The sequence below is a fragment of the Gymnogyps californianus genome, chromosome 2 (genome assembly GCF_018139145.2).
Source record: "Gymnogyps californianus isolate 813 chromosome 2, ASM1813914v2, whole genome shotgun sequence".
Taxonomy (NCBI): Eukaryota; Metazoa; Chordata; class Aves; order Accipitriformes; family Cathartidae; genus Gymnogyps; species Gymnogyps californianus.
In genome coordinates this window covers 121,738,312-121,882,490 of record NC_059472.1, presented here as the reverse complement: position 1 = coordinate 121,882,490, position 144,179 = coordinate 121,738,312, and the positions used below count along the sequence as shown (strand labels likewise).

The window sequence follows — 144,179 nt, the reverse complement described above, 5'->3', positions numbered from 1 at the left end:
CTGAAAGCCTGCACCAAGAGGTAGTTGTCAGAGCTTTCACTCTGGGATTAATGGGCCTGGGGTCAAACAGATAGGTAGGTAGGTAGGTACTTAATGAATTTTTCAGTAGATGTTACATCTGAAGTCTGTACTTACTGAGTCATTCCCATGTCCTGTTTCGTCTTTTCTTTGGAAACTGTCAGTGTAAATATTCTAAATAGACTGAAATGTCCATGAGTACAGCCGGTTGCTGAACTTCACCAATGATGAACACAGGAAAATTTGTTTGATGTTTGCAGTAAGAACTTGCTTCCTATTTTTAAGTGACTACTGATATTGAAGTCCCAATTATGTACTTTTAAATAGAGATGAGCTAATGCGTTGTCCAGCTGCTCTTGCCACTATCCTGTGTTTGTTGATAGTTGCCCATCTGCTCTTTGCCAGCTTAAAAATAAACATCCACAAGTAATATGAAAAGATGTTAATTTAGAGTATTACCCTGATGCTACACAATTCAGTGTTTTCCATCTAAAAGTTCATTCCATTCAATAAAAACCATGAAAAAACGCAGTAGCTAGTGTTACCAGAGGGACAAAATGAACTCACGTTACGAAAACTTGCCGTAAAAGGTTGCTGCCAAATTAAGAGCTTCAAAACCTGTGTTAACCTACTTCTCTTGCTCTTTTGCCTTTTATTAGTGTAATCTAACACTCAGATCCACAAAGATATTTGAGTGTCAAACTCTCATTGAATCCAATGGGAGTAAACCTCCAAAATACTATTATAAAAGCTTGGTCTGAGGGTCTCCAGCTTCACATTGTGCATAACCCTGATACGACTTCGGCACATGGTTTGACTCTTACGCCTGGTTAGCATTGCCTAGTGCCATAGCCTGCGTTTTCGATGGGGAAACGATGGGAAAACGGGGACCACCGCCACAGGTCTTTGGGCAGAGCCCCCGGCGGGGAGGCTGGGAGCTCATGGACTCCACCACGGTGCAGGTCAGTGACTGCAGAGTGCTCAGACTTGTTTAGGAGGCAGAAATCAGACACATAAACAGAAAAACACAAGGTGTGAACCCGGCGATGCTCTCGGGCAGCGTGCCCGATGCCCGCCGCGTTGCCGGATGGCGAGCGGGAATACCTTCCCGCATCGCAAGGGCCTCTCTGTGCACCCTCTCGAGGAGAGGGGCTGCTTTCGTCCCCATTTTCGCAGGTTTGCTTGCTGAGGTGGAGGCGGGCGAGGAGCCGGAGGGCGGGCGGGATCAGCTCCCGCCGCCCGCCGGGCAGGGCGGCCCCGGCAGCGGCTGCTGGCGGCTCCCTCCTCGGCGGCGGTTTCGGCGGGGTTTGGCAGGACAAGAGTGGCACCCAGCGGCTGGTGACTCCATCACAGGGGTGCTTCCCCTCGCCCCGTCCCCGGGCTGCGGAGAAGGGCCGGCGGCCAGCGCTGCCCGGGCTTGGCTCCGTGGGGAGCGGGACATCGCCGGGCTGGAGGTGGGTCTCCAGCCCAGGACTCCCAGCCTTGGGAAGGACTTGTAAACTGCCTTTTTTTTTTTTTTTTTAAATAAAAAACACACACGAAGGAGTGGCAGAGTCCTGAGGAAGCCGGAGGGAAGGTCTGGGCTTGCTGCTGCTGTGCCAGGGGGAGAAAGGGAGCTTACACGCTTGGGACCTTTCTCTTGCTATTACAAATATCAGAGAGCGGGGTTTCTCCACCTGCCAGTTTTGTCCTGAGGGAGTCCTCCCAAGATGGGGACAGCGGTGGTCCAGGGCTGGATTGCATGAGGCAAACCTCAACTTACTCTGCCAGCGAGAGAAATTGAAGAGGAAATGAAAATCTGTCAGACTTAACTCCAGTCCTAGTCAGTGGCATTTTGGTGGAGTTGCTGAGCCCGCCAGAGTGCCTGGGTTGGAAGTACTGCACTTAAGAACAGATTTTTGGCAAAAATAATTTAATCCACTGCCTTAGAGTAACAAAGACCACACTAATCGTGCCTAGCAAGTAATAGTCCACATGCTTGTGTGAACCAGCCCCAAAGCCCACAGCAAGCACGGGTGGTGTCTGCTGCAATGCAGCCATGGGAGGCCATGGGCCACCAAGTCCAGCCAGGAGAGAGCAGACTGGAGAGCAGGAGCCAGCCCATCACTCACCTTCCTCCTTCAGGTCTGATCCAGAAGACAGCTCCAACAGAAACGGTGCCAGACTCTGCTGGTTTTACTCCGTCTGAAGTCTTAGGGCAAGTGGATCTTAACCCTACCCCTGTTTAGGGCATTGAATATTGCTGTCTTTGTAAGAAGAGACTGTTGATAAGGATGATCCAACTGTGGTTTTGGAAATGTGATAAATAAATGGTGCTCAAATGGCTGCATTTCAACAGAAGTGGAGTTTGGTGGAAAAAATATTTTAAGAAAGAAACTGTATTTATTATTGTTTTTAATCTTTTTAGCATGATTACAGACCGGGCAGACAATCTACTTTGCTTGTGGTGTAAAAGAATCCTCCTAAATGAATAAAATATGGGATATGTTAGAGCTCAGCTTAAAACGTAGAAAAAAGAGAAAAGAAAAAAGCAGAGAGAACACAGGCAAGTCCCCGTCTCAGCTCTCATTGCCATCTGAGAATTCGTGCTTGAGATCCTATGAAAGAACAACCCCTGATGGGACAAGAATTAAAATCAGAAGAAGAAAAAAAAATAAAATACAAAGTGACCCATGAAATCTAGCCCAGAAAGAAGGAGGGCCACCAGAGGAAATGAAGTTAAGGATATGTTTGGAGGGAGTTTGTTTTCTCAAAGCCTTCCGTTTCACTGCAGCTGATTTAAAACGAGGGTTGTGTTTCAGCAGCAGCAGTTGTAGGAGTGCAAGAAGGGAGCCTGCCGCTTCGGCCTCTGCCGGCACACTTCACACGGAGTTGTTTCTGGGACCAGACTCAAGCTGTTTCTGGGACCGGACCCCAAGGAAAAGCTGCCCTTTTGCTCCTGTGGACTGAGCGATGCTGCGCAGGGGCAGGCAGAGGCATGAAATGCGTCCCTTAGCCTGGCTGCAGACAAACATGCAAGTTTGTTGCCCAGCAGTTTTCTCTGCTTGCAGGAATGGTCAGCAGTGATGCAGGCCAGTGCCTACTAACACAGTGATTTGAGCAGTGCAAGAACTGAACCAGATCTTGTGTGCTGAGGAGCTAGCGCCATGCCATTAAACCCTTTCACTTGATAAACGCTTGCAGAGTTGTCATTCCCCCATCAAGTCAACTTCTTCCCTCTCAGATTAATGGCCTCACAAATATGCCTATTTGCTTGTTTTATTTACTTCTTGCCTTCATTGTAAAGACAGCAAATCACTGAAGAACACATCTTTTTTTTCAGGAGAATTTACCTATTCAGCTCACTTACTGTCTTGAAAACATCTCTAGAGGACACCTGAGGAAGCCATCACAGAGCAGAGCTGACCCTGAGGCCCCATGCCAAAAAATTAGCTCCAAGCTGGTGTTCAACACAGCAAATTCCCACGAAGAGATTAGGCATGGATGCAGGAGCAGAGAAGGGGTTTTCTCTGGAGGACATGGGCTCCTGGGGCAGAAAGCCAAGCATGCTGGGTGATGGTGGTGAGACAGCTCTACTCCTGGTAGCAACCTCAGTGCAGTTGAGATTTTCATGTCGTGGCTAAAGTAGTTTTTTCCTCATGGCCAAGTGTTTGTTAAGCAATGCCCTGACCGGCTGTTGCCTGCCTCTCCTAAACACACCGGGCAACAGGAGGGGCAGGACATGAAGCCAGGCTCAAAAATCATGTTTTTAGCAACTTCAGTGAAAATTTCACTCCTTCTGCAAGTGTACCTGGCCACGCAATACACTCCATTCCCCAAGGCTGGCTGTTTTACAAAGCCTGGGGAGTCACAAACCTCTAACAGCAACACTTTTCATCTCAAAGTACTTCTCCAAGCAGGCCACATCTGGGCTGCCCTCTACCTCTGGGCACGGTCTGGTTGCCCATCACAGACCTGCTCTCCCCAGGGCAATCCCACTCCAGCCAGCGAAGCCTCACTCCTCCGCACGCTCCACCTTTGACCTTCTTCTTAACCACAAAACACTTCTCTTCTCTCCCCCCATCGAGAAACTCTGTGGGGACTGTGGCAAAAACAAATGACCCCTGGAGATTTTGTAGCTCTTTGCTGGGTCAGGAGGCTTGGATGGAGAGGTGGTCCTGCAGCGGCAAGTGGATGAAGATGCGGTGGTGCCTGCTGCTCCATCTTTCCCGGTTGATGGCAGGAGCAGCCATCTTTTTTTCTCAGTGCCCCAGGCTCCAGCCTTCCTCAGGGGCATGATGGGCATCCATGATGTCCAGTGATGTCAGCTGGAGGTTGCTGACACCATTAAGCAAACACATTTCAAGGGATGGTTTAAATAACAGATAAATTATGGGGAAGTTTCTGCTCAGCAAGGATCTTTACACTTGAAAAACTAGTACTAACTCTGTCTGAAAATAGCGGTGTGGATGGGGAAAAATAAATTACACTGCCAAAAGTCGAGCTGAGTAAATGCTGCAGCGGGGATGTTTCAAGTTCATTAGCTCTTTACAAAGCCATACTTATATTGAATCGAATAGAAAAATATCTCCAGCGAAGGGGTGCAATCCTGCCATCATGGTCCAGGCACCGAAGAGCCCGGTCGTCCCTTGCCGCGGCGCAGGTGCCCAGGTGCTGAGCTGCTCTTTGGAGCACAACGTCTAACTGCGTGTCATGGCTGAGGACACTTTATTGCTTTCTGTCAACACCCTAGCACCGAGCTAGGAAGTAATATGTGCTTCTAGTGATGTGATCTCTCAGATGACATTTTAAATCAAGCTTCTGTCTGCAGGGAGGCATGAAAGATCCCATGACACCATTTTTATTTCAAGAAGAATAAAGGCATTCATCTCCGCAACATTGGCTAGATTCACTGCCTTATCCCAATAGGGCATCTTCACATAAACAGCTGAATTAAACTGCAGTCTGGAATAGCAGTCAGGGGTAGGAAACTCAGGCCAGAAACTCAGGAACTAATTTTACTTCTTCACTAAAACTATCCGTGTTTTATCGCTCTGAAGGAGGGTAGCCAGCAGTTTGTAGTATGGCTTCCAAATAATGGTACCATTTTTCCTCGGACTCCAGAGTAATTTTTATTTGAATGCTGATGGCTGGTATTTATGTTTTCAAGCCCAGTCATGGCCAGAAGTGTGAGAGGAATATCAAAAGCAAGCTCCAACCCCTATTTTCAAGGAATCCAGCCAAGCTGTGGAGGTCAAATTGCAGTTTAAAGCTTTAAAATGCAGTTTTAGTTCTAAAAGGAGAAATATTGCACCAAGACAGCCAAAAGACGAACGGTGATAACAATTTTAATACCAGTGGGGACAGCTGATTTGAATTAAGCCTTTCCTCTCAAGAGAGAGACAGCAGCCCTTATAAGGGCCACATCTCTGCCATGGTGGAGCTTTTCATGACCATTAATAGTCACGACCCTCCCGAAAGCCATGTAAGCTTTGAAAACATTATCCTCGTTTTACAAACGTGGGACTGTGGCCCAGGACTCGGTGCAGGACCTCTTCGAGAGCACTCAGCAATCCTGCAGTTGAGCCAGTACTGAAACTTGTGGAAGTCACTCCCATGCCCTGCTTACCTTCCTTGCCCTACGCCAGCGCCCTCCATGCTGGACCTCACCACCTGCTCCTTGGGCTGATGAAAGCCCCTAGATGGATGCTCATGCCCTGGTGAAGACTGGCCCAGCCACTTTGTGTGAGGACAGAAGAACCAGGAAGCTTCTTTGGCCAGACTGGTTTCATTCTCCAAGCAGCAGAAAATAAAGATAAGGAGAAAAAAAAATCAGTGTGCAGGGTAGAAAGCAAAGTCGATGAAGGATATAGATATGTATACTCATCACAGTCTACGGTGTACTTAAATAACATAGCAAGGATTTTAAAAATCCAATCTTGATCCTTTTATTTTAAAAATAAGCGTCACTTGTGAATATACATCTGGATGAGTTAATTATTTGGTGTTATTTTTAGTTCTTTGGTTTGTTTATGCATTTTGAAAGTTGCTTCAGCCTCAGTGGGTCTAACAACCCAAGAGGACAGGGAAATGTGAAGCACGTTGTTCTTATATCTTTTCTCTTTTTTAGGTTTTGCATCAGTTTGACTGGATTTTTTTCAGGTCAGTTTATATTACTGTTAGTTTGGATCTGGGTGTGTGCATCGCCGTATCATAAAGATCCAAAGCTGGAAAGCCATGATTCGCAGATCATCGCTACTTTATTAGCGTACATTTAAGAACCACTTTGAGTTTTTTCATCTCACCTTTTCACAGACTCAACAATTTCTCTTGTCGTTGGCAGCAACTGGGGATAAAATGTCTAGAGGAACTGCTTACAATATGACCCGCCCTATTGCCCCCATGCGATAGGACTTCCCTGCCTTCTCTCTGCCTGCCCTTTGCAGGGTTCGCAATACAGCGTAGGTCAAACTACTGGGGTAAGGAGAGAGCTCTACTCCATGCAACCACTTCTCCCAACTCCCAAGCAACTCTATTAGAGAGACACAGAGGTTTAGCATCTCCCACCTGGCACCAGAGATGTTGATGTAAAATATCCGCTTCTGCTTTTGTCCAGAAAGCTGCATCCCTCCCTCCTCAGGTCTGGGGCGACTCCTGAGGAGCAGAAATCCAACGCTGGGGCGTCCATCCTGCAGAAACCATACCTTGCTGGAGACAAGTACTGCAGATGGCTGCAGCTGCTCGAGCCAACTGGGACGGCAGCCGCCGGCCCCCACGCGCCAGCCCCGCGGCTCAGGTGTCCTCAGGAAGGAGAGAATTAGTGAGGACTTTAATGCTGGATTAGGCTGCCCCAAGTTTTCCCTTTCTCTCCTACCACCAGCTCAGCCCGTGGAAGCGAGCGGGCGGTCTCCGGTGTGGGTTACAGCCTGGGACTGCCCCTCGGAGTGGCCACGTCCTCTCCTTGACCCACAGCCCTGCTGCCTCTCCAAGCATCTTGAGGTGGCTAATACCTGGGGGTGCGCCCCAGGACGCCCCGAGGGCACGGGGATGGGAGCATCTTGGGGTTATGACACACAACCCACCCTGCCCTCTCCCGTGCAAAGCCTGGGGCTGAAATGGAGCATTTTGCAAAGGGGTCCTCCCCACTCCGTGTGCGGGGTGGACATTAACTGGCTCCCAGGAGCCTGTCTTATTCAAAACCTGGCCACCAGACCATGGATAGAGCCCCCTGTGCAGACAAAATGTTCTCCCCTGTGTTTTTAGGCATTTGCCTTCTCCACAAAACCTTTGGGATGTTCCACGAAGCTGCAGAGAAATCTGCAGCAGTCCTGGCAGACTTTAACGTCCCTTTAGCCCTGGAGGACTGAGCAACACAACGTTGTGGCCTTCACGCCGCAGAGGAGTACGTACCATTCCCCCTGTGGTCAGAGTTGCAACCATTAATGTAACCACTAGGAAACTGGAGTTGACGTGACTTGTTGAGTGGTATTTGGCAGGCTTCCTGGCTGGATTTAGATAGCCTGGCAGGCTGCCCTTCCACAGCAGTCATGTGGAAAGCCGCGGAGAAGATCTGGCTATTGCGATAATGCCGTCTTTCTGAAAAGCCTGTTCAGTGGCTGAATGAGCTCATGTGGATTCAGGACAAAAATCCCATAGTCATGCATCACAGAAATAAGAATTAAAATAGCTCTCATATATGATTTTTCCCTGGGACTTACAGATTTGTCTAAACCACTGTGTGCCGAAAGCCGGGAGGACGTATAAGGAGAAGATCACTTTGCATTTACCCTGTTTCTCATCTTTCCTTGAACATCTCGTACTTGTTGTTGCTAGAGGGAGGTTTGGGATGAGGAGGCACACCAGATCTGACCCACTGTAGTCATTCTTCTGCTTTCTGCTATGTAGTGTTCATTTTTTAACCCCAGTTGACTTTGAACAGCTCAGCAAGGCTCATCTGCCACCCTCCTTGGGAGCTGCTCTGCACCTTCTGAGAACACCCAGCTGAGAAATTTTCCTCCTGATAATTCATCAGCATTTCCCAAAGGGTAATTAAAAAGCTTTTGTTAAAATATGTCAGGTCTGTCTTGCTGGATTGAACACACCTTGGAGGCATTATTTTGCTGCATTGTGGATTAGAAACGTGTCCATGTCAAAAAGCTGGAGCATGATGACCCTGCTTTGGCTCTCAATTTTAGAAAAGGTGCCAGGTCCTGAGGAATCGTATCTCGAAAGAGCAGATTCCTCCACTGTTTTGTGGTCTCAGGTAACCGGTACTGTCCTCTGGGTGCCTGACATTAAGGGAGATAATCCTACTTCTGCAGACTGGAAGAAAGTCCCCTCGTGTCTAAGCCAAATGGCAAAGCAGCAAAAAGAAACGTGAGCTCCATGTTTCACAGGTATCACACTCCTCCCATCAAGCGTTGGGAAGAGTTACCCATGCAAAACGGGTATTTGGTCCTGGTTCCTCTCTTAAGCACAGTTCACTACCAGATCCTTTCCAGCGTCCAACCAGTGGTCCAACATGAGGAACTAAGTATACCAAGTCACATTTTAATTTGCTGAGCAAGCGTCTAGGTACATAAGAAAGCTGAATCGCCTTCAGGAGGGCATGAAAACACGGCCAAACTACCTGTGCAGGTTATCACCACTTGATAACTGCCCATGGACATGTCTCCTACACCCCCCCAGGGAGAAAACCAATCTAGCTAGGGACCACGAAGAACGATACTTTATATTTTCTATGGGTAAAACCAGGCATAGAGGGATTAGCAGCATGATTGACAAGGCAGGAGGAGTTCAACTGGTGACCGCTCTTTGTGTAGACACAACCTCGGAAGACAAACCTCTGGCCCTGGAGGTTTGCTTTTAATTTGCTGCTCTACAAGTGCAAACAGTTCAGTAGGGAAACTGCACCCAGGCTGGTGGCTCTCGACCCTCTTCCTGCTCAAGGAGCAAGGCAGCAGGAGCCCGAAAATCATGGTTGCAACACATCAACTAATTGAACTCCATCTGCCGCAGCAACAGCCGTATGCTGTGCAGCACCACTTGGCTGCTGGGATATGAAGTTTCTCAAGGACAGCTGATGCAAAACTCACACTTTGGGAAACTGGTGGAGCTTAAGGAGTTCATGCTGAAATGCCATGAGGAATCAGTGTCTTTCACGTGAAATATTTTGAAGTGAGCCCAATTCTCCTTTAGCCAGTGTGATTTATCCCTCAGTATTTTCAGTCTTGTCTAAACTAGGCTTCTCTCAGGAAGTTTTCATTTCCAGCACGCATTTTTCTTCACAGGATGAGTAAGAGGAGGTGGGGCAATCTCAGAGTACAGGCCTTGGGCTGAGCTACAGGGTACACTGAGTCAATTCATAGCTCAGGCCACAGACCCTGTGTGTGTGTTATTGTGCTACTTGGAGCAGAAATTCGAAGCAGATGGGGCACAAGCATGTTGGGCTTCTGTTGAATGTGTCAGAAGCCCTGACACAGGATTTACGCCGGTGCACACTGTGGGCATGTGCTCCGTGTACCAGAACCCACTGCACCACATGCTGCCATGTTCTTGTTCCCCTGCCATATGCTCTGCAATTCTGCTGCTCCTGCTTGTGGGTAAACGCCTGAGGGTCTGGCCAAGGTCAGCCAACGCTGTGGAAAAAAACCTTGAGAAAAACATCCAGAGCTCAGCTCGCCAGTGTGTCTCTTCGTCTGTGTGGAGAGGTCACGCTGCACATCACAAGGTTTGGGTCCAGCCTCCTCGGGTAGGCTTGGTGCCCCTGTTCAAGCTGCTCAAGATGCTCAGCTAAGACGGACATAGAGGCAAGTTTTCCTTGCACAAGCAAATCAGCTTTTGGGAGAAGTTTTCATCAACTTTCAGGAGAAGTTGCAATCTATGCTCATACAAATTCATAGATTTTTTTTTGGACCGGACACGAGGTAATCTGTGACTCCCAGCGCTGACACAGCCCCATGCACTTTGGCAGTCATGTGGCCGACAAGATGCAGTTTGGCGGACGACCCCCTCGACTCCGGTGGGAAGAGTGAGCCTGTGACAGCCCCCCCAGCTCGGTAAGAGCAAGATTTCGATCCCCAAAGTAGCATTCCCTGCTCACCAGCGGCATGGGGCTGCTGTGCCAGGACGTGCTATCCAGCACATGCAGTGCTCAAGACCATAAAACCAGTCATCAAAGTCTTCAGGGCACTGCTGTCCCTGGGGGGTCCCAGGAGCCCACAGAGGTCTTGCTGCTGATGTCCACGTCAGCTGAGGCATGGTCTGTGTGAGCCCCATGGGAACGGCACCCCCTGAGTCCCCACGTCCTTCCCTGGGGCTGCACGTGGTCTGGCACTGAGTAGTTTTATTTCTGATGTCCCAGAGGTGGACCTGGGGGAGCGAGGGGCAAGGTGCATTGGCATCTATAGTTCTAGCAAGAATTGATCGGTATAAAGAATAAAAAAAAAAAATCAATGGATCCCATTGTACAAAACGCAGGTCAAGAGGGTGCGAGTGCATTAAACCTGCGGTCTCGTAACACTGCCTTGCCTCTCCTCCACCAGGTCATGTAGGATGTTTCGGAGATGGTGGCCCACACACATCCTTTTGGACTGCGAGCAGGGGTACCTGCTGCCTGGAGGCACCTTACAGGCTTGGAGATACCCATGGCCATGAACTTTCTTGTGCTCAACTGGGAGCACCAAGAGCTCATGCAGCACCCAATGTCTCCAGGTACCACTTGGCACCACCAGCGGGGCTGAGACAGTCTCCTACAGAAACTTTTTCATCCGTTTGCATGGCAGATCCCATCTGGGACAGGGAAACTTCCTACTTGGTTTTAATTTTTTTAAAGCAGCTCTTTGATTTATTTGCCGAGCTAAAGGTTTTTAAGGATCCTGAGGCAAATTCCGCCTCGGATGGCAGATTCTGGTATTGCAGATGAAGCAAATAACCGGTAAAATGACATGCACCAGGTTTTCCACACATCATTACGGAGGAAGGCACGTACCCGGAATAGATTTCAAATGTACAGAAGCAGAAAAATGCAGAAGTAATGAACATTTTAGAGCAGAGAATATGCCTGTTTAGTAGGTATTTCTTCTTGTGTAAAGAAAAAGGGGTAGTATTCTGAATATACCCTTTCAGAGTGATTTTCTAGTATGAACATTTTGGATTTTAAACAAGTATCAACTATATTGCTGATATATAATATATGATATTTATACTGATCTATTGTATCAATATAATAAAAATATATAGTTGAAAAGCGGAACAAACCAATCCTGTGCTCATCAGCTGCAAATTCAGTTCTAACTTGTCAGCTTCTTCGCTGTTTTTAATTTGTTTTCCACTGCCTCTTCTTATACAAGATAACTGTTTTATTTACTTATTTTCGTGATAAACTTATGCAGAACTTCATTCAGCTTTAGCACAACAGCGGGAGAGGATGGGGGCAGCTGTGCAGGATGCAAAAGTGGAGCCGAGGCCTCAGCGGCGAGAAAGGGGTTTGTGTGGGGAGCTGAGCCCCGGCAGGAGCAAGCAAAAGGGGAAATTTGGCGAGACCCCCGTGCAACCGTCCAGGACACCATCTGCTGGCAGGACGGCTCGGGAAAAGTGTGCGCACAGCTACTCGCTGCTCCTGGAAAACAGTTATTTTCTGTACAACAGCCACCACCTCCCCGTGTGCCACGGTTATTTTGGGCAAGGTTGGGTGGACTGGTATGGAGATGAGTGGCTTTGAAATCCTCCGCTGCGCTTTATAAGGAAGGATCCCAGGTATGCAGGATGCAGGAGGAGGGCTGAGGCGCAGGCAAGTGAGAGGGAAGTGCTGGGAACACGGCGGCTGGAGGTTTTTAGGATAAAAGCAGGGGACAAGGACAAAGCGAGGGGACAGGAAAGCGCTGAAGACAGAGTGCTACAGCACTGAATATTTCAAGTGGTTAGAATAACCATTCACACCTCAGAAATGTTGGGGTTTATTTAATATGTCATTTTTTTGCCCTCTTGCCCCCAGCCCTGGAAAGGAGGGAGCAGCGGCGTTTTGCATGCCCGGTGGAGAGTGAGGGGCTCTCCTCCCACGCCGATGCCGCGTGGCATCCCCAGAAACTCAGACCCCCCCCCCCTCCCCTCCCCTCTGCAGAAGAAATGGGTTATTTGAGCTCTGCCTGCAGCAATCATGCTTCACCAGCTCCTGCATCCACAGGCACCGGCCAGGACACGGTGCAGGTTTTGTCTGCCCCCAGGATGCACTGAGCTGAAAGCACCCAAGGATTGGGTTTGCCGCGCCATTACCTTCTGCTGCAAGAAAATCAAACCATTGAGTAAAATGCTCCCGATAGGAAACATGAAGATGTGCAAATGGAGAACACAAAGCGGGTTTTTTTTACTGTGCCAGCCCGGTACACACTGATAAACAGTGAAATATGGTGTCTTCTGCTGCAGCTTTCATAAATGCAGACTGCTGGGGCAGTCTTGCTGCTGGCAGAGGCAGAGGATGCTCTAAGTGGCTCTTTGGTTGGACCTGGAGAGTGGATGTGTGCTCCTCACTGCACTCAAAGGAAAGACAAAGCAAAGCATGAGTCCTGACTCATGACTGCACGGAGCACATACGCATTAAAAACAATTATCCAACATTTTCAGAAGTTATTTGAGCAGGGGAAAAGCAAAGGAGGATGGAGGGATTTCTCACCAGCTGGGAAAAATGAGACTGTAATTTCAAAGACACCGTATCCTCTGCCTTCCTTGCTCCGGGTCTTGAGTTCCCAGCATGAAACGCGCCACGTTATTCTATTATGACTTGAACAAAATCAGACGGAGCAGCGTGGCCATGTGGGCCAGCCATGAAAACACAACGCTTGTGGGCTCACGAAGGGAAAATGCTGGGTGCCTCCCTGTGCCCACCCGGCACAGAGCGGGGCTCAAGCACCCCAAAATCAATGCAGCTCTGGCCGGAGCCCCGGCGGAGCAGGTCAACCCCACGAGGCGACTGCAGCAAGGAGCCGGGGATGGAGCCCCAGGAGCCCACCGGTGATTTTCCTCAGGCGAGGAAGGAGCTGGTCACAGGCGGCAGGAATGCAGACAGGGAGGGATAAAAAGGAAGAATCCCCTGACCAGAGGCCACAGCTGATGGCCGTGCCCAGGGCGCACGCCCCGGCCGCTTCTGGTCCGGAAACGCCGGCGGGAGGCCCAGCGAAGGCAAGCCACGTGGGGAGAAAAGCAGCCTCAGAGCACATCTAAGGTCGTGACACTCGACCTTTTCATTTCTTTTCCTCTTTGAAACCTGATTACGTCTATTTTTAGTTCCGTGCTCGGGGAAGGAGGCGGGGCAGGGGTGGCCTGACCCTGCCCGATAGTGGGACTCCGCTGCTTTCCCTCCCCTGCACGTGCCCCTGTTTGCACATCGCAGCAATGGCCCCGTGTGCCCATGCACAGTCCGAGTGGCCGAGCAAGCCGGGTTTCGCCACCCCAAATCCCCCGCAGACCGACGTCCGCTCGGCCTGTGTGAGGAGAAGGAGCATGTGCCATAGCTGGTTCAGACAGGGAGCAGCACTCGGCTGCGAGCAGCTTCCAAGGGGATTCACTCTGGGTGGCGGGGGTAAAGACAAGGTTTGGTGCAAAGGAGCGTGGCCGCTGCCAGATGTTTGTTCCATATTGAGATAACCCTGTGTGCGCTGCCGGTGAGCGAGGGACTGCCGGGAAGGTATGGGAGCGGAGGAGGGAGTTGGGGATGTCAGAGGCAGATCACAGAAATCGTCGATTTAGAGACTGATTATTGCAAACCAACGTAGGCTCCAGGTTTTTTCCATTTAAGACGGGCAAAATCACGCTTGCAGAAACAAGGAAAAGGGGGTGAAATAATCATGGGTGGTGATAGCAAAGCTGGCTCCCAAGACAACACCCCCTTCACCAAGCATAATGTCTATTTTATTTTACCATTTTAGCTTAGCTGAGCAATAAGAAAATAACAAAAAAAACCCCATAACCTTCCGGCAGACTGTTTTGCCAGGCAGACGCTGGTTTTCTCCCGCTCCAGCTACCCGACTGCCAGGAGCACAAAGGGGGAAAGCCGGGAGCTGAGCAGGACCTGTCAGCGTGGGGGGGGTCCCCAGGCAGGGCTGGGCTCTCCCTTCCCTCCCCGGGGGCAGCAGCCGGGGCTGCCGGGACCTGGTGAGTGGGTGTTTCTTCACCCAGTATGAGTTTTGCATCCTGCCTTTCCCACAACTCTGGCCAAAAGCAAGCTGGGACCAGCGCCAGTGGGAATGAGGGCTGGGGGCTCTCCAGTGCTTTACACTGTCTTATACATCGGCATTTTGAAAAAACTATTGCTGAAGGCCACTTTGAGTGGCTGGAAGAGGAGGGACTTGGATTCCCAGGAATCAGTCCCCATGACCATCAGCACACAGTTTTTCAGGGGGACACAAGATCATGCCCTAAAGGGACCCTTCACAACCCAAGAAAGTGCTGCTTGGCCTTGCTGACATGGCAGAATCTCTCTTTCTCCCTCCCTTTCTTTTTATTTTAAAGCAAAGGTTATCCTGTCGACCCAAGGCCTGACTTGTTTCGGATCACCCATGCAGCAGCGTCTCATAAACACATTCAACAACAAAAAAATTGGGGCTCTGTATGCTAATATGATATTTACACATTATTTCATATACCCCTAACACACACACACACACAGAGCTTTCTGCTTTGTGTTTTTTTTTTTAAAAAAGGCCCAGGGTATGGTCAACCAATTCTCTTGGCTGCTTAGCAACAGGCAATTGAGACTGCCTATCAATTCTCAGTTTATAATAACCTGAGGCAGATCTAGATTTTTGTTTTCCCTTGAGCTTTTATCTTCCCTTCCCTCTATAATAAATACCAGAAATGTAGGGGCAATGTGTGTCAGAAATCCCCCAGTGGAATATCTTTCATCGCACTGGTGGGGCCGCTCCTCTGGCAGTACAGAGCTCCAGGTCTCACACACCCTCCTCCCCTTTGTTAAAATATTTTAGAGATTCATTCTGCATTAGACCACACCTCGCAGTAGATTTATCTTTAAAATAGATAAGTTAAAAATAGGCATTTTCTATTTTGTATTAAAGAGAAGACCCGAAGAGTTCACCTGGACAGACAGACTGAATGCAACCCTCAAGGTATACACATAACCTGGATATGTCTGTCTTTGAATGTGCTATAAAAAAAGACAGAATATAAATCATTTTACCAGTTAATGGAGCCCTAAACAGCGTGTCCTGCACTGCAACTTAAGGGGCTGGAGCCGAGGGGCCCGGTCGTGCTCCCGGGGGGATGCAGCGGTGGCAGTGCACAAAGAAAGCGTTGGGAGCACGGTGCCTCGCGTTCGAGGAGGGCAGCACGTGGCGATGATGGAGAGCTGGGGTATTCGGCCCGTCCTCAGAGGTGCCTGATGGGCAGTGAAGTGTGGCGGGGTGTCTGTGGCCAGCTTTGCTGCTACAACACACTTTCTCTGAAACCCTTTTCTCCTCCACTGGTAACACCTTAGGGATGCTGCTTGCTGACTATCACTGCCCTTACTCAGGAAGGAAAAGCAACCTGTAAGGTCCGGAGATAAGGCAAACCTATGGAGATAAAGTGTGAGTCAACGGCGGGAGCCTGCTCACCCCGCTCTGCCCCACGAGCAGCCCCGTCCCCAGAGCTTGGGGCAGCTTCAGGCTGGTGGGGACTGTGTTGTCTTTTCAGGTGTGACCCCTCCATACCAGGATGACAACAATTCTCATAGTTACCCCGTACCAAACCTAAGCATCTCCATTATAAGAAGCATTTCCAGGAGACTGACACGTGGTTTTTACAAGCGGTGAGCAGGAGGAGCCCAGCCACCCTGCCTGCCTTGGATCATCCTAGCAAGGGATCGGCATCCCTGGTGCTGGTCCACAGCCCTCAGCTTCATCAGGGCCACAACTCTCCCGCTCACACAGCGTGGTGCAAAGCAGCCGCCTGCAGCCCTCCTGCTGGCAGCTGCCTGCAGCTGTGCTGCGCTCCCTGCCCATCGTGGCCCTTGCCCCATCTCCAGGCAGCCTCCAGCTCTCCTGGCTGGGGTCCCCGCAGAGGACGAGCGTTTTCCCCCATGTGGGGAGCCCCGGCTCTAGGCGCGAGGTTTCACACCAGCCAGCCCCTCACCCCACCAAGACATACTTGCTCACTGCAGGTCCCCAGGCATCGCTGGCCCGTGACCCTCAGCAGCAGCAGATGTAACGTCAGATGTAGCATCCTAACTGCAGATGACCAACATGACCAGCCAGCAGCACTGTCCCTCACAGCCAGGCTGTCTGAAGGGGACCTGCAAACAAACCGCTGCAGGGATGACTGAAACGCTCTCCTTTCGCTGAGGTCTCCGCAAGTCCTGCGGACAGACTCTGATCCTGGTACGTCACAGGACCAAGCGCTGTTTCTGCCTGGAGCTCATGACCTGAATGATGGTCAGGAACTGCCGGCAACGCCTTTGCTTTCTTGATCTTTCTGTGCAGATCAATGGGTCCTTCAGATGCCGGTTCATGCTGCTCCCGGAGGTGGCAGAGATGACAAAGACTGGGAAATCCAATAATATGCACGAATCTGCTCCCACAAGGACCAGACTGAAGGATCATCAAAACCTTCTCCTTGCAGCAAGAACGAAGGTGGTGCCAGGGAAGGAGGACTGGGGGTCCCCACAGTCCCAGCACAGCCTGTGTACTCACAGCCCTTCCCTACGGCTCTGGGCTGGAGCCTGCTCAAATGTTCCGAGCTGCCGTATCACATAATACCATCACTCATCTTTCGTTTGCTGGAAATTTAGCAGAGGATCCAGCTATTTAAAAATCAGAAGGTCTGGAAACGAATCATAGGCAGGGTATACATGGGGACTGCCTTAGATGTTCACTTAATCAAAGGGCCCCATTGTCCCCACAGAGACTGCTCAGCAGCTTTCCTCACCTTGAGTGATTGGGAGCATGCTGCATGCATGCATTGCCCCAGGTGCGTGGCTTTGTAAGGTACGATTAGCAAATAAATACACACATATTCACACATGCCTGGAATATAAAGGCACATCTGGAAAATGCCTGTGTGGAAAAGCAGTACTTTGGATGCTCCACTTGGTCTAAAAATGATGTTTTTATCTCAAAATGGGTTAACAAGTTAGTCACAAGTAAAACGAGTACAGGAACTATCATTAGCAGGACATTTACCATCCTAGGAGGTGCTAAGTGTCCCTATACAAGGGGCAGGAGCATTTCTAAAGCTGGAAGGGACAGAGTCTGGCCAGGAAGATTAAAAACTCCTTCCCAATTTAAAAAGATGCACATGGGAGGTGGTGGTGGTCGGGTGTCTTGCATCGTACCAATGTCAAATACGAATCTGGCTTATCAAAGAAAGTATCTAGAGCTTCTCCCAGCAAATCCGCCTAAGCAAGTTAACCAGGAACCACACCAGCACTACCTCTAGTGGCTCAAGGTCCCCCCGGCTGCTGGGGGAGGCTGCACCCTGCCATTGACCTAGCCCTCCTGCCTTCGCATCGATGAAGACAGCGGTTGATCAGCTCCCCTCAAGCCTGCGATACAGTGTCACCAGTTGCTCGCCCTCCAGGTCACGCACGTGCCACTGGGAAAGGAGCGGGTTCTGGCATGTACCAGCAGGGCTGCAGCTAAGCTGGTTTTGGAGGGATCCGTGAGCAAATATCCAGAGCAGACGCAAAGGGAAAGGGCCGGGTTCAGCGTTTGGCTACTGCGAGCTCTTCTGCCACGGAAGCAGCACATCACTGGGAACGCGAGTGGCCAGGACCTTTCTCCACGAGGAATCCTGCAGGAAAGCCACATCTCCGCACGACGAAAACACCAAGTCAAGTGACTGCCAAGGTTTCCAACACCCAGTGCCTGCCTTTGCAGAGGGAGTTTGCCAGTGTGAAGTTTGTGGTACGGTATTCTCTTCTGAACCTTCTTACAGTGGGAGGGAAAAGTCACATTGCTTTAGTTGAAAGTTCAGTTATAACTGTGTTGAAAACTGTACCGATCTATCTTCTCCCTACATACCTCTCCCTCTGCTCTGCCCTCCTGTTAGGGCAGTAAAATTATGGGAGAAAGCAAGCTCTACCCTTCAAAATAAGATGTTAAGGGGAAAAAAAAATATTTTTCACAAAATCTGTGCATTTGACCTGTTCATAGCAGGAATTAAAAATCTAGAAAAAGAAATCCAGGACACTTGGTGCACTATTGTTTGAACAGCAATTTCTGGATGCAAAGCATTCAACAGGGATTACAGAAACACCAAACTCCAATGCAATCCTTTAGGAATGGGGAAATATTTTAAAACACATCAGCTGCAGTGTAAATCAGAAACAGCTTCACTGAAGCCACACAAGGGCTTGTCATCACAAAAGTGATAGCATTATAAGCGTGCATTTAACTGATGGTAACTCTGGTGTAATTCTCCACTGGGAACTCGCTTCTCGAACAGTTAATATACTTTTTAAAGTTTACTTATGGCTAAAAGTATATGTTTAAGGAAATACAACAACCAAAAAGAAAATGAAATACTGGAACAAGTATCCACACAAGACGTTACATTATTTTAACCACCCTGAATTCAACTCTGGCTCTCAAACTGGTGACATTTTCTCAGATACACCCTTCCCATAGACCCTTGTACACTCGTGCAACTGTACATCTGGTGCATGAGTGGGATGAGACCCTTTCCCAGAGCAAGGATGCAGCACTGGCAGCTCCATAATTAAGCAGTTTCTTTGAGGAAAACACATTTTCTTTTAAAAACAAACAAACAAACAAAAAACCAACCCGGAATCGGCAACAACTACAAAGTCCAAACCAGACTAACATCGAAGATAGAAGAAACTTAATCGGGAGTGCAAACTGCTGAGAAAATGGCTGTGTAATTTGTGTGTTAAACTATTTATTATGCTCACACACATGGTGATATATTAAAATTCTTGTTGGCAAAACGTCCATTCAAAATTAAATGATGCTTTAGCCTCACCACCAGGATTTTTCTCATACCAAGTCATGTTTGTAATAAACTTTATTAAATGCGATGAAATATTACACAGTTCAAACAGAGAAACCCAACAGGGAAATCATGTCCATTTCTGTTAAACTAAGTAGCAGAGCTTTGTTGCTGGCATTAGGAGAACAGCTTTGAGCTTCGCTAGAGATATGTTCTAGAAAATCCCCATAGTTCTTAATGAATAATTGAAGATAATATATAACCGAGATGCTTGTTTGCTACCTCCAGAGTTGGATCCTAGAGGACCATTAAATTAATTTTTAATAACATATGCTATGGTTAAAGTTATGGGACACAAAATTTCACTCTAAATATGCTCATCGTATAAAGAATAATCCCAAGGTTACAACCTGGGTAGCAGGAGCTTTACAATGACTACTAAAGCAGAAAGGGAAACATTAGGAGAGCTTACAGCTACTCCAATTTGTTTTTCACATATCATTTGTTTATGCCTCTTACCCTAAAGACATATTCCATGACTTTAACAGTGCACTATGATGGTAACGCTCAAATTCTCCAGTGCCGTTCTCACTCACACGGTCACTTCGCCCTCCCCCCAGAAGCTAGGAATTGTGCAGGCCTTTCAAGCGTGCAGGGTCCGTGCAAGATCCTATCCACGTTAGTTATTTATCATACGTGGTCAGTGAGGAGGCAATTTCTGCTAGTGCCTCAGGGTGATGCTGAAAATGTTTCACAAATTCATTATCCAAGAATTCAGTACAGTAAGTTGTCTGCAAAATAAATTTGTACAGAACAAAGTCATCATTAGGAAATCCAGCCCATTTTAAGTAATTGCTAACTGCACCTAGGCTTCCGTTAATCGCTGCATAATAGTGTTTCACCTAATATTAACTCTGTCCTCAAGAAAGGCTCGTTTATCTTTGGAATAAATGAACATAATAAAAGAAGGTAACAATGAAAGAATGACAAAACCAGCACAAATGTGAAACCAAAAAAGAACAGAGGAGTTACCAGATATCCCGTGCCATGGATGACTCAGTATTTGTATAGAATCTCTACAGACTACCACCGAGATGAGCAGCACGCTAGAACGTATTTGAATGCAGGTAGACTAGAGCACATTTTGTAATGCTACGACGGAGCATGAGGGTTTAAGACGCAGAGTGACAGCCTGTACCCAGCGAAGCTTTTATTTCATCAGAAGCAGAAAGCAGTTTTGGAAACCCTGGTTTGTCATTTCTTGACAAACGTTTTGTCACCATCGCAGCCAATGGTCCACGTTCACTCAAGGTGGAGAAGCCTTTGCCCAACGGCACTAGTGCTTGAGATGACAAATGGAGGAGAGGAAGGAGGAAGACAGAGAGGTGCTCAACACCCAATCCCTTCACGTTCTCTTCTTAACCACTTTTGAACACAAGACATTTAGAATAAACCGGTCTATCATTTGTACCTACCAAGAATAACCTGATGAAGGAGAAATTCAGGACACACATACCTAGCCAGAACAGCAGTCCTTTTCTCCAAAAGAAACTTCTGGTGCCAACCAGCTGTGCAGACATACTACACTCACTATACAGCCTTATACAGCTTTACACCGCTTTACTTGGATGAGAGAGTATCTTTTCAGAAGTGATTTTTCAAATTAAGACATAACTAAGTTTCAAGGCTTCTAAGAGACCTGTGAGCTGAGAAGGTCTGTCAGGACTTGTTGAAAACATCTGAAGACACCTGCAAAGGCAGTAAGGTCTCCATGGCTTTCAAAGGGCTGCCACCCAGGTAGTGATATGCTACTAAATTATACCTAGAAATCTCAAGTGGAACCTGCTCTTAAGATCTGCCCGTGTTGGCCATGACAAACTGCATTAGGAAGGAGGTGGGCAAAAACTGTAAGTGCCAAGCTGCAGCAATCCTAAACCTTGCTGTTCCTTTTCCTCATTTTTAGACCAGAGCATAAATTGTAGATGAAATGTGGTTCTTGCCAGAAGATTACAGTTATGGTTTCCACACCCAGCAAAGATGGAAAGAACCATACAGCAGTGAGAAAGATATATATATATATATAATTTTCTTTTTTAAGTCCTGATCTTGGCCAGGAGGGGTTCAGACCTGCAGGGCCTTTTGTCCCATCCACTTTTCAACATCTCAAAATCGAGATAGGGGATCTTGGGCTTTAGCACAGATTTCTGGCTAAAACCAGAATGCACGTACATCCCCCAATTTACAGCACAGCTTGTTCTCCCTCCAAAGTCTGTCATACCAGGACAGCAAAGATCTGAGCAGTGAAAAAACATTTGCAACCTTACAGGCTTTTAAATTCCGATTCATTGATTTGATTTTTTCAGTGGTAATACAGAGGGTAAGAGACCCAGCTATTCCAGGCATTGTACAAATACTGACCAAGACAAGATTCCTTGTTGCTAAAACCTTTGTGAACTGGTTAGTCACATTTAGATTAACGCTTCGTGACCTTTGGAGAAAGGTCTCACAAGCTCAAAGATTAAACAGAGAGGAATGTCCATCTCATCATGCAATACACCAACAGCCCTGTGTTCAAATATCAGCTGGCTAGAGGGATCGTCCATTTTGAAGACAGCAGCATCATCCTCCAGGAATCTTCCCTTATTTGAAATGCACAAAACTGCACCAGAGAATTGGCTCATAACACCATGAGCTGTTACGCTCTCAACACTGCTACAAAACCAGGCAGCCGTTTCAGAAAGGCCATTCCTCACTTTTGTTTTTGTGGAGGTTTTTTTGTTTGGTTTTTTCTTCTTTTTTTTTTTTTTTTTTTTTTTTTTTTTTTTAAATGAGCAGGGCTCCTCAGGCCACCCCACCGGAAAGGATGCTGCAATCGGACCGGAAAGGATGCTGCAATTGGATGTCCTCCCCTGGGGCTGCATAGGCAGTCTTGATGAAGACAGCATTGACTCACCCTTGGTAGCTCTGCTTCTCTGAGCCAACATCACATTCGCAGATCCCTGCTAGCAGGGGGAGCCCCAAATCACGCGGACTCTGTACAACGCTGCCCTGGCTGCAGATCGGTGAGAGAAATCAAATTAAAGTTAGATGTAGTGCTCCTTGTTAAGTACTTTCTAGTAATTTTAATTGTGTGAAATTGAGGGATTTGCATCTACTTTTTTTTTTTTTTTTGAGCATTGTGTGATTGTGTAGAAGTTACGGCTCTATCTTGATGGACTGTCTGAAGTCAATGCAAGCTGAAAACGGGAGTCACCCATGCCCTTGGATTATAACACAAGCAGCATTCAAAAACTCAAGTCTACAACTATGACCCACTGACTCAATGAACTTGAAACATCCCATTAAAAAAAAACCAACCCAGAACGAGAGGTTCCCAGGAGCATGACAAACTGACGGGTAAAATAACGTGTGGGTTGGACAAAGCACTATCAAGGAAACGCCTTGATCTTGAACTGTGGCTGCCAGATCAGAGAGCTGTCTTGAGGGAGGACATCAGGTTCTCATCCGACTGCTGCTTTTCGGGAACGGTCCCAGAATATCCCATTACAGAGAGAGGGTGCACACAGCTACCAGAGGCATTAGCTGACTGCTCAACTATGCCCCTGCAACATATAAAAATCAAATGACAAAGCAGATGATTAAACAATCAAAAAGAAATTAAAGCTGACTGGTATCTTAAGCTACATCAAATTGCCTTGTGTTCTCCTGAGCAGCTAGGTAGGGATGTTGGAACTAAATTAAGAAAATTATAACCCTGCTCTTTTTATCTAACCTCGGTGTTAAACACTGTTTCATGTTGTCGTTGCAGCCATTACGTTTGGCACAGACTCTGGCCACTCTCACTTTTCCAAAATCTTATTCCCTGTTACAATCCAAGCAAAGTTTACAAGGAGGTTAAGCAGCTCAATTTAAGGCATGTTTAGGGGGTCTATAGTTAGCACAGTCCACAGCATAGATGGAGCCAATTCAAACCTGTGTTCTTTTGGTAAACATGTTAGGAAAAGCAAAAGGGCTAAAAAATATTTAAGCTTGCTAAAACAGGGAGCCACACAACAGCCAAAAGCTATAGAAACAGAAGATCACAGAAAAGACATTTTCAGAATATAAAAGCTGGCAAGAAAATATTAAATTTCAGCTCTACTAAATAAAATATCTTCAAAAGCTTTGTTGTTTTAAAAACATCACTGAGATCATAATCAATCAGTCTGGCTACTTAGACACACAGTGCCCCATCGGAGGATTTAGCAAAAATGAAGTACTAAATTATTCAGCATTTAAGCAATCGTGTAAGGAATATATAGCTGAAAAGGACAAACTGCAAAACAAGATTATTTTTCTGTTACTTCAGTATATACTGTAGTTTTAACAGGGCCTTCCAGGGAGATATCTAAACATTTTTTCCATGCACAGAATCGAGATCCCAGCTTTTAATCTCATATTTTTAAGTCAAATTGTTCTAGTATTTATATGCAACAGAAAAGCATGATCTCCATCTCTGAACTTTTTAAATTAACTTTTTTACTGTATTTACAGCTATGTTTTCCCTTTCTCAGCAAGTTTGTTTTTTTTTTTTTAAAAACCTGCCCTGCTGTGTTACAAATCTGTATACTGTTAAGCTTATAAAGAAATACTAGGAAAGGCTCATCTTTGGATACATGTACTACACACATACAGTACACATATAGGTCCAAGGAATCACAGAGAATCCTGTTCAGACAAATACTATATATTCTCAGAAGGACAACTTTAAATTAATAAGCTTTAAAATTTCACAGTTTCCTCAGAAAGTTTTTTTTAGCTGTAATGCACACAAACTAGATGAGATTTATGTTCTCCATGAAAAGCACGTTCTGATGAAATTTGGATATGCTTTAATACATCAGCTCTAATCTTCTGGAAGATTTTCCCTTTTTAAGTCTTTCTCAAGATTCATTATCAACATTTTGAATGTCTTACAAAACACGAATACGAGCTTATTAGTCCCTGAGACTGTATCACAGCAGTTAACAGCCAAAAGAACAATGACAAAATGGGCGTTATTTCACACAATTTCATACAATTTTCATATACAGCTCAAAGAATAAAAAAATCACGTATCAAGCTGTTAAAACACAGGCAGGAGCCCGTGACACTGGAATTCATGCAGAACTGACACCTTAAAACGTTATGCCAACACCTGACAAAATGGGAACTGCTGTTTGCCAATGCATGCATCTCAAGGTCACAGTATTAAATAGCATCAAAATAACTCGTTAAGGTGATAAATTTTGTCTTAAGTCCCCATCTCTTTTATTCTAGCGTTGAATCTAGCATTGAATTTCCTTCTGGCAGCTGCACTAAAATACTAAACCATTCTCAGAGGCTGAATGACACGATCTGGGCATCACGGTTTATTGACTCATGACGGATGACCAGCACACGTTTCAAGTCTTTGATCACTGGTAGAGATTCTTGCTTATCTTTCAAATGTTTATTGCAAATTTCTAAACAGGAGGAGAAAAACTCAAACCTAAGCCAAACAATAATGATTAAAACAGCAAGACATCATCTCCACCTAATTTAATATTAGGGTTTGTTTTTAAAGAGAACACTTTTTGAAGCTTCATACCAAGCATGTTTTTGGTTGTTGGCCACAGAGCAAGCAGGAATTCTGTACTGAGTAAAACTACAGTAGATGTTAATATTCATTCAAATCTGTTTCCACAATGAGCTGATAGCACAGTCCGTTGAACAAAATTTGAGGTGCTCTGTGCAGTTTAAAAACAGACAAAAAAAGTTTCAAATCATTGTCCATTTCTACCCCCCCGTTGTGACAAAAGGCTTTCAGAGTTCTAAACCTTTTCCCCCCCCCTCATTGAAATGTTGGAAAGCAAAATATAATTCTGACAGATTTAACCCATACACATCTACCTAAACGGACAATTCTCTTGTTACTTTTGGGACAGTCTTCAAAATAACTCAAACTTGTCAAAATAAATACCTACAACATGCATATTAAGTTTATCCTTTTGTTTCTTCCACTGCTTTTCTAAATGTGTTAAGAAATGTTGGGAGGCCCATAAGTTTGTAAAGTCAACTCGACCATTCTGCAGTAAAACAGATTTACAGACAGTGCACTACAAAATAACTCTGTTAAGACTCAGACCTCACCACGCTGAATTACTGACCTATACGCAACCTTAATTTTTGTATTGCTCAACTTTTGAGCAGTTTTAGAGATTTTGACATGCATCTCCTTCAGAACTCAGGAAAACAAAACCCGAAAACCTAACAGAAAAGGAAAGGACCACCCCCATGGCACCTGAGCTGACCACCTCTCTGGTGGGACAGCAGCAGGACTGGAACTCTTCAGCTTATTGCCCAGACCTGACACCCCAGCCCGGAGGTAACCGTCAGAAAAGCAGGCTGCCATGCCACCCTCTGAGGGCTGACACATTTTGCCAGAAGATTTTGGCTACCTCCCCTCAGAAGGAACGGTGAGAATCTTCAGATCTAGCCCAGACTGGAAATGTTTAACAGCAACTATTTTCACTGCTTCCGCATTTAAATTCAGTCTCATTCCCTCTTGCCTGCCCTTGCCTACTCCGATCCCCTTTCCAAGTCAGGGTCTCTACTGCCCCATTTTACTTGCAGAAACATCCCATGCTCTATTTCTAGCCTTTTAACAGGGGAAAACAGAGAACCACAACAATTTCCCTGCTTAATACAAATATAAATACAAGGCAAATAAGCATTTGACAATTCCTTTTTTTTCTGCTAGTTGTTATAGGTGAATTCAAGTCCAGAAACATTAAGCAGTTCGTTCTTCTCAAAGGATATTTTGCAAAGTAGTAACCCAAATACAAAATGCATCTTGGCATGTATTACAATAAAAAAGTGTTGACATACATTCACACTTTATTTCATTCTTTTCAAGGAATAAAGTACCAGTAAAGATCCACGCATCTGCCTTACTGCAGACTCCCTGCTCTCACTGAGAAGTACTTACTCTTGCAGACAATCCTACACAAATCAATGCTTCCTTTCCTTAGATGTCACATTAAACTACTCAGGTTTTAAGTGTTGTGAATGGGATTTGCAATCTGTTATAGTGTAAGTAAAGAGGATTGTCTGTATTTATGAAGCAAATGCCGGAAAACAAAAAGGAGAATGACATCTCCTTTAAAGTAACTGCAGACAGTACAACTGGCGTATTTTGAAATTCTAAGGCAACAATATTGGACCAGTGTATGAAACTCTACTGTAGAGACCAAGTTAATGTACTGCTTTCTTCTGCAAAGTAGAAATACTGATGTTTTTTCCTTTTTTTTTTAGTTCAGTAAAAGGTAGCAGTATGAAATGCCAATATTGCCACCAGATAACTTATGTACTCAACTTCTGCACTCAGTGAATCCCTTAAGATGACATGTAATGTCTGGTTTGAGTTGTACACTCTGTTTAAGACGACCTATCTGGCAATAGCCATGAATATTAAAAACACAGATGCACATTTTTGCAGACTAGCAATTTAATGTATTTTCATAATTCACTACAAAAATGCGGTTTCACGACTGATACCATACACTGGGACTCCTACAGTAGTCTGGAGAATGTACAGATGTCTTTCCCAGAACTGGCAATACTGCGCATTGTGCAAATTGTCTAGGACTCCAATCCTTTTTGAGCAGCAGTTAAAAGAAAATGTGGGTTGAATACCGATATCAAAATACAGATTTAAATAATTTACTCTTAAAAACATTCATATTTATAGCCTCTTACAGAAAATAAACAATTCATCTGATTATCAGATATGTCCTCAGTTTTTCCAGTTCCAAGGTATACACAGGTCTCCATCTTGCAGCACAGAGTAGAAATGCGAAATGCAAAGGTGCATGCCTTGTAGGTATGGCAACGATTCTTCTAGCAGTCGTTTACAACAATCTATCATCTGTGCACTGGAAACACTGGGTTCTTTATACAGCCGATCCAAAGAAAATTTTTCAGTGGAAGTATCGATTAGCTCTTTTTCTGTAATCATCATCCTACCAAATGAAGACAACATACAGTGACAAAATTAGAACTTAATCTCTTAAAAAAGCCCTTGAAATAAGTATATTTGTAGGTTATATGCATGTAAACAAAGGTGTCACTTCATGTACAGCTATGGTGCAGCTGAGATTTTTGTGCAGGTTGATACCCATGTCTACCTCAGAGGCTAGACTGAACATGCTTCCATGACTATGGGGAACAGCATGCCTACACAGAATCACATTTGAAAGCCTGCACCACGACATTTTTTTGCTCACAAGGTAATGGGGAAAAAATACCAAAATAAAAATCCTATGAGGCTCCATTTTTAATGTAAGGGATGGAAGTACTTAAATAACCTTGAAAGTGTAAGCTTAAGAATAAAATCATGTTAGTAACTACTCTGTCTTAACTAAGACCAGTACTCTGTGTGCCATCAAAAACAATGGATGACAGGTACGGTCACCTGATGCATATTAAGTGCGTTAATAACTTACTAATTGCAGGAAGTATACGGAATATTGAATTCATAGCTTGCAGATGATTTTTTCCATTCACCTCAGACAAAGAGTGGTAAGACACCACATGGCAAACTCAAGCTACTCAGAAGTAAAGTTAACATGCAGAATTAATTAAGAGTCACTGGAACTGTGGATCATCTGATGCAGACACAGTTCAGGTTCAGCAAGCCTTACTAGCTCAGGCACTGTGTCACATTAACATAGCTATACTTCTTCCAGAGCCAGCTTGGTTATAGAAACAGCACCACTGCTGCCCTACAACACAGACCCTGTGCTAAACAGGGGAGGAGCTACAAAGCAGCAGCACATCTGCAGAGCCACTGGGATGTGAATCTGCCCAAGCTAAGCACAGACACACCTATTGAGACTATCTGACTCATGTAAAAACACTACGGTAGGGGCTCAACACCACTCTTCCCAGAGCTCAGTATGGGATCTCCATGTACTTGCATGGCACTACACTCTGCTGGGGCACTCAGATCGCTCTACAAGAGTCCAGCCCAGCTCTGGCAGGCAGGGCTGAACTGAGCCAGTGAGTTAACCTGGAGCAAGCCTGCCCTCTCTACCAACTGTACCTGCGCCACCCTCCTGATTACGTAAGCTTTCCTGTTCTGTGAAACCTTTGGCTCCCTTGAAGGCTATGAAGTCAGCTGCACATAATGAGAACTGCAGGTTTATTTTTAGTCACTTCCACAAGGAGGTTTACACCTCCATCACAATACAAAACTGGTACTTTACAAAAGCAAGGGAAGGAGTAGATTCATACTAATCCTGCATTACTAGAAGACTGACATTATCCACACAGATAAGACAATTTTCTAGAGCAGCAGCGTTTGAACTCCCCAGTGCATCAGGTCATACAGAATTCCAGCTATGCTATGCTATTTACTGCATGTAAAACATTCATCTGCACGTGCAAAGTAAATCCAGTGCATCTCAAAATATTTTGCTTTATCTCAGGGCCCCTTTAACAACCACACAAGGCTAAAGAAAATCAGAAGTACAGAATGGGGTCGGTTCAAGGAAGCATTAAGTGGAAAAGGAGTTTTCAGCTTCAATAAAAAGACAACTAAGGGGAAACATGACATATCCACACAAAAAAAGTAAACATGAGAAATACAGAATGACTGTTTTGCATTTCCTACAGCACAAGAACAAGAGAATAACAGATGAAATCATCAGGCCGCAGGTCTATAAAACAAAGAACATCTCTTCCCTCCTTCATATACACATGCTATATGTAATTCAACTGTGCAATTTGCTGCCACGGGATATTTTGGAGCCACAAAGTGTAAATCAGCTCAAAAAATAATTAGACAATTAAGAGGGGAAAAAAAGATCTATTGAATGCTCTTAACATGAGATAATGTTTCCAGCTTCAAGTATTTTCTCGAGTGCAGTCAGTCAGAAACTGGGAAGGAGCGCAGAGTAAAAAAAACCCACCGTATTTTTTGCCCCATTCATAGAGCCTGTCCATAAGCTAATGGATGATGGGGACAGACCTTCGATATGACCCAGTATAGTTGTTCTTTACTATTTTATACAAACCAGTAATCATCCAACACACAACAGAAGAACTGAGATATTTAGCTTGGCTCTTACATTCTTACGACACAGCTGCTTATACTCTGAGGGGAGCCCCACATTTTTCCTGGATTAGTGTCTTTATAATGTGGGGTAGTGTGAGGTTTTTTGGAGAGTGAGTTACCCAGATACAAATGCATACCTTTGCTACAACATCCCTCCCAACCTCTACAGACAATACTTTCCCAGCTGTCACATATGGACAGCTACATAGAGAGCTATTCAGCAGTTGTAACTTATATGGCAAAAATAATCTAACTTCAAAGCTGGACTAGGGTTATGGAAAAACTTCAACAAACCTTCATGTTTTACCGAAGTCCATCTCCAAAATCTATCTTCCCAAGTAATCAGGTCTTAACAGAGCTAAATCCATAAAGCCTTCAGAAAAACTCATGCCTAAAATAACCTTCACAAAAAACCCCTGGATCTATACTCATGACAGTGTCATATTTCAACAATTCATTAAAAGCTTTCCAAAGCAGAAAAATAAACTTGCAGTAACAACCTCTAAAAGGACAGTAACACCTAGTTACCTATCACAGTATTTTATTCAAAATAAACCCAGTATCTCCACGTCATGCTCTTAATCCTCAAAGACATATACAACATACAAGGCCAAGAAGAAAATTTACAGTTGACGGATATTACAAGTCATGGACTTAATATTAAGTATGGTACTATGACTCACTATTGTCATCTCTCGCATCTCACTCGCATCTGTGAAAGAGTACCAAGGAGGTATTTCTCTCATCATTCTATCCCAATTTTTTTTAGGTGCTAACTAATCTTTTCCTCACCTAACTGACAAACAACTAGAAATAATTCTCTAGTTGGCCTCAGTTACTTTTAGTTTAGATTTTACTGTTTTCTTGTCACAATGTAAGCAACATTAACAGAAGTTTGTTGCTTTTCTTATTCAATAAAATGGTCTTTTCCTTAAAAAACCCCTGCCTCTCCTTTGGGGAAGTAATTGTAAAAAAATTATGTAATTTTGTCTTCTAAGCAAAGATCTCTTATTTCTGAATAAAGTACAACTGTTTCTACAAGGTGAAGGATGGGTATTTTCTAACAACGGTGTTCACGGAACACTGAAATTTTTAACTTAGTAAAGCTGATGGGTAAAGTTCTATTTTATAAACAGTTTTTTTCCACCAAAAGAGCAGGAATACATTCTTCAAAGTTCTTCTGCTACATATAAAACATATGACATGCAAAGATCTTCATGAGCTAAATGTACTGAGTCACATGAATACTTACGCCTCCTTTCTTTTCAGATTCTCTCTTGCTTCCTGTGCTTTGGCAAAAATAAACCATTGAAGGGTTGCTGGATCACAGACTGTTGGGATCGTAAAGTGTCCAAATTCATGCAAGCTTGGTGCATATCTGTCACTAATGAAACATGATGGAAGTAAAAAACAAGGTGGTTTTTTTTTTAATGCAAGTATTTACATGAATTACTTTCAGAATTAATTCTGAAGATGAAAGAATATCAATTAATCACAATCAGAATAATTGGTAAAAAATTAATCGTTTGGTTCATGAGAATACAGAAGCATCATACATAAAGGTTTTTTAAAATTACATTTCAAAAGCAACTCTGTCAACAATACTCAAAAAATATAAACAGCGGCACCATCATACACAGCTGAGTGTTGACCTGACAGCACAAAACCTGATTTAACCCAGCACAACACTGTAAGATAAAGACAGAACTTTGACTCTAACTTGAAAGAAATAAGCAAGATTTTCTTCAATCTGATTCGTTCTTAACCCATAAAAAGGCAATTAAAACTTCTAGAAACAAAGACTTTGACATAATGAAAATCCAAGATATTAGTTTTCTTCTTAGTGAGTGCAATAATCAGTGTAACAACAACAACCAAAAAAAAAAAAAAAAGAGTGAAAGCTCTAAAAGGCAGAAACCTTTCCTGCAAATACCTACCTTTCCAGAATCATTTGCAAGCCTCGCAGACTGCGAGGATGAAAAGGTAGTCTACTGTCACGTAATTTATTATAAAAAGAGTCCAGAGTCTCGTAGTACTCTTCTAGAGTCAACAGGGGTTGCAGTTCTTCAATATATATTACTTGTATGCCTCCCAGAAGTTGGCTTATCCGATCTTCCAAGAACAGCAGCCTTTTTTGAAGTTTATAATAATTTGGCAATCTCTCAAAAATCTGTGCACACACACAAACAAACATTTCCTGTGTTACAAAGCATAAAACTTAATTTTAAGAAATGAAAAAAATAACAAGAAACTAAAAAGAAGAGACACTTAACAATGCAAACATGGAACCCAAGGGGAAAAAAGTAATCAAAGAATACCAAAAAATCAAAAATATCAAGTATATACATTTTGGGGCAAGATATAATGGAATAAGCTCATAAGTATTTTCAGTATTTATATTATAAAGGCACCAAAAAGCCGTAACAAGATTGATGGATGTCCTCTTTCTCTATATATACAGAAATTAATAGTCCCAGATTAAAAAAATATAATCTGAGGCCTACATAAAATGTTTATCACCACAGTTATAGTGGTAGAGCTATTCCACATACAGTCAAAAGTGTTTTTGCCAGCCTAATTTATACCAATTCTCAAAAAAGAGAAGTCTCTGTTGCTGGAACTAGTTCTCCATGGGTTTGGATGATAACCTAGCTTGTCTTGAGTCTGAAAGGAGAGGAGAAAGGAGGAAGGTACCAGATCTCTAATTTACAAAACCTACACCAGAAAAGGTTAAGAAGTGATCAGGCTTGTGACTTGAGACATCGAAGGTATGATAGGGAGAAGGCTGGAACAGGGCAACAAGTGAAAGAGGAAAGTCTGTAGCAATAGTCACTACTTACCATCTACACAGTTATTACTAGAACACAGTTTTCCATAAAAAAAAAAAATACTGCTGCTGGAGCAAGGAAGTGATTTCAGAATAATCTCTTTAGAAATCCAAGACAGTAGTAGAATCAGAGCAGCTTTTGGCACAATAAAATCCATTGGTTCAGCATTTCCATTTGTTATGGAGAAAAACTGCAAAAATCCTCTAAATATCGTGCCTCTGACCAAGCACTCTACAGACTGACTGAGACACTATTCTACTGCATCCTTTTTCTATTAATTAGTAACAAAAGTACTAGCACTTAGGACTGCTTTCTGAAATGGGTTAGAATTGGACAAAAAATTCTGCTCTCTAAAAACCAAGTAGCTAACCAAGCTCAAAGACTTTCAGTGACTTTTTCTGTGTATCACTTAACATGATCTTCAGTGCATTTTAAAATAAAAAGCCCCTGATTTCAGGTTCAAATACATACCTCTCCTCTGTCTTCCAAGGCAAATACCATCAGCACAACCAACTCTACATATTGTCCCATCTGCACAATACTTTGTGCAGATATATGACCCCTTCAGAAAACCCCTTGGCGAAAGTTAGAAAGAGGAAGCATTTCTCTTTTCAAGGAAGAGAGTGGGGTTTTTAGTATTAATCAGAAGAACACTTTTATTCCAATGACTATCAACACTCAAAAATCTCAGAGTAGAAAGTTTTGCATTAAATTCTAGTTTCTCAGTTTAAGTTCTTTGTAAATCATTCACATTAACAAACCCTGGTTGGTATTCTCCCTCAGTGAAACGTATGTAGGCAAAAATTCAACCAACCACCAGAGAAAAATTTTGATTCAGTGCTAAGTTTTCATATTATTAATTGATTTCAATATAAGATATTCTTATATTCCCAACTATGAAATTCCACTTATTATCTCCTCTATAAAGAAATATTTTTTGATAGAACTGTCAATAACATTTCAGTAACCAAGACTCAAGAAAATTTCCTTAAGTGACATGCTCATATTGCTACATATTTTGTGGTTCTTTGCATATAATACTTTATCACTTAGGATGCCAGAAAGCTTGTCAACTCTGAACTTACACAAGCAGAATTTGCATAGTCACTAAATATAAATTTCTGCAACATCCACATTATCTGCCTAAAAGAACAAAGTGGAGTGACAGGGTTGGTTAGCAGCCATTGACTGAAATAAGTCCCATTTTTACAAAAAATCTGAATAAAATTCCTAAATTCTTCATGGGAATGAGCTCTTTACGGATAATGAAATATTCTGCCAGTGCTCATTGCATAGACTGGAACACTGGATAACAAATTAGTTTTCTTTGTATCTACTCAGGGGTAGGACTGATTTGTTAGTGAAAGCAGCAGTAAAGATCTGACAAAGATTGTTGTTAGTAACAGTACATCACAGGATTAAATTTAGAATGCAACATACACAGTTATGCTAAACATAGTGGCTATGTGTTTGCTTTAAATTACTCATCAGTTATCTGCACCAAGTAATATTTTGGTTATAGTTTAAAAAAGGATGTTGTAACAAGAGGCATTATCATTTACTTTGAAATCTTCTTACTTTGGTCCAGTGATGGTGAACATCCATGGTCCCCAGCATTATGTGGCCAGCTGCACTCATACCTGAACGGTCTGTAAATACCACTGTGTGTCCTAAAGATTGAACAAAGCTCTTTACTAATTTGGGTTATTGCAATTATTCCCACAATTATTTAGGGCTTAACTATGCTAGTAACATGTCACAAGCAACGCACTTCTGCAGCACAAACACACATGAGCAGGTGCTTTCATTATTCTCAAAATTGGAAAGAGTGATTCTTGAAAACTCCAGTTCAAGAATTTTTTTCATACAAACCTTACCTAGCATTTGCCTTCTCCCGTTTAAACTTCATAGATTTTTAGTTAACTGGACTGTTTTCTTACAATGGATACTTTTAAAATAAGAGAAAATCTCAGCGGACAGGTTATTCAAAGAATCTGTACAAACCATGTATACAGTAGGAAATATATACTTTAAGCATATAGCATATATCAGTAAGGTAAAGGTTGGCCAAAGAACTATTAGCACAGCCATTCAACACTACTTCCACAGAACTCTCTGCAACATGCAAGCTGTGAGAAACACATTAGGTTTTTGCTCTTTTTTTAAAGAGAGAATAGAGACAACATCAAAGGATAATACTAGATTTACTTTTGGTGGGACAAATCAGTTTTGAGTCTGAGTATGGTTTTTTTAAGCAAAGTAGAAAGATCCTCAAGAATTCTTTAGTGTAAAAGCACAGGCAACTACTTATCAAAATAAGCTTCCATAAAAGTCTTCAGTGTGGTGTATTAATCTGCAAGACAAGGCTTGAATAGAAGCTCTTGCTCTCAGAAATCAGTTTTCCAAAATCCTTAAGAAAGAGCAGCACTCACTTTAAGGCATCTAGTCCATCCTTGTACCCCAAGGCAAGATCAACTGTACCTGTATAATTACTGAAGATCTTCAAAGATGGAGACTACAACAGGTTCACAAGACAGACTTCTCTAGCACTTTACAACCTTAGCATGCTTAGGTAAAGAAACTAATTTGAAACCTAATATAATTTAAAACTACTACTTATTGTCCTACCCACTCTGTCTTTTGAGAAAGGATTAGGTGAACCCTCAAATGAAAGCCACTCAAAACTGAGTATCTGCAGACAGGCATAAAAAGTGGAGTTACAATTAGAGCAAACAGCTACTGCCACAGGTCAAACAGCTGTACGACAAGAATGGTAGGTCAGGTTTACAGAATATTTTAGTTTTTCCTGAGAAAATACAGACTTTAATATAGGTATTTTATGGAATATGTATGATAAGAGAAGACAATATGATTTTAAAGGTATTCTAGTAAAACCTCCTTATATCGGCTCTTTAGAGAGCTACTCACATTTCTGTCTTGAATCTACCATGGGTAACAATCTATTGCTACCTCCACCCTTTCAGAGATTCAGTCTGGATTTTTTACTTTCATTGTTAGTACTAAGTCTAGTGCCTTCAACTCAGGCAGTTTGCATTTATTAAGAAGTAAAACGGAAGCTGAGTGTAGCGAATACAGTATAAGGAAATGTCACTTTAAAAAATACCCAGTAGCTTAAAACGTAAGTTCTCACCAGCTTTTCAGTAAGCCTGGCAGGTTTGTTTTTACAAAAGCAATTCATGAAAAGAACTAGAGCTCCCTTGTCACAGAAGACTCATGCTCATCTTTGAATCAATACTATATTAGGGTATATGAAACAAGCAACAGAAATACCTTTCACATTCTTTAATACTTCAGGTCTTTGTTGGACTAAGCGACCTAGACTGTGTAGTTGGCTACAGCGGTGAGCAATACCCCAGCTTCTCTGCCACCTAAATAAAAATATAATTGAAAGCATTTCATTCTCAACATTATTTAAAAAAAAAAAAAAATCACAAAGTTGAGATGCAGCTGAAAGCCTTCTAACACAAACAACTCAAACAAAATAGCACTCCAACAGTAATAAAACCAAAGGCCTACTGAAAAGCTGTTCGTGTCATATGTTATTTGAACAGATAAAAGCCTAAATAACATTTCACAGTCTTTCTTAAAGTGAGCGCCAAAAAAAAGAATAAAACCAGATATAGGAAAAATGAATACAAAACCTGGTAGACAGAACAGAACTTGCAAATCTCTTCCCTGGTAAGAAGGGGGTTAGTCAGTAAATAGCAACAGACAACCCAGTATTTGGTTCAGTCAAGTGGCACACAGTTTCGGTTTGTACACTGTGTAACGTTTGTCTAGAGGAGCAAATACTGTATATTTTTTTTTTCCTTTCAGTTTCTAGCCCAAAACATTGCTATGATTCCAGTGGTAAGTTGCTATATATATATATTCATATTTTACAGTTGAATAATTTTTGTTAAACCATAAAGGAGCCAGGTGTTACATTGGTGACTTTAATATACATAGTTTTGACATCTCTTCCATCACAGACAGATCAGACAAATTCCTAACTAAATTTCAAAAAGCATTTAAATTGTAAAGTTGTCCCAGTGTATTGAAAAATTACATGCTTTTACAAACTTCTATCTGATATAAAACTGTCTCAAAATGGGAAACTACCATTCCCTTATTGTACTGAGTCTGTCTGGGGTGGAGTTAATTTTCTTCATAGCACCCCTGTCTTTTGTATTTTTTACTAAACCAGTGTCGATAACACACCATTGTTTTGGCTATCGTGCAGTGCTGGCACAGTGTCCAGGTTTTTGCTTTTTCTTCCCACTCTGCCCCGCTCCATCATTGAGTAGGCTGGGGTGGGCAAGAAGCTGGGAGGGGACTAAGTCAGGACAGGTGACTCCAAGTGACCAAAGGGATATTCCAGACCATATGATCTCATGCTCAGCAATAAACTCTCAGGGAAAGGAGGAAGAAGGGGGGACCCTCGTGGTTATAGCGTTTGTCTTCCCAAGCATCACATGGGCTGAGGCCCTGCTTTCCAGAAGGGGCTGAGCACCTGCCCGCCGATGGGGAGTAGTGAATGAATTCCTCCTTTTGCTTTGCTTGAATACACCGCTTTGCTTCACCTATTAAACTCCTACCTTGATCCATGAGTTTTCTTGCTTTTGCTCTTCCTATTCTCTTCGTCCCATCCCGCTGGGGGTGTATGAGTGAGCGGCTGTGTGGGTGCTTAGCTGCTGGCTGGGGTCAACCCACCTGATCTCATTTAGGGAAACCTAACTGGCAAAAATCCACGCTTTGGGATGCAGAGAATGGCACTATGCTACAGCACTTACGAGGCAATTCAATCTATCATAATGCAAGCCATTCTAATAACTATTTACTGTAACCTAGCAGTATCACTTTGCTTTCAGTAGCACCAGACAGGAATGTAAAGCAGTGGCTTATAGATCCTACTTTCTCTTCAGCTGTCCTAAACTTATACATGGAATAAAGCCAATGACCCCGTTATTTTTCCAAACCTCTGTGAACACTAGCATTAGGCGGCAGGATCACAAGTAATAGTTTCCTATTAAGATACTTGTCAGATTTCTGACACTCGCATTCTTTTCTGAATTACGACAACATAACTTTTGGAAGGTTAATAACTCCTCATGGAACACAATAGTTTTAGTGTATTTTAAAAGCACAAAATATAAAAAAAATTAAATACAAGCCACAAATAAAACCAAACCTACGCATTTAATACTGAAGACTGTTACAAAAACTTAAAAACCCCCACCACAGCACAGTTGCTCAGGATTAGAAATTTTGTTCAAAAAAATTGGCTTCAGCTTAAAGAAAGCCAGGGTCTTTTACAGGGTGAAAGGAACAAAAGCATGATTTCAGAAGCTCTAACTCTCTCTTTCCTGGTTAAAAGAAGAACTTAACAGACTGGCCCTTGAAATAATCCCCCAAAGTTTATTTTTCTATTGTTGAATACCCTCACTGCCATTTTCCCATCCTGAATATCCCACTTCAGAACATGCTCATTCGAAGGCACAACTTTAAAAAAAGGATCAAAAATTATTTTCTGGAAAATATTCTGAAGAATCTAGATCACCAACTGTACTCAGCCCTTTCAAGCAAACAAATATCCTCCGCCTCCTCTGAAGTGTGGGAAAGAAGACACTAGAAAGGACAACATTTTTATTAAGCCTTCACAGGATGTCAATATGTACCATGTGCAAAGTTGCATTTCACTGCCAATCTAGTTACCTTTGTAGATATTCACTTGAATTCAAGAGCAGCAATTTTATCCAGCAAAACACCCAAACTAATGCATACGCACAGGTCCTATTTCAAGTGCTTATGCGTTTGCCTCAACTGGAGCCTACGTTATTATTTACAAATGCTAGGTCTTTTTGAGCAGATTGTAACACGAAATTTTTGTCCCTATAGAATTCTTCTAGAAAAATATTATTCAGTGCAATAACACTTCTACATATATGAAATATAGCTGTTTTGCTGGAATAAGCCTTTAAAGCTCATGGCATAGTATTACACAACACTTCCCTGCTTTGACTGTCTTAATGCAAGTCCACCTGATCTAATTTATTACCTGATATCTGAGAGCTGGAGTTGACAAGAGAGTTCAAATTTTAAACGTTCTAGTTCTTTTCTAAGTGGCAAACTCTTTTTCAGCTTTTTTACTGCACTTGCTTCATTATCATCTAGCCAGGATCTGAAAGAGGAGGAAAAAAACCCAACAGTAGAGGCATGCTGTATTCTCTCTCATGCAAACAGTACAACTAACTGAATTCTTACTGTTAACATTAACATTTTATTTCAAGTTACCAGGTAAAGAGATTTTTTTTTAAAAGTAGAGGACAGAAAATGAAATTGCTAAATGCTTCACCTTAAGATATCTACAAAGGAAAACCTGGCACTTAATGTCTTTGGGGGGGCTAGGGAACCAAACTGAACCAAAAAACACTGACAGTGTTACAACTGTAAGACTTAGAGGCCTGAAAGGTGTAGAGCAGCAGATTAGTGTGGTTTAGGGGGGCAACTTCAGAAGTTAGTCCTTTAATGAAAGAAGTTTCCACACATCTGCCTTTAAAAAAAAAACAAACTACCAACCAAAGTGATCATAGTAGACTATCAAATAAGGGAGGTGGTACTAAAGGGCTAAGTTAGGTAACTCTTACAGAGCTGGGATGAACACAGATTAAGCAGGTCAAAGTTTTACAGTTGTCAATAATCACAACCAGGCAAACATGACTTATGGAGTACATCTGAAACTTTCAATAAATAGATCATTCTACTTCTAGGAAAAAGCTACTCTCAGAGATTTAGCCTTTGTTCATAGCATAAACTTATTTTCATACTCTTGTTTTTACAAACAAATACTTCCATTCTCATACTGTATTCTAAGCGAAAAAATTCACTTGGAAGCAAAGAGAGGCCCAATGCCAAATGGCTAGGTATTAAAACCAGACTGTTAATATGTAACTGTTCGTGGCATTTCTTGTAAATGTGTAAAAATATTCTCTAATATGTTAAATCTCAGTTAAGTGTTTTACAGTAGCACATATTATATAGTAGTTTTATTTGTGAGGTGCTAGGCAGGATGAGGGGTATTCTTTGCTCTGAAGATACTATCACCACAGTTCTGCATTTATTTCAAATGGCACTTAAGTCTCATTGTTACAAAAAGTTTTTCAAGGCAGTATTTTTCACCCTTCCCCAAAATGAGCACATACAGATTTCATGAACAACCAACTTCTAATACACAACACACTGCTTTTAATTCAAGTTCAGTATTTATAATTGACTCAATTTAAATATTAGGGTTGGTATGTTGAACAACAAATCAGAAGCACAACACTAAGATACCTGGCAAATTAAAACATTCTAACCTTAGTTTTCATGTATTATCTCTCACCCCACCCCCAACAGAATGCGATAACGAAATACTAACAATAAAGTTAATAGCCGTATAGTTTTGTCTTACAGAAGTCCTGTAAGAGGTAAGGAGCTATTTGGAGCAAGTGGAACCTCTGCCTCCTTCTGAATCGCCACCAATATTCCACAAAACTGAAAAACCAAACCAACCAAAACTAGACTGACCAAATATGAGTGCTGGGCAAAGACACAAGAATGCCTCAGCTTAGCTGGCACCACAGTTATCCCAGGAGCTCATGTGAACTCTCTTTAATTATAAAAAGCATGACAGAATTACATGTTGGACAATAAAGTTTTGTATTGTTCAGAATGTTTACTGATTGCCTTTAAAAAACTCAGCATTAGAATAAGACCGATGTAGGTGACAAAATATCAGTTAAATAAAAGCCTTACATACATTAAAGTTGTTTCCACTCTCTGGGCTTGTTCTAGTTCCTCCTCAGGATCCTTGAATCCAGTAAATGAATAATAAGTCTTATCCCATTTGATAGGTCTGTTCACCGTGCTTTTTGCTTCCTTGTGGGGCTGAGAGTTCACATTCAAACTTTGAACATGCTCCGTAGATAAACTGCAGGAGTTGAGAATATCTAATACCGTGCTCAGGAGATCCCTAGTATGTAATGTAAAACTGACTGCTCGAAACCCTACAAAATACAAGTCCCACAAAATTAGTATTATTTAATTAAAATTATTTAAAACGCATTCACATTTTTCTCATCTTACAAGAACACAAACAAGGCATACATAGTTGGAAATTATTATGATATTGTTATTTCAATACTCACTGCAAAATTCACATGCAGTTTAACCTTTAAAACTGTTATGTGTCCCAAAACATAAACAGAGTTGTTTTAACTATCTGAATCGTTGGACAAATTGGAAACCTAGCTGCAGATGCAGCATAACCCAAAAAAGGATGCTTTTGCTTTAGCAGTTGCAGTTTTGTCCAACAGCTCTACACAATTCACGTTATTACTGATCATCACGTTGGATATAATTTACTGTAGAAACGCAGTACTACAACAGGTCTTCACAGGCTACAAACAGAAGCTTCAGAACAAAATGTTACACTTGCACACTTAAAACTAAGTCCCATCACTTAGCTATTGGGCCTAACTGCCCTGTTAGAAAGCAAGCAAGTATTAGACTCAAGAGCAGAACACAGCTGCCAGTTCAACTGCTATTTTAAGTAGACTGGACATAACACTACTATTTTCTCGAAAAACAGTATGATTTTGTTTTCTAGCACCAGGGTCCCTCACAATTTGCTCAAGTGTTTTGACAGGCAGGATACAGAACATAAAACTCATCTGTTAGATAAGGCATATTGGTACATCAGAGACAAATACGTAGAATAAAATTAATCAAAACCAATATTCCAAACTTGGCAATATTTTCTGTAGTCTCAAAACTAAGAGACAATGTGGTAAATTGATTCATTCAATACCTCAAAATTCAGGTATTACACAACTTCTGCTTACAGAGTAAGTTCCTACTGATCCTACAAGCACCCTGACATTGTATACTACACATTACCTGCAATGAAAACAAGGGCCCAACTATTGTTCCAGTTAAACATGACAATGGTATTAAAAGGAGAGAAATCATCATTTACATCAACCTATGTTTTTTACTTCCTCATACTGTAACTTGACCTCAACTTCGTAATTTCTCATTCTTTCAATGCTTTTTAAAGCTTAAGATGTTTAATTACTTGGGATGGTCCTAGCTGTCTGATGTAATACCTATTTTCATGGTTTGACAGCATTTTGTTCAGTCGAAAAGTCATTATGGCTGCACAAGGTTAAGTAATGGTCTGAAAGAATTTAAACACAGGAAGATACATTCTGCACAATATAAAAGCACCTGAAGCGCTGAAGGATTCTTGAACATTAGAAGAGTTTGGTTCTCTTTCTCTTACATAAAAAGTAAGCTGAGTTGGCTTAAAGGAGCGAAATCCTGGTTTCTGCAGATTCTCCAAGTAGCCATTTAACCTCTTCAGAGAGTTTTCATTTACTTCCTGTTTAAAAAAACCACAAACATTACAGATGGTGAATTTGGCCATTTTTCATCTAAACCTTTTTAACCTTACATGCAGAATTAGTTTTTACAAACTGCCAGCTGCTCTTAACAAGTAGTGATGTAGTTCATATTCTCAGCATGAATGAATAATTATCTTGCATGAATAAACTGTATGATGTACATACTTGTACATTCCAAAACACCACTTTTAAGGCTTTCAAACGTAAAGAAATCCATTGATTCAAATATAATGCACAGCATTTCAAAGTGATAAAGCAAGTAATATGTATTATAAATTAGTCTGGAAGGATTCAGTATTTTCTTTCTAACAATTAAACAGAAAATATGACTAATAAATAATGGCTGTTTAAGGGACCTATCCTTGTTAAAAATAAAGAAAGTGCATCTCTGGTAACAACCGTATTCAATTCTAATACTACTTTTGTTTCTCTGACAGCAGGAAAACTAGAAAATTTCCATCCTTGATACATGACTCATTTACAAAGAAAGCACACTAAAAAATTTTTACCCTCTCTTTGGGATGCTGGCCAAAGAAATCTGGATGCACAGCAAAATAGAAAGGTCTGAGAGCATTGATGGCATCAGCTCCTGACAAAGTTCTTGACTGAAGAATGCTTTGTAGCAATATCTTCTCCAGACATAGCCTAATAAAGTAATAAAATGTTTATGTACAATGCAACCAATCAAGTGACAAACTGATATAAATTACATTAGAATGTGACAGAATGGAGTAAACATTCACAGTTGCAAGTATAATCACTTAAAACTGGTATTAGAAGTCCGAGTTCTGGATTTTTCCCCTTGGGACTCAGAAAGCTGTATTTATACAGAGCAAATCCAACAGGTTCGAGAGATGGTGGATGCTAATGGCTGATTAAAGACACGTAAATAAATACAATAACTTTTCCCTCTCCCTTCTCAAAGCAGGCTCAAATAAACATTCCCCAGTCAAGTAGTTCGAATGATGAAGACTGGCTTTAGTGGTATTTTTTGTAGCTACTGCTGAAGCTGCTCTTAAAAGCCAACCCTTACATACTTTTGAACCTCCAAGTTAAAAAGCCAAACCCAGTATTTTTCAAGCAATGTAAAAAGAATATTAATTTTTACCCAGGAATAATAATCACAACTCGATCAAAAGAAGTTCTGCATTAGTTTGAGGTCCACATATTTGTGTCCATTTAAAAAAAAAATTAATCTACTTTCCCAAACATACTCTTTTATGGAAGACATCAAGTAAAAAGACAGTACTTTTTGGCCCTTTGATCTTCACTGAAATAGAAGAAAACAAGGACTAAAAGAAATTTCAGTGGTAGGAAAAGAAGATTGTTTCACCTAAGACCAGAAGGAAAAATTAAGTTGAAGAAGTTCTAGGAAGTTCAGAAAGTACAAAAGACTGAATGCCTCCAATTATGCATAAATTAACAACAGCAATTCTGCAACGAGCACACTTGTGTAACAGAAGACTGAAATGGAAGGAAAACCAAGTTCTGAATTAAAGACCACCAAAACTTCCTGCCATAGCTCAAAGCTGATATTCAAGTTAGCAAACTAATTATCAAGAGACAGTATATATAAAAGCAGCAAGAAAATGTGAACTGGTAAATATTTAATAGATTTCTCCTTCAGCTGATTTCACAGGCTAACAAATTCAATGGGCCAACCATTTTCTCTGTGATTAACATTCATTTTAGTTTGCAACTCAGAAGGGTAGGGATTCTGCTCTGTTAAGCAATACAATGCTGTTTCACTCCTCACAGTATTATTCAAACTGCAAGCCCCAAATAGGAAAATACATGGCAGCTGGAGGCAAAGCTGCTTCCAATTCACATAAAACAGATAACTTCATTAATAATAGTAAGCAAGACTGTTTTACAAAGAGCTATTTGTTCAGCAACCTAGACCAAATAACCGTCCTGGACACAGAAACATGTGAGACTATTTCCTGACTGCTTTCATTAATTAAAAAAATAATAATTAAAAAAAAAATCAAAAAAATCCCCAAATTTGTGCTCAGACAATATGCAGTATTTTTCATTTTGGCAAATGGCAGACTAAATGACAACACTTGAGTTGTCAAGCAGATGCAATGACCCTTACTTTACCTTTCTTCTGTCAACCTTTCCAGCTCTTCAATTAGAAACATGAAAGCAGTTAAAGCTAATGTTTTCTGCCTAAGAGGTGGGCAAATATTTAATTAGTAGGTCTTAAGTCAGCTTGCTGAAAACAGGAGAAGTTTTCGTAGAAAAGTGGGGTGGAAGACCTGTAATGTAAGATGACTGATGAAATTTCAAACCGTTATGACTAAAAACAATTTTCATGTCCGTGGATTACATGGAAGATTAAAAAAAAAAAAGATAAAATGTATTACCGGCAAACACTTCTACCTCCTTGCTGGCTGCATCCCAGAAAGACTCTAAGACTAGTCATCACTATAGCCCGTGATCCTACTCAAAATAGCAGGAGATGGTGAAGTACCACAGCAATATCATGTTTTTTATGGAGAGCAAAAGCTCTCAATGACAAGAACATGCCAGAGTTGCTCAGTGATGCAGGAAAAAGCCCTCTACCCGACCTGGCAAGAAAGGGAGCAAAGCACACTGGATAAAAGTCCACTTGGTCATATGCTTTACCATTTTGGATCCGGAAACATCAAAATAATTGTCTTGCTGAGGAAAAAAAATAGCAGAAATTTTCTTTTTTTTTTTTTTTTTGTAGCAAGTGGACACAGAGCAGTAAAAAGGAAAAAAAATTCTTTCCAACAAAGGAAAAAAACCATCTAAATTAACCAGCTACCTATCAGATAGCAGTTTTGACTAACAGCCATGCAAGAAACCCATATCCTCCTAGACCCAGCTGCTAGGAGGAAGTAAGGAGCTCAGTTCTCTCTTCACCTTATTCGTACACCATTTCCCACATCCACTCTCAAGCTACACTGCATGCTGTTTCCAGTAGTTAGGAAAAAAAGTTCCAACCTATCTGGAAACTATTAATCATAAACTTCCATCTGGTATTCTAAAAGAAAAATGGCCAAGTATGGTTAACTTTAGTTCCCTTGTTTTGTATCTAAACAACACTGTCATGCTAGTAGGAAGGCTCAGGATTCCAGCCAAAAGTCTATTTTGAACTTGCTTAAAAGAGAAACGCTCAAAGGCCAAAATTAGTCTGCGTGACAGAAGGAAGAATTCATTCACTGAAGGTGAAAGACAGAACTCTGAGGCATCCTTGAAGTGAAGTGACAAAATAAATAAATTAAAATGAATTTAGAAAGACAAAATGCAAGAAAGATGCTTATGGCTTCACTCACAAGGAGCAAGGACTGTTCCAAGAGCTTCATTCAGATTTGAAGAGCAGAGAAAGGCTTCGTGTTAAAATCAAGGTCATAACCACTTCGAGGACAGCCGTCTCCACTTCATGAAAGATATGAAACACAATCTCCTCTAGAACACATTATGCAATAGTACTCTAGGACTGATTTAATTTATTGATTAAATAATTCCCTTCAGCCTTCTTTTTACTTTTTCTTCACATCTCTCTGAAGTTTAACTTTTTGGCTTATAGCTTTGGCATTGAAAAGCTTTGTTAAATTAAGCTCATTATTACAGATATATTCTCTCATTTTGAAACACTGAGCTTTAGTAACTCAATTATGCAGTAATATATTGGATATCACACTCAGATTTAGACTACCACTTTGTCATAATGAAGCTATTTTAAAACCCTTGTTTTGTTGAGAGCCTTTTTAATGTCTCACTCGAGGACAGGCATATGGCTTTTGGGGATTTTCAACTGTGGATGCTCTGTTGAAAGCTTCAAGCTGTAAAGATGAGAAAGCCAAAGAAATAAGCATTAAACAAAAATACCAAACCAGTTTTACATATATGCAATTCATAAGCAAACACTTAAACATATGCTAAAGGTAAATGAGGTCAGCAACATGCTATACCTTCTCACGGCTCTCAAGCAGCAAAACATTTCAGCAGCTCAATGGTCAAGCCAACTTTCAGCCATCCAACTCACTTAAAAAAAGAAAAAAAAAATCCTGTTTAGTAATGGACATGAGTATTTTCCTGTTACTTATCAGTGCATTCTCTAATTCCTAGGTGATAACTTTTAAAGTCACAATAGTAATATAAAATTGAGAAATCACACATAAAACCTAACGCTTTGTATAAGAATGTTTTCAGTTTCCTCTACTAACAGTGAGTCTTACAAATATTAAGAGTTGTTACCATATTTTGATTTAAAGATGAGTATTTAAAATATGTTCCAGTTCAGAAAAAAAACTAAAAAATTATTTATTGAAAATGTTTCCCGCTCTTCCTGATGTTCAGTTTTTGTCTTGAAGTATAGAAACAAAAAAAATAGAAGCTGTCTTTAAGCACTAAAACATACCAGCTTGTGGAATTCCATGTAAATTTTTACTCTGTGAAGTCCAAAACTTTCAAACAAATGATAATACTTTAAAATTTATATGCTAACCATTTTATGGGGGCACAATATAAAACCAAAGGGAAAGACACTGTCATACAACAATGCCTGGAAATCTTTATCAAAAGTTTGCTGGCATTCATAAAAATGCATTAGCAATTTTTATCAGTAACTTCTGCACTATGCAACTGTGATTGAGAGTTTTCCAACAGGAGATAAACCACTTAGTGTGTCAGAGTGCAAACATATACCTAATTATTAGGGATTATGAGGGAAGCTCCCTATTGGCAATGTTTTCATGCATTTTTTTTTTAAATATACTTTTCTTTGCACGTTTCAAAATAACATGTTCCCACTAAGTATGCCATTTTAAAGAACCTGGGATGAGCAGTTATCAGAGAAATACCATCCCTGTTCCAATACAGCATGATAGTTCCTATGACTATTTTGCAAAACACTTGAAGTTTTAGAAGTGCATCTTACCAATACAAATATACTTAACTAAGAACATAAATTGTTTACCAAATATTTTACTAGACGCGAATAGGGTGAGAAAAAAAAGACGCTGAGCTAAAGTATCTCCAAAATACTTCATAGTTTTTGTCTTCTGGTTTTCAACTAGGTGGGCAAGACAATAAGAATTTCATTTTTAGTGTCCCTAACAACAGTTCTAATCATAAACCAACTTAAATACATTAACAAGCTCTCTGGTAATAGAACAGGTTTCTCTCTCTGTAATTTTAGCTTCAGGGATTTGGACAGAGGATGGAAAAAAACAACAATCTCACTAATCTGTGGTGACACTTTATATAACCAGACAAAAGCATCATTGTTTCTTGTTTTAAATGCTCTATTAACTGCTTAGAAATTGTTACATTGCTTAGTTAAAAAATAAAATCTCCTGGTCTTGAGTAAGTTTCACCTGCACCCCACCTCAAAGACATGCTTGCTAACACAAAAAATATTAATTCTGTTGCAGTCATTTTGTAAAAGCCTTCGGAAACAGGACATTGCATGCTACTACCTCACTCAAACCGAGATTATCTATTTCAGGTGTTTACCTGCGCTTGACTCTTAAGGTCGTATGAAGAAAACAGAATGAAAATAAACAAGATAACAGTGTTCAGAAAATAAGCTTGATTATTGATTCACTCACTACTGGAAAGAAAATAAGCTATAGTGATGCAACCACTAATAGTTTTAACTATTTAAAACATAGCCCTGATAGAATTCACTTTAAAATTCACTAACGGTAAGGTCCTTCCTATAGCTACTTAAGGGCACAACTGTTAGTGATGTGTGTCACGGGCCTTGCCTTCCCTCCCCGCCCCGACCCCTGCCATTAAAAAGGCACCGAATAACGAGCAATCGCCCCTGCCTGCCTGACCGCAGCAGCTCTCGGGCACGTCGATGCTGACCGCCCCGGGCCGTACACTGCGCCCGGGCAGGTGCTTCGGGATTCAGCTACGGGAGAACGACGGCACCCCGGCGGCGGCGACGTGCGGTCGCATGAGCTGGCGCCTGCCACACCGCCTTCCCAAGGCACCCTACGGAGACTCCGCCACCGGAGGAGCCGAGCGAGGCGGCCCCGCCGCCCGGCCCCCGCCGGCCACCTGCCGGGCCCGCCCCGCCGCCGCCGCCAACGGCCGCCACGCCCGCACGGACCCGCCGCCGCAGCGCGCGCGCTCCGTCGCGGACAGGCTCCGCCAGGGCGGCGATGACGAACTGCCCCTCGCACGGACCCCGGCACCCACCCCGCCGGCGGGGGGGGAAGCGACAGAGCTCGGCCCGGTTTCAGCGCAGCTCCTCCCCGCCCGGGCTCAGCCTCGCACCGTCCTCCGACGGCCGAGCCGGCCCCCCGCGAACCGGGCGGCGGGGTCGCGCCTCCTTCCCTCCCCTCGGTGTTCCCCCTCAAGGAGGAGCCCGAGGCTCCCGGCCCCGCTTACCGCCACGGCCGGACAGCGCCCGCCAGGGCTCGGCCCCCATCGCCTGGGGCAGCCCCCCCCCCCCGCCGACGGCCCCGGAGGCGGCAGGCGAGGGGATTCCCGCCGGGGGAGGTGGGGACAGCGCGCGCCTGCGCTAGCAGCTCCTCCGCGAGCGGCCGCTCCGCCGCCGTCTCCCCGCGCCCCGCCCCCGGCGCTCACGTGGCGGCCGCGCGCCCTCCCCCGCGCAGGCGCAGTCGGCCGCCGTTAGCCGCGCGCAGGCCGTTTGTCAGGGCAGCCGAGGGCGCTTCCCCCCCCCCCTGCGCCCCGGGGGTGCTCTGGGTGGGGGGCGAAAATGGCGCCTTGGGCCGCGGTGGGGGCCCGCAGCCGTGCGGGCGCTTTCATAAACGTTACGCGTCGGGGACCGGAGGATTAGGTGACACAAACACGTAATCGCTATTGATGTCATGCTTTAGGCGTTGCTGCTGCCCTTGGTTGCAAAGGGCACCCCATCTCGTAAAGCTGAACGAAGGGTATTGGCAGCCGTTTCTCAAAGGCCTGTAACACAAGATGCAGAGAAGCAGTCCCATTTCACTTCGGTGACTACTGCTGCTCGGAGTAGACTACGTCCACTGTTGTTACTGGGGGACATGGAAGGGAAATCCCTGACGCAAGAAATCACGGCTCCTGCGCAAAGAGGATGGAAGGGGCTTATCCAAATACTTGCAACGCGTTGCATTTCCTTTGTTCTGCAGAAAGAAAACGCCAAATGGGCGAAGAACCAACCGTGAGCTCTGCAGTCGCAAGGGGAAAAGCAAGAGCTATTTTCCTGCAATTACTAATGCTCGATGTATATGTACATTTATACATCTATTCTTCTTCTAAGGTAGTTGGTGTCAAGAAGCCGCTGATGCAGAGACATGCAGCCTCACAGCAAAAATGTCTGTTGCTGACTGAGTTTCAGAACAAAGGGAGATTAACTGTTAGGGATTGGAGTTATTTGCATACAATCTATTGCATTTCCAGGCAGAGAAGGTTAAAAAGAGGACTGACAAGGTTTAGGAACTATCTGTAGTTCAGTGAAGCTTTAAATCAAGTTAACAGTCTCGCAACCCTTGGGGGATTTGCATAATTTCCATAATGTGCAGCATGTTTTTTGCTTCCCCATAGAAGCCATCAGTTATGTAAGCAAATGGGTTGCATAATTATGCAGATGGAAAAATAAATTTAATTGATTCAACAGAAGAGTGTGCTGTTCATTTCACCTGGGATTTCTTTTAACTCGGTGAGGAATAAAATAAATTGGGGGAGGTCATCAGCAGGTGACACTGCCAGATACCAGCTCCATTATTGCATGGGGTATGTATTTTCAAACATACCCAGAGCACCACTCCCCCAAGCACAGGAATGAATTCCTACTTTTTAGCTAAAGGTCTTAAAACTTACTGCTTATGAATATCACTGCAATATTCCACGGGAGTAGTACTGTGGCTTTATCTGGTCTCGTTATTCCCTGTCAGTTCCCAGGATACATCCCACTGGCTCAGCAAGAGCGGCACAGACATTTCCGAATGGAAAGCTTGTTTTACACCAGATAAAATTAACATCTGAAAAAGTTTGTAATTTGACTACCTCTTGTCCCCTAATAGAATGAGAATTTTAAGCATCACAATAAAGTTGCTACAAGCAGCAACTCAGCCATTTTCCCCTTGCTCCTTTGTTTCTGTTCTGGTCCTTGGTCTGCAGATGGTCAAAAAGCGGCATCAGTTTCTCCAGTCCCATCACACGCAATGGCACAGAAGCTCTGAGGCCAACAATGTCAGCATTAATTTTTGGTACTACTCATCATACTAGTCATTTTAGAAAAGAGTTATGCAGAAGGGGTTAAGACTGAAAAATGTAGAGTTGGGATTTGCCAAAAAAACCCACCAAATCCCCCGCAAAGATGCAAGACGCATCTGGAGAATGTGAAAGGACAAATATGTGAACTAGCAATTGCTCTTAATGTGGCCGTATTTTACTAAGCTGAGGAGTATGGCATTAAGATTTTGGTAATTAAAAGTTCGATTACTACACCAGGGACATTTAATTTTACTATTTCTCCTCTCCCTAACATCCATTAGAATTCTTCAGCGAATTGAGCACAGCCCACAGGCCTAGCTGTAGCCTCCACTCGAGTCTGTAGTTAAAACTGGAAGCTGGCCATGTCCACAGCTGGGAGTTTCAGCCCAATTTATTCATGAGCATTTGCTACATTATGTGCTATGGCGTGGTGAAAAACTGCATAGTCTGACTGATTTCACACATTCTTAACCTCCTCATGCAGCATATCATACTCTAGATTCTTGTAGCGCTTAAGAGATATTAAACTCTCCACGTCTACTTTGCCATTTGCCTATCCTCCAGCATACCTAAGAATATTAATTACAGGGATCTGAACGGAATTAAATAATTTAATGACAATACTGACTCACAGATATTTTGGATACTTCATATAAAGAATAAAAAACATTTATTAACATCTTAACAACTCCTCCAAAATCATCCCCCCAATTGCTCTTTATAAAACATCGTAGAACTATCAAGCTTCTATTTCCAGCTTCTCACCTCTGTCCCCGATGTGGGTTAAGAAACTCTCAAAACTATCAATGCTTTGAAATAAAATTGTGGCAAGTCTTCCAAACAACATTATTCTCTTTTAGTTACAAGAAACTGTCCATACCTAACAAAAGTAATCTTTCCAAAAGCATACCTTGTAATCAGTGAAAACTGAAGAAAGATTTTCAAAGGGAATTTCTCATGCATCTAACAACATACTGAAGGAGCACAGCGTCATCTAGACCTAGCTACTGAGCGCAGCACAGGAAAGTTTTTTTGCACGTTTTTCTGTCTCTGCAAACAGGTAAACATACATTTTATTTCCTATATGAAAAATTAAATATATCAAACGAGTTGCTTCATCTCAAACACAGAAGTTCTTTCAGCTACTAAGAAACAGTAACTTATACCTGGGGAAAAGCAAAAATATGGATATTGTCTACTAAGGGGCTGGCTCTGCAAAGCTGCATTGTCTCTGCTGTACTTAACTTTATTCTTTGGAACATTTTTTCATCTTTCCAGGCTTGTTTCCATTCCACATTGGAGTTTTGTCCTGTTTAGCACACGCAATTTCTGTCACCAAAGTGGTACTGAGAATGTTGCTCAAGAAACCTTTCTGGTGTTTCAATACACATCAAAATGACCAGATTTGTATGGTATTTCAAGTGGACCCAGACAGTACAAAAAAAGTGAAATACAGGACTTAACAGTAGAGTTGTTTAAATTGCCTACTGGTTTATCATGGTGACAGGGCGAAACACTGTATTGACCAAAAGACCAGATGCACCCGTTGTAACAAAACTTCTGAGCAATGATGTGGGGAGCTTGCTTTGCTTGTTAATATAAAACACGACTGAGATTCCATCCTATCAGCTGAAGATGATACTCAGGAGATGGAGCCAAAACATTGCACAGATTTTACACAGTTCCAAGTTAAGCTAGAAGGTCAATGATTAACCTCTGTCTGAAAAATAAAGCAACATGGAATTTTTTTCTGGGGATGATCTAAGTGAAAATTCAAGGTTGCTTATAATGGAAAAAATAACACTGTCTCTAGAACATCCCAAGCTTTGAAACCATACAGATTACTAAGAGAATTTTGTCCTTCTGCGTCTCTCAAACACAGCATTAGCCACATCTGGTACCGCTTACAGAAATGTGGGATTTAGCTGAGGTTCAGATAGCCTCTGTCTAATTCCAAAGGAGATTAAGCTACAAAGGATCTTACAAGAAGTAATTAGCAAAAATGACTTAGTTTCTCACTGCCAGTTTTAGTTTGTTGAAACTTTCCAAAATTGCTCTTGCCACTAATGCTGGAGTGGCTGGAAGAACATCAGTTTAGATCCCTCATCTGAAACCTGATCACTTCTTATCCAGTCCTTCAGCTACTGGGAAACAAAAGCAGCAGAATGCTACTGGATATGACCAGGTGGATAGCCTTACAAATGGCAAAGCCATCTTGGTGAATACCAAGTGGTGGAACCCAAAGTCTGTTTGAACTAGTGCCAACTCTTCTTCAAAAGAAATTCTGAGGTAAGGGCCTTTTAAAGAAAAGCTATCTGATTGTTAGTACTGAATCTACCATGTTTTAGAAGGAAAGCAGATGAGATCCCTACAGAAGAATGATACCCTGTGAAAACACAAGAGCCTCTGTCGTTGCATTTTTCTGTACAGGTGGCACAGGAAGAAGGCAGAGATCTTGGCCGTTGTGAGATTCAATCCTCTCTCTTCCAGTAGCAACTCCCAGACAGACTGGATGAGCAGTGGTATCAAAAAGGGTCAGGACCTGACCCTGAAGAGGGTCAGGAATCTAATAACTGTCGATCAATGACATCAGATTAATGGCATGAACCTCAAGACTAGAGTGGCAACCCCCCCAAACAAAAAAAACACTGACACCCCTCCAAAACTCTCCACAACCATCCAGCACTAAGATCATGATGGCTTTCACGATTCAGAGGCGCAAAGGACACCTGCAATAATGCTGCTAGAACTGGGAAGAGACTCATGCTGCCCCAAAGAAGGGAAAGATTTTTCAAACATTGAGGGCTTACACCACCATCTTGATCTCACTTATGATGGAACAGCCTGAAAAAACCCATGAACTTCTACACCCAAGACAGCAGAAATTTTCAGCACAAAAAGCTCTAAAGGGGATGGAGAGCAGGACCAGAAAAGCTGTATTATTGGCATGTTTGTGAAGGTTGGTACTGGAGATCTAAACTAACACTGCAGAAGTGGGGAGCTCAGGCAAGTATCAACTTTGACAGAGGTCCCACTGATTTGCCACAAGAGTTTTCTGATACAAAATGTTTGGTTCTTCTTACTCAGGCTGCAGATCGGCAGATGAAGTGTGACTTAAGCAATTCATGCTCCGAATCAATTCAGAATTTGCAGGTGGAAAAAAGAAGAATTCATGAAGAACCAGGAATGCTAGAACCAGCTTGCTAGAAGCCTCCATCTCATCATGCAGTTGGCAGAAACCAAAAAATGGGCAAAAACACTTCCCCCTAAGAACACAATCAAAGGAGAAAGCAAGTTTTCCTTTTCAGTGGTAGTATGCATATATACAAATGTGAAGCCATATACAAGTTATTATCAAGACACAACTAAAGCTTCAGCTGTGACCAACTTGTGTAGACTCTCTCAGTTCTGTGAAGGAAGGTATCCTAAGTCAGGCATGTCTCAAGTGATTTTGAAGTTATTTTATTCTCAGTGCTTTTTACTGGGTTTTTGGAGCAAGGAAATTAAGATCTAAGGGGCACACAGATGGGACAATATCCTCACAAGATACTGTGAGGAAGACAAAAGGAAACATGTATTACTTCTACAGACTATGAAGCAATGTGGAAAACGTCTCACTCGAGAACAGTAGATATACTAAATCAGTGCACTTACATACTATCACCTGCTGGGAGAAGAGTAACAGTGCTAGATTATCCGTAAAAAAGGAGAATGTAGGTTCTGAGGCTGCAGCTTCCTCATTATCTAATGATGCCATTACAAAACATTTATGTAAGTCAGTGTGACAATCTATATAGTCAGGGAAAAAATTACTCTTTCTGTGCTGCTATCTGCATTATCATCAATATAAGTATTTAAAAACACAACTTGAGTTTGAAGCCTTGCTGTAAATCAGTAAGGCACAGTCTGAACACAGTGGGAACTGCCTTTATTAATCTGTATTATTTTCAACAATGATTGCTTTAACCATTAAAAACCAAAAGTCTTTACTATTTAATGACTACTGAAACAGCCAGACCTTCCCAGCCCATTTCATATTCTCCTGAAGCCATTTTAGAGCAGATGTAAGCTCCAAGCTGTAAACTTCTTCCATACTAACATTCATTGTCATATGCTTAAGAAAAAGCTTTGGATCAGATACACGAGCAGCCAGGATCAGTCTCTCCACTGCCGCTTGATAGTCACTGTTATTCTGAACTGTCTGATCTTCACATCTGTAAGTGAATTTTCACAAATACAAAATTAGGTACCATACGGGCCCTGTGTTGCTTGCCTGATGCTTTATACTGGCAACAAGATTACAAAAACATTAAAATAATGCCTTGTGTTCACTTCACTTATAACAGATTATGTTAATTTCTAGACAAAATTTAGCTGATTATTCTGAAGAATTAAAAAGTTAAAAAAAGTATATTTTTAACATATTTTACAGTACTGAAAAGTAATAGGATTTAATGCCAGTGCAAAGTAGGTCTGCAATATTCACAGCACATTTCATGAAGAAATGTTCGACTCTGGGCTGGAAAATTCAGTAAAGGAATGTAAACCATTTTATGAACTGGATATAGCAAGAATTCATGTACATGCTTGAATCCAAAAGGATTACTCATTTTTGACAGGTAATCACTTTTGGAATAAGGATATGCCTAAGTGACATGCCTACGTTTTTGCAAGAGCAGAACTTACTCTTTAAGCAAACAAACAGAGGTACAATAGCATACACATGAAAACAAGAGATAAAAACGTCTCAATTATCAAAAGAACAAAATTAAGAGATGTATTCCTTGGGAAGGGTACAGGGGAAGGAAGACAGAGTACGCAAGTTTGAGATGCCCCTGTTCATCCTTTTTAACAAATGTAGCTTTTCTATGCAGTTTCACATTTTGATGCTGAGCCAGTCAATCTCAGAGAAAATGGGGTCTTGAAAAATAAATTATAATCTAGTGACAGTGGTTAGTGGTTTATAGACAAAAGGAAAAAGCAACAACACATTTTTATCTGAAGGTATTAAGTCTCAAAGAAAGGGGGGGAAAAAATCTAACAAATTCAACATTGAGATATCCACTATAAAGAGATGCACTTTCCAAGAAAACAGCCAAGAAATGTTAGAGTTGCTTTTTGAAAGGAGTAACATTTTGACTGTGCCCTTCTACTCCACTGCTTAACCAGAACACAAGAATCTATACACCAAGATACCACGCTATCGTGTTTTTGAAAATACAGTACACTTAGTGCGGTAGACACATTCAGTTAGGGAACACAGGCCAGTATCACTCTGGAACAATTACTTTTCTGCTACACACATGTAAAAATAATAAAAAACCCCCAAACATTTACTGTTCTATAACCAGTTTAGAAACAATGATTAAAAACAAGTTTAAAACCAAGCATTCTCATTCCCAGCCAATGGAAAATAAGCTCTCTCATTAATTACATGATCACACAGATAAATACAATCAAAATGGTACATATCTGACAACAAACCTTTTCAGTATTATTTGAAGAGTCTGACTAGCAGCCATTGAACTTTGAATATTACTGGCATTTGAAACAAGAAATATTTCAATGGCCAACAGCATCTCAACCTCAGACAGGTAAGATGGAATCTTCAAAAGCTTGTGATATAAATTTCCCTGCGGTGGTGGGTAGCAACCCAATGATAAAGCACCTGAGAGTAAACGTAGAAACATAAGGAATTAGGATTACCAATACTGAACATAGATCTGTTTTCTTCAGTATGTGGCTAAGAATGTGGAAAAAAAAAACCCCAAACTCTTAATGGATTTTACTATTTCACCTGTGAAATGGCCCGATTTGAGAACACAGCAAATAATAGTCACTCATAATATTAACTGTTTTAAAATGTTATTTTTATCAATGAATATTATCAGCAATGATTAAAAAGCTCTGTCAGAAATCGGGGGACTCCAAGTGCATAATAACACAAGTACAATTTAGGACAGGTCAGACAGAAGCTTTATTAACTATGATCACAGTGAGAGGACATTTGAACAGCATCTCGCCCTTTGCTCCCCTGTCTTCTGCCAAGTTATCCCAGAGACCCAACCTATATAGCATTTCAGGAAAAAAAAAATAAAAGAGGTGAGGAAAAACAATCTTTTCAATGTTAACAAAGCCAAGTATCCATCCCGGGAGAGATGGACTCCTTAAGTAGCTTGCTAACTGCCACAATTGTAAGATGGAATCAAACAGTAAATAATGTGACAATATGGAGAGATGGCTCTTGGTGGACCCTATCAGAGCTGCACACCCAGTATTATCTTAGCTCAGAAGTGGGGAGTTGAAAACAATCACAGACTGCTAGCTTTTAGTTGAAAGGAATTTTCTTTTAGTTAGGATAAAGTTCTTAGCCAGACCTCTCAAATCTTAAATATTAATAATTTTGCCACCATGGCTCTAAACAGAAGTATAAAGAAATCTAATTTGCCTAGATGAAGAAGTGAAGATGATGTGCTTTTTAACCATTTCAGGGTCCACATTTTTGAAATTCTGAAATTGAACGTAAAAAAATTAATTTTATCAGAATTACATTTATTTCATGCCAGGTAGTATGCACTGATTTCTATCTTCAACTGTCACTATTTCCCAATAAACATTTTGGTTACAAACAAATTCCTGAAAATGACACAGAAAGTACTGTTTTCTTCTTACAAAGTATACTCTTACCCATTTCTCCCCAACATACTGAGCTGTTATGAGCATACGTTATCCAAAGAACATAAGGGAAGGATATTGTTTAAGACACAACTTACTTTTGTAATAGGTCCTAGCTTTAGACCACAAAGAACTTCTTCCCAAAGCTGTGATTAATCCTCTAAGTAAAAAAAAATCAATAGATATGTTTTTTGAAAGCATGAAGTCTACTGCAGAAGATGAAACCCCCAGGTTCTTGCTCTCAAAACAGGCATTTATCAGCTTGTTAAACAGGCAGCTGTATTGAGAAACATCTACAGTATCTGAAATGAAATGAAGAATATTAACTACTGAATTAAGTCAAATGCAAATCTAACTGAAGAATCGCTTCTCAATCAGTACCTAAATCAGGACTCTTGCTTCTATCAGCAAAATGGAACAAGGTTGAGATAACTTACGATAATGCTTTATTCATCAGAAGTCTTTTCATACAGTTAGTTCATTCACTTTGTGAAAGAGAAGTGTTAAGGTCCAAGTAATAATTTGCTGCCAAAACCAATAGGATCAGATAAAAATATATTCACTCGCCCAAGCCTATAAATACAATCTTCACCTGATCTCTCAGACTTAAAATTTGCACCAATAAAAATCACCTTGGTGCTTCAAGTTCTGCTTCTACTCTTACTCTGAACTGTCCACTTCCTCTCAACTGTCCCCTTCTTGGCAGGACTGAGCAGCCTTGTATCCACGTCATGCCTCAAAGGACTAGATCCTTTCAGGATTCAAAGTAGATGGTCTTCCAACTAAGCTCTCCTAACATACCTAAAAGCACATGCTGGCAATAGGACTGAGATCTACATACAGGAATCAGCTGAGGTTTCCTCAGTGGAGCCTAAGTAACTATGCATCTCATCCTGAAGTACACATCCAAAATTTGTCAGATAAATTGAGCCCAAAACTCGGTTTTAACACAGTATGCAAAAGAAGTCTAGGTTAGCTAGCTCAGTTATAAAGAAAAAACAATGCATTCATCTGAAGATAAAATGAATCGCCCCAATGATATCCCTATTTTATCTTATAGACCATGTATGATCCTTGAAAATTTAGTGGGTCTTTCCTGTTGCCCTGTGTAACTGAGCCAATTAGAAAAACAGGACAGGTGTATAAACTCTGTGTGTGTATGTGCATGTGTGTGGCAAGAGCTGCAGAGTACAATACATATTGTAACTGACACTACACTCTTTGGAAAAAAAAAAAGGGCTTGTCTAAAACCATCTTCAACAAATTTTAGCCGGAAAACAAACAAAAAGAACAGCACAGAATCATCTGTTAAATTTTTAGCTCTTAACACAGTACCTTTTTCTTTACTTACCAGAATGATTTTGAAAACCTGGTAAGTTCTGCAGAACTTCAAATGCCTGCCTGTATAAACTCTTCCTCAAGTATTTGTGCACTAGTGTACATAACAGATTATGTCGATTAAGGACGTCCACTTTATCACAGGGCCACAATGGTGCATTTGTGGTCCACTCTGACTCTGTGGCAAACAACAGTGCAGTGTTATTTCTATGAACTGAAACTGCTGGACGCTGAGACTTTTGGCCATTAAGAATATAATGTAAACTGTAGCAGAAAACAGATTTCAGAATTTCACAGAAAATGCAGTTCTAGTTATTAATAATTTGTTCCTTATCATCAGTACTTCTCAGATGGATTCTCTGAACCCTTATACTGTAAATAACCCCTTTTATTAAGTATCACGGTAGTAAAATGGACTATCAGTGGCATATATATGTGTGTATATAAATATGTATATATAGGTACATATATAAAATTGAATAGCACATTTTAGATTCTCAATATTACTTTATAGAACACCTTCTATTCTTGTTTATACTTCTGAGTTTCTTCTCTTTTCAGCAGATCAGAATTCCCAAAAGTCAGTAATTATGCATTATTTAATTGCAGAAATATGGTACTATTCTAAAGCTATTTTACTAAATGTAGATACTGTGAGGGGTAAAGAAACTCTGCATTGACCCAAGCCTGAAAATTTTTTGACACTGAATGTCACCTGGCTCAAAGGAAATCTACATGGGGCAGGGTCACTTTCCAAGCTGCACCCTTCCCTTACTATGGTAGGCTTTTGAGTAGAATGGTGTTGACGGCAGACTACTGTGAAAACTTCCCTGAAAAAAATCTGCTATTAGTCATATTATTTCTTATACATGTCAAGAAGAATACTAACCAGTAAGATGGATCACATTTTATTTTTGTTGTCCCAGTATTATTAACTTTATTTAATAACACAGACCAACTTGTAACTTTTATCTGAAATCTGTCATAGAAGGGGACTGTTGAAATTTAAGTCAAAACTCGGTTTTTTATAAGACAAGCTTACCTCTTAATACCCATGTCGCTCCATCCAAACTTCCAGTTTTAAGAAAAATTTCTGCAGCTTTATTAACAATTTGACATCTTGATGCTAACCTCTCTGCACCTGTAAGTCCTTTCAAGACTGTAAAATGTATCTGTAGTTCATGCAATTTATCCAAAACCTTCCTTCCCTAGCATAAGAGAGAGAAGAGAGAGGCGGAAGGTCAGAGAAAGCAATATCAGCGAACACAGAGTACATTTACACAAAATACAACAGATTTAATTCGGTGACACAGATTTCTAGGCATCAGTTTAGTTATCCAAATTGAGTCAGGAAAAAAAAAGTATAGTAAAATTTCCAATGAATAGTAAGGTTTGACTGTGTAGGCAAAAAACCCCCACCAACCCATTGTCGAACAGTTCCCAGCACACTATTCCCTGTAACATTATTTCTACTACATAATGTTCTTACACAGTATTTTTAATATACTTTGTAATTGATTTGTATTTGCTTACTTTAGTATATTAATATTTTTACTCTTTTGATTCCATTCAGCACTACCCAACCTATAAAATTCTAAAAAGATCATACAGAGAGTTTTCACTTTGCAGCAGAGGCATAATTGTTAAACTGAAATAATTACTCCAGCATAAGCCAAAGAAAACACTGATAGTGGTACCCAGCAGGACAATAAGCTGGAAAAAGTTGGGCCTATCTGGCCAACAGTATAATAACCAACAACTTTATCATCATATTCCAGGTTGATATTTAGACTGGTTTCCTACAGAAGCTTCCTCTTAACAACTTTTTAGTTGGCCTTTTCAGTCAAAGATGGAAGAAAGGTAGCAGTCTCAAAGGTAATTAAAATCTGACCAATCTAAAAAAGATGATGATCAAGTCAAGGTGGGATATCAAATTAATGTCCCCAGCAAGGCAAGGAGAGGCAGGATTCAGCACCTGTCCTGTCTGGCTGCACCTTGCTGGTCAAGCAACATGAACAAAACTCCAAGTTAGACATGTTTCATCTCTTGCCTGGTGGGTGCATCAATGAGGAGGTGGCTTATTAAAAATTGTGGTTCAGTGTCCACACGCATTGTGGTGGTGGAACAAGGGTTGTGGAGGTAAAGGGAGGTTTAGGAGAACAGAGAAGTTGACAGAAAATGAAACATACTTATTAAGAAGCTCATTTTTTGAAAATGCTTTATGCATATGCCTACAGGTATCTGCAATGATAACCTTTAACTCAGCATAACCAATAAAAGAATACTAACTACAGTTAACATTTAAGGTGTAAAGAACCCATTCAACTGTAGATGTATGTGGCTGAAGGGAAGAAATACATACCAGAAAGACTCAGGTGAAACTTTGACAGCAAAACAGAAACTTGAAATCTAAGTGCAAACCAGAGACAAAATACAAAATTAAGGAGGATCTGCATCAATTCCATCCTTCTAGCAAAAGGAAGGGCCACTAAGTGGATCTTTATAGAAAGATGGAAAGCACGCAGCTATAAGCACAAATGATCTGTAAAGGAAGGACAGCCAATTAAAATGCAGTTGTGGAATGAGATCCTTAATTGGACGAGAACCTCTGACCAATCCTCTGAAGCAATAAAAAGTTGGGTAACAATAAACCATAGCAAAGTCCTTCAAGATAGGCAACAGTTGAAATAGGAAGTGGATGAAATATTTGCCAAAGGAGTGTTAATGTTGTAGGATTCTCTACAAGTAAATATCCAGAAAGTAGCCTAGCATTGCTTGAAGAGCTGTCTCCATGGAAGACTATTCACATGTTTCAAATCTGCATGTTTTTTCGAAGTACATCTGTTTTATGAACTTTCCTTAGCTCTTACAAAGAATATTCTCTTCAGGACCAAGGAACATACATATTTTACCCTTGAGAGCCACAAAGGATTCAAAGCTATGTGATAAAGAGGTTTCATATTCATGAAGGGAAAGTGATCTGAAAAGCATATCTAGAGCTTTAGGCAGTCCAACATATTCATAAAATGGCATAGGGCATGTCCTAAAGCCAAAATTACTTTGGGCACAGCAGGAAGAACAAATCCATCACTATCTTATTTTCTGGACCACTTTGTGGAAGAAACAGGACATGGGAACAAGCAGATACTAGCCCATAACCACGGGATTTGGGACTTACCCAATATATACAATGGAGTGAAACTGGTTGGAGAAAGGTAGGAATGACAGTTCGAGTTCATCCCTGAAGCAGAGATCAATTTGGGATCTGCCAGTTCTGATAAAAATCACTCAGAGCACAGCCTCATTCACACTCCCATATGGTCAACACAGGTTGTCTGCAAGGCTATTTGAGGATCTTGGTGAGCAGTCTGTTGAGAGGTGGGTTTGATATCTAACACAACATTCTCAAAGAACCAATGATCTTATGCTCTAGACATGAAAAAAATCATAGTATCGTAAGAACTGTCTACTTTTAGTAACTCCTGTTATACAACAGAAACACTACACATGCTTTTGACACCTTGCACCTCTGAAATTAGCACATTAGAACCTCCTTGGAATATCAGAGGTCCTGCAACCCAACTATCAGGATCTCCCTTAAGATGGATCTGGAAAACAGCTAAAATGTATGAAGGCGTTTCCCTACAGACACTGAATATATGCTGTCTCTGCTGAAGATGACAGCCAAAACCCAAGCCAAACTAAGCTCTTTGATGGGCATGTGAGCACTGACCACTCCTCAATGTAAAAAATTTAGAGTACCTCTTCTATGGCCAGGAATATCTTAACCGTTCTAACTGCTGAGTTTTGTGGAACAAAAATGCTTAAAGAAGTTCTAGTGCAGTACTACAAAAGTGCTAATGCAAAGACCGTCTCTCCTTCCCTTTACTCCTAAACAGTACCACACTGTGCTACAGCTTGAGAGGGACCTGCTAAAGACCATTCAACTCAACAAGCTGATGCTGCAAAATTAATGATTCATCAAAATGGGTGTATTGCCTCTAGACTAAGCACCTCTACCAAATATCTCCTGGGACTTGGGTTGACCCTGGAAACAGACTGAGCAGTGCACAGGTTTTACATAACAGAATTCCTGAAGGTCATCCCCTAGAGACAATAGTACAAAAGACATTTTAATCCTTTGATGCAAACTAGAAAGGGTTCCTCGACAATAATTCACAAAAAAACCCCAAGAGACAAAAGGGGACAAGGAGAGTGTTTGCTTTTGTTCATAAAAATACGTGCTGGAAATCATCTTGTATGGGATGAGGAACATCCCAGTACAGCATAATTATTAGTTGTAAGGATCAGGCCCATTGACACAAAGGTAAGCTCAGAATGTGATCACTGACCAAAATACACTCCAAAATCATTGGTGGTTTATATTATTTCTTATGTTGTCACTGGTCATGTTGCATTTGACCAGGAGATCCAGCTTGGTACACACTGCTTCCTTCCAGGAAGAAAAAGACAAATTTAACATTGAAACGGATCTTGCTGCAGTGAACTTATGATCAATACTGCATGAGGCCTAAAGAGTGTAAAACATCCAGTGAAATGTCTAGTCTCTTAACCCTGGCCCTTTGTAATATTTGATAGCAAAGAAAGGATTGTAAAGGGTATTTCTTTGCGAGGTCCGAGTCTTTGCAAGACTCACAGAACTTAGAACCCTAGATTCAATGGAAGAAAAGCACTTCTAGTGATGTTCTGGGGAATGAGCAATTCACCAAGTGCAGCAGCAGCTTTGCTATGCTTGTCTTCTGTCTTCTTGGCCTTATCCATTCCATTTGACGTCAGGTTCAGAAGCATCAGTGCAGGAAAGGGCCCACTCAAACTTCTGTAAGTATTGCTTGAGTTGGCAGGTCTCAGAATACAGCAGTATTGCCAGACAGAAGAAAGTGACATTTCTGGGAAACAATCCCAGCAGCACCTTGCCCCAGAATCTCAGGAAGACCTGTCTCCTAATTCAGATTCATCCTTAGCTCAGAAAAGTCAAAAGCTGTACCTGAACAATCAAGTTTCTAGGTTGCAAGACAAAGTTATGACGGGCTCCATAGAAGCTCAGAAAGGCACAATAAAATGCTTTGAACCAGCTAGACAATTAAAAAGTACTAAGATGGTGGGAAGGCAGGTGGCACATCCAGCCATTCAACCAGAGAAACACAGTTTAACATCTAGAAAAGAAATGACTCATTCTTTTTCTTTCAGTCAGGTTCCTATAGTCCAGTATACCTTTATCCACTGCAGTACTTTGTGATAAGAATACATTACACTTATCCCAGTCCTTCCAATGAAAATTCTGTCTGCTTCATTATGTTGTGAATTTTTTATCACTGGAAAGAAAAAGAAACAATTCTTTTTTAAATTTTACATGCAAATGCAGTTTTAAAGAAATTACACGCTTGAAAAACACGGTCATTGTGAAAATATTAAATATACTTTCTGAACTGTTTGCCATTAAAGGTAGTAACTTCCTAAGTCTTAACACCGGAAGTAGGGTAAATAACTATAGTTTATTCAGACACTATTTCACAGTAGTCTAATTCATCCGTAAGATGCTTGGACATGTAATAGCATAATTTAGTAACATCATTATTTGTAAAGTAAGCTTTGCATTTTCTGGCACCAGGAAGAAATGTTGGTGATTACAGAACTGAGTAATTACAAGTTTTTCCAACCATATTATACAACCACTTTGGAAGCACTGTTGGTATTCTAGAGCAGGGGTCTCCAAAGTGGGGTGTGAGCACAACAATCCCTTAAGGTGTGGGAAGAAAATAATTATCATTAAAATATAAATAAAATAAAATATTTTAAAAAGTAGTGTTTATTTCATCTCTATCTCATCTTTTTAATTTCTATTTTTGTGTGTGTTTTATAATGTACTTAATATATTAGTGCAGTAGTACGTGTATCTAATTTATAAATAAATAAATCAATAAATTGAGGGTGAGTGCTCAAAAACTTTTTACTGATAGAGGTGCCTATCAGTTTGGAGACCACTGCTCTAGGGAAAACAGACTAAGTTCCAAGCCCCACCAAAATCTTCTGTCTGTCTCACAACTGGAAGCTGTGATAGCTGTTTTGTAATATGAAAGTCTGTGGTCAGAAAGGTCATGTCACATATCTGGAATAAATATTCATCATGTTTTAGTAGTTAGCACAGGTTGAAAAATATCTCAGTCATCCATTATAAAATGCTTTAATATCCCACTGACACTTCACTGAGCCTCAGTTTTCTGCAAACTTACTAGGATGATACAGATATGTAAATGAAGGGGCATAGCGAAGAAAGGGGTAAGAAAACCTGCCAGAACTATTAAAAAACTAGAAGGTGTTCTGTGGACCCAGCCCTTGCAGAAATTCTTGGTTCTTTAGAGAATAATTCTGAAAATCCAAATTGCTAAAAAAAAGTACAAATGATATACATGACGTAACCCTGTTCAATATGTTTTGAAATATACAAATATATATATAGCTGTATTTACAGCTCTAAAGTTTATTTATGCTATTAAGACTGTGACACTTCACATGACAATACTTAAATATGTTTGCCTTTGTCCTGAGAATAGGACATTCTTATTAAAAGACCACCAATTGTGGTTTCTCTTCTTGATTTCACAAAGCTCAAATGTTCTTCTTTCCGAACTTTCTTTGACTGTACTGTGGATTTTACTTCTACTAGAAAATGGCTTCTACTGAGCGTTTTAGCTGATTGTGTTTGCACCTCAAGAAATTCTGAATATTGTAACATATAAAATTAACTAATATTCAGAAAATAGTATACGAATTTGGGTTTTTACCTCTTTTAAAAACTCTACAAAGAATAGGGATGAACAAAAAGCATTTCTTGCATCTTAATTTTACCTGCATCAGCAAAATCACAAAAAGGAACTCCTGGTCTGTCTGTCTCAGAATCTCTGGTTAGTATTTCAGCAATACATAAAGACAACTTCTGAAGATCATCAAAATGTTCACAACCACTTCTTGCATTAACATACAAAGCTCCCAGCTTGGTCCAATCACTTTTTTCCTTGCAATGCTGTGAAAAAGGCAAGGGATAAACATAAGCGAACCTGCTTCCAGAACACTAAAGAGAAAATATATTGAAATTCAAGAGATGCACCTGGGATAGACTTAAAGCAGAAAAAAGACGCAGATGAAACGCTACTGCCAAGAACCTCCATGTTCAATATGGCACAGTTACATGTTGCCTGACTTCCATGGACTGCTAAGCACTTTTGTCCCTCAAGAAATTGAAATCCTTTTTCCATTTATGTCATGACCCCCATTGGGGAAGCTCATAACTTATTCATCCTATTTAAGAACTGGCATTCATCCAGTATTTTACTTTTTTTTTTTGCACAATGCATGCCAAATTGATGGTTATTTTCTATATGAATTAGTCTTTTGCTTGCCAGATCACTTGATTAGTTTGGTGTTGAAGGAGTAAAAAATCAGTTCTGGTTCTTTCCTTATTAAATTTTGGTCTCAGGATCTGTGCAGTAAGCGTGATAATATGTAAACTGTATTATCATTTTGCATAATAAGTAATCTGCCCTTGAATATGAAAGATGTAAATGTCCAATTAAAGAATTTTTTATAATATTTTCTTATTCTTTAAAATACCTGCTTAGTGTTTCCAATTACAGCCTTTTACAATTGTGCCTTTTTATACTAGATATGAATTCTATGTGCTAAATAATATATTAAATATTTTTTTGGTGCGGAATGAGGTACCACTACCAATTACAAGCACAACAAATGTAAGGCATAGGAAATAATTGTTAAAATTATAAAATCTTTGAATTCATGCAAAACCAAAATAAAAACTACAAGTATGTAAATTAAAATACTGACATCACAGAAAAGCCAAAGACAGTTTTCCCCTGCACGTTAATCTTTCCCAAACATGGCTTTACATAAAAATATTTTATCATAATCTCAAGATACTTAATAATAAAGCCCACTAATTTTAAATGATGTAGAAATTGCTATTTCTTGTAGGTTTAAAAGAAGTCGTGGTTCAAGTATTCCAACAGGCTTGAAGAATGCACATACTGTACCTCAATTTCAGCCACTGCCAAGTTGAAGTCAAAAAGCCAGTTCTTTTCAAAATGTCTTTCCTGAAATCTTCCATAAGAAAAAAAATATTAATACTTAATTTTAACACATCCTATTGAACTAAACTATGCACTAGCAGAAGGTGATCAACAAATTATCATATACAAACTAAAACCTGATGTGATTTTTGATCCTATTTACTACACACTATGCAAACTGGACACCGAAAACAGACATTTACAATCATGCCAAGGGAAGTCAGTACATGTATTAAGCAAATAATTGAGCAGAGCTATTTTCACAGAAAATATTCCCTTGTCTCAGTAGAAATGTAACTGAAAAGGTATGAATAAGACTTACAATCCATTAAGTAAATGCAGAACTGTATTGTATGTATTTCTGACATAAAGGTAAAAAAAAACTTAATTACATGAAAGAAAGTGCTATTGAACTTCAAATACCTAGGAGCATAATACTTTATTCTGATGCCGCCACTGAAACAATGGATACATCTACCCAGTGCGATCCTATCATGTAGAGATACATAACCTACACATGCATGAGCTAACACATGCAGTTGAAGTAGCACAGCTGCTCAGTCTTCACAGATACAGCCTGTTACTCAGTTTGTGCTGAAAACACATACATACTGAGGCAACCTGGAAGGGGTCATTCCTTTGTGAATCAGATTCCTGATCTGAAAAGTGATAAAAATTACCTCCAACATGTGTGGTAAGTTGCACTGGTAAAACACTGAGATCCACGGCTGAAAGGTACTCTATGGGAAAAGTATGAAAAGCAGCAAATAATTTCTACAGTGCTTTCACTTCAAATAGTGATGGCTTGTTTTCACACGATAGATGCTGCATATTTGGTTTCCTCTAAGAATCAAAGGTTGCTTTATGAATCGCCAATTTAGTTTCTCAACTTGTGTGTGCGTGTATGATGCAGATGAGGAGAGGGACACATCAACAGTTTTGGAACAGCTCTGGGCTGTGATTTCACATTTTGTCCAGCATAATCCAGAAGTACTTAAAAAATTACCCTCCTCCCTAGTTGTGTTGGCACAAGTGTTTATGCAGTCGCACAGGAAATGAAACTAGAAAACTACTTCAGATTATAACTAATCCTCTTATTGCCTAGAAGGGTTGTTTATTGCAGAAGTACTGTTTGCTTATGCAGGCCTAAATGATATATTAAACCATGATGTTTCTAATTTGACTACAGTTATATAAACTTGTAGCACAGCTGGGAACAGATTGTACAATGATGATCAATATGGAAAAAACTAATCGTAACTGCAGTCAGAATCTAAGTTTTGAATTAACAATCCTTTATGTTTAAAGCACAGTAGATCGACAGCACTTTAAAATACAATTAGACATGATATGATAGTATTTTTATCCAAAACACTAAATTTGCATTTTCTAATTGCCTTTCAAAGTTTTTACATAAATTTATAAAAATAGAACCTGAAGAAGGAACTAGACAGATATAAAATAGCTCCTTAAAGACATACCTGGATTTTATGTTCAAAACAGTATTTATTTCCTGACTGGACACTTGCAATTGGTGAAGGAACTTAATAATATAGTCAAAATGTTCAAACTCAAGGAACATACCAGCATCAATGAGCTGTAATATCAAACAGGGGGAAGAAAAGTAAGCATACAAAAAAATTGTGATCACTTATGTATTTCCAGAGGCAAGTGGCAAACAGTGGGAAAAACATGTCACAGTGAATCTCAGTCAAAAAATAAGGGATAAATGGAAACCTGTACCACAAAGTCAGCTAGTTACAATATAACTTTAAAAAAATAGTACTGAAATAATATTAAAGTGGTATGTTTGAGTTTTAAAACAGGCAAGGTATTTCAGAAATTCCAACAAGTAGCAGTAGTACAATCAAACTCATACCTTACAAAAGGTACCGATTAATGTAGGCACAGCATCTCTTATATTCAAAGAAGCCACATGCTCAAAAACTTTCAGGAGAACATCTACAGCGGGCTAATTTAGACAAAAAAGGAAAATCAGTTTTGCAACTCTGTTGAATTATAAAGCTTAGAGTTTTTATAATAGGACCTTTTGAATTGCTCTTTTCCCCCCCCCCGCCCAAGATTTGAGTACCAGAGTAAAAACAAACTTACTACTACAAATAGCATAGTACTCCAAAAACTAAGAAACTATGGATCAAAGATTTTAAAAATATTACAAGGTCACCTACCAGTGTATTGATTCGTACAGTTACATTCAATATCTGAAATACTTCCCGCAACAAACAGTTCTTGAGCAAAGAAATGAGAAGATCATTCAGCACTTGAGAAGCAAAATCCATACCAGGAGTAACTTCTCTGTAATATTTCACAAATATTTGGACTGAAAAAGCAATTAAATTAATTTCACTTTGGGGTAACTGATGCTAACTATTTAAAGAAGTTATTTCCTTAAATTTTAAATGCTGTGTAACAACCCTTAATTATCCAGGATATTATGGGACAGGGACATGGACAAAAATGGATGAAAGGATCCAGTTTGAATACAGTGTTAACCTTACTAGACCCAGACTGACTATTCTGAAATATCTCATGTCATTGCGCTCAACACCATAAGCCCTGTAGGTTTCAAGAAAGCTTAGCTGCTTTGGTGCAGCACAAGAAAAATGCACAAAACCAGGTTAAGATTTGGTAAGCGCATCAGGGTAGTAAGGCCTTTCCAGACATGAAGCTCTAGGAAGTGAAGTGCAGTGTTATCATGGTGGATGGTCTTACAACCTGTTCCAGCGCTAGCCTTGAGAGACACATACTGTAGCCTGCTGGTACCCAGTGTTATCTGCGTTACAACGCTCAGTATTTCAGCATGGGAACATTACTACACAGGGTACAACTGGATCCCACATTCACATTGTGCTACACTCTAATAAGCTTTCAAAAACTTAAGACTGCTCAGGACAGGTACAAAAGGAATGACTGTCCAGAGTAAAATTTAGCCTTTTCTGACTGAACTCAAAAGCTCAGATGGATCTGAATCAATTACAGTCCCTAAAATGTGTTAATCATAATTGTTTGCATATATGGTAATATGAAAGACTAAACTAAAGCTGTTTGGGTGCTGTAACAGCACTTCATTTCAAGAGCTTAATTCTAAAGTTTTTGGATTTGTGGTGTTTGGCCAGGGTGTTCAAAAGTGTTCAATTTTGCCGTAACAAAATTTTGGTTCTGTTAAACCTCCCCCATGGCCCAGTTACTCATTTCTACTCTCAAGTCTAGTTCCATTCAGGCTAAGCTCATTTTCTGTGGAAGTAAGATTTATAACAACCTCCTGAGATAGCCGTGTATCTAAATACCTAGCCTCAATGGGAAATTGGAACATGAAAACACATGGATCGGATGTATTCCTTTGAAATCAAAACTTCTTATTCACTGTAGAAGTGGTACCCATTTCTCTCCTGACAGCCTATTTAATTTGCTTTAAATGAGCTAAGTATCAAAGATACAGCAAAAGCTACTACATCATACCTGCACGTTTTAGAAGGCCTGATTCTTTGATACTAATGTATGTCCTAAGTATTGCCATGCAAATCTAGAAAAAGAGGAAAAAAAAAAAATCCATAGTAAAATGTTACCTCAGTTTATGCCAAACAAAAGAACTACCCACAAACATGAGTTCTGTAAGGAAACAAGCTTTACATTGCTTCTATTTAACCCATACGTACTGACAAATGGTATAAGAAGGTAATTGGGGCTGTAGGCAAAGGCACTGTCAAAAAGGACAGAAGATCAAATAGAAAAATAATGTAGATGAAATGTTTGGGAAAGAAGCGCTGGGACCACAACTGCATACGTGTGTATATGCTCATAGCAAACAAAAAAAAGAATTTGAAAATACCGTTACTTCAGCATTAGTATAAACATGGCAGACTGTAAACAAACAGAGAAAGGGAAGCAAAAAGGTGAAAGTGAAAACATGATCAACAAAAGTTACATGAATGTACCAACTAAGAAGTCAAAAAATAATCTAGAAATGAAGTTGGTAACTCTGATCGTCACAAAAAAATCACTCATAAGGACATAAAAGAAAAACCTCAGAACTAACTTGACTTAATGAACCATTTCACCCCAGACCTATTTGATTTAAAAAAAAAAAAATCCACACCTAGATATTTTAATATGTTATTTGGTATTGGACCATTCTTGTCTTAACATCTTAAGCTGTCAGCTTTGTGATGCTTACACATTTTGCTCCATCTCTGCAGATTAAGAAATAGAGACTACTGAGATTAAATCTTAGAATGCCAAGTTAGGGAAAAAAACACCCACTCTTTCAGATACCCTTTGTTACTTCTGGAACATTTACAGTCTTTCTGCACAACAATGTAAATGGGTCATATTTAATACTATCTTGTGAAATAATGAAAAATCAAGAGACAGAAAATGCCCTAAATTAGTAGTCGTGTTATTACAGAATTGAGTCGGGTTTATTTTTACAGGCAACTTCAAAATTAGACAGGATCCACTCATGGAATTTGTTACACAGCAAATGAATTATCATCAAAGCAGAAGATACTGACTTGTGGCCAAGACATCGTTCTTTTTTTAAAACCATTAACCTGTTCAGATCATCAAGTCAAAGAACACAAAAATTGCACATGTAAGTATGCTGAATATAAATAAAGCTTATAATTTTTATTTTGAAACAGTGTCATAATGTTGTTGAACTATAGTCGAAGATACACCTTTCAGAAAATCATGTAGAATCTTTGATCATTAATATATATGCAGTGTCACTTGGCAATGGATTAACTCATTTAATCCAAATCTACAATCCCAGGTGGCTGAGGGCATTTCCAAAACAAACTTTAGCACATGCTTACAGTATGTAAATTAGTTTGCTTTCCTTTGGAATCTGTTTTCCTCCTTCTTTGGACTGACTCCCAAAAAAAGCCAAGATGGCATCTGGAGCTCTGACTGTTCCAAGTATTAGTGAAATTGCTTGGAAAATCCAGTTGTAGTAGTATTTAATCATGCGACATGTTACGTTGCATTACATTCATAAAAGAAACTAAATGTGTTACTCATTTACAGCTTCTAGGAGGCTTCAGTTGATTTAGTTGTTTCAATTTTAAAAGGTGTAACTGAACATACAGACCATGTAAAAATGAGAGAATCTCATAAATTTTGAGTTAACCATAATAGATTTCGAATGAAGGTACATGAAAGACACAATTCCCATTTTTCTGTCACCTATCAATTGATTCTACAACTCATTTAACATGACAATTTAGTAAAAAACATAACAAAGGGCTGTGTATCTTATACAAGCGACTGACTGTCCAGCAAAACACAGTCCTACTACAGTAACACAGAGACGCTTAAATCAGAAGAACAAGCATCAGAATTTATGAAATCCTTCAGCATCTCCCAGTCAGTGTGTACTCTGATGTTTAATAAGGGGGAAAACCCCACGCTGCAGCCCTTCGCTCAGTGAGATCAAAATGGGGATCCTTTTTACAGGAGATTCTGTTTATGAACCCTGTGGCATGTTTGAGACACACACTCCACATTAAATGTGGCTGAAACTGACCAACAGGTTCAAAAATTATTTAAATGTGGTTAGAGACAGTAATAAAAGAACGGTGCAACTTTAAGTCTCATTTCTTTAGGAAGCCAGATTTAAAAAAAAAACAAAACAAAACCACAACAGAAGCATACACCCAAGGCCCTGAAGCTGCAAGACAACACTAATGAAGACAGAAATCTTCCTATTTTATATCCTGTTTGTTTCCAGTTAGAGGTTCATAGGATCAAGGAAAAAGAGAGTAAGAAGTCATAAAAAGTGAACATTTCTTTAGTGGATACGAGTCCAAAAAAGTTAACGAGTAAGGTGCACAAAGCTAAAATAAAATCAGAGAAATAGTTTGCATAAAGACATGTTTTCAAACCACTTATTTAACTGTGCAATTATTATCTATGCTACAGTCTGAAGTCTCATTCAAGCCAAACTGAATTTCCTGTAATTTCAATTTATGCCCACTGTCTCTTGTCCTTTCACTGGGCACCACTGAGAAGAGTCCGGCTTCATCTTCTCTACCCTCCCCCCATCAGATACTGATACACTTTGTTAAGATCCCCCCCTTCAAATACTTTGGGGAGTATTTAAAACAGTCTTAATAGTTTTGTTTACTTTGCCTAATACAAAAGAGGTTTCACTGTTTGAAATTAAAGGCATCTTTTAAAAAAAAAATAAGAACTGGTAACTTGTAGAACTTGCTGAGCTCAAGAGTATGCTGATTTTCAAAACATATGATGTTTTTATGAATTAAATCACTGCTGCGTTGTGTGATCAACCACAACTGTGAAGAGTGTTAAATCCTAGTAAGTTATGCTTTAAAGTATCAACCAGTTACTTAATGAAAAGGAAGGAATAGCCATTATGGGGAAAGGTACTTCTCTTCAAAAATTCTGGTAACTATCATCACTGAAAACATAGTACTAAGCAAGTGGACTACCAGTCTGCATAACAGTTCCTAAAGAGATTTATTTCCCCTGTCTTTGACTAGATGACTTTGTTGCTGCTTTACCTGTCTTCCATTTATGTACTTTGGTGCCACCATGAGGTGCTTGGCCTATTATCATTTTTAAACAGACAGTTCTAAAAAAATAAATAAGTACGCAAACAAACAAAACCCAAAGTATACTTCCAGACTACCAAGAAAGTTAGGCTAAGTTTGGTGGGCAGAACAGTAAGTGCACTGGAGTGCTGTACCACAAGTAAAACCAAATGGAATGGATTTCTAATAGTTTTAGGCAAATAATTTAATTCTTTAATGTGTCTATACATAATGAAGCACTACAAACCATGATAACTCATACAAACTAGCTAAAAATTACTGATATTCACTACAGCCTGCCAAAGATATTTCACAATTGAGGAAAAGGGAAAAAGTCCCATACAAAATTACTCTCAAATGATCTTAGTATTTTTAAGCTGTCATAAATTTTCAAAGGGGTTACAAAGCATTAGAAAAAAACCCAAACCAGCTCTTTTTTGAGACATAAAAAGGAAAAGAGAAAACATTAAGAAAAATAAAACCAAATTACACTGATGTATTTTAAAAATTCTGACACAGTATATTTAAGATATCAAGGAGATGGATAGGCTCCTTTAGATGCTACCTTTTTTTTTTTTAGTATTTACATCTAACAGGTTCACCACAAGTTTTTTTTACATTTTGATTCTGTAATTTCTTACTTACTGACACCACTGATAAAATTGTACTCATACCAATAAGATGGTAAATAAGAAATAAATCTTGTAAGGCCTGATGAGGACAAGTTTAGGCATTTGTCTTTGTTTAGTTGTTTTAATGTTTTTGTTTGCTTCCAAGTGACTTACAGAACCACCTAAGTCTTGGTTTCATACAGCCAATTCCAAAATCTTACTACATGACAGCACAATTAGCTTGCCTTGCACAGTTCTTGGAAGTATTACAGACTCATAATTTCTTTGTTAAATGGTTTGAAAACACATCTACTTTGCCCACCACTGGAAAAGTATTTTTGCTTGTAAATATCGTGAGAATTGTTGCTCCATTTAAGGAGATTACAGCATCTTTAAACAAACATGTCCCTGTTGCACAAAACTTGCAGAAAGTGATACACGATAGATGGCTTTTGACTTTAAGAATACATACAAAGTCTGGGTTTGCTTATAGGTCTCTGATGCTTGGGATAGAAATGTCTCAGAATCTTCCCATTCTACTCCTCTATATTCGTACAGCCTAATTCTTGCTCTTTTGCTGATGTCTGTTCTCTTAAAAAGTCTACTAGTTCAAAATTCTACCTTTTTTTAAAAAAGAACTTTAAAAGACCTTGAGAGGAAGAATTTCTGAACATTTTTTTGATCCATCAATCTCTGAAATTTACTCCCTTTCCATATAGAAATGAACAAAGGAGATGTCGTTTTGCATTTAAAAAGTGTTCACACTTACAATCTCTTCCTTTCTTCAATAAATCTCTTTACCTTTTCATCCCCTTGTTCAGGAACATGCCAAAACCAACATTTTGCTCTTTCACACCCACGCAAAGTCATGAAATAAAATCTGCAATATTTACGGGGCAATTCAATCATCTCGAGGATCCGCTGGACTGAATGAGAAGTCTAAAATAAAATAAAATTAAAAAAAGCAGAAAAAACCCAACAGATAATATTTTTTGAAAGCAAACATGCTCATTTTTTTGAGAATTTCAAAATACCTACAAATTATAGACAAAAGCAAAAAATGCAATCTACAATTAAACCTTTGAAACAACCCTCATCTCTATACTGTATTTGCAGCATTTCAAAGCAGACCAAGATCAACCCCTTGTCATGTTGTGTTAGTGTCTAACACAACAAAAATCTGTCTTGAAGACCACAGACAGAGAGAATGCAAGAACTGCTAAATGAGACGGACAATGAGTAGAGAGGAGGAAGAAAGGTGACAAACTCCTGCATAGCTCTGGATAACAGTCTGAGAATTCTGGGACATCAATTTCCTTTACCCTTTTTCAGTGCCCAGCATAATGGATAATGCAGCCTGTCTTAAACATATGAAACCTTGTCTGCTTTTCAGTTCTACAAAAACAGTAAAGCAAAAAGCATTATTTGATTTTGCTTAAGCTGGAAATAGAAATTAACAAAGCTCCACTGTGAACAGCTGTCCCCTCATCATTGATTTTGTTCTCAGAAATTGTATTTACTCAGTGATAACATCTTTAGAGGAGCAGAAACATAAACATACATAGATTCATAATTTCTGACTAGATATATGCAGAATTGTCTGAATATACATAACAAAATTAGTGCCAAAGGATCAGAAATCATTAAGGATTTAACAACTCACAACTGCATTTTTTTCCATCTTCCATGGCTCAAGATCTCCATAATTTTGCAATGGCAGTAAAGGACTTTTTCCTGAAAATCTGTAATCTAAAAATTAGGATGAGGGCAATAAATGGATCACGTAATAAAACGAACCATACTGAAACCACTCTCATTTATCTTATTTTCCTTTATATTTATAGTTCCCTCAAGTCACAGCAATGATTAATGAAAATTTGATTAATATAATCTAAAGCCAGTAATTTAAGTTACAGTTTTCTTAATTATCCTAAAACTGAGACTTTACACAAACTTCAAGAGTAAGCACATCTAAATTAATAATTCACTACTTTATCCAAGGTTTCTAATCTAACTTAAAGAGATAAGAAAAGAAATGGAATAAAAATATCCAGAAGTTTTAATTTCAAAAGGAAAAAAAACACTCCAGTTTATCAGTAGTCTTTGCATTCCCACATCACGAGGCATAAATTTAAATTATTTTTCCAGAATTGAAATAAAACCTTTCGTACTCTATGTTTTAAGCAGTGCAATATCAAGCTTAAGCCCAATGTAAGTTACTGGTTTCTTAACCATGAAACTTGGTTTTAGAACTTTAATTATTATTGATAACAGATTTCTTTCTCTGAAAAATGAATAATGTTAATGGAAGACAAAAGTTCAAATTTTCACCTCCATATCTAAAGAGAAATAGGAGCTTTTGAATGCCTTGCTTTCTAGGGTTCTCATCTGGCCCCTTGAAAGAACTGGGTATTCAAAAGGCAGGGTGCTTAGCCCTTTCTGACAAACTATAGTTAATAAACAGCATCCAATAATGTTCTACTAGAGAGTTGCACTAGGTACACGGTTCTTAAATCTGCGTGTCAGGACTATCACAGGATAGGAAGGAGAAATATAACGTAGAACAATTAAATATCTAAATGTTACATACTGTCATAGCTGCATAATTTTGTGCAGTGATGGTCGGCAATTTGGTAAATTTGGGATTGGATAAATTTAGTGACAGGAAAAAGACTTGAGAAAACGGTCAACCATGAGCTGCAGAAAAATGCCACTGGGAACTTGAGCTCAGAAGTCTTTCCTCCAGATTCTTGCCATCCCCACAGCACAGAGTTTCTGACCAGGTCCTTTCAACAGCTTGTACTCTCCCTGCCGACTGACCGTATGTCAAATTTGTAGGGGAGCAGGCACTAAAGTGAAATAGCCAATCCTGTTTGCACAGTTCTGGGGAAAAAAAGGCTGTTTTGCCCTCTCCTAGCACAGAAACTCTTGCTTTGACAACTGTTTCAAATTATGTTAAGAAGGAAGATTTAGAAGGACTCTTCAGAAGGTGTATACACTTTTAAGGCCAAAGACATGAGCAATTTCAAACTATAGTCTAGCGATTTCACAGTTGCTTTTTATAGCATCTATGTTTCTTGCACTTCCTGAAAATATTGTTAAATGACACAATGGTAAAATCGTTCTACAAGCTCAGACTGGCAGTGTAATTTGAAACTAAGCAAGAACCTCTGCCACTGATCTCAATTCAGGAAATCCATGTTTATAAACATCCATATTAACCAATAATTCTAAAAACATTAATTCCCAAAACAGCTGTTGCAAAGAAACAGAATGCAGTATCTATCCATAAGTAATCAATTCCTGGTTTTCTCTGTCTTGTATGCCGAATAAAACTATGCATTTATGTAAGGCTAAATGTCAGAGTCGTTATGTGCAGAGAAAAAGAGAAGGAAACTTTAACTACAGTTTCATTATATTATGATTTCTCTGGCTGCAGAGACACTTAAGAGGTACCTGTCCCAGGTGTGAAATATACCAGGTCAAAATGAAGTGCTGCTTATTAAATCTAGATGATTTCCTTGATCCAGTCTAGTGAATGCCTCACAAATACTTGAATTGGCATAAACAACAAAGTCTGACCTTCGGCAAGGTGGGCAAATCCCTTAGCCAAGTTTTGCTGACAGATAACAAACAACCAAGAAAATCTGCAGTCACGTTCTCTGACCACAAATAAAGAAAAACAAGTTACTTGCCAATAACGTGGCTCAAACACAATGTGTCAAAATACTAAGAATGCAGGCATTGTTGTACCATTAAAATATCTGAGAACCATAAATACCAAGATAGAATGACTGCTATTTGACCCTACGAAATAGGATTCTCCTAAAAAACCCAACCCAACAAACCTCACTAACCTATCATATGAGAGCTTGCATTTTTGCTTCTATGTATGCAAACTAAACCAAATTCCAGCCAATGCCTTCAGGAATTGCAGACATTCCTTAAGATTTCATAGGTGAATAAAACACATGTAAAAATAAATTCTGGAGGGTTCACCAATACAGCATACGATACCATTTGTCTGGGGTTTCATCACTGTAGCTTCACTGAGGACATTTACTTTCGGGGCATGCAATGGCAATCCTGATAGCAATTCACAGTTCACAACATCTTTGTATTTACAGTCACTGTTGAGTATTAAAAAACAAAAATTTGTTTAATCAAATTAAACAGGTGCTTCTCCCATATACTAAACACCTAAAAAGGGGGATTAAGTGTATAAAAGATGAGAATTTCAACAATTTACACAACACTTAAAAACTTGCTGTAAATTTAAATAGCTAGCAGTCCCAACAACTTTACTTTCATTCTTCTCATTGCCTGGTCCAATCTGATTATGATCTTAGCTGAGATTATTCTGTCCTGAAGTGTAACTACATGAAATTCAATAAATAAGTAGAAAAGGCACTCATGAACCGCTTCTATTTTTTTTTACTATGCTGACAGGAAGACTGAGATGATTTTTGTCACCTCTGAAGAAGCATCTACTTTTCAGTAGTCTGTTATGCAATATCTGCCAAAGTAGTAATCCATAAAGCTTTTGAAATTACATTTGAAGAGCCAACTGTTTTTGTTCCTAATAACTGACTCTACTCGGCAGAAGATTTAGGTGATTTCAAAGGGAACTCCAATTAAAGACTATTCTGCCTTTAACTATTCCCAAATATGTACATTCTAGATAATTAAACTACTAAAATGTGATGTTTTCCAAAATAAGCTACAGATATTGCTAGCAAAATACTTAGTGATCTCTTTCTTACTTGTAAGTAAAGCCACAGAAAAAAATAATCCCCTTTCACGAGATCTTCCTCCCCTCTCCCCTTCAATTAAGAATCTAGGTTCAGTACAAAGGACATTTCAGCCTGCTTGCTGTTCAGAGACAGAAATGCACTTGCTATCCCCTACGAGGGGCACATTCTAGCTATTTAATACTTCTCATAGCCAGGATAATTTAAATCTTTCCTAAATTGCAGGCTGTTTTTAATACAGTTTGAAATAAAAATGCTATGGCAGAGAAGAATAAATTCTATCTAATAAACCCAAATTCTTCAATATTAATCTTTATTTTTATTCTAGTCAATGTATTGTATTGGTCTCCAGAGAAAAATAATGTGTAGATCTAGTTACTCAGAATTTTCAAGTTACCATGTAAAATTTTTTTCATGCTTCCTTGTGATGCCAGCCTCAGATCTGACACAACAGGATTTTCATAGCAGCTTACCTTCAGGATAACAATCTCAGATCTCTTTTTAATCTAGACATGAAACTACACATAATTTTGCCAGGAACTGTAAACTATATAGCTCTACAATCAATTTCTAAGTAACAGCATTACTAGAAGCGGAGTTTGCTAAATAAGAACAGTAACTATGTTTTCTTCTAGATGAAACTTTGCAATGGTAACATTTTTGAGTAAAACTAGAGAAAATAGTTCGGCTCCAAATGAAGGAATGAATGTCTCTAACTGCAGAGAGTGCTGCATTTCAACTAAGTAATGCAGTATCACTTGCACAAACGTATTTTATCCAGCATAATCTACTTATTCTATAGCATAACGAACTATTTATGCTACTAAGGTAAATTTAAATGGGTATTTTCCCAGAAGGAGGAGCTTGGAGCTCTCTAGTGGATTAATGAAAAGATGCAATATTCTCCATTTAACAGACTTCCGGTACGCTTCAAGTCTGTCACAGAAATGTGACTGGTGCTGGAAAAAAGCAATACCCTCTTCTATGCTAGCTAAAGTTTCTTGTTTAGTGTGAAAATGACTCTGAAATACCTGTTATTTCTCTTCTAATTACTTAAGTATTCCACCAGTTACATATACGTTTTTAAAAAATCTTATTCTGCTTCATTTTTGGGCTGATGTTGAGTGGAAGTTTCTTAGTCTGACACTTTAAGTCTCATGTACAATAAACACTGTAAGCACAGCTTGAAGCTAGCAGAACAGTAAAGCATGTGCTTAACTCCACATGCCATGTTTTTAAGTTCCTTTTTCTACTGCTGTTCAAATGTTTGTCAGCCTGAATTTGAATGAGATCTTTCAATTCTTTCATCAGTTTAGAAAGTCCCAAGAGGCAGAAAAGAAAGCTGAAAGTTTCATTGATTTTTTTTTTTTTTTTAAAAGTTCTAGTAAGTGCTATTGTGGCTGGAAACGTATCTTATCCTATACTCATATTGCGATGCCAAGGTGAGACACCGGCATAAAGTGGATATACTTTGTCACCAGCCAGAGGACAAAATAACCTCTATTGTCCTGTCAAGCTATGAATATACTTGTCTTGTACTTTGCACAGTGAAATTATATTATTTCATGTATTTATTTTCTTCATCACATAGTCACAATAGCATAGAAAAACTGAATTAAAATGCTGATGGTGTTTTGGTAAAAAGATCACATTTCATTTGTACAGTAACTGGGGAACATCACAGGTTACATGAAGGACACAGTATATATACCTTTTTTCAGCTTCACCCTTTTTTTCTCGTTTAACATCAGGCACTCCATCTGCAAACCTGAACTGTGAAGATATTTAAAATGTACTTTCAGATACAGCAAAGCACTACTAAGCCTCTTACGCTTTACACTACAGACTTAAAACTGTTAGTGATCATTGGGAGGTGTGATAATATAGTCTTGACTGTAAAAACTGTAATTTGGACTGTAGGGTTACTTTTACACCATCTTTTTAAATGGACACACTGCCATTATACTCCGTGATCTTTAAAATAGTGATTTTTAATTGGAAAAAAGGTGACATGATTGTCTTCACTTCTCTTTGCTCCCACTGATAATCCCAGCAATTTTTAGGCCCACTGCCCAATTTTAACTGTGCCTGACAGATGTACAGAAACCCACAAAAGACATTCCATCAAGTTTAATGAAAATTTAAAGCTGTATTGAGGAGAAATCTAAGTCTTTTGCTCAGCTGTGCACCATGGTGTATAGGTAAAAAGTCCCCAAAGATATGGAGAAAAAAGACAGCAGATACTTGGGGGTGAGAATCTGAAAGGACTGATAAAGAACAAAGTCATGGAATCCTGGCTTTGTTTTGTCCATTATTAATGAAGTAACTTGAACTTCACATTATATCACAAATTTATAATAGCCGAAGAATTAGAGATGGATATGCTCTCATCGGATTTCCAAACTTCATTTTACCAGTTCTCCAAATATTTTAGGGTTTTCTCCATGGTTAGTTTTTGTCCTTCTCACAGCATTATTAGTTGGAAAAGCCATCAAAAAAACCAAAACCCCAAAATCACCCCAAACAGTAGAATACTTGCAGAATACTTGCAACAAGTGTTCTGCCATTCCACTCCCTCCCCAGGTCTGCACAGCTAGTTTTCCATCCACATACAGGAATAGATTTAGGGCTGTAGCATGTATTTTGTGGCTTAAGTTTGGTTAAGTTTGAGGTTTGGGTGAGATTAGTTGTACATATTTACTGTTGTCCAACACAGCACAGAAAAGCAAACATTAGCACACTGATTTTATAGAGCCACAACACTACACAGCAGCCCAACTGGGACTGACCTGGCAATACTGCAACAAGTAGTACACCTCCAGTAACCTATACTATTTGACAGACCCTTTTACCCTCCCTAAGAGGTCAGGGAACAAAATGGTGCTGTTCACTTTGTGAATCAGATGTTAGCAGCCCGAATTCCATTTGCTCAAGGAAAGGTTTCTATTCTGCTTTTAAATAATGATTTTGCCAGGGAAACTGATTCCCTACTGTTTGATTACCTTATCAATTACTTACCAGTTTTTAGCCATGTGAATTTTACAGTTTAACTTATCCCGTTAAAACCATTATCCACTCTTGAAGTAGTGGAAAACAGTAAATGCTATCAGCAGCTATGTCTGAGTGGCAGTGAGATGTAAATTCCAATCCATTATCAAAGAAGTAAATAGTATAAAACTTCAGCAAGTCTTAAAAGACCTAGACTTATTATCTAGAGGAAGGAGGACAGAGAGAGTAGAAAGGTCAGGTAAAGTCAGTAAACATGAAAATGGCTTAACGTTCCCTCTGAACCGCCACGAAGTCAGCATGTTAATGTAATGGCCTTTCTGCCCAAGTAATGAACCACAGAATGATCCTCCTCGGATGCATGATGGCTGTGCAGCTCCCCAGCTTTCCAACACCACCTCATCCTTCTGAGACTGTGTGGTAAGAAGCATTTAATACCGACTTTTAAAACTAGGTATGTTATGTAAACATGTCACATATGCACAGTAGTACTCCTAGATGTTCACTGGAACAGTAATTTTCATACAATTGGTAATAAAGAATTACTGTAACAACTGATATAACAATATCATTCCATTTCAAATTTGAAGATGAATTATTAGTGACAAGGTAAAAAAAACAAGTTCTGTCAAGCAAAACTTACATTGTCAATAGCACAGTAATCTATGAAACGCTAATACTGTTTTTATTACAGGATATTAAAAATTTTGTTGATAAAACAGCATTAGTAATTAAAATTATCCAATTACATGGACTATAATTTCTTAAACTATTTAGTGACAGAAAGCATGATTTCTCAGTACCTTTTCATCCATGTCAAAACTCTTTAGAAGTTCATCTAGTTCTCTCAGTTGCCCATCTTCAAGAAAGTCCTCAGTAACACCTCCCAAAGGATTGCTTCCTCTGGAGGAGTTGTGAGTTTTAGTATCTTTAGCTGAAAATGTATAAACACATTACTTTATGTGTTTCCCACGCTACAAGACAACAAAGCTTTTATTTCCTCCATATTACAAAGCCTTAATACTAATGACATTTAAGAACTCCTAGGACTTCCTGAATGTGAAATTTATATGTAAAATTATTTCACCTTTAGAGCACGAACCATTTCAAATAAATATGAAACTGAATCTGCAATTAAAATTCTATCCAAGCTGTATGTTCTGTAATAGTCCCTGTAGAACAGTACAACAGGTTTATTTATATAATATTAAATTCAATATTTTAGCAATAAATTCAGTTAAGCTTTGTTATTAAAACACAGCCAAAGATATGTATGGTAATTTGCTAAGCAAATAAAGACTTAGTCTTTGCTGGAGAAGGGAATAAGTTAATCGTAATGACATGATGCAACCCTGAACTAAATATAGATAGCTCTGAGAAACTCCAAATTCCTGTAATACAGTAAACTCAATGAGAATTCAGTGTTAGGAAATTTCAGCACCTTTTGCAGATGCCACAGGAAATGAACAGAACACCTGACTGGAGCTTTCTGAAGCAGCTGTTTATGTAAAATAGAAGAGCTCTGCATAGAAAAGAAATTCACTATTTCATTGGATCACATGAATGAATTTCAACTGCACTGCATTGTCCAGATACAGGAAGAAAGAACCAGATTATTACTGGAAAGGCTTTTATCTTATAGTCACTAGTCTCTGTATGATCATCAGTACAAGAGACATCTGCTTGAAGACAATGTACCTAAGATTTCCACTTGAAAGATGAAGAGGACTGACATCATACAGAATACCTTAACTCTAGTATTTGTTGCCCTTCTTAGACTGTGAAGCCACTGAGACAAGCAGCCATGACCTCACTACATAACACAAGACACCAAAGCAGTAATAAGTATTTCTAAATAAATACATAAATTGTCAGTAATTCCCAAAACCAGGCACCTTTCTTTTGTTCTGTACAGGTCTTTTAAAAAAGTCATAAATCGAACATAAGTTACCAAGTGCATATTAATCTAAGAGTGTGATGTGATCCTAAGTTTCTCAGATCTGGGACTAAGGACCTACTTAAACCTTTTTCTTTATTTTAAGCACCACAAAAAGACCCAAAGACTTTTAGCCTCAAACTTCATTAGAACATGAAGTAAAACAACAAACAGTCTAAGAAAATGCAGAAGTTACTAAATAGTACAGGACTTGCTCCCAGGTTTGGTTTCAGTCACCTCAGTACTGCAGATGCCATGGCACAGCCCCCTCTGGCTCTTTACATCACCAGAGGCCTAACTGTACTTCCTCCCTACTCCTCCTCAGGGCACTTGTGTCTATTTCTTGGTGTCTGAGCTCTTAAACCCTTATTACCTTTTATTTTGCCTTCTAATCACTGAAGCCTGAAACTTTCTCTCCCCCAGACAGTCACTATTCACTCATTCTTCCCCAGGAGGCTTCATCTGCCCAAACCACTCACTCTTTCTACATGAACATAACACATTAATATGAAAAAACAGCACAAAAGGTACTGTCACAGACACTTTTCAAGCCTGCAGCAAAATCAATACATAATGGCAGAGTGCCAGATTAACAGCAAGCTGACAAACTGACACCAGAAAGGGAAACACTGAGAACCTTCAAAACCAGTCTCAGCACTCTGTGCCTTCTCCAGCGTGTCAGTAATCGGCTTCTGTTCAAAGTCAGAAACCTGTTCCTCCAACCTATCTAAGAGAAACTTCCACATCAGACATACCTTGCATAGTAGGTCTGTATGCAAGCTGTAGAAAACAAAACAAATCACATTCAGATGCTGCCTAGTTGGACTGTTCTGCTTAAAATAGGAAGAAAAAAACATTAAGTCAGAAGTATCCTTCTCTAAAAAAATAAGCATCCTTAAAAAACAAAACAGTTTGTCAGACGAATGGGCCTGGCATCTGCAAAAAACAAAAGTACAACCTGGAAAAAAAACTATTAATAAAATTCCGTCTGCTGATGAACACAAGAGAACAACCAAGTGAGATTATAAGTCAGACTCCAAAGCAGTATCACAGTACTCAGTGTCTAACTATCATCAACAGAATTCCTTGCCTAAAGTATCACAGAGGTGCAAAAAAAACCACAACCAAAAACCAAAAAACCCCGCCAGTACTACCAACAAACAAGTACTACAGAGAAGTAGATGTTCCCTGTAAGGCTCAGGTTCGTACCATTTCAAAAGACATCCATTCTATACGCATTAGGAAACAAATCACTGTTACAACAGAAAGATATTACTGAACTGACAAGTTCTCATTTTATGTGGAAAGTAGAAAGCCTAGGTTTTGCCACTGAATATCTTTGTGGTTACTTTCTTCTCTTGATTACACATTCAAAAATCTCCAAAGACTCTTACCTTTTAGCACCCCATCACAGGAATTTTCAGTATCATTTGACACTGCAGATTCTTGTATGGTAATGTGTCTGTTTTGGACAAAAAGCATATTTAAGATTTCCATCTTGCACAAAAGCAGAATTAAACTAACCAGTTACGTAAAATTAAAGTTCTCAGTAATACTTTTAGCTATGGACACAATCCTTACATACAACACACTGCTGTAAGACTGTTCTTAACTCTCTCTTTTGGCTTTCTACATCCATCCCTACAGATACACACCTAAACACGTTAAGTAAAACCAAGTAATTTCAAATCCCAAAATTTGTCAGTAAAAGCCCATTATCTCATTTCACCTTTGCCTAAAATACTGAGAAGGGAAATCTTCTCTGTATAGCAAATTATAGAAATACTGTGCTAATGAGCCAACTCGTAAGTTTCTAGAAAATGCGACTTATAGTAATTTTATATTCAAGACAACTTGCATAACAGTGAATCTCAAAGAGTAACAAAAACATTTGTTCATAGAAAGATACTTACTTCACCTATTTTAAAGATAAGTTGGGGAAAAAAAAAGTATTTCTCCTTAGAAAAGCTCAGAAGGTTAAAATACATATTAAAATATTATATATAGAATATATGAAACAACAACGTCATCATCACCACAGATTTTGGAAGCTCATACCTGGTCAATGACACCAAGTATAATGACAGCAAGCTGCCTAGTAAAATGGAACAACGAAAATTTGCAACAACCTAGTGGAAATGAAAAAGTTCCCCAGTATGCGTAACTTGGAACTATACAAACATTCAGGTGCAGCTATCTATGTATATCTATACACAAGATACCTTAAGAAGCAGAGTTTAATAAGTTACAGCAAGTTCGCAGAGACAAGAGGGATTTTTATTAGAGGCAGGCTCTCTGCAGGCTTATTTCTTCTCTCCCCCACATTTTATGTGAAATGCAAAGTTTGAGTGATTTTGCCTACAACAACAATTGACTGACTTTTTTGTAAAATTGCAGTGCAGATAGTTCCAGAAAGCTGTCATCTTCATAAACATTGCTTAAAACTGAAAATATTTAACAGCATGAAGAGACTGAAATCTTCATGTTCAGGTCAAAAGCCACTTCCAAATCTTTACCAGATTCTGCTAATTGTGTAGTGTGAAATAGTTACAAAAGCACTTCACAAGTTCTTGTAAAGAAGGTGCCTAAAACATACAGAAAACTACATTTATGACAGTGCTTGGCATTTGCTCACCAGCCCGACAAATCTAGGAGCGCTGACAGAACCAGAAGAAGTCAACACATTTTAGAGATCTAGAAATGGAGACAGACTAGACCATGTCAGAATGTGGGATACTCTTGCATGCTGCTGCTAAGTTTAAACAAGTCTCTCTTCACAGCACAAGTTATGCAAACCACAGTGTTCAGTTTGCTATTTTGCATATGAAAAATGGATTCAGGTTTAGGCTTTTTATTCAAAAGGAAAACAGTAAAATGCAGAAGTCTCCTAAGAGCAAGAATGGCTGCTGACGCGCTTTCAAAGGTATCCACTGAACCTACTAGTTTTGTTGGGATGAAAAGACATACTTGATGCCACTTAACTCTAAGTGTCTAGATTCCCTACATGAGAGGAAAGAAATACCTCAGATGATTGATTCAAAAACCTGCGCTGTTGGGAGTCACTTAGGGGTAGGCAACAGAAAATGGCAAACAGAAGTATGTGTGAAGACTGAGTTTCACTGCCTCATTCAGGCTGCAGGACCAGAATCCTTTCCCGATGACTGGCAACTAATGCCTGGAAGCAACCAGCATTCAGTCTTCTCTTCTTAAAATGCAACCACCAGAGGAATAACCAGTCCTACTTATCCTAAAGGTCAGAGCACTGCTAACTGAACCAAACCATTCAGGACATACACACACAGAGCCTTTTCTGAATCTTCCTGGGGATCAAGAGACAGGACTACTTGTCCTACTTAAACCTTCTTGTTCAGAGATGTCAGTTCTGGGCACATGCACAGGCACAATTACACTAGTTAGGAGACTTCAAGTCAGAGATGTGTAGCAATGTTAGATGCCTCTTTGGTTGTTGGGTGCTTCGTTAGTTTGCGTAATTAAAAAAAAAGAAAAAAAAAAAGAAACAAGCCTTATTTGAATTTTGGACCTCAATCACTGTTGTGACCAGTATGTTCTCCTTCTGAAGGACACATGCTCTCATTATCTGAAATCTGGAAGCCAAAAATTATTATCCTTGAATTTTCATAACTAAAAATACCCCTCCGGCTTTTAAAGTCACAAACAGTCAAAGATGAAAAGTGTCATTGGCTAAAAACATCTTGTTTAAATTTAAAGCTCAAACAAAATGGATCCACACTAACAGTTACACATCCACAGTGGCTAATAGTTGCCACTGAACATTTGTCAGTTACTGAATCAACCTGGTACATCCTTCACACAGTTTCAGCGCTTTGGTTTCACAACAAAACTTGAATAAAAGCATTACTTCATTATAGCATTTTGACGAGCTGATAGATCTCAGATTTTTGTAGTTGGAACACCACCACAAATTAAGGCACCAATCGTTTCCTTTACAATTACAATTTAAATGCTATTAAACTCATAAGTAACACTCAACATATTTTAAAAAGCTTTTTAACAACCCAGCTATACTTTTAGAATAACTTACTGCTAGCAGAAATACAGTTCTTTCTTACTGCTCTGTACCAATGCCAGACTGAAATATCAGTACACAAGAAGTAATGTACTGAAGTCCATCCCCATGCATACATGCACTAAAACAGTTCTAGCAAAGATCCAGATTCTTTCTATCATCATCTGCCTGCTCTTATTAATCTGAAGGGAAATCATAACAAAAGCTATGTATTGATACAGTTAAAGAAAACATTCAGCAACAACCACCATGTGCAGCCATTAAGTGTTTGCATTGCTCTTCTACCTAAAATCACCTAGATTACATTCATCTAGAGTGTAATGGCTAACATTAACCAAATGTTAAACAAAAAATGCATATAAACTAATATTTATACAAGTTAGAGATCGTTTACAATAGCGCAGTTCTGACTCTGTGTTCTACGTGGACAGACTGAAGTGGCGTTACAAACTAATACTGCAACGAAGCAAAACTGAGTACGCATAAAATAAGAAGCCAAACAAGAAAACATAGACAATACTCTAGAATATCTCTAAACAACAACAACAACAAAAGACATTAACAGAAACAGTATTTTATTTTAAAATATGTGGTATGATGTGAGTGTAACTCTACCAGCATAATCACTTTTTTTGGTTGGCCAAACAAAGTTGAAGTCCCAATTGTATCTGGTAAATACTAATAAAATAAAAAACAATAGTATGAACTGGCCATTATCTGGTATTATCTGGCGATATCATAAGCTACCTGATAAAACTGTGGTAAGGTCTATTGCCTTATTTTAATATTCTCATATTGAGTTCATTAATATGTTCCTGACTTACCAACTATGATTAGTCACTGTTTAATGATCTTTGCATCAAATTATGGAAGGTAAAAAGCAAAATAGATAATTTTGCCTGCTGCTTTTGCAAATTAAGGGGAAATTCTAAGAAATAAGAACCATGCATTTTTATTTTCCTTGGCTGATGGCAAATTCAGCAGATACCAGGAAGAAAGTTGAAATATGACTTCAAACGAGTTCAGTTTTCATCTATCTAATGGTTGTGATAATGTTACTCTAACTCAATGTCATTATTAAAGCGAATATTTGTCCTCCCTGCAAAGTACTTACAAGATCCAATAAAATTTTCAGTTTGTATTTATATAAATAGCAAACTTTACTACCATAACCAATACATGAGTGTAAAGGGCTCAGAAGTTCTGGTCTTCCATTCTGTGCAACAGCTGTCTGGACAGTCAGTTGGAAACTATCTCTAAACAGCCATTATTACCCTGGGGTAATATACAGCAAATACTCATTCAGTTATACAGTGTATATAACATATAATATACACTATACACAAAATGAATACTCATTCTAATAAATTCACAATGATGGAGCCTAGCTGCTTCTTGCAGACTTGCAAGACTTAAGCTGCTTCTTAACAGACTTGCTCTGTTCTTCAGAGGCTTGTTTTGGCAGAAGTTTTATATTCTCATGTCTAAAAAACTGTTCAGCACCTCAAAGAAGATTCCTTTCCCCTTTTGCACATGGGTTTAATGAAGGGGAAAGGATAAAGAGAGCAAAGAGTAAAAAAAATGAATGCAGTTATAAGATGGTACAATGTTGAAAATAATTAAAACATTATTTAAAGTAAGGATAACATAAAGTCACCCAGAAAGAGCAGGGGAAGAAAATGAAAACACCCCTCCCAATAAAAAAACTAATCTTCAGAGGAAAATCTTGTAGTATTTGTATCTAAGCTTTATGTTTTTCTTCATAAGATGAAAAATCTAATCTTAAAACTCATTTATCAAACACAAGTATCAAAGCTTAGAGAGAAAACAGACTAGACAGTTGACAAGTTCATCTATCCCACAAAGGACTACTACCTCTTTTGCAAAAGTTTGTTTCTACTTTAAACTTCTCTTCCCCCTTCAGAGACTTTTATTATCATCTCAAAACCCAGAAAAACATTCATGCCTAATAATTTACACCAGGAACTTGCTGAATGAAGATGCAGGATCATAAATATCTATAACGTGTTAGCCAAATTACAGATTTGAAAACTATTCACATGTCTGGAAATTTACCATTTACTCATACAGGTTCTGCAAAAGAATAAGCTACACCTAGAAAGTAAAAAATATTTCTAAGTGTTATACCACTTTGCAACTAAAAAACTACCCTCAAAGGGATATCCGCTATCTCAAATCAAGTCAGATATTTTAAAATAGTCAGTTATTATTACTTTTAATTAGCTTTGTACTTTCATATTTCACTTCACTTGGTCTAAACCAATTCTTTAGGACTGCATTTTCCTTTGATTCAGAGTTTATTCTAGTTCTTATGAAGAACAAATTCATTTATTTGCATTCAGAATACTGTCATACCTCAATCAAATTTTGACACTTAAAATCAACTCAGAAATTAGTGAAATTCTGTAAAGAAGCCTGACCACTACAACCAAAGTATACTGATATGAGAACAAAGCACTTAGAATTATTGTATTAAAAATAATGATACGCATACCTAAAATTATCATCTCCTGAATCTCTATTTTCTGAGATAACAGGATACTCAGGCTTAAGATCCTGCTTTTCGTCTTTAATGCAGATGCTCGTACAGGATGCTTTCACAGGACAATTTTCACAGTCTGCAAGTGCAAGCTCCTCTTCATTATTGGTTCCAAAAAGGTCAGGGTCATCCTGAATCACATCAATGACAAGAACATCTTCCTCGTAAGCTTCAAGAATATCTGGAAAATTTTTACTTTTGTGTTGTGAAAGATTCCCTCTTGATTTGCTATCATCATTTATTTCTAATGCAACAGGGTGGTCAACTGCATTCCAAGAATGATCAGGAAAATTAGATTTTATTACAGATTCAGTACCACGGAAATCAGGCACAGATGACTCTAGCTGTCCATCAAAAAAAGGATGTGGATATAAAGAAAAATGTTCAGGGAGTGCAGACATCTCATTTGAAAGGTTTTCAGAGCCATCATGCTGAAAGTCCTTACTGTTAATCTCATCCGCTTTTTTCTTCATGGAAGCTGTAGATGTAGCATCACTTGAGACAGGAAGAGGCTGCTGCTTGGCATTTACCAAAAAAGCCTCTTCACCTGTTTTCTGCCTTCTTGAAACACTAGTGCTGTCAAGAAGTTCTAGTGGACTACAGGTTTTTCTTTCAAATGAACGGACAGATTCCAATTTCCTGGATTCAAGTTTGTTTCTGCATAAAGGAATCTTGAATTTTGTCAGGCTTCCAGTGTTTAATACTTTCATTAGCTTTACATCAGAAAACGTCTGGTTCGCTACTGATGCTTTACAGCTGAAGTTTATTCTGTTTGTGTTACCTGTAGATGTACCATTCTGGACTGTCACAGACAGGTTTCTTTTTGTTACAGCTCCTTTATTTTTCTCTTTTTGTTTTGTTTTAAAATTCAAGGTTGCTTTAACTTCTTGCACATCATCATGGTTAAAAGCCACAGCACTTCTATCCATATTAACTGGTGATTCCACATTTTCATTGCTCATTCTCAAAGTCTCATAAATATCCATGGAAGAGGATTCTGGTGTTTCATGTGGAGTCAGACATTCAGTATTTGGATCCATTATTTTATGTGTAGATTCTCCTGCCGATGATGCATGCAAATCCAACCGTCTCAAATTCCCAGTCACAGCACTGTTTCCTATAGCTTTAACACTGCCTTTATCAGAGGATTCCTTGAAGACAGCCCTTAAAAGTCTTTTTCCTTTTGAGATGGACCCATCATTTTTATGAACCCACTCAGAAGTCCTGGCACAAGACTCAAAAGGCCAAACATTTTTACCAATCATAGGTACTGTTCTTTGACAGGTAAACTGCTGGAATTTATTATTAACTTTGTTCAATTTTTCATCTGTCTTGCTTTTGTGACAATTAGAAACATCATGGACCTGAGCTAGCACTCTCAGGCTACTCGAGGCAGCAGAATGATGTGCCACGCTGTTTGAATTTTCTCCTTTTGCTATTACAGAGAGTTCAGATGTCTTAAAGCCATCTCCAAATGCAAGTAATTTGCTACTATTCTTTCTCCAGACTGATATATTTTGTGCTTCAAGAGTATTTTTTCCTATATGAAGATTTGATGTATGATCACATGAAGCTGACAGAGTAATTTCTTTATGATTTAGTCCTAAGACTGCAAAGGAGCTTGACATCGCAACTGCCGCTTCTGTTTGTAACTCACGCTTACTGCATTCATTAGCCATGTCTGTGAAAATATTCTGCACTGCTGATTTCTCAGTGATTTTCATCTTTTTTCTAGGCTTTCTACCAATATTCCACTTTTTCCCCCTTAAACACTTACTGTTTTCACTCTGACAGCATGAAAAACACCCTTCTGTGTTTTGACTTTTTTCTTTATTAAACAATAAACCACCTTTTATGGGTGATCTCTCATTCTGCATTCTACTAGTGCTGCAATTCATATCACTCTGTTCTACAGTACCATCAGGAAAAACATACTTTCTTTTATCCTGGGCTACATGGAAGAATCCACTTCTTAATTTATAACTGCTGGTAGTTCCACTAGCTGAGGACTTCACAAATGTATTGATATAACTACAGGCCTCTAATCTCACAAATGGATTCTTCTGTGTTGCACAGAGCAAGTCATTACAATAGTTTAGGGCATTTCTGCAATGTTCAGCATCGCATTTTGCAGATACATTTCTCACTTTTTCAGCTGTAGTCACACTAAAACTTTGCAAGCACTTGATTTGATCAATTCTGGGTTTCCTTTTTTTATACTGCACACCAGACTTTTTTGTTACAGGATGGCATAGAAAGCTCTTGCTTGGAGTCCCACCTAAAGCAGCATCTGTAGGAGATTTAGAGTAGTGACGTTCCTTTTCCTTGGAATCTTCTGATCTGTTTCGATGTGTCTTAAGCTTCTTCACAGCCTGTGTACTGGAGTCTTGCTCAATTGCTTTCCATCTTTCCTTTGCTGATTAAAAAACAAAGAAGTGTCATTAAAGAATACGCTAAGGGAAAAAGACTACCCTATTGCAGTATTTTATAAAGAGAACAAAAAACATTCAAGGCGACTAAAGAACACGACACTGTATAAGGCTAAAAGATTTCTGTAAAGTTTTACCATTTTTTTTTCTTAAATGAGCACTATTAGCAGACTTACAGTAACAAATGATGTTTTGTCTTCAGAAACAAATGCGAAGATGAACAGAACCTTAAGGTGTCATAAGGACACTGGAAGTTGTATATTTAAAACATAGGTGGAAACCAAATTAGAGCAAGTCTAGCAAGAAAATGCAGATGCTGTTTGCACACTCGGCCTTAAAAATCTTTTGTTTACACAGCAGATTCTCTGTAATAGGAAAGCTTGTTCATAACAATATAGTAATTTATTTCAGATATATAGTCCAACCAAATGCATCAGACTGTTCAAGAAGATCCAGGAAAACTGCAGGACTTGCATTTTTATAAAGTACTACTTTTTATTTAAAAGCAAATACAGATCATGTAAAAAACTGTACACCTGAAAATTTCATCTCGAGAATGGACTCAAGAACGTACTAGTAGAATGCTGGTTTTTTTAGATCTTAGCTTTCAAAGTGAGTAAGATACAATTTTAATACCTCAGTTTTCAGAATATGGTTTCTAGATAAAATATTTATTAATAATAACCTACAGCAAATATTTGTCATTTGAATTCACTCACTTTGAAAGTAAAAAGAATGTCTTTTAGGCAATTGCCCTGAAAAAAATGAGACTTTTAAAAATCCTCTTTCAAAACTGTTCCAGTTTGATCCAACACTCTCTTAAAACACCAAAACACAATCTTTGTTTCTACATCTTTTAGGATTTTGCAGAGAATAGCAACTAAAAAGCAAAAAGTTCTGAAAACAAAAACCAGCATCCTATAAAGGCAAGCACTAAAACAAGACAGCATGATAGATATTCAAAAATAATCAAATAATATACAGATGAATGAAGAATTGACTCTCTTTTATTTTGGCTTTGCTGAAACTACTGCCTCCTTTCCTGCTTGTGCCTGACCTTTTACACACAAATGAACTGACCGCTTTTGGGGGGGCGAATTTCTTACTTGGGGCCTGTTGCTGCCGATACCCCTTCCTCCCCCCACCCCCAAAAGGGTACCTGGTCTCCTCTCCTTTGAGCTAAAGAACTGCTTTTCTCCTTCAAGAAAAGCCTCTCCTCTTCCTAAAAATCTTTTTCTTCTAAGACTGGTATTCACAGAACTGTAAAGCAGACCCTAGCTCTTATCTCTACACTCCTTGAGCTAAGTTAGCAGCCACACACTAAGAGTCACTTTGAGATAGGGTACAGGCCACTCTTTCCTGCCCCCATGACTTTGTCCCACTCAGACACATCTGCGAAAGAAAAATTATCTCCTCTTTTTTCACTTTTTAATGGGGTCTTACTGCAGCACCAGTCCCTTGTCCTGGGAGCCCAAATTCTGCACCTGTACTTCTACAATGGGGCACAAGTGCTTACCACTTTCCCCCAGGCTGTCTGCTCCTTTCTGAGGGTCTGAGCTCTGCTGCTCTTCTTTCACGCAACACTTACGCATCTTTCCTCTGGTTGTTGGTTGTTCTTGGCCGCTTAGACCCTGTAGCCACTGTGGCATCACTGCATTTCTGTCCCTCTTCCTCAGACTCACGGCTCCTTTCCTGGACTCTGGACACTGTGTACACAGTTCTAGCAAGGCAGATCCACCCCTCTCTCTGGGACCTTGTAGTTTTGGTTTCATCAAAGATGTCCCGCCTTTCTTGGTCAAGCATCTCTTTCCTTTCTCCTGTGTCCCTGGCTTTCTTGATCCAATTAAAGAACACCCATCCAGCTTCTTTGGCGTATCTACCTCTTCCTGAGGTTTTGGTTCAGACAAGGATTCCTGAGTCCCCAAATTCTTCTTAAGATCCGGGATTTGCATCTTCAGTATCATTATGGAGTCAGTGCTTTTCATTTCAGTACTACATGTGCCCTTTCTGGGTTGCAGCACCTCTGGTTCTGGCAAACAGGAAATGGCATGTCCCTCTGTGCTCTCAATTTCCTCCTCTGAGGATGGGATTTGTAATTTTATTTCCATAAAGGAATATTTGCCTTTTTTTCCTGAGCTCCCTGAGCTCTCCTGGAAACCTGAGAGGTTCAGTCCTTCTGAGCTATGTTCTTTCCTTTCAATCCCTGCTGAGAATTTATTCTGCAAAGTAGTTCCTGGGAAAAATAGCTGTCGACCTTGTCCTGTCCCTCTCCTTACAGTCTCTTCCCAGCACGTTGCTGCAGCTATGGTCGCCGCCTGCCTATCTTCACATACAGCAGTGTCTGAAATTGGCAGAGCTGCACCTTTGTTGCGTCTGGCAGCCCTCCTGCACTGTATCCCCTTGGTTTTTTTACCTGGGAGTCTCTGGCTACTCTCACCTTGCTCCTTCTGCACAGGCACAAGAGGAGCAAATTGCTCACAGGAAATGCTGGAGAGCATGGCAGGTTGCAGACAGGAAGATAAGGGCTGCTCAGGTTTTCTCTTTGGTGCCAGGTGAGGACTCTGCTTGACTACCAACTTTTGCCCTGGCTCACATCCTACCCCCACACCCCGGGAGCTTCGGCTGGTGACCATCCTGTCAGCTGACTTCACCTTGCTGGGAGTTAGCACCTTCCCTGACCTTAACTGCAGCATCACAGGAGCCTAGAAGACAGCAAGAAGATCCACAAAATCCACTCACCAGTGCCCCTTTAGCAGCACCCCAGCTGGCCCGGCACCCAAGGCAGGCACAGGCCTCACCAGGAGGGGAGCACAACCTCCCTCAAGCTACTGCCTCAGGGGTCACCCCGGGGGAGCCCCGCCTGACAGAAAGCAAGCCCAGGCCGCCTAGGGAAAGCCCACGGCCACCAGCGAGCCCCCACCACCGCCCCCCCAGCTCGGAGCAGCCCCTCACCGCGGAGCGGGGAGGAGGAAGCAGCCCCACACTTCCCCCGCCTCAAGGACCGCGCCGCGGCCGCCTATGCCACGCAGCCCGCCGCCTACCGCACCACCCCCGCGGCCACAGCAGCCGCCCACGCCACCCCCGCGCCACCCTCCCTCTCCCCTCGCCCCGTCTAGTCGTCCACCGATCCGTCCTTCGACGCTTCGTCTAAGCCTCGCCAGCGCCGCCTGCCCGCAACGCGCCACTCGCAAAGGGAGGCAGGCGTCCGCCGCGGGGCATAATGGCGGCGCAGCCGGCGCAAGCGCAGGGCGGGAGGCGGCCGAGGGCGGTGGCGTGAGGGAGGCTCCGTGAGGAAAGCCCCGAGGCGGGGCGAAGGGGGGACCCTGCGCGGCCGGGCGTGCCGACACTGACGGGCAGAAGGAGCGGCGGGTGCTGCCGCCTGCCTGTCCTCATCTTCTTGCCGGGTCAACGGTGCCGCCGTCACGGCGAAAATCCCTCTCCTGAGGAGGACCGAGCACGGGGATGGCGAACGCTGCTCCTCGGGGCGGCAGAGCTCGGGCGGGCGGTGGTTTCTTGGTTTCGGCTGCTTTTGACTGCAGCCTTCCTGCTGCTTCCTTGTTGCCCGAAGCCCCGTGCCGCAGCGGCTGCGGGTTGACAGGCTGCCAGGCCCGGTTGCAGCCGCAGCCGCGGGCTCAGGAGTGGCCCAAGGTACCAGGGTGCTGTGTGGAACTACCAGACCATGTGAGGCGCCAAATGGCGTCAAACGTTCAACTTGCCCAGAGCTGAGAGTCGGCTGGAAAAAAACCCAGACTGCCTGGCTCACCAGTTTCTTCAGGTGTTTCATCCACCTCAATGAAGCAGCGTTACCTCCTTTGTCCACAGCGCTTCAGAAGCTCTCCAAAATTGAGGGGCGATACGCTTGTTTCCATAACCGTAGCTTACGTAAACTTTGTATTTCAAATAACGTGGTTTCTCAGGACTGGAGTTAGGAAAAAAATAGCTCAAATAGTTAGACTGTATAGTTAGAAAACAGCCAAAGTTGGTGTTTGGGCTTCAAATGTGGTGATAGTTTCAACACAAATGGAGAACACCAAAGCTTCAGGACCATGCACTGTGTGATAACATGAACATGGAGAAGTTAGCTTACAAAAATAATGTTCTTACAAAGATTGAATCTAAATGGCAAGTGCTGTGAAAATCATAAATTATTAAATTTAATAAGGTGGTAGTTTAATGCCAACAATGTGATCAGCAAAATCACACATGGTTGATAAATGACTGTGTCCTACAAGCGGTCCCTTTCTGTTTGCAGGTGGTCTCTGAGGGATGAAGTGCCTTATTCAAATCCATTTCACCATAACGTAGTGCTTGGTGGTGTTCACACTTCATGCATCCTAGTTTGAGACTTGTGCACAGAAATAAATCTTTTTGTGTCACTACTTTTTAGAAGTGGAGTACTGTGGATGTAAAAGAGTAGTTGAAGAGTAAAGGCATATTTTACCAACTAACGTTGGCTCACTATGTGACTCCGGCTCATGTTACTCACTTTATCTCTGTTTCTCCATCTATAGGTAGAGATAATACATCGCTGTCCAAATAAAGACAGAGAACACTGGATTTTTGGCAAAAGCTCTCCATCGATGAGGAAAGAACAGGCAGGCTGGGAAGCTGTTAACTTTCTTTTGCTTATCATCTTCTTAGGTTGCACATGCGTGCTTAAGTACAACAAAAATGTCAGCGAGTGGCTAACTAAAGCTAATCAAAGCAGAAAATACAGATTTCTTCGGCAGTTTCTCCCCTGGCTCAGTATTGTACTTCAGGTCCTTGGGACAGAAAGACCCAATAAAAGGGAGTTAACTGCACAGCATTTATCATCGTCAGCGTTCTGCAAGGCTACTATTACATAAAACATTCAGCTCTGGCAAAATTTAACCTTCTCCAGTTCAAATATAACCTTCTCCAGTTTGTAACATAGTCTTTTAAGTTTGATAGCAAGACAAGAAAGAAAGAGATATGCTGAAAAGCAGTAGTAAAGGAAATCTGGAAGAATGACGTATGAATTATCTTACTGCTCTCCAGTATAATTTTTAAGATTTGAGTATCTAGTCTGTTATTTACAATGATGAGAACTCTACTCAGACCAGATTTTTATGAAATAAATACAAAATATACTTAAAATTAATACTAATTAAAGACATTCTTCATGAAAGTCCTTTGAAAAAAGGGCTAGAGCCTCAGAAAAGGTATTTTGAAGCAGCTGTGGTTTATGTAAAAAACCAGATTGCATTCAGTCTACAATACTGCTAAAAAGAGGTAGTATATTGTAAGTCTTGCAAAGTGGATCAATTTAACCCTTTTTTAAAAATACTTGAAAGAAGAGAGAATTTTAATACATATTATTTAAAGAAATTCTGTCAAGTGTTTATTAAAACTGTAGGTTATTAAAGTGGAAATAACTTTAAAAAATCGTGTAAACAGCTTAAGGGGGAAAAATGAGTTATTTTCACATTCCCACAACATTTGAATTGGTAATACTACAAGGAAATGTTTAAACTTTATTTTAAAATTATATCGTCTTTGGAAATAGAGATAAATGCTTGTTTCTCTTGAGTTTAAGTCCTGTATCTCAATGTCATATTTAAATTTTAGAACTAATTCAACTTTTGCTGATCTGTTGATTTGTTTCACTGGTTTCTTGTTCATCCTAGGCACTTAAACACAGTAATAGAAATATGAGGTACCAAGTGTCTGAAAGTGAAAAGGGAATCCTGGTGCCTAAAACCATTTTTTTCCAGGATAACCAATGCACTCAGAGATGCCTGGCAATTTCCAAGAGGGAAAAAGGAACTTGTGTGACTACATTTATGTAAAGTCCCATTAAATTATTATTTCTTTCTTCTCTCAGAGGAGTAAGTGTGTGCACTTAGCCCCCCAACTAATGTAGTTTACATTACTAGCGTGGAGAAATTGTGGCTGCAGATCTAACAATGATACGTTTGAGTAACCTTCCAAAAGTTTTTGAAGGATTGAAATTTATAAACACATAAACCAGCTACATAAGTGAGCAAATCATATAAATTTTTTACTGGGCTGTATTTTAGACTTCGCTAATACACTTACCTAGCAACAGGAATTAAGTCGTCTTTTTTAGCTAGGGAACCGAAAAGAATTAACTTGAAAATGAATTGGGTTTTTTGTGAGGCAATGTGAAAAATGTCCCCCTGGACCACTTCTTTTTGCACTGCTTACATCTTCATGCTTGGCTGAGGGATAGATTTGTTCTCTCTAGCAAACTGTAGTGGAAAGAGTTTGGCTGTGCTGTAATAACTGAGACTGAGCTCTGAAGAATATGCGTAGTCTGTTACATTCTTAAAACGCGCCCTTAAGTAATACAGCTAAAATGAAACAGGGAAGAGTCTTAGTATGTCTAAAAAAGTATCCTTGTATAACTCCAAGGATTTATTTATTAACAGTTCTGAGCTATTGGTTTTGCAAAGGTAGCACCTAAAGATAGTAAACATAGATATGTTTTTTAAGTAACTTCTTTACCCCCTGCCTTCCGTTCAAATACATGGGTGTTTTGGAAATAGGTGTATTGCTAATCTGTTGAACTAAGGAGTTTTGTCTCAAGCCATTCATGTATATCCCTCTAAAACTGCCTTTGCTTTCCATTCCCAGGCACTTAATGCAGGAGCCACCTTTGACATGACATCTAATGAGAATTGTGCTAACTGCCCTTGTTAGGCTTGAGCTACAATGTACGCATTTGACTCGTGCTTGGTAGCTCAACTGTATAGGTGTTGATCCAGTTTATACTAACAGCTGTTTGTCTGCTTGTCTACCCTGACAGTATGAACTCCGTTAGACAAAAGGGCCAGTATGGTGCTGAGAGCAGAGGTACCTCAGTGGAAATACGCGATCTGTTTTGTGAAGTAGCTGAGTGATTACACTACATGGCATCATGATGGTAGACTAGGTGAATCCAGTGAGTAGCTGGATATTTCAACCTTTATTTTGGTGTCTGTTTTTATTATAGAGTTGTACAGGGTAGATTAAAGTAACTTCCTTTTCCACCAGTTTAAAATGAGACGTTGGAGGAAAAAGGACAGCTGCTGTATTTCATAATGAACCATCTGGCATTTCTTGGTAGATCCTCTGATTCCTAATTTACTACTGAATTGTGACAGCATGAAAATCAAAATTATTGATTTTGTGGAATCAGTGTTTCCCTCTGGCATATTTTGTGCTCCTTCAGTTTCTGTCAAAGGATAGTCATAGGAGGGATAAGGACCTCTCACACTGAGCTTTGCCAAGCTTGAAAGTCATCTATACTGTTCGCCTTTTTTTGGTAATCATGCTGCTTGACATTTATTCTGGAAGACTGACTTTCCAGATGATCACATCTGATCTGAACCTTACAGAAAGTGGCACTAATTGTTTTTAAGGTTCCATGAGGGAACTCCTGTGTTAGGTTCGTGTTCTGTTTTATTCCCTTTCATTTATGGCTCTTTTTTAAACTTCCACTGCTAGGAGTTTAAGAAATAAACTAACTAGCTAGCTGGAATTTGAGATTCAAAAAATACAGATGTAGTAGAGGATTAACTAGTCAAATAGGAGACTACACATTCAGTCTCAATTTATTTTAAAATTCTCTAAATAAAGCATATATTTTCTTTAACTAGATAGTACATAACCATGTACTTACCACTAAATCTGCCTTTAGAATCAACTTCTTTTAGTGGCTGGATGAAAAAGATGTTGTACTTATGAGGAAAGCATCTGCACACCAGCCAGTACATGACACCTCCGTCTTGCTGCCAAAAAGGATTATGGAATGTGATTTCTAAATGAGAAAATTAAAAAAGAAAGGGAAAGAGGAAATGGAAGTTGAGTAAATCAGCGCTAGAAAAGGCATAGGATTAGAAACGGTAGGGGTGGGGTGAGGTATAGACAGAATGCAATAGAACAGTAGATAAATAGGGAAAACAGTGCTAGACAGAAATCAGACAAAAAAAATGGCAAATTGCTTGAGAAAATTGCCCTTAAAAAAAGAAAGGAGAGGTGAAGACAAAACACAGTAATGGGAAACTTCTCTGTGGTTCGGACTGACTGAAGAAACAGTGGAGGATCATCTTCAGCAGTGCTCCTAGGTAAAATAACTAGGTAAAATAAAGAGAGCCTTGAACTTTGAATGGTGACAGTGATCAATCGCAAACTAGAATCCAAATCTGAAACCTAATTTATCTTACTGTTGGGCATTGAACAGTGACTGGCTCCTAGGTTCAATTTCTTGTGCTGTGGTCATCCATTAAGGCTTTACATCTCTCTCTGCTTAATAGTGTCAAGGTGGCTGACATACAAAGTGTGGAGCCTCAGAATAACTTGCTGTGTCTTTTCTTCCTTGGGTGCTTCATCCATAAGCATCAGATCACTCACACCGTGCAATATATTATATTGTTTTTATATATAGTTTTGAACCTGAGGAGTGTATTTGCAGTTACTGTATGTTTTCAGAACTTGAATGTGAGTTTTTTAGAGCTGCAGATCTAGGAAATGGCAGCTGCTTACCTCTTTTTTTTTTTTTTGAGACAGTATTACTCTCTAGAAATGAAAATACCTTTTACAGTTGATGAAACTAATTATTTCAGCCATGCTGACTGTATTGAGCAGTGGACTGACTATAAAGCTTCCCCTAACCAAAGCAGCATACAACCATTTTAAAACATATGCTGACTTTACCACTGAACATTTTCCCACTGGCATATCCAGAGTAATCTATGGGAAGAGTTGCATGAAAGTTGGCGTTATTGATTCATGTGTGCAACAAATTGCTGTGTAGGAAAGGGGAGAGGAGACCAGAGATTTACCTACTTTTGCATTCATCTGCTTACTTCCTCATATGTAATTAATTACACTATTTGAAAACAACAGAAAACGATCTTCAGGTAAACCAGGCACATACTAGGTGCTGTAGTGAGGGCTTGAGGTAAAATTCATTGATGCTAAGTCAAAGCAAGGCACCCATTCAGCAGGGAGTTTCATCCAGCATAAATTCTTCAGTTAATATTGACATCACTTGCATATCTTCATACTTTGATGAGCTAAATGGCTGGGTCATAACCTCTAAGTGGTATCTCAGCTATTTGTATTCTGCATATGAGGAGATAGATGCATTTAAAATCTAAATACTCCTTGCCTGTATGCTCTGCTGCTTAACCAACATTTGGGGATAATTTCTTTTTCATCTCTTCACCTAGATAAATATTTTTCTAATCAGCAAGAGGATTGTTGATGTGTTTGTGATGGCCCAGGTTCCATACTGTGTTAACTGCAAGAGTGTCCACTTCTCTGCTTGGCTGTCATCCGATGGGTCAGACTGAGCACATAAGTAATTATGGAAAGTGTTATTTCTGGAGTCATTGTCCCACAAACAGCAACTCTGTGACTGCAGAGAGCTGACCAGAATGTCTCTGTACCTGTCAGGTGTAGACAAATATGTAATTACTGAAGAAATTAGATGTTTCACTGTTAAAGGAGGAATTATTTGCTGGACTGCCCTTCAGCCTTGCTGCTTTCTAGAGCAATTCCTTTGACTAAATAAAGAGAAACTCCTTTAATGATATAATGCTCACAACAGCTCTGAAACCCCATTATGAGTCATGCCTCCACTGTAGGCTTTCTGCATAATATTACTATTACTATTACATTGGTAGAATCCTAAAGTAAGCAATTATATTGCTGGTGCCCAGGCCAGTCAGCTGAGGACGGTTGAATGAGCCATCTCAAGTGCTAGTTTCATGAAGACTTTCTGAGCAGAGACTGTACATGGATGGTTTAAAGACTTTTATTCATGATGATATTTAAAACTGTAGTTTCAGTGCTTCTTTGGCATGTTGCTCAACATGAGAATTGGAGTGCTTTGCATTAATCATATTGTGATGATCAGGTGAGAAGTGAGGTTACACATTCGCACAGCATAGGGTACAGAAATCAAGAAGAGTAGGTCTTCTCTGATGTTACTGTATCTATGCAGAAGTACCTTCCTTGCACCTCGGGAGCCTCTCTTTCAAAAGCTTACTCACCTGTAATAAGGCTGGCAATAAGTGATAATTCTCAGTTAATAGCAATGTTGTCACCATTCAACAGACAAGTCAGAACAGCCAGGCAGTCTATTTCCTTCTTGGCTGCAGTGATGGTGTTGCACTCACTGTTTGTGTGCCTGCTTATGTCAGTCATTCCTTCCTGGCCTCTGAGTAAGTATCAAACATTGGGCAATTTTGTCTAAATTTGACTGTGATGGGATAGAGACCACAGAGCTATTAAGTTCCTGCATATTTCATGAAGATGGACATCCACATAGATGAGAAATTGTCCATGAAAAGAAACGCTCACCCTTTATTAAGCATTGGAGAATCCACAGAAAAGAGAGATGTCAGATACCAGGTCTTGTCCTACTGCTTACAGAGCTACTGATGATAAGTTCTTGAACAGGGTTTCAGGCAGGACTTGCTGTCAGGGGACATCTCGCTTGTGAGAAGACCTGCTGGAGGGGAGAGAGCTTCCATGGGAATTACACTTGCTAGCAGAACTTCAAGACCAGAAGGCCCTAAATGTTGTTCTTGAGGGTTTCCTAAAGTTGGGGCACACAGGCTAGTAGCTGCAAAGGAGTATTAATCCATATGTGGATTAATATGTGTCCGTACGTGGCGCATCTGAATGATTTTTCAGGACTGTTCCAATAAGTGAGCCTCTTCCTTGGTCCATGTGAATTTATAGCAAAATCATTTTTATATATAGTTTATGTTGTGTAATAGAACTATAAATAAATGTAAATAAATGGTATCTTTATTTATATTAAAAGTATATAAGTTGCTCTTGTAAACATGCAAATAGTTATTTATCTTTGCAGCCTATGTTTGAGTTGCCTCTTCTGTTTTGAACCCTGAAAAGAGCCAGGTAATAATTTGTATTCATTTTGCATGCTCAACAGTCTGAAAAGAGACGAGTGAGATCAGTCAGTTGCCTTATGTGGGATAAGAATGATTCCTTCAGGGATTCAGCTGTTCAGGGCTAGACAAATGCTGAACTGAAACCTCTACCTGTGGCGCAGGATACACTTGGTACCTTGTCTTTTCCCCGCCATCCCATAACATTTACATTTCATCTTCAGGTAGTGGTTTGTCACATAAATCTACATTGTGGTCTTCCTGGGGGGTGTTATCTTGTTGTTCCTGGCCATTGAGGAAATTAAAAGATGTCATCAAAGACAAATAATGATTTCTAATCAGGAATCTGTTTGGATATTTTTAACTAACATCGTTCCTTTGGTGTAGTTACAGACTTCTGTGAATACAGTATGTTCCCTTACTTTATAGGCTGTACTTATTAAAACAAAGATGAATTAACAAGTTGCTGCCTCATTAAAAAAGTCAGGCACTATGTACAGCATTTATTTTCGATGCTACTTTTTCAGAAACCTGTTTTCTGATACCCTCATCCTCCTCTTCTCTTTGCCTAAATAAATGTTTTCTGTGGAGTGAGATGGGAAGGAGGTTATTGTAAATAGTTCAGAGGCTGTGTTGAGTCCTTACGTTTGCTTTGGAATTTTTCAGTGCTGCTGGACGTACCCCACTGCTGAGAGGCTACACGTGCGGTCGCGTAGAGCTCTGCGATGGGGTTTTTTGGTATTGCTTAACTCCAGAGAAATAGCAATGAAATGGTCCTGTGCCAGTCGCTGCCTGATCTCTTGGTAAAACACCCTCACACTCCGGTATGCCCTTTTGTCCCCAGCAGTCCTGAGCAGTGAATGCTAGGCAGAGACTGTAATTTCAGTTGGATTCAACTGGATATTATTAGCAGGACAAAAACCAACACAAGTGTTGCTAAAATGTAAAAATGAGGCAGGACCCTCCGGCACCTGTTTCTGGCAGGCACAGCCGTCTGGTGCTAGCCTGGGGGCTGCTAGGAACCTCTGCTCTCGCTTCTGCGGAGCACTGGCCTCAGGCTTGGAAGCCTTAGCCGGTGTTTTAGCTGACCCTTCATTTTGAATTACTGCCCACGTTCCTGGCATTTGACCACGTTTTTCTCTCAATGAAGTGATGTAAAGATTTAAAGATAGCCTGAAAGCTGTTTGAAATCAATGGCCGGCCAACAATTTCCCTGACACCTATGTCTTCCTCTTTTATGTGCGAGTAGATGCTAAGGGCATACCCCAGTGTGAATGAAAACTGCTATTCATACAACAAATCCCTCCATGCCAGAACCGGTACACTTGAACCCTCACCTTGGGTTTTGTATCTGTTGTTCTCTTTCAGAGTGACAGCTAACCTCCTCGACCAGTGCGTGCTGGCCCCGTGAGCTGGAGTGTGTGCTCTGCCACCGTGGCCAGACTTCATGCACGTACAAACCTTTGCGTTTTGGGAGAAGAAGAAAAAGGAGAAGCAGGAGACTTTGGAGAGAGAAATACTGGCATGCTCTGTGAGGAGACTGCCATTTCTTTTCCCTCCTCTGCTTGCTGCTCCACTATGCATGAAGGCTTCAAGCTATATAATATGAATTAGTACATAGCCTATGTGAAATAAAAGCAAACTAAAACAGCATGCCTCATTAGTCGGGTGGAGATTCAGAGATACTGTTCTGAAAAGGAATTATATGCACTGCAATAGTATTCACTAAAATGCACAACCTATGCATTTTTATTATCCCCTCTCATGTAACCCCTCATTTATGTCACCCTTTTGGGGAGACTTGCCTTTGAAATTGCAGGCTTTTGGGTCAGGGACCATTATTCTGGGTGTCTTTGACTCGCAGGGTGAGGCACCAGCTGGTGGAGCCTGCAAGTTGCCGTTCTGCACTGTACACATGAGATAACAGCAATAACGTTTGCAGGGGCAACTGAATGAAGAATTTTATCATATATGGCCTTTAAATATTGACTAATTGATTTAGCACTTGAAAAATATTTGGGGCTTGGGGATTTGTCTACTAAAACTGTAAATAGCTACTGCTAGCAGTCTCCAGCTGGATTCGGAGAACACTGTTGGTCACAGTGACCTTCCCTCCTGTTCATTTTTTGTTACTAAAAGTAGTTGGAAAAAGAATTAATCAGGAATGTCATTCAGATTATTCAAACTATAGTAATCTTTATGTTAAAATGTACCTTTTGTGAAATGAAGCCATTTTTATGAGGAGGAAACTAAACTGTTGAATTAAAGCGCCAGAGGTTCTTACAGTTAGGTATTTATATAGATTTATAAGCTCAATTTTCCCTGCTATTTTATGAAATCCTCATGATAGAAATTGTTTTCCAGAATCATAAAATGTTTTAGGAGAAATATAGTTTGTGGGTAGTGGATTGGATTTTTCAGGAGTGAATGGCTGCTCTGCTTGCCAGTACCATCGTGGGGCAAATGACACAGCGGCGTAGTGAATTTGCAGAGCTGTAGACAAATAGTGATGAAAACCTAGTAATATTTTGATACATTAATAACTGTAAACAGGAGGCATTTGTTTGAAAAACATAATGGATGGCCCTTTCTTGATTGTTAATCTATGATGATATTCTCAGTGAATAAAAAGTTAGTTCTCGCTGAAAGTCTGAACACACAAGCAGATTTGCCTGTGCTAACTCAGTCCACTGGGATTACCAATGAGAGTGGAAAAGAGTTTCTTTAACAAACTAGATGAATTGGCTCTCCTAAGTGCTTCTGGTCTCTAAGTCTCTGATATATTTTGTCATCTTGAACTACTTTGTGACACGCGCAACTGGTTAGCTGATACTGAATAATGCCTACAACTCCATCAGGGATTCCTGGGCGTCTTTCCTATATCTTTTACTCAATGTAAAGTTTATACCTTAAGATAATATCATTTAGTTCAACTCACTCTTACCTACATCTTAGTAAGGGATCCTTAGCTCTTGGAGGTTTTGCTTTGCTTTTAAAGGAGATCCAGGAATTAAGGTTTTGCCAAAAAAGCCCCACCCCAAAACCGCAAAACCCTCAGGAGTATCACTGAATAGTGTATTTCCTTCTGCAAGAAAAAAGTTTGGACATTTTTCAGTAATGTCTTTCTGGCCCTGCCTGTGCCACACAATGGGATGGGGTGAGGAGATCCCTGAGGAAGGACAAATGGAGGTATTTCTCGCAGCAGCAGCCACAGTATGGTTGTCTCAGTGTGTTGCTCATAACCCCTAACCAGCCCTTTTGAGGTTGCAAAAATTCTGTCCTGGAGTACTCTTTCAGGGTGGAAGCTTTCTGATTTCCATCAAAGGTTGAGACTCCTCCAATGGATGTTTTTCTGAGCAGAAAAAAATTTCTGAGAGAAAAAAAAAGCCTGCCAAAATTTTCCAGCTGGCTCTTGCTGTTAAAGTGGGGAGGATGCATGGTGGTTTTCATAGCTAATAAAGATGTTGATGTCCTACTTTATAATGAAGCTTAGTTTTGACTGTGGAAATGTGACTAATTCTTTCACAGATTTAATGCTGGCAAAATAACACAGTGCTATGCTCACTAGCTTAGATCTCTCACCTAGCACCACCTTCTGCTGAATTAACCCTTCCCTTTTCTGTCTCACTTTTGAATGTCTGAAACCAGTCTCCTCGGAAGGATTGAACACACAAAACCATTGCTCAGTCCACGGGGCCCTGCCTCAGGTTCCCAGCTTCATTTTGGCATCACTAGCCTGTCCCAGTCTCTTGAAAATGCCTGCCTGTGAAGTTAGCCCGCAGAGATTAGAGGCCACCATATCAAAATAACTTCTCGGATAGGACCTGAAAATGCAAACTTTCTGCAGCCCGTACTGTGCTTTTTACCAAGTCCTCCGAGCTGCCAATTGCTCAAGGAACAATCTGATGAACTTGCAGTGATCAATCACTTCATCTTTGCTGAAAAGAAGGGCGAAGAACCAGAGGGGTGGAAGTTTTCAGGGCATCTTGTGTTTAGGAAGACGGGCGGTGACAAACGCTGGTGCTGGAAAGATTTGTCCGAAGTGTGTGTGTTCCCAGCAGATGGTGCTGCGCTGGTGGCCATGAGCGAGGGATGTGCCTAGGACTGCTCCTCGTCCCGGTACCAGCTCTTGTCCAGCACTTTGTGATACACAACTTGAGATGCAACGTTTATGGAGGGAAAGGGGATCCCGAGGACGCTGGAAATTGCCATCGTGCGATGGGGAAGCGGTCTGTTTACACACGTGCGTAGGTGCGGCGCAATCTGAATTTCCCCTTGTGGCGTTTCGTTATGTTTGCGTTAATCTTTGGTTCATTTGCACTATTGGCTTTGTATTGTATTGCCTCAAGGTTTGCATAAATTGTATAAATATAGAGCATACTTCTGGGGCTAGAAATAATTTGCACCCTCATTTTGTTAGTCCTCTTAGATGGGTCAGGGCAGTGCTCCTCTTCCATTCTTAATTAAGGAATTATTGAGCCTTTTGGTAAAAAAAGAAAAAAAGATCTTTGGATCACCTCATACTCTACTATTTTGGAGTGATTTGTAAATGTGAAAAGCACGAGCAGTTAGGTAAGCAAAACTGCAATTTTTATATTTGTTTTATAAAATCACGTTTTTGCTGTTGTAATCGCAAGCACTGTACTCAGTAATTGACGCTGAAAAATGTGAGTGTTCACTAAGCTCTGGCTTGCATTTCTCAAACAGGAAGACACTGGCAGCAGTCAGAAATAATTTTGCTGACGTCCTCCTCCCTTATGGAGGACCAGTGGCCTGTTGCTCATGGAGTGACTATCAGGGGATCAAGGTTCCTGAGAAATGGGGAAGGGACCCCATAAGTGACCTCATGGCTGTTAAGACCAGCCCTAGAAATAGCAACTTTTTAATATTAAATTCTTCCCACAGAATTTCTCTAATCATCTGAGCAGACAAACTTTTTAGGGCAACCTTCATATCATTGGCATATTTTGTGCCTCATCTAAACACACTTCATAGTGCTTAAATGCTGGATTATAAAAATGTGGGAGGAACACAAAGTATATGCAAAATGTTATGGATTACCTTGTGCTTTGAAGTACCACCTGATTTTTAAAGACCTTATTACAAAGGTCATAGTAACAATATATTAGAACCCTTAGCATTATTTAGTAGGAAATTTTTAACCCTGGAGTCAAAAGACCAGATTATCAACATTGAGCGTAATCAAGTAGAATGAGCATATAAGAAATCTTCACAAGCAACACAACAAAGCAGCTCAATGTTGTTTCCCTTGCAAGGCCATGGCCTTTTCATCACGTTGACTGTGCAGATATAGCAGGTCTTGCAGTATTTTCTTCCCTGCCTTTGTGATTATCACTAAGCAACTGGCCCCTCACTGTTTCTCTGCTCAGAACTGGTTTAGAGAGATTTGCATCATTTTGAACTTTTTCTTTTTTAGAACCTGTATCACAAATTAATGGACTAAAAGGAAAGTGCCTTAGATGAGTGACATTTCTTCGTTGAAGAATTATGGATTACATTATCTTCTCCAGCCCTCTATGGAGAGAACATGAAAAACATCTCCGCAGCCCCCACAGCATCCTATTGCTGTTGAAATCTTGCAGTTTTGGAGAAGGTGAATTTTGGAGGTGCCTACAAACAATATATCAAATGTATGTGCTTGCATATAAATGTCCTAGTTCAGCAGTTGAGTAAATCATACGTTGTTAATGCAATTCAGATGGTTTGCTACATTGCAGCACAAGACACGAGATATTTCTATGCAGAGATCTGATTTATATAACCTGTTTCCCCTCTGAAGATGGAATTTGCTGCAAAAAATCTTTCTCTACTGCTTCTTGTAGGTCATTTCCTGGGAGAATGGAGCTCTCTATAATCACAGAGGTTGAACTGGGCTGGTACATAACCAATATACCTTTCTGGCCCACTCCCAACGTGTTGCAGACACTGGAACACCACACATTAGCTACGGGAGAAATAATTTTTAGAGGTACATCTAGGTTTTCATTCTAAACACTGAGCATAAAAATGAGGGCAACAAGAAGTGTGTGTCCGTACACTAGCTCTATCCCATGCGCACTGAATCTGCTTAAAAAGAGTGGTAGCTTTTTCCAGAGAAGGTAAGCTCTTAAAAACTGCATCACAGATTGTTTAGGATATCATCTGAGTAAAGCTTTTTGTTAGCCTCAATTTTGTAATAACAAAGAGAGACAAGAGAAAAGGATGTCCTGGAGATTTTCCAGTGCAGACTTCGTCCCTTTTTATTCCACTGTGAAATGAAGAGACATCCGTGAAGGTACCACACATTTCTGATACAGGAAGCATTGAGATGCTTTGTAGTAAAGCAGCAAGACGCAAAAAATGCTGTGCAACCCTGTCATTAGGCAATGACATACACGTGGTGTTTGTAAAATGGCTGTTGCTGACATGAGTTACCTGGTTAGTTCCTGGGTGAAGCTGACCACCTTCAGTGACAAATATCTTCAGGGAACAAAGGAAAATGAAGTGAGTCTCAGCTCCTCCTTTTTTTGTGCTTTAATCCACTTCTGAATGTTATGGAAATATGGGTTGATGTGTAGCAGAAGCCTGGTTTTGATTCAGGTTTTAATTCCATAAATGATCGGGATTTTCGGTTCATCCCTATAGCGGACTTTCATTAATAAGTAGTAGGAAATTATCTGAGAAACTCCATTGCTTGATATAGATGATTATGGCAAGTTAATCGTTGATTCAGAATTCCCCCCCTGTGATTAAAGTTTCAGAGAGCCTGATGACACAGTTATGGGACACTGCTTTTCTTCGAGATTAGTTGTCTTTCATTAAAGATGAGTTTTACAACTTCTGGTATTGGAAGTTTCATTTGAAGAAACCTCATTTTTCCATGTGGATGAGAGCCATTCTGCTCTCTCCGTTGAGACTGTATGGAAGCGGGGGCATACTGTCTTGTGAAGATGGTATGAAAAATCCCATTTCTGGACTACAGGCATAATAGGAAATGCCATTCCAACACTCCGCAGAAACACCAGGGAAAGCGTGCTCCTGCCCCAGACAATCAAACCTTTAATCTTAAGGCTAATGATGATTTATTGCAGCCTACAGTGTGATTTTTTTTTCCCTGGTGCTTACTCAGAATAGCCAGGTCTCTCCCCTTTCCCTCTTGCCGTTCCCCGTGCATAGCATACGCAGTGGACTAAGGTAGCTGCGCTCATGCCTGGAGTCGCAAAACTTCCCCTTACAGCAGCGCAGCAAGCTACCATTTATTTTTAATTGCTCCCCACCGTGTAGGCCAATTAAGGATGAAGCCAGCAGGGCAAGGATCACTGGCAAAGCCTTTGAAGGGAGCAGACCCAGCATTTGCTTCGCCGGAAGGCTGCCATTCACACATTTGTGCAAGAATGCAAACAATTGGGCTCACTCAGTGGGATCAAGTGCTATCTAGTTCAGTCTGAACCACTTTCTAGTGCAGATGGCAGCGAGAGTGGCAGCACCACTGAATATTATCCCCGGGGTTAGAAACTTTCCAAATGAGATTTACATTTGTGACCCTCCCCTTTTCAGCAGGAAACACCTGCTAAAGCAGCTTTAGGAAATGCCTCTCATTAGCAGCTTCTGTTTGAGCTCAGGTTTTCGTAGCCATTGGAGTTCAGCAGGCTTAACAACTTGATCTTTTGATAACATGAAAGGGAAAATATTAGAGGATAGTAGGTACAGGCTCCATTTTTTGCTCATGTTTCCTGCTACCTTAATTATTCCTTTAAAATCCTGATTTGACACATTTATTTTCCTAGCTTTTGAACCTCCCAGAAAAGAGGGTTGCTGGGTATCCTAAATAGCTTGGTCATTTCCAGGAATTCCTGGATGGAGGGTTGCTGGGTAGATTGGAATTAGCAACCAAATATTTTAGATGCTTTGGGAAAGGAGTGAGTCTGCAAATTTGGTCAGGAGTGTTGTGAGCGGTCTGTGCTTTCCTGCTTCTGTGGAAGAGAGCTGGCCAGTTTCACTCAGAACTGGGAAATGTCAGTGTACATAAAACCAAAAAGTACTGAGGAAAAGTAGGAAACCAAAATGGAGGAAACCCAGTTTTATCTTGGGAAAAGTTTTGTAGTGACTCATTCCAGGATGGCTCGCTGTTCCTCAAGGTGGGCTTGTACAAACTGCCGGCCGTGGCTCACACATCGGTGTCGCGTCTGCTCAGTGTTAGGGACACACAGACGCTGGGCTCAGGAGAGGTTTGGTGTCTCCTGATGTCTGAACGCACATCATGCAGGTAAATTTTAGTCAAAATAAGCCCAAGTTCTGGCTTTGTTCTTCTTCCGTGCATTGCACGAGGAACCTGCTGGTGTTCCCATCAGCTAGCGCCCCAGGGAAGCCTCCCAGTTACACACTGGTCGGGATGGTGAAAGCAGCTGGTGCAGCCAGTCTTTCTGGTTAATGACGCTGTCCTTCCCCACTGTTTGTCTGTGCATCTCAGTGATGCCAATTCCACAGTTTTCAACCTTTTTTTTAATATTTAATTTATTAATCCTTCCAGTTCTTCCAGTGGAGAGGAAGACCCTATATGAGAAATCTTAGATTATTAACTAGCCTTTTGTGAATTGCTTAAAAATTCTGGCCACAGCTCATATCTGTGCACAGGAGTCTTTTCTAGACAAAGATAATCTCGAAAATACTCATTACGCCTCTTACCTGGGCATTTGTTTAGTCATCTGTTGGGGGAAGCCCTGTACGTCTAAAAGGGCTGTTGTCGGGTTTAAAATGCTATTGTTTATACAGCAGCAATGCAAAACGATGCAGCTGAATCAAGACTGCAATTCCATCGCGTGTAGGCAGGTTTAATTTCACATGTATGCCCTGTAGCCTGATTTCGCACGTTATAGAAAACAGACGCTCTCTGGCTTGTCTGCAAATCGGATTTTCCCCGCAGAAACTCCTGCAAACGCCTGTGAGGCAGAAGGCCAGTGTGGCTTGAGTTATTCCCAGGTGCTCCCCACCTCCCCGGGGCCCCCGCAGCGCATCTCCCTCCTCTGCTCCCCAAGCTGCACCGCCAGCGCAGTAACTGCAGCCGAGCCAGCGGAAAAGAGGAGGAATTTCCTGACACACGCCGAGCCCCAGGAGTGCCTGCTCCCCGAGCTGCCGAGCTCTCGCTGACGCGGCTCCGCGAGGAAACAGTCGATGCTGCGGATGAGAGGAGGACTGGCACGCCTCTAGGGCTAAAAAAAAAAAAAAAATAAAGGAGCTTCTGGGGTTACTTTTGTTCTGATCCTGGTTTATCTCTCGCTGTGTGACTGCTTTTTAAAATTTCCCTGCATGTAGACTTCTGGGGATATTGCGGCTTTCTGTGCCACGTGAAGTCATTGTGAGGATCAGTTATTGATGGCTGTTAAAGCAAGCTAGCTATTAACGTTACTAAGGGTTTTTTTTTTTTTTTGTTACATTAAATGTATTATTTCAGCAGTAATGTAAAATTTTAATTAAATTTCATCCTTCGTGACTCCAAGAAAAGAACATGTGAACAAAATGTTCACGTCTGACGCGTGTAACTTTGTCCTCATTTTTAAGAAGCTAATCATTCTATACAAAATATGTATAAAACGAATTGCTACATTTGGTTTTTTCCTTTAGATACCTGTAACATTACTATATTATAAAGATGGAAATTCTGAAACAGTCTTTTCTGGAAAGAAATGCAGCTTCTTAAAACTGTATAAATAATATCTGAAAGGAGACATATTTGTGCTCTCCTGATAATGGAATAATATGGTGCCTGTGTATATTTTAATCTGGCATTCGGTGATTGTATGGCATGGTGATATAACAGTCTTCAGACTTCAGAGCCTGGATTCAGCAGTAGATGCAAAATTGTTTTCAACATGCTAGAGAATTGTAGCGAGGGAAGAGACAAAGCTGTTCAGTGTTAGACAAGGGTTTATCTCTCCGATTGCCAGTAGTGTATGTTTTGTAAGTTAGGATATGACTGAGTATCTATTTATATGGCTGTTATAGAAATATATGTGTGTGTTTGGAATGCGATTTTTCAAAAGCAAGCTGGATGTGCACTCCTGTATGTAGTTAATCATTTTACTATGACGCTTATATCATGAAAGCTCAACAATTGTGTTACAAAACCCCCAATATTATGATCGTTTGTCTTGTTTTCCCCATGATTGATAAATTCTTGGTGCATCAATACATCAAAAGCAAGTTTATATACTAAAACAGGAGCCTGTCATATCAGAGGAAAACAAAAACATTAGATAAAAGGAAACTGCTAACTTACATTCATGAGGACCTATCAGCATTTAATGACAGCATCCAATTCAGACCAAAAGACATATCCTGCCTTGTATCAACTATCTTATCTCAGGCTGGGGATTTGACTTGCTATATTTGCTTCCCATGTTTTTGCAGTCAGTCAGAAAGTCTTTGAAAGAAAACTTTTGTCCTGATTTCTTACTGAGATGAGAATCACGTTTCAGTCGACAGAGAGTGGCTGGGTCTGCAGTTGCTGCAGTAGTTTGGGTATTTTTAGTAAGAGAAAAAAAGCTTGTGCCTGTGGTCTAGAAAGTGCTCTATTGCTTCTCCATAGCCTGAATGTGTGTTAGAGCAGCTGCAATGAGAAGACAGAGAGTCAGCCTACCATGACTATCCATGCTGCTACAACGGCGTGCAGAAAACACACTGGGCATTGGAGGCATTAGGTATTGCACCCATGGCGACTGAGTCACCGCTCACTAGGGAGGGAGGATGGTCACGGGAGTACAGGCACGGGTCAGCAGGGAGCGAGGATGACCAAGCTGGAGGAGAGCAGGTGCAGATGGAAAGTACAATCAGACTTTGGGAGCGAGGGATGGGAAGATAAGATGGCTTTAGCTGAAATTGTGAGCTGAGACCCCGAGGACCTGGGCTCAGTATTCACTTCGGCTTGGGCTCCCTGTGTCATAGTGGGTAAAACAACTTCAGTATTTCTGTCTTTCAGTCGCCCACGGGCACCTGAGAGGTAGCAGTGTATCTGCATGCAATACCAAATGGATGAGGAGTTACGTGTAGTTGCAAATACAAGTCAAGGTGCCCCTCAAGACCATCTCTCCTTAAGATGATCGTAATGTAGAAAGACTTTTGGTCAACAAGCTCCAAATACCTTAGTGTAGTTCTTTGTTTAGAGATATTTCCCTGGGAATTTCCCCAGCAGGATTCTGGCCAGTTCAAGCCTCTGCCACCTTTCCCAGAAGCTGTCTGTTGTTTTCAAAAGAGAGGTTTGTTTGTCCTGCCCGGGCACAAATATTTGCCTTTCAGTTTTCATCTGATTTCAGTATATGGGCAACACCCACTATTCAAGAAATGTATGTTTCCTGTTGCTAGAGGGATTGCTTTTCTTTCCCCTATTGACATCAATCACAGGAGCAAACATCTTCTTGACCCTGTGCTTGGGTTATGAAGCTGCAAAACCAGCACTGCAAAGGAGCTAGCACCAACCTAAGCCTGTGTTGACTCAAACAACCAGAGAGGCAGTCTTCCACCTCTCTTTTGCATCCGTACTGAGGGGAGAGAGCACAAAACTGGAATTACTGCATCTCAGCAAGTGCCTGGAGTAGCACAAATGAGGATGTGTGTTTCAGAGAGGATCTGGACACCTAAAGCTCCAGTTTGTTTGAGATGTATTGATCTTTCATGGACATACTGAGAAGCAGTTGTACAGAGCATGGTCAATGGTATGCTACAAGAACAGTCCTATAAGGCTTTTTTGTCTATGTATTTCATATCCCCACTTTTATCCCGTAAACACTAAAATTACAAATGTCCTCTCAAAAATCATTATGCCCAAAATGTTAGCAAAAATTACTTTTTTACCAAAATTATGGTGCATTTTATTCTCCTAGTGCAGCCTAGTGTCTATCTTATTAGCCCAAATTTGCATTTGATGAAACTGCATGCCACGGATTTTGTCACCAATTATCATTCTTTTCAAGGGAGGATGTTTGTGATTTGGGCTGAAATATGCTAATTACTGGAAACCATCGACACGTGAAGAACTCAGTATTTCAGCCTACTCCCCATACCACCAAGAGCAGTGATTGTGAAATACCACCTGTCAAGCACTTGCAGCAGATACGATATACGTTCTGTAGCGTCCTATGGAGTAAGAGAGATGTGGGAAATAAAAGTGCTGGAGGATACAGTGCTATTGCTTGCCTCTGCGATTTGTACGCGGAGCAGCCCGGCAGCGTGGCATGGCAGGAATTCCTCAGCTGAGTACGAAAGGCAGCATCGCAGCAAGCTGCTGAGCTCAGTGATGCTTCCCATACCAAAGGGGAAAAAGTTTGCATGGGGATTTTTTTGTTTCTTTAAAAATCCATACTTGCAAACCAGCAACTTTACACACAAGAATAACACCGAGGATTATTTTGAAAGTGCTTTAAAAAGATTGCGAGAGAAGGGGACTGCTGATTGTTCAAAGCAACGCAAAGCTGTTGCTGCCTATTCATTTCATTCATCCTAAATACTCAGTCACAGTTTAATTCCTAGATGTACTGTATGCCCTTTCGTATATAATCAGCCTAATTTATCTTCAGCTGCAAGCAAGTGAACCAAGATTCATTTAGTTAAGCAAGCTAAGCAAAAACATTCTTTGCTCACAGATGGGTAAGCCAGCCGATATCTTAAGATTAATGAAGGGAATTTTGTTTTCTTTTCTTAACTACTGTAAGGAGTCCTTCGGACAGAAGAATGACAAAACAAATTCTGTCCCTCCATGTTTTTAATTAGTTAAACAGGGAAAGACTAATAGATCCCATCCTGGAATCTGGAATCCTAATTTGCAATATTGGATGTTGTTTTGACTTCAACTGGCACTTTTAACAAATAGACTTTTCACTGGGGGTTTTCAGAAAGACCGCGTGTAATATTAGATGAGAGGTACTTAATTAATGTAGGAAAGTGCCAACAAACTATCAGCCAGCACTGACTTGTCTTGGATTTGAAATAAAAGGTATTTGCTCTGTGCTGCCTGCCTAGCAATTACCATTAAATGTGTGTGGATTTAGGCCAATTCTTAATGAAAAAGGGGCCAGCTCACAACAAATGTCACCCATGTTGTCTTGGGTTACGCTGATAGTGTGGTGAATGAATCAAACAAAATGCAAACATTAAATCTGGCTGACCCCAGGACAACTGGGGGAAGGCAGAGATCGGCTATGACCCCCCTTATCCTTGTGCCCTGTCTGAGGGCACAAGGCAATAGCCAAATCTGTCCGTCACACCTCTCTCCCAGATAGCTAAAAAATTTGCAAAAGAGCTGCAATAGGACATCATGTTGTCAAAAGAGAGTGTACACAGAGGAAAGTGCTGAAAATTGAAACCCTTTTAAACCCAGTGATCATGCTGCATAGTAGCAGGACTTGCTACTAAGAGAACTGTACAACCATTTTTCAGATATATCCTTCCCCCTGACTGCATGCAGGTGAAAGCAGACGGGGAGGGGAGAAAAGTGCACGTTCCCAGGCTCTGGCATTTTCTTGGTAGAGGAGCAAAGTTCAGGACAAGTTGCAAGTGTCTCAGCCCTGCATCTCAGTGTTGCACCCTCACAGGGTAGGAGAAGAAGTGAGCATGAACAACTCTTGCTGCTCATCTCCGTCTTCCCGGGAGAAATTCAAGAAGGTGCAGGAGCAAGGGAGGACGTGTCCCGTTCTGCCCTCTGGCACCGAGGGGCCAGTGACCACCTCTAACTCGGGCAGCAGGGGAAAGAGGCACAGTTTGCTCTACAGCCAGTGGAGAAGGAGACACTGCAGTGAAGAGGTTAGTTTAGGTAAGAGGAGACTAGATCTCCCCAAGACTACATAGGGAACCCAAAGATTGTAAAAACCGCAGAAATCCTGCCAGCCCTTGGTGAAAGGGTTTTGCTTGTTAGAGGGCAGGGTGATTGCCTTGGAACCGGTAAGAAACCAGGGAGCTGGATGCCCCTTTTCTGACTCGCACTCCCTATCGTCATGAACTGCCACCGTGAAGGTCCACTCCCTGATTTCTCACCCGTGTGCGCCCAGTGGGCAGCAGGGAGCAGGTTGGCAGCTCCCATGAGCTTCAACGTACAGCCGAGGTAAAAAATCTACTAATTCCCTGGCCTAAGGTCTCATGTCTTCATCATTACCTTCTTTCTCTTCTTTTTGAACAGTTTCTGCACGGCAGCTTAAGGTAAGGATTGTCTCCGCTGCTGTCCTACCATCTTTCCCCTGTCCTCTCCCTGTCTCCACCTGCTCTTGGCCAATCTCTACAAAAGACACTTTGTGCACGTGCATATGTTTTTTTTCTAATGCCAGCACTGTGCAAAATGGATTTTAACCCTGCCTGGGGCCAGGTCTCCGCATGCCGTGCTGGTAGATAGAGCCTCTTCTCCATTTCAAGCTCCTTCAGGTCTTTGAGCTCCTCTTGGAGCACTCAAAAGCCAAAGCGTGCCCTGCGTATTGCCCCCCCTCAAAACACCAGCACTACCTGAGCCTGCTTGGAGGGGAATTCAAGGAGGTAGCGGTGGGCTGGCAGTGCACACCCCGAGAGCCAGTGCGGGGAAGCTTGGCCCCAGCTCCCCAAGCAGCGACTCGTGCGACGGTTGCATCATTTTGGTCTGGCTGTTCTGCGGGACCGCTGTCTCTTTTTCTTGTCTCTCTTTTGTCTGAGTCTGTTTCTGCGATAACCACTGAAGTTTTCTGGCAAGTCACATCACTGGCCCCAAATGAGAGCAAAGCGCACTATGAGTTTCTGCTTTGGGATACAAAAGGGAGCTTCTGGCTCCTTGCAAGTTATTCGCTCTACGCTTCTGTACGTACCCTATGAAATCTAGAGGTCTCGTCAATAGAAAGTTAGTGTCCCAGGAAGAATAGTGGGTGCTTAGCACTTCCCTTTCTCCCGTCTGTTTCTTTTGGGGATATCAGGTTGCTCTGAGGCGAATGGACTCTTGGAGGAGATGACGAGTGAATCCACCTTGCGTGGAGTCCGTGGGAATTGTCTGGGCTTATCCTGAAGCAGGTCAAGGTATCTGCTTGGAAAATAAATTCTGTTTAGAGAACTTGTTATTTCTTTAGGTTAGCCAGGCACAGCAGCCAAATGAGGAAGTGTGGAATAAGCCGCAGTTATCTGGGAAGGGACGAGCATATTTTGCACTGGCTGCTCATCGGTGTAATCACACCTTCAGCCTCACAGCCCTCAGCTTTTCTGTGGTAGTGGTGCTCAGCAAGCCTTTCTCTTCCCAACAAACTTAAGATGCACTGAGGGAGCAACCTTCGGTACCCACCCACAGCACTGGTTGCCTCCCATTAATCCCCGCTGGCCCCCCTGCCATTTGGATGGGCAAACTGCTGTTCTTTCTGTTATTACCTTTTTTTTTTTCCCCCAAAAAAAGCAATCAAACTTGTAATATATTGAACGACTTTTTCAGCTACCTGGTTGTGTGTGTAATTGAAGGAAGTGGTTAATTTTTGAGCACAGTGGGTTATTCACAGCACTAAAATTAGTTTTGCTTTTGTTAGACCAGAGATCCATTTGCCACTAACACAGTTAAGGCACAAACCAGTATTTATATGAGAGATGAAAAATGCATTGATTGACCAAAACCTTCTGTGCCACTGAACACTGTGCAGTGATCTAACTAGCAGTGAAACAAATAACTTATCACAGCATTGGAATTACATGCACGTAGCGGGAAATTCTCTTTTTTTTTGCTCACAAAAGGACTTGATCACATGCCATTATTCAGGGAGTAGCTGAAATCTCTGCAGGCCTTTGCTCTGTAATCTAAAAAGCCCTTTGCTTTTTACTATCGTAGGCTTTGGCAGCTACAAGAAAATGCAAAATGATGGCTGTGCTTGTATCGATTATCATCGTACTTCTGCTTCCAGTGAAGTCCATCACAAACCTGCCACAGCCTCCCATGGGAGTGAGTGCAGGCTGTGTATAATTGCAGTTACTTTAATACAAATTTACTTACGTGACACTTGAAATTCTGCATTCTTGCTGCAGTTATGCTGCGAGCAGCATTAAATTAACTGACTCCCAGAAAAAGGCTCTTGCTCACCTATACTCCTATTTTCTGCTGGAGGAGCAACAGCCCCCTGCCTGGAGCGGGTCCTGTAGCAGTGCACGGCTTTTTTCTGTTTCCCTTGGTCACCTGTGAGATTCCTCCAACGTACCACGTCTTTGTGATGGATGCGCTGCCCACTGGCAATTGCTCATTTTGATGCTCTGCGTGACATCTCTGCTTCACGTCTGGCTCCTTATCTTGTTATTTATTTTATGACCTCTCTACCCATTCTGATCTTCAGTCGCTCCAAATTCTCTTTGCTGCCTACTTCTCCTGCTCGGTTTGCTCAGTGAGCAGCCCTGCGTCTGGTTTTTGGGTCACAGGGAATGAACAGGCTGTGGTTGAATGCTTCCTTCTTCAGTTGGAGAAGAAGGTGACATCTTCTAATAGTTCTAAAGCTGTTCAGTGCCTTTTATCAGTTCTTTGCATTGTCCAAACGCAGTACGTATAGCCATTTAGCTTTGCCAATAGGGCACCTTCAGCGATAGCTTTAATTCAGTCTGTGCAAGAGGGGGTCACGAGGCCATGGCTTTATCCAGAGTCTATTTTAGGTTTGTGGGTTGGGCGGAGAAACAGAAATTGAGCAGTTTCTACCATCTCTGTAAGAGGTGCAGTGTAAACCTGGACAACCCTGATGCTGTATTATGCAGAGGAGCCAGCACCGGGGAAGATTCACCCCCTCCCAGCTGCTCTATAAGTGTGTGCCTGGAGCAAAGCCTCTTGACAATAACCCTTGAATTACCTGCTTCTGCTGTGAGCCTGGGCAAGGTTAGGACCCCGATTTAACCTCATATTAGATCCTAGGTGCCTCCATGCACCCACTTTTTGCATACGAGAATCGGCAACCTGTGCTATTTAAAAACTGGCTGTTACTTCTGCCTGCGGTTCACCAGCTGCCTGTCAGTGTGACATCCAGTTTCTGCAGAGACCTGCTAAGGGAAGAAGGAGAGCAATGTATCATAGCTGACTTGGTTTTCCTTTCAGAGAAATCTCTCTGCCCTAAAAGAACTGGAATATTTCAAAGCATCATTTGCAAATGTTAATATGGAGAAAGCTGGGTACCGAGTGGGTGCAGGCATCCAGATAAGTCTTTAGAAAATGTCTGTCCCAAAAGTGGAGAAGTCTCAGATTTGTGTTTTAGTATCTATCTGCCCTATTTCACTTCTGACCTGTTGCAAATAAATAAATACGTTAAATATCTCCAGCTAAATATCAGCAAGTTACGCCTAGCCCTGCAAAATCTTAGGAACTCCATGACTGGTTCGGGGGAGGACTGTGCAAGCCCAGCTGGTAAGACTGTTCAAAACTATGACCTTGCGATGGGCCTCTGGTTCCCTGGGTCAAGTCTGTGCCATACTTGCTTGGTAGATGTAACCGAAGATGAGGACTGTTCATATAGCTGATTTTTTCATGGCCCACATATGAATGGACCTGATCCCATACATCAAAGCTCCAATGGTCCTCTCCACAGAAATCCTCTGTACTGTCGCACCGATGGGATGTGGCTATACTCCGTATAATTCTTTTGCCTTTTGCTGAAGAAGTTGTGAGTCGGAGCCGAGGTGACTGCGTTGCCTCCTGGGAGCTTCCTGGATGACTGGAGCGAAGAGCGAGGCTTGGGAGGAGTTTAGAAATGATGCTCGCACAAAGACTTTACTTCACCACAGCTCCTCCAGCCTGGGAACAAAGACCACTGGCTGGTTAGGCTGGAGGCAGCTCTGTTGTGCTAAAACCCAATTTAAACAGGGAGAACACAGGGCATAATTTGCACCAAACCATTTTCATCTCCTATGATGGTAAGCTCAATCATCCTGCAAAACAGAGCTTCCAACTTTGCAGAAGCAGAGCCCCATAAAGACCCAGAATACAGCTGGTTTGCACCCTGGGCTGGTCCCGCCGTGTGTTATACCAGTGCACACTGACATGCACTTCATGGTAGTCTATGAAAACTAACCTAGAAGTGTCTTTTCCTTCTTATCCCCTTATTCTCCCCTTGCAGGTGATTAAATACATGTATTCATTTGACAAGACACTGCTTAAATCTGACAGGAGAAAAGAGAGTTTGAGAGCGGGTAACAGCCTTACTGGGGCAAGTTACAGGCAGCTTCTGGTCAGTGGCTGAGCCCTGGAGACTGCAGGAGGGTTGTGATGACACACGGTAGGGCTCTGTCTCTGCAGACAACCAGGAAAAGAGGAGGGATGTGCACATGGATGTATGAAACTTGGTGCCTCCATGATCAGGCTGGGGAGTTTTTCATTTATGACTAAGAAGTTGTACTGAATCCATCCGTGCTTACATCTGTTGCAAATGAGTGAGTGTACAAAGCACTCAGTGAAATATAAGCCATGACTTTTTTTCCCCACCCATCATGAAATAAAATTAAGGAAGTGCAAAAAGACACCAGCTGAAATACCGTGGGAAGGACCTGGCTGCTGGCTGCCCGCACTAAGGAACGAGGTGAGGGCCCGGGGCCGCATGGGCTTATATGAGCACTGGTCCCTGGTTCCTGCTCAGCTGAGATGTCTACAGGCTTGCAGTTGAGCACTGTAGAAACTACGGATGCTTCCATGGTGGTTCGAGAGGCAGCACATTTTATTCCTCTTTTAAAGTGGGCTACAGAATTCAGTTTACCTGGCAATTGCGCGTAGGCAGGGAATTTAATTTGAGAGAACAAACTCCCGGTTGTGAGTTTTTCCCCCCTCCCAAAGCAGCATGCTTGAGGACCAGTGTCCCAGCCCTCTCTTCCCCAAAGCTCAGGCACTGACTTGTCTGCAGAGGCTGAGGCTGGAAGCACAGCTGATCATCTGTTGAGTCTGGAGAAACTTTCTGTGGTTGAGACTTTTGGGTTTTGTTCAGCTGACAAACAGGAGTTATTCGAAACTCATTTACATTGCAAGTGTGCATTAAAATGCATGAGGCGTGTAAGACTGGGGCTGCTGGAAGAAAAATGCGTGCAATTTGTGGAAACTGTGGATTGTTATGACTCCTGAATTGGCATATTTATATGCTTCATTGTTCTTAGATTTGGGATTTTCTGTTTGTCAAATCTAGTGCATGTGACACACATACCATGACAGACTTTTCGGTTTTCTTTCACTGAAGACCTTTCAATGCAACCAATGTCACAGCATAGCCATGACTACTGGGCGACAGGCTAGGTGACCCAAGAGAGATCCCATCCAGCCTGAATCATTCTTTTCCAGGAATGCACTTGCCAAGCTAAGATATTTCTTGAGAATTCATCGCGCTACAAATCACAGTTGGGGAATGGATACAAATCCTGTGTGATGTCTCCAACTGAGACAGTATTTTTAATCCTTCTTGCTCAGTTGTCTAAATGCAGTAAAACTGAAGGCAGGATTAAGACCTGTTATGCAAAGGATCAAAAAGTGTTTCTTGAGACATAACATTAAGAGGTGTTTTTTGATTTGGGGATCCCAAATGTTTTCCAGCAGAGGTGCAGAGCCCTTTGGAAATGTAATATGTGCAGAAATATACTAAATAACAGACAAGCTTGTTTATCTTAGTTGTCTTTTGCAGGACACTTGGAGGAACTCCATAGATCCTGCAAGAGCTTCAGACTCTTGCAGGTAGAAAAATTACTGGTGTTAAGAGAACAGATTTTAAACTCTTAACCACTTTTCATATGCTGCTGTATGGGACCCAGAAGTCATAATATGTCATAGCATGTAAAATGTTATGTCACCGATTATATAAATCGTATTTCTTCCAGTCTAACAAATATACAAGTGAGAGTTATGAGAATATATCATAAGTTGGATATTCCCACATGATAGATATTACTTCTCCATTAGATGTATTCAGCATTCCTCTCAGGGTACAGATTTACTAGACAAGGTCCTTTTGATCCCCAGAATGACGCCGAGCAGCCTCACCATTACCTCCATGAGCTCTGCAGACCTCCACTGTTCAAATGTGCCTGTTGCAAGTCATCTGGGTCATTGTCATGACTCCAACCATGGGGCGATGAGGTGGGTTACAACACACATCTCTAGTCCTGTACAGAGAATGAGCTTATTGGCAGCAAGAGCAAAGAGTCGGCAGAAAAGAAGAAATTTAACATCTTGTAGTTTTTATCCTACAGGCAACGGGACAAGCTGCCGAAGGAAGGATTGATTGACCACTGCTGGTGCTGTCTAATGCTGGACTTGGACTTCAGTAGCCAGGAATATGGTAGGTGCGTGGGAGCTGCAGATGGATGGGGAAAAGGGGGAGCCAGGGAAGTCCCTTTTGTTCAGAGCTGCTCTGAGAGAGAGGCTAGAAAACTGGCATCCTCTGGTGTGACAGAGGTGGTGACAGAAAAGCCCCATTTCTCATGAGGGATAATACAAAGAGAATTTGTACAGCTTCAGGCAAGAACAAGCTATCCCTGAAAAAAACAGGGAAAAATACAGTGTATTTTTAATGTTTGTGTGGCACTTTGAAGCTAGAGATTGTTATGAGTGCTAAATATTATGTTCCCTAATGTGTAAAATGGTGACTAATACTATTACATTCTGTCATACAGAAGCCCTTGGGATGCAAATTCAAAGACGCACAATAAATAACCGTAAAATAAAAAAAAAAAAAAAAAGGGGAGAACAAAGCCCTGTTTCCCATTTCAGCGCAAATGTGCTGATTGACAGCAGACTTGCAGAGACATTTCTCCTCCCTGCTCAGGCTGCAGAGCCCAGACCCAGCTCAAGGAGAAGAGGGATGCTTGCTGAAGGGGTAGCGAGAAAATGGGTCTGGCTGGCCGCCGCCTCGCAGAGCAGCTGTGGACGGGCACTGCCCGACAGCAGGTACGCTCAGTCTGCACAGAACCGATGGTCACAGATCTGATTCTTTTCCCCTCATCCCTTTCGAACCAGTGAACATAAGCAGCCGCGCTGCCCGAGCCGTACGCCTCCGAGCCGTGAACCCAAAGCTCTCGGTGGCTTTTTGAGAGCCCATCAGCAGCTTTTCCTACAATAGCTCTGCTTCAAAACTGCTGCTTGGGGAAAGTGGCATCTCGCTGCCACCCACTCTCCCGACTCCCGCTGGACACCGCCAGCGCTCTGCAGTCAAGGATACGGCCCTCCTTCCTCCTACACTTTGCCTGCATTCATTTTTTTCCCCGAGTTTTTCCATCATTTGTGTGTGCAGTTGTCAAATGAAATTACTGATCTGTAATCAGTAAGGAGGCGGGGGGGAAGCAGGATCGTGCCCAACAAGATTGCTTGCTGCGGTGAGGTGAGATGACAGCCTTGGTGGCCAGGGGATGGCGGTGGATGCCATTTTCCCCTACTTTAGCAAGGTTTTTGCCACAATATCCCATAGTATCCCTGTAGCCAAATTGGTGAGATGTGGCTTGGTTCTTAGGGGGTCAGTCCCGGGGCTGGTACAGTTTAATGTTTTTACCATTGAGCTGGGCAAGGGTCAGAGCACACCTGTGACAAGTTCCCGATGGCACTCTGGCAGCTGTCAATCCTTACAGGCTCTGCTGCAGGGACGGTTCCAGCTCAGCCACCTCTAATGCCTCACGCTGTTGGTGATGCCTTGCCGAAGTCCCAAACAGGTCGCAGCCACGGACATCCCTGTGGGTCCCGCCGGTCACTGCTGCTGGCTCCGCAGAGGGGCAGGGTGCTGGAGGCAACGTGCAGTGGGAAAACCCCACCCAGTAAGAGAGAAAAAAAGCCATGGGATTGTTTCCCTAAACCCAGATATAATAAGCTGAGATTGATGAAATGTGCTGGGTGAGTGCGTCTTGCGTGCGGCTGTTTCTAGGGGAGTGATTTTTTTCTTTTCGCTTTTAATTAGCCAGGCTTAAATTAGCAGCATCTACTGTTGATATTCCGCCGTGAACAGCTAGAACACTTTCAATCAGGAGCCTTATTAATATGCAAAAAAGTGATTTGTTTTGATTTCAATCTGGAAGGGTTTTTTCCCCCCCCAAGTTTCCATTTCAGTATCTTCTGCTCTAAACGAAGGTGAAATTACTGTGTCGTGGCCATATAAGAGGGCTCGGGTTATCTGGGGAAAGAGGAAAGACTTGGGGGAGAGTTTCAGAAACTCCCATCTGGGTTGGTATTTGTTCTGCTGTATTTTACTATGCTGAAACCACACCCTGCTGTGGGACAGCAGGAAACTCACCCAGGCTGCTGTGCTCCCTCACAGGGTAATTAAAATGAACACGATATAACTTTTTTTGCTTCCCAAAGGCACTGGAACTCTTCTCAGCTATCTCCTCCCCTCCCAACCTACAGTTTTGGAGGAAAGTACAAGGTTTTTTATTCCTTAATTCCTGAGTCACTTCAGTATATTTGTATTACTATATTCATACTGCAGATGACTGATGCTGGTCTGTGCATAGAAACATGGCCCCAACGAGCCTCACACATGGTGGAGGGTTTCATTTGGTCTTGCTAAGAACGTCAGGTCCGAGGTCTGTTCCCTTGCTATGAGGTTTTTGGGCTGATGTGGCAGCAAACTTAATTTGTTCACTTCTCTCATCTGGAAGTCTTTGGAGAGGTGCGGACATCGAGATTGAAACTGGGCCAAAATGGCGATGCGGGTGGCTGAGACCCAGTTAGGGGCTGTAGAGCATCAGAGGCCTCCTCCCCACCTTGCAACAGGGTGGTGGGATTTCCTCAGCATCTTTGTAAGCTCTGTCCCTGTCTGTAGACCATGAGTTCTTTAAATCCGTTCCTGTGAGACACCCAGATGGGGATGGTCGGGGCTTTTTATTATTACTTTTTATTATTACGAGTGTTTAGAAAACCCTGCTGTGTGTCATAACCCCACTGCGTTATGTGCGATGTATATATGGAGAAAGCTGGGGAAATGCTGAAAGAAAATCTGAAAGAGGCTGAATTTCTTGGTCTTTTAAGCCCCCTTGGCACAGCAGGAGTGGCAGGAGGAGGGAGCTGTGCCTGCCCACCCTACACCCTTGCAGGAGATACTCAGGGCACCCAGACCCTTGCCACTGCCCTGTGGGGGGAGGCTGGTGTGGGCAGAAGTTTTGCTCTCCCCCACTTAATGCTAATTTTTATAGGAAAAATTTCATTTTGAAATGGTTTGGATTTTTCTTTTCCTTCTGAGAAAATCCTGGAGTTTGTCACTGTTAATCTGGGTTATGTTCAATAACAGAGTGTCTGACTTTTTCAATTAAACTGTTTCCAAATATGGATTTTTCCTTCTATGAATGTATGGCAGAAAGTCACTTTTTTTCCTGACCAGATCTAACTATGAGACTCAGTGGATTCCATTCATGTGCTTAAATTAGAAGAAGAGACCCGATTCTTCAGATGTAGGTTAAACTGATTGATGTCGGGTTTGAACCAAGCGGATCGTGAAAAGCAGTGATTTACACAGCATAAATCATCTGGTCTGGCACTATTTGCCTTAGGCCAGTTGGGTAATTAAAAGTGTTGAGCGACAGGAGCACCTTATGCCTTACCCGATGTTCATAGCACCTCCCCAACTAGGTACTCCTCCCAGATGGGGACGTGGGGATATAAACTTCAAGAGAAAGGAGGTTATCCCGTATTAGAGTGAGAAAAGGACCTTAGCTACGGATAAGCTCCCCATGCTCCCCAAGCCAGGGGTGATGCCTTCAGCTGGGGACCTGCCTGCAAGGCCACGAGCCAGGCAGAAAGTCAGTCACCAAAGTGAGGTTTTGAGTAACTTGGAGACAGGACAGATGGGGCAGACTGATGGACTGACAGACAGATGGACAGAGGCTGTGGGACCAGCACGTAGAGAGAGTGCTGGGGTGCTACAGCCCTGGCTGCAGTCTGTGCTCAGGGACCATGTCATCTTCAAAAAGCCTGTGAAGAAAGGGACTTGGATTCCCACATATTGCCCTCAAAAGGAAGAGTCTTGTGACTGAGGGGGATAACAACAATGCCTCTGAATGACATTTGCTTCTGCGGGTTGGAAGGACAGACTTTTGATGTGTGTTTTCAGTGTGCCTTTCTTTGACTGCAATTCCTCCTGTGTCTGGGGAATTGGAGCCCTGCGTGTCCCTGGAAATTAAAACAAAAACTGGCTTCAGTGGTATTTCCTGAAATGTGTTTTCATCTCATTGAATCTGTCCTAACAGCAGCCCCGAAGCATCTGAGATTTCATTTTCATCTAGTAGTGATCAAAAGCAACATCAGCAAGGAATAAATACACAAAGCCATGCTGCGGGGATATTAATTCACATGACAAGGCAGTGCAATTTGCTTTATTAGAAAAGAAAGCTCATGTGAGGGTTTTCTTGGTCACCGAGTGTTTCAGTCACTATGAAACATCTGTATTTTGCAATGTGGTATTTTTCTGGGGCTTAGCTTTGAGGGAGTAAGTCTTCAGCTCCTGTGAACGAAGCTGCAGCCCCGGTGAAGGTGCCTGGATTTGTGACGTGCCTGGGACACGGGCAGCCAAAGACAAGCTGAGTGGGGAGCTTGGCTGCACCGTGCCGGAGGCATCTGTGTTAACGGTATTAGGCTGCTGGAAAGCTGCTTGCTCATCCTGGCAGGGACGGGGAGGCTTTTTGGTGAACACCTCCCCTTTCCCCAGCACAAATATAGCTGCTTTGTTTACAAAGGCAAAAAACCCAACCCTAACTAGATGGGCTTTCTTTCACACAGGTTAAAACAAGCCAACTCCACCCAAAGCTGACCATGACTGAGCAGCCTGTTGCAGTCCTGAGCATGGAAAGCTCATTTTGGGCTGCCCTGGCCCTGGGGTTATTCTCGTGTCAGTACCAGGGCATGCACCACCTCCCACTGCAGGCAGCTGCCTGCACGCTCACCGTTGCATTGCTGGGGGGGGGGAATTTCTAGGTTACCCTTCCCTGACAGCAGACACTTCTCCCTCATGACAGATGAGTGATGCTGTTCCCTCGGCACGTGCTGTTGGGAGCAGTCACCAGCTCCGCTTCCCTTACCTTGTCATTAAGCAGCAAAGACACTGCTATTTTGAATTCAAGGCTTGAAGACAGTATGCTTTTAATTCAAGTAATAAAACTAGAAGCGCTTTTTCAGCAACGCAGTTGCCAGAATGTGATTCAATACTTTTGGGTTTAGACTAGCTGAAAGTGGGAAGAGATCAAAAACCATCCCTGGAGGAAAAGAGTTGCTTCTTCTCACCAGAGAGTTATCACACACTGCAGCTGATGTGGGAGATGCTGCCATTGTGTTACGGGTCTCTCTGGAGGTCCCTAAGGTAGAACAACAACAAAAGTTTATTTGGAACAATAAAATAATAAACTAGATATATTGAAATCTAGCGAAGGGAGAGGTTATGGAAAGCAGGAGTGCTTCCCCTGGAAACACCCTGCTGATGTGCAGCGGTTCCCTGGGGCACGTGGGGATTTTTTCTCCAAGAGTCTTCTGCAATGTATGCCTCTCCAGAGTTGGGGTAAGTGCCGGCCCACATGGCTGCTACTATGGAAACCAGTATTTTTACATCATAAAAAATAGTCATGTAAAACCCCTGTAGGTTGTCAGTGCTAAAGCCTTTTACCATTTGGCAAGGAATAGGGCTGTTGGGCGTACGGGGAGAGCAGTGCCTTTTCCAGAAGACTGTCCTCCTCTTTATCAGTTGAGGGTGGTGGGCACCTACTCCTGTTTCAGCCATCAGGGGAGGCTTTGGGGAGGAGAGCAGCTGGGTGGGAACCCATCACTACCCCCCTCCTATGGACATGTGCCTCAGCAGGGCGAGGTAAAACCAGCACAAAGTGCTGTCTCCTCAGACCTCCACCAGATCTGGTGTCTCTGTGGTGATGAAACTGAGCTGGAGCTTTGGAAATTAAATGCAATTTGCAGCATTAGCAGCCGCTTCAGTCCACGGCTGCTCTTCACAGAGGAGCTGCCAGCTCTCCTGGAGAGCCCAGGGACACGTGCTACCACAGCTACACATACCAAATGGCAGGAAGACCAGCGTGGAAAGAGGTCAGGGCATGAGACCCCTATGCGAAGGAAGGAATTAAAATACAGGTTTAGTTATCTTAATAACCACTTCACTGAAGGCATACGGGGGACAAGGTATTTGGATGTTGAATTTTTGACATATGCCAAAGAGTTCTCCTCTAGAACTGGGCTTTTCTTCCCAAACTGCCAAAATTTTTAGCTGCATCATGGAGATGCCACGCACCCAAAATATTAATACAGACCTCAGGTCTCTTCCCAGTTCCGCTTTTGTGTGCTGTCCCAGGCCAGGAACAAACCAGCCCATCCCGAGCCCCTGCCCCAGACTCTGCAGACAGAGCAGCTGGGGGCACAAAGCTGCAGTGGCACTGGGGTGGGCACCTGGTCCCAGCCTCCCTCCCGGCACCCAGCACAGTGCCCGTGTCCCCCTGGGAGCAGAGGAGCTTTCCTGGCATGACGTAGGCATCAGAGAGTGGCTGGCTGGGCTGTTTTGCACATCTTTTTCAAAATGGTCTCTGTGGCGGCGAGAGCTGTGTGCGTTAAGCTTGCATGTGTGGGCAGCTCCTTCCTGCTAATGCATGGTTGGAGGACTACGTCTAATCAAATGCAACATGAAAACTCATTTATTGAGCCATATGTAGCTAGTCTTGTTAAAGAACAGAGGCAACTGTTTGTCGAAGAAGCATCATAATTTTTGGAATTTCCTATATACATGAAGACAAGGAGTATGACACAGCAAAGTCTCGGTTACTTTGGCTTTTAAGCAGGGAGAATCTCCTTAGAGAATGTGTTATAAAACTTCTCTGAGTACTTTATGTGATCTTCAGAGACTGCTTACTCTCTTCTGTTGTTTACATCAGCCTTTGAGTGAAATGGTTATTTAGCCTTACTTCATGATTTTTATGCTCTTTGTGGTGCCACTTCATTGCACAACGGGGATGTTTCAGCCCCTTTTATGTGCATGTTTCAGGCCTGACTGGGAGGACTCTGATTTTTCTAAAAATACATATCTAATATATATCCTTGCATTTGTGAACTGTAAAAATTGCTGTCATTTACTACAGGGTAACCAAGCTGGCCATCACCAGGCATGCCGCACTGCAGAGCAACCACCTTACAGCAATGCATACAGGGCCGTGGAAATCAAGTGCTGAAGTAGCACGACATCTCTGCTGCCCAAGACCTACATTTCACAGCTGCTTCACTCACAGCGAGATAATGTCCACTCGGTGCCATCAGCTGAGTGGCGCTTGCTCTCCGGCTCGTGGTTTTGCCATTGCCTTGCTTGCTGCTGCTGCTGCTGGTGGGGTGGGCGGCTGTGGTGAGGTAGACCGGCCTCATGGCCTCAATGTCTGCTGCAGGGATGCTGTCCGCTTCCCTCCCAACCCCTTTTTCTTTGTTAATTTTGCTTTTTTTTTCTGTTTTCCTGCTTTCTTTGCCACCGGCCGTCTTTTTGCCATGTGCTGGATAAAGCACAAGTCCCACAGAAATGATTTCAAAGTACCAAGCACAGTATAAACAGATGGGAGTTTCATAGGTTATTTAATCTGATCAGCCTTCCTATGAAAATCCTACTTTGGATTTTAAAATGGTAGCTGTGAACAAGCCCCTTTTCTTCCTCCTTAGTGTCACCTCTTGCTCACTGTGTTAAGATGCCTGAAGACTGTTTCTGTATTTTCTCCCTCCTATTGAGATGCTTTTATAGCACTGAAATAAAACCTGACTCAGGTTTGTGGGTACCAAAATTCAGTCCCACCTACTGTTTGCTTTGCAATGCTGCCTGAAATAGCATTTTAATTTCATATTAGTTGTTTGCCAAAGAGGAAGCCCAATTAAAGAGATGAAAAGGAAATCCGTTAATGGCACTTTTCATGAGGAACCCCACGATAACAAAGCAGCATGCGTGCGAACACAGAAAGTGAGAGATGCTGAGCCCTACTGTGCCTGTCAGCTTGGCTTTTGCATGCAGGGGAAAGAGAACAAAATTTACAAGGATGCTACTCTCTGAAGTGCTACATGCGCTGCTGGTGAGCCCAGGAAGGAAACAAAGACAGCTATTCAAAATAATTGAAGAACAGCCGTAGTACTAAGTGGATGCGCTGAGAAAATAAACCCATCAGATTTAGATTTTAAAGGGTTCAAGGGTGAAATGAAGTATTACTTGCTTCAATACAAAAAGCACTTTGGGAATAACAACCCCTTAAAAATAAAAAAATCTCACAAGAGATTACAGCCCAGCATTTCAGCTTTGATAGACTTTGCTCTTTTTTTTTTCCCACTGCTGAGCACACTGTTTTATTAAGATTATAGAATTAGGCCTTTCAACAATTCTAATGGGGTATTTTTGGGGGGTAAACTACCATTTTTTATAATAGTACGCAAGTAGGAGAAAGGACCTGGAAAGCACCAGAAAGCTCTCCAGGCATACCCACAGACTGCAAGGGCCTCCCGTTTTGGGGGCTACCCAGAAGCCCGGCGAGCCCCTGTTTTTCCAGCTCAGCAGCCAGAATGGGGGTTGACACGAACACTGTAGGCGCTTATTTAAGAATAACACTCACACAAATTTAAAACCCATATTGAACTATTTATTTTGTGCATTCACCTTTCACTGCAGCACACGCTAACATCAAGTACTTCTAACTGCTGAAGGTAGCAAACAGAAATTGCTTCCATCACCTGAAGCTGACGGTCGGCTATTCAGCCTGCGATCCACCTCACGAGATGACACAATCAGGCTCCTTAATGACAAGCAGGAGTGCTTGACTTTCAGTAGCAGTGCTACATTATGGTGTGCATTAATTTGCTAGGAAATCACTTTAGAAGAGCATAAAGTGTGATGGATTCAAGTTAGAAACAGGGAGTACAATAAATACCCCAAAGGTATCTCTGAAATGTGATGTTCCCAAGAAATTCTTTAACAAAGGGAACTGAAAATGACCTGTCTCCACATATCATACTTGAAGAAGTACGGAGATGGCCTATCAGGTCACCCGGCAGCGGATATTAAGCATTAACCTATTTCAAATGTTATGCGTATTTACCGACAGAAACTGAATAGGTCAAACAGGTTTCTGGCTCACAATAGAGTATGAAATGGTGTTTAGTTTTATACATGAATAGCTGCTCATGTAAATCAGTATGTGTGCAGGGGTTATTGGAGCTATTTCATTGTTGCCTCCTGTTTCTGAAGAATTGTGTATTTTACCCGATGAAACAAACCCTGGAGTGAAAGGTATCAAGCTTTAAAAGAAGGTTATAATGAACATGAGACTACCACACAGCACACGGTTTGTGTTAGCAAAGAATAAGTTTAATAAAACAGACTTCTTGCATGTTGGGTTGACAAATTGATACTCCTCCTTGCCATAGTGCCTGAACTAGAAACACGGTCTTGCTTTTCCTCTAATCAATGAAAAAAAGCCAATGCTAGACTGCATCAACAGGTTGCCCTCTCCTAATGTATGAGTGAGCCTCCCATACATCTCTTACGTTGTTTATGGTGTTGGTTGTGGACTTTTTCCTATGAAAGGAATTCAGGGTTACTTCTGTAGGAAGCCCACCTGAACAGAAAGATTAGGATGGGTCTAATGTAACCACCTTTGTCTCCTTTCATTTCCAGGCTGTCCCATGCTACCTCTGATCTTGTGTATAACCTGACTCTCCCCTACGTCTATCTGCCTGCCAGCAATCATACGTCCAGGATGGGATTTAAGTCATTTTTACTGCCGGCTTCAATCAGATGAGTTAGGATAACGAAGAAAACTTTCAAAAAATCCCTCATCAGTTCTACGTTACCTTGATTGTTCGCCCTCTGCATTTCTCCACTCTTTGCTTTAGACATATCCAGTGTTTTACGTCATACAAGAGAACAGCCAGCCAACACCCAAGAGCATACAGCCAGTCTATCTTGGGGGGGTAGGAGGAAGGGAAAATCCACCAGAGAAAACCCCATCCTGAGTCCAAGAGCAGATGGCTGCTTTCAGAGATCAAAACTGAACAGCATTTCAGTTTGTATATGGCCATCAGCTTTGTGCTGACCTCCATGAACATGAGCTGGTTTTGGATGGAAAGCACTCTGCTGTAACCCGCTCCCCTCAAACTAACATCATGCTGGCGTTCTGGTACAAGGGAGGAGGCAGGGAAGAGCCTGCATTTCAGACCTGAAACGCATGGTATGTGTTACAGGGCCACTCCAGACAGGCTCGGTTTGAGTGTGCTTTGCTGTCCCTCTATGCCTAACAATTTATGAGGGGTTGCTTAAGCAACGCAAAATAAAATGTTTTCTCTATTTTAAGGACAGCAGCTGTTGCTACGACTTCTGGATAAACCCACTGTTTATTTTTGGTGCTTTTTCATTCATTACAACACACCTAGGGCTGTTTTAGTGTCATTTCCAAGGAGTCTGGCTTCTTTCCTGGTATGTACAGCATCTTTTACAGAGAACGTGATCAGGTGTCTACATAGGGAAGGGATCAGGACTAGTCACAGGCAAGGACCACAGACACAACTGTCAGGGAGAACTACACATGGAGCATTCAGAGGCTTTTTTTTACTATTTGCCACGGCTTAATAAAAGTTACCCGTTCCTTAACATTCACACGGCATGCAAACAGGCAGTGACCATGTTGCTGACAGCACTGCCCTGTGCCTGCTGAAGCACTGCTCTGCACTGCACAGCAAAGGCAGGGTCTCGGGGCCAGACCCACAGAGATACTTAGGGGCCTAACTTCTATTTCAGACTTCAGTGGGAGGCTGGTGCCTAAATAGGAGTTGAGCACCTGATTACCTTTGCAGGTCTGGGCTTGGGCGGAGGCAGCCAGGAGGTGCTCCACGTCGCCTGCCTGCCCACGGGAACCTCCGCTCCTCTCCGGCCGGCGGTCGAACCGTGGTGCGGTGCGACCCTGGTGTTGTGAAGTAGCCGTTCTCCGACTGGTGACGGCCTGATTCACAACACCAGCTGCTGCACGGCACCCGAGGGGGCCCCCCAGCCAGGCTCCCCGCCGCCGGGCTCCTCCACGCTCTGCCCTCCTCCGGGGTCCATCTTCCACACCGCCGCGTGCTGGAAAGCAAAGTGACAGGGTTAGGTCCGTCGATCCCACGGGTTATATACCCCTACCTGTTTAAAATACAGAAGTGTGAAGCGTGTATGTCTCCAAGGAAGGAAAAAAAAAAAGAAAAAAGAAATAAAAGTGGCAAACTGGCTCCGCACTCAAGATCTACTGCTGTGCAGAGGCAGCCCCTGCAGCGCGATGCCAGTAACGTGTACAGCTGCGCTCCTGCTACTCACTTCCTGCGCTCATCTCGGGAGGGCTGGAGGCTGGCAGGCGGGGGAAGCAAGCTAGTAACTCAGCCAAGCCCTCAGACACACGGGAGAAACAGGCTGCTTTTTCACAGATCCCAGGACATTGTCAAAAGGAGAGTGGTGGCCCCTGGGACCGCGTGGCTTCCCGAGCGCGCCGCCGCCATTAACCCTCACGCCTGCACCCTGTCTGCTCCTCTGAAGTGGGTGAGACACCAGCACGTGCGTGGTTCGTTCCCAGAAGCTGCCCAGTGTGTTGGCGTTCAGGAAGGTGCCCCCACCCCACAGAAGTCCTGCTCGGACTCATGAATGTCCCAGCCTGCCGGCCCTTTATTCCCCTCTGAGGCGCCCATCCCTCAGGAGCTCGCAGAAGCTGAGAGACACAACCCGCTGCTGACCAGGAAAGCTGATCTTCTTTTAAAACCACATAGGGAGTTACGGATTCCGGGGCTTTTGTATTGCTCAAAGGAAAAAGAAATCTCCCTCGCCTGCGTAGGGCTGATGCTGGTGAGCACGCTGACCATCGTAGCCTGCACGCAGCATGTCTCTTGAGCAGCACGAGAGTTCAGTGTTGCAATGCTGCAGCACTACAGGAACAGCCTTGGGAAGAGCACAGGTCCAGGTAGTCCTGCAGCTTTTCAAGCAGACAAAAAAATGTGGAAATGAACACAGGCTTCTCCCTGATTGACCTCAAATATGCTGCACGGATGGTACCATGACTTGCTTGAAATAGTCAAGTCATTCTTAAGGGGTTACCAACAACTCCTTATTGGGCTAATTCATCTAGGCACATGCAAAAAATAAGCAAATAATAAACTTTATCCTGTATACTACAGACCTTCCTCAGCAACCAAAACCCAAAAGAAAGCAGAGTTTCTGTGAATCAGCTTGGGACTATCCCTGGGATGAGGACCCATTGCAGGAGTCCTTAAGCAAACCAGACAAAAAGAAAGTGATGCGAAACCTAGCAAACCTCCAGGGAGAAACTGCTCGTTTTTAATAGTTCTCCTGAAATGGGTTAGATGTGGAGGCAAAACTTCCGACCTTGCTGACAAAGGAAGCGTCCCCGCCATCCATGCCCACCGCCCAATTTAATCCAAAGGAAACTTCATGCATTGTCTTTCCCCCGCAGAGAAGGGAGACGTGGTCACGCTTAGTCCCTGGGCAGAAGAGCGATTAACATATGCACTAACAGAAGATATCCCAGAGAGACAGGTTAGGCACTTTAGTCGCTGTAGGAAATGGAGCTAAATTTCTTGACACCTGTGCATGTGTGCACACTTGTAAAGTCTCAGTCATGTTGTACTGACAGAGCATTTATTTAAAGAGCAGTTTCTGGAATTTTAACACGTTGAAAAAACCAATGTATTTATATTTTATGCGTATCTATTATTCAGCCTTCAACTCTGAAAGGAAGAGCCTGAAAGCTGAACTTGTGTTGTGGCTGGTGCGGATCAATGGTGACACGATAATGCCAGATGAAGGTGAATCGTCTCCCCTGAGCAGATCTTTCACCGCATGTGGTGGCACTGAGCACACTTGACGAAGCACATTGTGTCACACACGGAGTAATGCCAAATACTTTTTGTACGTTCTCTGTTCCCTGGGAACACTAAAGTCTGCCACTAGTACTGTGGGTGGGAAAAGAAAAACAAATTATATGAGCCTTTTTCAAGGTTGTTTAAATCCTTCTGAAACCTTTCATGCAATCTGCGCTGAAGTATATCAGACTACTTAAAAAAAGCCGGCTACTGTATATGCATTGCTTGCTCCCCAAAGAAGCAAATTTAAAAGCCTTTTCAAGTAAAAAACAGTATTATATGTTGTACAAGTGAGAAATGAACACTTAATCTAAGACTTTCTCTCCCCTTCATGTACCAGAGATGGAGGTTGGTTTTCTGCTTCTTCACCCCCTCGGTCAAATAGTCCGACGTAGTCTTAGAGTATGTCTGAGCTGAAATTTTAATATTCTCCCATTTTTACTTAGTATGATTTTATTCACTCATCTATTGGCAATAGGTTTCATGTTCTTTAACGCTACGCGGTTTGAAAGCTTTAAGATTTCAGCTCGGTTACACATATGTAAGTGTACAATCTCCTAAACAGCTGAGTAACCAGCAGCTAGGGAACTGCATTCTCCCGTGCCATCCGGCCAGCTGGGTCTAGAAGCCCTGAGGAAAACCACCAAACCCAAATATTTACATTAGGATGACACTAGTGCATTACGAGAAGAATCTCCTCTCCTATAAATAGGAAAATAAACTTCTCAGTTTGGGGGAAAAAAAAACCAAAACAAAAAAACCAATAATGCAGATAATCCTGCCTAGGAATTAGCATTTTTTTAATATTTAGAAACAGGAAACTGTAATGAGAAACTGTGCCAACAAGCGGGTTTTTGTATGCCGAGTTTCCGGGTGGTGAGCAGGACTCGGGCACGGGGTCAGCGCAGGACTCGGGACATCAACTGCAACCCCATCCCGCAAGGTTATTACCGCCCTTAACATCCCATGCAAATAGATTTCCTTGCTTTGGTCACAGCAGTCTATTAATTCAGACCTCTTGTCTGGTACATCTTTATCCTCTGCAGGTTAATCCTGCCAAATTCCTTTGCTGTAGTACATGTCACATAGCATATAATATCCAACAATGCAATTTTGCTAATCCTGTTTTATCAGCTTTGTTGCCCTGTCTGGTCAATCCAATAGCGAAAAACTGCACATAAGGTTTTTGCCAAGATCTCCCTCTCTTTTGCCCCCCTCCCTCCCCCCGCCCCTGGTATGGTTTCAATTAAATGGTTTGAGAGCAGAACATAGCATTTGGATATCCGCCAATGTCCTTCAGAAGCAGAATGTCAAGGCACTTAATTATATAGGTCTCCCAATTCTTTCAGGCACCCCACCTACCCAGTCAGCTGAATTTACTAAATGCAAGTGTAAAAAATCAGCTCAAATCTCTTTTTAAAACACTCTCCACGCATTAAGGACTTGAAGATGGCTGAATAGTGATATATTTATCGCCCATTATCTTACTAAAAGATTAAACAAATGAGTAAAGACTGTCTCATTAACAGTTCTTTGTTGTCTTGTTTACTGTTTAGTGGACTCATTAACATTAATTATTAGAAGAGGAACATCAATTATTGCAATAACCTTTGTCAAGCCTAGCAAACTGACTGCTAAACAGCGAACAGATCCATGTTTATCAGGCAGGAGTTGCATGGACAGAAAGAAGAAAAAGAAAAGACCCCCGAAATCCTCGACGTTGCTCTAAGGCAGCAGAGATCCAGCGTCGCTTAATTCTGGCATCAGCAGAGCATCCTGCTCAAGACCTCTAGACAGAGAATAAAACCGTGAGTAAATTCTGAGCTTAACTCCACAAGACTTGCTTACCCAGCTCTAAGTGGCGAGATGTGAACAAAGGGATCCCTACTTCCTCTGGCGCTCGCCAGGCTGTATTTATTACACTAATTATTTTAACGCAGGGAACAGCCCTTTCTCTCCCTCGTCATCAGCGCAGTGCATATGCTTGTATAAATATAACGCAGACTGCAGCATCGATTTCAGGATTCTCCGTCAACACGCTGCTAGAGCTGACTGCTTTACTGCCTCAGGTGAAGGGCATTTTTACACTGTTACAAGATGTTATGGCTTGGGCTCCCTCCTCCTCCTCCTCCTCCTCCTTCCCCCTCTGATTTCTTTTTCCTTTTGAGAAAACCAATCCCAGGTGGAGATCTCCTCCTCTGCCTGAGCAGAGATTCAATGTTGTATCAGTATTTTAAACACACCATATATTTCAGCAGCTCTGGCAGCAGTTAAGTATCAGCAGTAGCACATCCATTATTTAAAATACCATGAGGAAGAAGGCTGAGTCACTAAGCTGGATCCATCACCTCTGACACTGTTTCTCAGCCTAAATACAAGTGCCAGCCTGTGCCCAAGAACGAAACGAACCTTTTCAGAAGGATCTTGAGCCAAATCCAGGGCTTGTAAGATTATATTTATATACAAATAGAAACAAGGGCAGCTAAGCGCTGCACTTTTTGCAGATGCTTCCACAGCTACACGCTGTGAGCTACTGAGAGTGAAAACGCAGATCGCTCCTTACGCCAGCCAGGTTTTAAAGAAAAAACTCTTGCAATTTCTGAAAAGCTGCCCTGCGACGGCCACCCCATGCTCGGCATCACCAGGAGCCTTCCTCCTTGTCCCACGGCCCCACCAGCGTGGTCCACCAACATCTTCCCCTTGTAGCGCATTGGCTCTGCCTGGATCTTCCCGCTAATTAAAATGTGAAACAATTAAGCTGTTTGCTAAATTAGCGATTCTGGCCCTACAGCCTCCTGGCCGGAGAGAGGTCCACAGAGACGGCATAGCCTGTTACCTCGGCATGAATTTGTGCTGACAGGACAGTCCATCCGTCTTCACATCTTTAGACAGCTGTGCTTACCTAGCAGAATGTAAACATCTCTGAACTTTGCTTACTGCATAAAAGGAAGCATTAGTTTCCTATTGCATTTCCTCCTACAAGATCAATCATACACATGGACTAGACACAGCATCCCTATGTTTGTAATTAATCTCGTAAAGGAAGAACATCTCCTCTCAATCGATTGCTATATTTGTATGCAGCCTTCCTGCAAGAGAGGGAGTAGAAGAAGAAAATAAAAGCCGGTAGCAGAATAATAATCAGCTGATGCCTTAATAAAGGCTGGTACATGCTATATATGCACAGCAAGATGCTTTTTTAGTGAGCTGATTCTCTGTTGGAAAAATCACCTTGTAATCATTAACACTGGGGACTTCAGGATTGCTTTTAGATGTCCTGATAGAGGGACTTTGTTTCATCACGGTGAAATTCAAAAGGATTTTCTGGCTTTTTTTCTGATGTTTTCACCAAAACAATACATGTGTACTTCAAAATAATCTTCCAGATGCTTTACTGTCTCTTGCTAAGTGTTCCCGATTGCAGACAACAAAACCGAACACCACACGGTTTGTACACTGCCCTGTTTGCACATAGAAGACTCCTTCCCACCAACACATCTGTTCATGAAGGACATCTCATTCACATTTTCCTTATTGTGTATGGGAATGTTTAAAGTCCAGACTAAGGAAATATTTGTTAAAAAACAAAGCAAAACCCCCACACCACAACCTGCTAGATCATTTACTTTATGAAGAATAATTTCTTGCCCTCTCAGGGAAAGAGGTGTGTGCAAAGTTACTGCCCTTCTGAGGCTGATCGAGACTCAAACTAGTGGGCAGAAGGATTCAAATGCAGAATGCTTTAAAAAAAATGCGAAAGCAAGCACTCTTCAGCAGTTCCCAGGACCCAGGCCTGATTCTTGCTACTGTTTTAGATCTGTCCGTTTCATTGCACAAAATGTGTTGAGCTCACTGACATTTACATCGGGCCAGCATATTCTTTATAATGAGACAATAAATACTCTCTCAGACATGTTTAGATGAAATGTACACTTCTGATAGGCACCGTACTAGTCTAGGGTGGCATTGCCCGTTTTGATTTAAAGGAATAATACGAAGATTTGGTTGCTGAATGCAATATTGAGAGAAGTCAGAGCCTTTCCCCTGTTATCCGAGTAGCAGCAGGACAGGGCTGCTACCATTCATGACAGAGCTCACTCTGCGGTACTTCACACAGCCTGCTTTGCAGGCTTGGAGATTAGGGTCTAATGCTTATATGATCAAATATTCAGCAGTATTGAACTGTACATGTCTGAGAGGAGGAAAAAAAACCCCATACATTTTAGGAAACTGATTTAGAACAACAGAGAACACTGCAAGTAAAACAGCACTTTAAAATAAAATGCAGGCGTGGTATTATCTACCTGATTGCCAACACTACAGCCACATCAGCAGGGCCTATGGAGACCTGTAAGTGTCCTTCTGCCCACTAGCATCCCACCATTGGAGCAGGTAACGATGTGGTCCTTGCTAAATGCTCTGCTGCGGTACGGCCTCTTCGGGGACAGAGGCCAATCGTTTTTATTTTGTCCTGTTCCTTTTTAATTCAAACATCTTTTAGCTCTAGAAAAATTGAAGTTTTGCCTCAAAGGGAAAAGGATCTCAAATATGCACAAAATACTTAAGTGTACCATTTTCTTTCAGTGTACTTAAATAATGCAGCCTTCATTTAGATATATATACGATTTTCATAAAGAATTGGATGCCAACGCCTCCATTTTAGAAACCCTTTATCAGAAAATACATCTACGTGATAACAAGCTGGCTTTCATCTGGGAAATCTGTGGCCCATTACCAGATTGCCTGTTCATTGTTTAGAGGAATTACCAGCAAAACCGAGTGACAAATGACCGGTTTGAATCCTTCTGCCTCTATTCACCCGCTCCCTGCGCGACACAGGCACAGCCCCTGGACCGATGGTGCTGGCACCTAACCCGAAATGATGGACACTTCAGGAAGAGCATTCGGGTGCCTGGCCCCTCGCCCCTTCCTCCTTCCTGGCCGCAGCGAAGGGCATCCTCCCTCACCACTGGCATGGAGATTTCCACAGCCGCGAGGTGAGCAGAGGCTCGGACGCCTGCGTCGCTCTTTGGATGCCTCCTCTCTGCCCCTCCTTTATCAGGAAAGTCCTGGATGAAAAGCGTAAAGGTGCAGCAATTCAGTAAGAAGCATCCCACCTCCCCCATCTTCTGTAACCCAGCACTACTGAATATCATCCTCACTGATGGAGGAGGGAGCTGCTCCTCGCTTTTCCTGCTTTGCTCAGTCCCTGGGTTTTGACAGTCCCGGTTTAAAAAAAAAAACAACAAAAAAACAAAACCTGAGTTGCTCCCTCTCTTAAAAGATGCTGTTTGCAAACACTGATTGCTAAAATGAAGGCGCTGTTCAAATGTTCAGTGTTTGATAAGGTGCAGAGAGGATACAGTCCGGCCACAAGCCACTGGCAGTATAAAATACAAACATGGTAAGTATTCGACTAAAGGGCAAATGGTAAGCCCAGGGCTGGGTACTGAGTGTTAACCTACGCTTTCTCTCTGTGCCTGTTTAACAGGGGACTTCAAGACACTTGGCTGACTTGGAAGTTTTGATGCCTTGCCAATTGCCTTCAGGCTGCAGATCTTAGAAGATGAGATTTTCCTGTGGCATTTGACTTTTCTGGCTGAAACCCAGAGAGCTCAGAGGAGCAGACAGAACGGAGGTGAAAGTAACCCATTAAAAATGATAATACACTCACTGCACGTTCTGAGTAAAACTTGCATAGAGTGCAAAAGGAAGGGAATTTTCCTATTCCTATTTCCTCCATATCCGTGTGACCACCACTATTCTTTGCTCCTACGTGTACTGCTCTCAAGTCTGGAAGACCAATAACTGCAAACCATTCTTCAGGCTGCAATTACTTTCTCAGTCTTCATGACTGAAGAGAGGGTCCTTCCCCTCATCTCTCTTCCTTAACAAAACTGAAGACTAGTATTAATGCTAGTTCCTCCCTCCTGCCCTCAGCCAAATGCCACAGGTACCTTCAGCTCTTGTCCACCATACTTTTAACGGCCAAGTCACAGTCTGGGGATAGGGCGAGCTAACATAACATGACGGCCAGGTTAACAGAAGGTCTAATAAAGCTGTCGGAATTTGAGATTTTCTTCAGTGTTGTCACATGGTGCCTCTCCTAAGGGAACACTGCTACAGTCTTCAGTGGATGGGAAGGACATTCAGCATTTGGGACAGGACCTCAGAGATCAGCAAGGATGTTGTAGGTCAGGACGGAGACGCACCAGCAGAGCTTAGTGGGCGAGGTTTGCAAAATGTACCATTTCTCCCTCCAGCCAGAGACACCAGCTGTCCATTACCATATGAGAAAGAAAACAACATATATGCATCAAAAGACATAAATGAGAAATTCAGGTCTATGAACTTATACAAATATAGTCTTTTTAGCAAACGGGGTTAGACATGGTTGAGCCTTACATGGATAAAAGGATGGAAAGCACGTCCTTTACACACTTTGAAATAAATTACGCTGAGATCAGAAATATCAGAAAAGTTGACCAGGGATCTGATAGTGCTCCTTCTGAGGAAAAAAAGACCCCAAACTCCTCCGAATTCTATCTGCTGTTTGTTATGCTTCTTTCACAAGTAGCTACCCTTCTGTTCCCAGACCTACAGAGGTTGGAGACACACATTTCTCAAAGCAGGCAGGAAGACAATAACAATTAACAGAATTAATTCAGTTCTGTTGAAGCCAGATAAAAACCATGATCAGCATAAGAATTCAAAATTATATCCCTAATGAAATGTAGTTTCTGGTCCCAGCTATTTTTTCCTAAAAAAAAAAAAAACCAACCCAAAACGCAAACATCCCCAAACAAACAAAAACAAAAAACCAGCCCAAAGTAACTCTTAAGGATAAGTATGCAAGAGCTTCCCTTTCCTTTGCAGAGACCACACTGCAAGTGATGTTAGTGCAAGCCAGCTGCACAAAGCCAGCCCCTCTTTTGTTACCAAACCAGTGAAAAAACATGAATCAAAGTGCAAATACTTCAGAGATTTCCCATTAAAGCTGCAAACTTGACAGAGAATCACATATGGTCAGTTGTACCACAAACGCGAAGCCACAGTCCTAAATCCAGCTGGTCTCCTTTATCACAACAGGATGCGTCTGTCTAGCAGTAGTCACCGAAAGAATGAAGTAATCTAGGGTCTGGAAGATAACAAGTTGGAAGGAGGCATGTTCGAGGATTTCAGCTTAATTAATAGCAATGGATTTTATTATCCTCTGCCTCCAGTTTTGCTCTTGGTTCTTTTTCAGACTTGCTCTCCATTAATGAACAGAATATAATCAGGAAAACTAAGCATAAGAGAGTTCAATCATTTTTTGAAAAAAAAAAAAAAAAAAAAAACCAAACCAACCACCAAAACCACCGTGTATTTGGGATTCTTCCTATACAATATTCATGTCTCTACATGTGTGTGTGTTATTATGGCACTAATCTGTTTAACACAAACAAGCACAAGTATCTGAAGATGAGAATCTGTACCTAAAGACATAGCTGACAAAACATACTCACGTGCAAATAAGATGCTCAGGAATGAAGCTAAGCTCGGGTTACTTGCACAAATAAAGATTTTTTTTTTTTCTTCCCCAGCAGAGCTGACAATAAAAGTACTCCTGTCATCATCACAGTCTCCTGCAATGTTAACATGGAATTTTTCTCTGTGTGTGAATGTGTGCAGGCAGCTTTTGTTAGCGTTTGTCTACAAAATTATAATAGGTGTCTTTCCTTGTGCACTGGCTTGTGTGATAGCGGTTTAAAAGACAAAACCAAGCCCTGTCTTTAATATAGTGTTATCAGAGGCATCTCCCTTGGGGAGGTGTTACGGCCATCTAGCAGACATCTAGATGAGATATGCGCTTCTTTGGAGAGATATTGCCACAAAGCGTTTGAGAGAAAGAATGGATGCTTAGCTAATAGATGCGCATAATTACTAATCTGTGATGCTCCTTAATGGGAGATTTTGACAGGCAGTTTTGAGAGGTATCATAAAGACATGCAATAGTGCTGCTGAGTTTGTGACTCATTCCCCTGGAATCCTCCAAGCTTAACTTTTATTAGCTATAATTTTTTTTTTCCCACCTTCAACAAATATTTGGAGATCCCAGCCCTTCGCTGCCCTCCCCTCTGGAAGAAGCATGTCAGAACAGAAACGTGCATCCATATTTACCTCGTCTGCACGTGCTGGGCACAAGTGCTGCATCACAACTAGACAGAGATGCTTCTAGCGGAGGGGAACACCGTTCCTGTTGTGAGAGAGGTTAACGTAAAGAGGGCACTACAGAAACGAAATGGGGTTGCCCGTATGGAAAACCAATTCCTACCTAAGGTGGAAAATTTAAGGGGAGATGGGGTGTTGCCACAGAAATACATCTTGGGAGGCCAATCACCCTAACTCAGACTGAAAGTATGGGGGACCATGTTTTGCTCTCAATATCGGAGCTGCAAAACCATACATACCAGTTGGGTGTAATGGAAAAGACCTGAAACTCAGAGGCGTGTAACTGGCCGTATTTCCCCATGCCTTTCCTCTGCATCCCTGCATGCCAGCACAGCTGAGGGCAAGATTTCTGATTCTTGCTATTCCTGTCCTGGAGAGGCAGGGTGGCCTGATTCACAGCTCAGCTGGTTTTGCTCCTGCGATTTCAGGGGATGGCCTAGATGTGCTGCAAGGAATTAACCCCTCGCCCTCCTTCCCGCACTCGCTGTTTTGTTGTGAAGTGTAATATCAAAAGAAACCACTATGATGACACATCTTGCTGTGAGCGGTCAGCACAAAGCACAGAAAGTCCAAGCCCTGCTTGGAGACCATTTTGAGTATTTTAAAGCAGCATACATTTGGCTTTTGTCCCTGCCTTTCCTTTGCATTTCCAGCATACCTGGCTACCCTTGCAGGAGGTGATTGTTCTTGCTAAAATCCCTCATTTGCCCCACTGTCCATCCCAACATCAAAGCATCCCA

General features: G+C 41.4%; 2 protein-coding genes across 3 annotated transcripts; both read right to left on the bottom strand.

Annotated features, from left to right (window-relative positions):
• Window positions 1-26,348: 26,348 nt before the first annotated feature.
• Window positions 26,349-47,763, bottom strand: TCAIM (T cell activation inhibitor, mitochondrial). Of its 2 annotated transcripts, XM_050891235.1 has the most exons (11): window positions 47,700-47,763; window positions 45,269-45,341; window positions 41,834-41,969; window positions 41,149-41,302; window positions 39,680-39,926; window positions 37,937-38,059; window positions 35,170-35,267; window positions 33,457-33,548; window positions 30,988-31,220; window positions 30,303-30,434; window positions 26,349-26,954 (listed from the first exon to the last, which is right to left on the bottom strand). In XM_050891235.1, the coding sequence occupies exons 2-11, from the start codon at window positions 45,295-45,297 to the stop codon at window positions 26,729-26,731; spliced, it is 1,470 nt and encodes a 489-aa protein (XP_050747192.1). In that variant the 5' UTR covers window positions 45,298-45,341; window positions 47,700-47,763; the 3' UTR covers window positions 26,349-26,728. The 2 variants fall into 2 exon arrangements, with proteins under 2 accessions (XP_050747192.1, XP_050747193.1); XM_050891236.1 differs by lacking the exon at window positions 37,937-38,059.
• Window positions 47,764-53,152: 5,389 nt separating this feature from the next.
• On the bottom strand, window positions 53,153-94,266 carry TOPAZ1 (testis and ovary specific TOPAZ 1). The gene is made up of 20 exons (XM_050892625.1): window positions 93,062-94,266; window positions 89,072-91,532; window positions 83,903-83,970; window positions 81,376-81,506; window positions 79,278-79,339; window positions 76,833-76,945; window positions 74,479-74,564; window positions 73,617-73,754; window positions 69,113-69,176; window positions 67,822-67,973; window positions 67,512-67,604; window positions 67,114-67,229; window positions 65,597-65,663; window positions 64,398-64,572; window positions 62,763-62,863; window positions 58,573-58,738; window positions 57,544-57,708; window positions 56,291-56,494; window positions 55,002-55,185; window positions 53,153-53,731 (listed from the first exon to the last, which is right to left on the bottom strand). Exons 1-20 carry the CDS (start codon window positions 94,236-94,238, stop codon window positions 53,518-53,520), a joined length of 5,937 nt encoding a protein of 1,978 aa, XP_050748582.1. The 5' UTR covers window positions 94,239-94,266; the 3' UTR covers window positions 53,153-53,517.
• Between the last annotated feature and the right edge of the window lie 49,913 nt (window positions 94,267-144,179).

Coding starts and splice junctions, on each gene's coding strand:
- TCAIM (XM_050891235.1), bottom strand. CDS start 45,297: ATGTTTTGCTGCTTGAGAGCCGTGAGAAG. Junction 41,970..45,268: donor TGCTTGAGAGCCGTGAGAAG/GTATAGCATGTT, acceptor TTACTTTATTAG/GCTATGTCTGGAGAAGATAT. Junction 26,955..30,302: donor AATCTGAAAAGAAAGGAGGC/GTAAGTATTCAT, acceptor TTCATTTGGTAG/GATGATGATTACAGAAAAAG.
- TOPAZ1 (XM_050892625.1), bottom strand. CDS start 94,238: ATGCTGCAGTTAAGGTCAGGGAAGGTGCTAACTCCCAGCAAGGTGAAG. Junction 76,946..79,277: donor AAGGGTGAAGCTGAAAAAAG/GTATATATACTG, acceptor AATACTCAACAG/TGACTGTAAATACAAAGATG. Junction 55,186..56,290: donor AGCTAGGACCTATTACAAAA/GTAAGTTGTGTC, acceptor GTTTACTCTCAG/GTGCTTTATCATTGGGTTGC.